Raw genomic sequence first — 103,483 nt, 5'->3', positions numbered from 1 at the left:
CCACAGCCCAGCTGCCCAGGAGGGCCCCGCCAGCCACAGCGCAGCTGCCCAGGAGGGCCCCGCCAGCCACAGCGCAGCTGCCCAGGAGAGCCCCGCCAGTCACAGCCTAGCGGCCCAGGAGGGCCCCGCCAGTCACAGCCTAGCGGCCCAGGAGGGCCCCGCCAGTCACAGCCCAGCTGCCCAGGAGGGCCCCCCCAGTCACAGCCCAGCTCCCCAGGAGGGCCCCGCCAGTCACAGCCCAGCTGACAAGGAGGGCCCCGCCAGTCATAGCCCAGCTGACCAGGAGGGCCCCGCCAGACACAGCCCAGCTGACCAATGAAGGACCGCCAGTCACAGCCCAGCTGGGCAGTGAAGGACCGCCAAGTCAAGCACCGCTGAACAGGGCATGGACCGCTGAACAGGGCAAGCACCGCCAAGTCAAGCACCGCTGAACAGGGCAAGCACCGCCAACTCAAGCACCGCTGAACAGGGTATGGACCGCCAAGTCAAGCCCCGATGAACAGGGCATGGACCGCTGAACAGGGCAAGCACCGCCAAGTCAAGCACCGCTGAACAGGGCAAGCACCGTCAAACGTCAAGCACCGCTGAACAGGGCAAGGACCACTGAACAGGGCAAGGACTGCTGAACAGGGCGGGGACCGCCAACTCAAGCACCGCTGAACAAGGCATGGACCGCCAAGTCAAGCACCGCTGAACAGGGCATGGACTGCTGAACAGGGCAAGCACCGCCAAGTCAAGCACCGCTGAACAGGGCATGGACCTCCAAGTCAAGCACCGCTGAACAAGGCATGGACCGCTGAACAGGGCAAGCACCGCCAAGTCAAGCACCGCTTGTAAGGAAATGCCTCCTTGGCATGGTTGCCCCCTGACTTTTTGCCTTTGCTGATGCTATGTTTACAATTGAAAGTGTGCTGAGGCCTGCTAACCAGGCCCCAGCACCAGTGTTCTTTCCCTAACCTGTACTTTTGTATCCACAATTGGCAGACCCTGGCATCCAGATAAGTCCCTTGTAACTGGTACCTCTAGTACCAAGGGCCCTGATGCCAAGGAAGGTCTCTAAGGGCTGCAGCATGTCTTATGCCACCCTGGAGACCTCTCACTCAGCACAGACACACTGCTTACCAGCTTGTGTGTGCTAGTGAGGACAAAACGAGTAAGTCGACATGGCACTCCCCTCAGGGTGCCATGCCAGCCTCTCACTGCCTATGCAGTATAGGTAAGACACCCCTCTAGCAGGCCTTACAGCCCTAAGGCCGGGTGCACTATACCATAGGTGAGGGTACCAGTGCATGAGCATGGTACCCCTACAGTGTCTAAACAAAACCTTAGACATTGTAAGTGCAGGGTAGCCATAAGAGTATATGGTCTGGGAGTCTGTCAAACACGAACTCCACAGCACCATAATGGCTACACTGAAAACTGGGAAGTTTGGTATCAAACTTCTCAGCACAATAAATGCACACTGATGCCAGTGTACATTTTATTGTAAAATACACCACAGAGGGCACCTTAGAGGTGCCCCCTGAAACTTAACCGACTATCTGTGTAGGCTGACTAGTTTTAGCAGCCTGCCACAAACCGAGACATGTTGCTGGCCCCATGGGGAGAGTGCCTTTGTCACTCTGAGGCCAGTAACAAAGCCTGCACTGGGTGGAGATGCTAACACCTCTCCCAGGCAGGAATTGTCACACCTGGCGGTGAGCCTCAAAGGCTCACCTCCTTTGTGCCAACCCAGCAGGACACTCCAGCTAGTGGAGTTGCCCGCCCCCTCCGGCCAGGCCCCACTTTTGGCGGCAAGGCCGGAGAAAATAATGAGAAAAACAAGGAGGAGTCACTGGCCAGTCAGGACAGCCCCTAAGGTGTCCTGAGCTGAGGTGACTCTAACTTTTAGAAATCCTCCATCTTGCAGATGGAGGATTCCCCCAATAGGGTTAGGATTGTGACCCCCTCCCCTTGGGAGGAGGCACAAAGAGGGTGTACCCACCCTCAGGGCTAGTAGCCATTGGCTACTAACCCCCCAGACCTAAACACGCCCTTAAATTTAGTATTTAAGGGCTACCCTGAACCCTAGAAAATCAGATTCCTGCAACTACAAGAAGAAGGACTGCCCAGCTGAAAACCCCTGCAGCGGAAGACCAGAAGACGACAACTGCCTTGGCTCCAGAAACTCACCGGCCTGTCTCCTGCCTTCCAAAGATCCTGCTCCAGCGACGCCTTCCAAAGGGACCAGCGACCTCGACATCCTCTGAGGACTGCCCCTGCTTCGAAAAGACAAGAAACTCCCGAGGACAGCGGACCTGCTCCAAGAAAAGCTGCAACTTTGTTTCCAGCAACTTTAAAGAACCCTGCAAGCTCCCCGCAAGAAGCGTGAGACTTGCAACACTGCACCCGGCGACCCCGACTCGGCTGGTGGCGATCCAACACCTCAGGAGGGACCCCAGGACTACTCTGATACTGTGAGTACCAAAACCTGTCCCCCCTGAGCCCCCACAGCGCCGCCTGCAGAGGGAATCCCGAGGCTTCCCCTGACCGCGACTCTTTGAACCTAAAGTCCCGACGCCTGGGAGAGACCCTGCACCCGCAGCCCCCAGGACCTGAAGGACCGGACTTTCACTGGAGAAGTGACCCCCAGGAGTCCCTCTCCCTTGCCCAAGTGGAGGTTTCCCCGAGGAATCCCCCCCTTGCCTGCCTGCAGCGCTGAAGAGATCCCGAGATCTCTCATAGACTAACATTGAAAACCCGACGCTTGTTTCTACACTGCACCCGGCCGCCCCCGCGCTGCTGAGGGTGAAATTTCTGTGTGGACTTGTGTCCCCCCCGGTGCCCTACAAAACCCCCCCTGGTCTGCCCTCCGAAGACGCGGGTACTTACCTGCAAGCAGACCGGAACCGGGGCACCCCCTTCTCTCCATTCTAGCCTATGTGTTTTGGGCACCACTTTGAACTCTGCACCTGACCGGCCCTGAGCTGCTGGTGTGGTGACTTTGGGGTTGCTCTGAACCCCCAACGGTGGGCTACCTTGGACCAAGAACTGAACCCTGTAAGTGTCCTACTTACCTGGTAAAACTAACAAAAACTTACCTCCCCCAGGAACTGTGAAAATTGCACTAAGTGTCCACTTTTAAAACAGCTATTTGTCAATAACTTGAAAAGTATACATGCAATTTTGATGATTTGAAGTTCCTAAAGTACTTACCTGCAATACCTTTCGAATGAGATATTACATGTAGAATTTGAACCTGTGGTTCTTAAAATAAACTAAGAAAAGATATTTTTCTATATAAAAACCTATTGGCTGGATTTGTCTCTGAGTGTGTGTACCTCATTTATTGTCTATGTGTATGTACAACAAATGCTTAACACTACTCCTTGGATAAGCCTACTGCTCGACCACACTACCACAAAATAGAGCATTAGTATTATCTATTTTTACCACTATTTTACCTCTAAGGGGAACCCTTGGACTCTGTGCATGCTATTCCTTACTTTGAAATAGCACATACAGAGCCAACTTCCTACATTGGTGGATCAGCGGTGGGGTACAAGACTTTGCATTTGCTGGACTACTCAGCCAATACCTGATCACACGACAAATTCCAAAATTGTCATTAGAAATTGATTTTTGCAATTTGAAATTTTTCTAAATTCTTAAAAGTCCTGCTAGGGCCTTGTGTGTTAAGTCCCTGTTGAGCATTGTCTTTTAGAGTTTAAAAGTTTGTTAAAAGTTTGAAATTAGATTCTAGAAACAGTTGTAGATTCTTAAAAAGTATTCCAACTTTTAGAAACAAAATGTCTAGCACAGATGTGACTGTGGTGGAACTCGACACCACACCTTACCTCCATCTTAAGATGAGGGAGCTAAGGTCACTCTGTAAAATAAAGAAAATAACAATGGGCCCCAAACCTACCAAAATACAGCTCCAGGAGCTTTTGGCAGAGTTTGAAAAGGCCAACCCCTCTGAGGGTGGCAACTCAGAGGAAGAGGATAGTGACTTGGAGGACAATTCCCCCCTACCAGTCCTATCTAGGGAGAACAGGGTCCCTCAAACCCTGACTCCTAAAATAATAGTCAGAGAGGCTGGTTCCCTCACAGGAGAGACCAACACCTCTGAAATCACTGAGGATAGCCCCAGTGAAGAGGACATCCAGTTAGCCAGGATGGCCAAAAGATTGGCTTTGGAAAGACAGATCCTAGCCATAGAGAGGGAAAGACAAGAGATGGGCCTAGGACCCATCAATGGTGGCAGCAACATAAATAGGGTCAGAGATTCTCCTGACATGTTGAAAATCCCTAAAGGGATTGTAACTAAATATGAAGATGGTGATGACATCACCAAATGGTTCACAGCTTTTGAGAGGGCTTGTGTAACCAGAAAAGTGAACAGATCTCACTGGGGTGCTCTCCTTTGGGAAATGTTCACAGGAAAGTGTAGGGATAGACTCCTCACACTCTCTGGACAAGATGCAGAATCTTATGACCTCATGAAGGGTACCCTGATTGAGGGCTTTGGATTCTCCACTGAGGAGTACAGGATTAGGTTCAGGGGGGCTCAAAAATCCTCGAGCCAGACCTGGGTTGACTTTGTTGACTACTCAGTGAAAACACTAGATGGTTGGATTCAAGGCAGTGGTGTAAGTAATTATGATGGGCTGTACAATTTATTTGTGAAAGAACACCTGTTAAGTAATTGTTTCAATGATAAACTGCATCAGCATCTGGTAGACCTAGGACCAATTTCTCCCCAAGAATTGGGAAAGAAGGCGGACCATTGGGTCAAGACAAGGGTGTCCAAGACTTCAACAGGGGGTGACCAAAAGAAAGGGGTCACAAAGACTCCCCAGCAGAAGGGTGATGAGACAACCAAAACTAAAAATAGTAAAGAGTCTTCTACAGGCCCCCAAAAACCTGCACAGGAGGGTGGGCCCAGAGCCTCTTCACAAAACAATGGGTACAAGGGTAAAAACTTTGATCCCAAAAAGGCCTGGTGTCATAGCTGTAAACAGCATGGACACCAAACTGGAGACAAGGCCTGTCCCAAGAAAGGTTCCACTCCAAACTCCCATCCAGGTAACACTGGTATGGCTAGTCTCCAAGTGGGATCAACAGTGTGCCCAGAGCAAATCAGGGTCCACACTGAAGCTACTCTAGTTTCTGAGGGTGGGGTGGATTTAGCCACACTAGCTGTCTGGCCGCCTAACATGCAAAAATACAGACAGCAACTCTTAATTAATGGGACTAGAATAGAGGGCCTGAGGGATACAGGTGCCAGTGTCACCATGGTGACAGAGAAACTGGTTTCCCCTGGCCAATACCTGACTGGAAAAACTTACACAGTCACCAACGCTGACAATCAGAGAAAAGTACATCCCATGGCAATGGTTACTTTAGAATGGGGAGGGGTCAATGGCCTGAAACAGGTGGTGGTCTCCTCAAATATCCCAGTGGACTGTCTGCTTGGAAATGACCTGGAGTCCTCAGCATGGGCTGAGGTAGAGCTAAAAACCCATGCAGCAATGCTGGGTATCCCTGAACTGGTGTGTGTGAAAACAAGAGCACAATGCCAGGCACAGGGTGAAAAAGTAGAGCTGGAGTCTGGAAAAATGGCCCAGCCTACCAAGAGAACAGGAAAGTCAGTTGGGAAACCAACTGCAACACAGCAAAAGAAAGGGAACCTCTCTTCTCAGGAAGAAGTTCTGCCCTCTGAGGGAACTGAGCCTTTGGAGCTTGAACCTTATCAGGTTGAGCTCTTAGGCCCAGGGGGACCCTCAAGGGAAGAGCTGTGTAAGGGACAAGAAACCTGTCCCTCTCTTGAAGGCCTTAGGCAGCAAGCTGCTGAAGAGTCCAAAGGCAAGAAAAATGGAACACATAGGGTCTATTGGGAAGATGGGCTCCTGTACACTGAGGCCAGAGACCCCAAACCTGGTGCCACTAGGAGAGTGGTAGTGCCTCAGCTGTTCAGAGAGTTCATCCTAACATTGGCCCATGACATTCCCCTTGCTGGACATTTGGGACAAACCAAGACGTGGGAGAGGTTAGTCAACCACTTCTACTGGCCCAATATGTCCAGCATGGTTAAGGAGTTTTGCCTCTCCTGCCCCACCTGTCAAGCCAGTGGTAAGACAGGTGGGCATCCAAAGGCCCCCCTCATTCCACTTCCAGTGGTGGGGGTGCCCTTTGAAAGAGTGGGTGTGGACATAGTTGGTCCACTAGAACCTCCCACAGCCTCAGGAAATATGTATATCCTGGTAGTAGTGGATCATGCTACCAGGTATCCTGAAGCTATCCCCCTTAGGTCGACTACTGCCCCTGCAGTAGCCAAGGCCCTCATTGGTATCTTTACCAGAGTGGGTTTCCCTAAGGAGGTGGTGTCTGACAGAGGTACCAACTTCATGTCAGCATACCTAAAGCACATGTGGAATGAGTGTGGGGTGACTTATAAATTCACTACACCATACCATCCACAAACTAATGGCTTAGTTGAGAGATTCAACAAGACATTAAAGGGCATGATCATGGGGCTCCCAGAAAAACTCAAAAGGAGATGGGATGTCCTCTTGCCATGCCTGCTTTTCGCTTACAGAGAGGTGCCACAGAAGGGAGTAGGATTCTCACCCTTTGAACTTCTGTTTGGTCATCCTGTAAGGGGACCACTTGCCCTTGTTAAAGAAGGCTGGGAGAGACCTCTCCATGAGCCTAAACAGGACATAGTGGACTATGTACTTGGCCTTCGCTCTAGAATGGCAGAGTACATGGAAAAGGCAACCAAAAACCTTGAGGCCAGCCAACAGCTCCAGAAGTTTTGGTATGACCAAAAGGCTGCACTGGTTGAGTTCCAACCAGGGCAGAAAGTCTGGGTTCTGGAGCCTGTGGCTCCCAGGGCACTCCAGGACAAATGGAGTGGCCCTTACCCAGTACTAGAGAGGAAGAGTCAGGTCACCTACTTGGTGGACCTGGGCACAAGCAGGAGCCCCAAAAGGGTGATCCATGTAAACCGCCTTAAGCTCTTCCACGACAGGGCTGATGTCAATCTGTTGATGGTAACAGATGAGGATCAGGAGGCAGAGAGTGAACCTCTCCCTGATCTTCTGTCATCAGACCCAAAAGATGGCTCAGTAGATGGAGTGATCTACTCAGACACCCTCTCTGGCCAACAGCAAGCTGATTGTAGGAGAGTCCTACAACAGTTTCCTGAACTCTTCTCCTTAACCCCTGGTCAGACACACCTGTGTACCCATGATGTGGACACAGGAGACAGCATGCCTGTCAAGAACAAAATCTTTAGACAATCTGACCATGTTAAAGAAAGCATCAAGGTGGAAGTCCACAAGATGCTGGAATTGGGAGTCATTGAGCGCTCTGACAGCCCCTGGGCTAGCCCAGTGGTCTTAGTCCCCAAACCTCACACCAAAGATGGAAAGAAAGAGATGAGGTTTTGTGTGGACTACAGAGGGCTCAATTCTGTCACCAAGACAGATGCTCATCCAATTCCAAGAGCTGATGAGCTCATTGATAAATTAGGTGCTGCCAAATTTCTAAGTACCTTTGACTTGACAGCAGGGTACTGGCAAATAAAAATGGCACCTGGAGCAAAAGAAAAGACAGCATTCTCCACACCTGATGGGCATTATCAGTTTACTGTTATGCCCTTTGGTTTAAAGAATGCCCCTGCCACCTTCCAAAGGTTGGTGAATCAAGTCCTTGCTGACTTGGAGTCCTTTAGCACAGCTTATCTTGATGATATTGCTGTCTTTAGCTCCACCTGGCAGGATCACCTGGTCCACCTGAGGAAGGTTTTGAAGGCTCTGCAATCCGCAGGCCTCTCTATCAAGGCATCCAAATGCCAGATAGGGCAGGGAACTGTGGTTTACTTGGGACACCTTGTAGGTGGAGGCCAAGTTCAGCCACTCCAACCCAAGATCCAGACTATTCTGGACTGGGTAGCTCCAAAAACCCAGACTCAAGTCAGGGCATTCCTTGGCTTGACTGGGTACTACAGGAGGTTTGTGAAGGGATATGGATCCATTGTGACAGCCCTCACTGAGCTCACCTCCAAGAAAATGCCCAAGAAAGTGAACTGGACTGTGGACTGCCAACAGGCCTTTGACACCCTGAAACAAGCAATGTGCTCAGCACCAGTTCTCAAAGCTCCAGATTATTCTAAGCAGTTCATTGTGCAGACTGATGCCTCTGAACATGGGATAGGGGCAGTTTTGTCCCAAACAAATGATGATGGCCTTGACCAGCCTGTTGCTTTCATTAGCAGGAGGTTACTCCCCAGGGAGCAGCGTTGGAGTGCCATTGAGAGGGAGGCCTTTGCTGTGGTTTGGTCCCTGAAGAAGCTGAGACCATACCTCTTTGGGACTCACTTCCTAGTTCAAACCGACCACAGACCTCTCAAATGGCTGATGCAAATGAAAGGTGAAAATCCTAAACTGTTGAGGTGGTCCATCTCCCTACAGGGAATGGACTTTATAGTGGAACACAGACCTGGGACTGCCCATGCCAATGCAGATGGCCTTTCCAGGTTCTTCCACTTAGAAAATGAAGACTCTCTTGGGAAAGGTTAGTCTCATCCTCTTTCGTTTGGGGGGGGGTTGTGTAAGGAAATGCCTCCTTGGCATGGTTGCCCCCTGACTTTTTGCCTTTGCTGATGCTATGTTTACAATTGAAAGTGTGCTGAGGCCTGCTAACCAGGCCCCAGCACCAGTGTTCTTTCCCTAACCTGTACTTTTGTATCCACAATTGGCAGACCCTGGCATCCAGATAAGTCCCTTGTAACTGGTACCTCTAGTACCAAGGGCCCTGATGCCAAGGAAGGTCTCTAAGGGCTGCAGCATGTCTTATGCCACCCTGGAGACCTCTCACTCAGCACAGACACACTGCTTACCAGCTTGTGTGTGCTAGTGAGGACAAAACGAGTAAGTCGACATGGCACTCCCCTCAGGGTGCCATGCCAGCCTCTCACTGCCTATGCAGTATAGGTAAGACACCCCTCTAGCAGGCCTTACAGCCCTAAGGCCGGGTGCACTATACCATAGGTGAGGGTACCAGTGCATGAGCATGGTACCCCTACAGTGTCTAAACAAAACCTTAGACATTGTAAGTGCAGGGTAGCCATAAGAGTATATGGTCTGGGAGTCTGTCAAACACGAACTCCACAGCACCATAATGGCTACACTGAAAACTGGGAAGTTTGGTATCAAACTTCTCAGCACAATAAATGCACACTGATGCCAGTGTACATTTTATTGTAAAATACACCACAGAGGGCACCTTAGAGGTGCCCCCTGAAACTTAACCGACTATCTGTGTAGGCTGACTAGTTTTAGCAGCCTGCCACAAACCGAGACATGTTGCTGGCCCCATGGGGAGAGTGCCTTTGTCACTCTGAGGCCAGTAACAAAGCCTGCACTGGGTGGAGATGCTAACACCTCTCCCAGGCAGGAATTGTCACACCTGGCGGTGAGCCTCAAAGGCTCACCTCCTTTGTGCCAACCCAGCAGGACACTCCAGCTAGTGGAGTTGCCCGCCCCCTCCGGCCAGGCCCCACTTTTGGCGGCAAGGCCGGAGAAAATAATGAGAAAAACAAGGAGGAGTCACTGGCCAGTCAGGACAGCCCCTAAGGTGTCCTGAGCTGAGGTGACTCTAACTTTTAGAAATCCTCCATCTTGCAGATGGAGGATTCCCCCAATAGGGTTAGGATTGTGACCCCCTCCCCTTGGGAGGAGGCACAAAGAGGGTGTACCCACCCTCAGGGCTAGTAGCCATTGGCTACTAACCCCCCAGACCTAAACACGCCCTTAAATTTAGTATTTAAGGGCTACCCTGAACCCTAGAAAATCAGATTCCTGCAACTACAAGAAGAAGGACTGCCCAGCTGAAAACCCCTGCAGCGGAAGACCAGAAGACGACAACTGCCTTGGCTCCAGAAACTCACCGGCCTGTCTCCTGCCTTCCAAAGATCCTGCTCCAGCGACGCCTTCCAAAGGGACCAGCGACCTCGACATCCTCTGAGGACTGCCCCTGCTTCGAAAAGACAAGAAACTCCCGAGGACAGCGGACCTGCTCCAAGAAAAGCTGCAACTTTGTTTCCAGCAACTTTAAAGAACCCTGCAAGCTCCCCGCAAGAAGCGTGAGACTTGCAACACTGCACCCGGCGACCCCGACTCGGCTGGTGGCGATCCAACACCTCAGGAGGGACCCCAGGACTACTCTGATACTGTGAGTACCAAAACCTGTCCCCCCTGAGCCCCCACAGCGCCGCCTGCAGAGGGAATCCCGAGGCTTCCCCTGACCGCGACTCTTTGAACCTAAAGTCCCGACGCCTGGGAGAGACCCTGCACCCGCAGCCCCCAGGACCTGAAGGACCGGACTTTCACTGGAGAAGTGACCCCCAGGAGTCCCTCTCCCTTGCCCAAGTGGAGGTTTCCCCGAGGAATCCCCCCCTTGCCTGCCTGCAGCGCTGAAGAGATCCCGAGATCTCTCATAGACTAACATTGAAAACCCGACGCTTGTTTCTACACTGCACCCGGCCGCCCCCGCGCTGCTGAGGGTGAAATTTCTGTGTGGACTTGTGTCCCCCCCGGTGCCCTACAAAACCCCCCCTGGTCTGCCCTCCGAAGACGCGGGTACTTACCTGCAAGCAGACCGGAACCGGGGCACCCCCTTCTCTCCATTCTAGCCTATGTGTTTTGGGCACCACTTTGAACTCTGCACCTGACCGGCCCTGAGCTGCTGGTGTGGTGACTTTGGGGTTGCTCTGAACCCCCAACGGTGGGCTACCTTGGACCAAGAACTGAACCCTGTAAGTGTCCTACTTACCTGGTAAAACTAACAAAAACTTACCTCCCCCAGGAACTGTGAAAATTGCACTAAGTGTCCACTTTTAAAACAGCTATTTGTCAATAACTTGAAAAGTATACATGCAATTTTGATGATTTGAAGTTCCTAAAGTACTTACCTGCAATACCTTTCGAATGAGATATTACATGTAGAATTTGAACCTGTGGTTCTTAAAATAAACTAAGAAAAGATATTTTTCTATATAAAAACCTATTGGCTGGATTTGTCTCTGAGTGTGTGTACCTCATTTATTGTCTATGTGTATGTACAACAAATGCTTAACACTACTCCTTGGATAAGCCTACTGCTCGACCACACTACCACAAAATAGAGCATTAGTATTATCTATTTTTACCACTATTTTACCTCTAAGGGGAACCCTTGGACTCTGTGCATGCTATTCCTTACTTTGAAATAGCACATACAGAGCCAACTTCCTACACCGCTGAACAGGGCAAGCACCGCCAACTCAAGCACCGCTGAACAGGGCGTGGACCGCCAACTCAAGCACCGCTGAACAGGGCATGGACCACCAAGTCAAGCACCGCTGAACAGGGCATGGACCGCCAAGTCAAGCACCGCTGAACAGGGTAAGCACTGCCAACTCAAGCACCGCTGAACAGGGCATGGACCGCCAAGTCAAGCACCACTGAACAGGGCATGGACCGCTGAACAGGGCAAGCACCGCCAAGTCAAGCACTGCTGAACAGGGCATGGACCGCCAAGTCAAGCACCGCTGAACAGTGCATGGACCGCTGAACAGGGCAAGCACCGCCAAGTCAAGCACCGCTGAACAGGGAAAGCACCGCGAACTCAAGCACCGCTGAACAGGGCATGGACCGCCAAGTCAAGCACCGCTGAACAGGGCATGGACTGCCAAGTCAAGCACCGCTGAACAGGGCAAGCACTGCCAACTCAAGCACCGCTGAACAGGGCATGGACCGCCAACTCAAGCACTGCTGAACAGGGCATGGACCGCCAACTCAAGCACCGCTAGCCCATGAGCGGCAGGGGCACTGACGCAACAGGGACCGTCACGGGGTGAGTGATGCACTCTGGGCACCAGCCCCCCTCCAGTGGAGACATGCATCCACTACCTCTGTCCTTGGCAGGAAGAAGCACTGTGGGCACAAAGCCCCCTCCAGAACCAGTGGAGTAAGGCATCCACTAACTCTGTCCTTGGCAGGATGAAGCACTCTGGGCACAAAGCCCCCTCCAGAACCAGTGGAGACTGTCATCCACTTGAGAGACTGTGGCTTTGCACTCCCCAGGATTGAACAGTGGGCAAACCACCCACTGTAGAGACTTGTGAGACTGTGGCTTTGCACTCCCCAGGATTGAACAGTGGGCAAACCACCCAATGTAGAGACTTGTGAGTCTGTGGCTTTGCACTCCCCAGGATTGAACAGTGGGCAACCCACCCACTGTAGAGACTTGTGAGACTGTGGCTTTGCACTCCCCAGGATTGAACAGTGGGCAAACCACCCACTGTAGAGACTTGTGAGACTGTGGCTTTGCACTCCCCAGGATTGAACAGTGGGCAAACCACCCACTGTAGAGACTTGTGAGACTGTGGCTTTGCACTCCCCAGGATTGAACAGTGGGCAGACCACCCACTGTAGATACTTGTGAGACTGTGGCTTTGCACTCCCCAGGATTGAACAGTGGGCAAACCACCCACTTGGGAGACTTGTGAGACTGTGGCTTTGCACTCCCCAGGATTGAACAGTGGGCAACCCACCCACTGTAGAGACTTGTGAGACTGTGGCTTTGCACTCCCCAGGATTGAACAGTGGGCAACACACCCACTGTGGAGACTTGTGAGACTGTGGCTTTGCACTCCCCAGGATTGAACAGTGGGCATAGAGGCCACTTGTGGATCTGGCGTCATGCACTCATCTGGCTGAGGTGCCCCCCCCCCTTCCCTTCCCCCTGAGGTGCCTGTTGTGTTTCTATCTGATGCCCCTGGGGTGTTCTCTCCGTTTTGATCTGGTATCGTGTGTGGGCCTCGCCCATGCCTTTTGGGCCCAGTGGTCCACGGACTATAAATGGTGCAATACCTGGACTACTAATCTTGGTGTATATTTTGTTAATAGTGTATATATGTATATTTTTGCTTACTGAATTTTGATATATTACAGTGGTTACACTCATTTCCTTTTGTCTTTGCATTCTTCCGGGGGAATTTGGGGGGTGTAACTGTAATGTATAGATATGCATTGGTGTGTGTGTTGTAGTGGATGGGGGTGTTGTGTGTGTGTGTCCCTGTTTTTTGTCTCCCCCTCCCCTGTGTCGTAGGTGCAGTACTCACCGAGGTCTTCGCCGCCGGCGTTGGTGCTCCTGGTACAGGAGCAGGAAGACTATCGCAGGCAAAATATGGAGTTCTGGCTCCATGGTGTCCTCCTTCCTCATGGAGTGTGTAGAGGTGAGCGTTTTTCCTTCAAAATTCCTGTTTCCGCTGTGTTTTTATCCTCAGTGAATCCGCCCCGGAAAAGGTGGCGTATTGGCCTGTCATAATAGTGTGGGCGGTACATTGTCCTCCGTCTGTCTGTTGGCGGTGACCGCCGAGCTGTTTGTTTGTACCGCCGTGGCGGTCTGAGTGTTAAAGTGGCTGTCTTTGTTGGTGGTTTCCGCCACGGTCGTAATTCCAAACTTTTTACCGCCGGCCTGTTGGTTGTCTTACCGCCGCTTTAACACCGTCCGCCAGGGTTGTAATGACCCCCTATATCTTTTTAAGTCCAGTATTGATGGGCAGATGTCTAAGTCATAAGGTCACTAATGGATCTGAAAGTGACCACAGCCCCTTGGCAACAGAAATCAATCTTAGAGCAGCGAGACATCAGTTCTACAAAGCATGCGGAAAGCAATCATTATCCAGCTTATGCCCCTTGACAAAACAGATTCAATGGGGCATGGCTTGCACTCCAAAATATGATCTATGAAAGCAGGTCAATGGCCCATAAAAGCTCATAACTGGGGCAATTCAGATCACTGACCAGTGGGAAAACATGGTCAAGAACCTACATGTCTCTCTTTGCAGCCCAGTGCAGCACGGGCATATAGGGGGCAAAAGAAGAAAGGTTGATAGGTTTTTAGCATCCAGGGAATATTTACATAGCAAAAAGAAATGCAGGCAAGTAGAAATGTGATACAGAAGAAATAAAACCTCTGCAGCAGAAGCTCTTAGAAGGCAGGTTAGGAAATAATATAAGAAAATTATATGTTAATTGCAGCTAAAGGACACCGAAGAATGCTGGAATCAAATACATGCATTAATGCCACCAAAGAAAAGCAGAGAATTCCAGGACTATGTCAACTCTTTGCTACATGCATCTGTTAATAAGGACAGTGTGATTTCTGCCTGTGATTGGGAAAGCCAAGTGGAAACTCTTTACGTGGATCCAGTGTACGCAGATCCCCATGGCAACACTGGGCTGCACCATAATTTAGACGGCTATAATACAACGCTGAATGTCACTGCCAAATCAGTGAAAGTTGTGCTTGGCAGCATTCGGCATGATGGGGCTCAAGGACCAAATGGCTTTTCGTGGAGCATTTCCAGACACAATTAAGATTTTTGGGTCAATCCTTTGACTAATTTATTTAATGATTGTCTATACCACTCTGTGGTCCTGGAGGCCTGGAAAGGGTCAATATTGTACCCAATCTATAAAAAACGGGACGTCACCGTACCTGAAAATTACAGGCTTATAGCCCTATTAGACGTGGATGGCTAGGCCTTTGCAAGGGTATTGCTTCAAGAGCTTGAAAACTGGATTACCGAAAATAACATTATACCCACATACCATACTGGCTTCAAACCTTGCTCTTCCACCCTAGATAATGTACTTGCTCTTTCGTACCTTGGTCAGAAAGCACTGAAATCATCATCTCAACTGCTTTTTGCCTGTTTCATCCATTACAGTGTGGCTTTTGATGCTGTTGTGCGCCACATTCTCTGGAAGAAACTAGCCACCTGGGACTACCAAGAAAGTTTATAGCATCAATAATTGCACTATACTCTGACACTTGGGTGCAAATCAAGATCACAGACACACATGTAACCAAGAAAATCTGTACAAATAAAGGCTTAAAACAAGGCTGTGTCACCGCCCCCACTCTCTTTAATCTGTACATGGCCGATCAGGGTGCAGAATTGCTCAAAGGAAATACATTTCCCCCAAAAATGGGTCAGACTGTGCTCCCCATAATTCAGTATGCTGACGATCTGGTCCTGCTTGCCCAGACCTGGATAGGGTTGAAGTGGGGCCTGGATACATTACACTCGTATAACGAAAAAAAACACATTAAGGGCAAATGCACCCAAAAGCAAGCTTTTGGTTTTTGGCCGTCAATCCAAAAAACATCAAATAGATTGGAAACTCTGCCTGTTAAAAATAGAGATGGAAGCTAAGTATCATTATCTTGGAGTCTGGATATCAAACACAGGGAAAACTTCATATCAGGCAGCAACGTTGACAGCTAAAGCAGAGAGTACTACTTATGGTTTAACTAAACGCAATTAGGAGAGTCATTAAGGTAAAATTACTACCAGAAATCTCCTATGGGCACCTTGCACATCCCAGAGGCTTACAACACTGCTTGAGAACTGTCAGGTGAATAAAAAGATATTTCAGATTCCTAGATCAACCAGGCTTGCAGGGATATGCCTGGAATCTGACATAGTAAGAATGGATATGAAATGTAAAATGGATATAATTAAGCTCTTCCATTGTGTTTGTAGGGCCAACACCAACAGTTTGAGGGGGTCCTTAAAAGCAATCGTCAAAGATAAATCCAGTAGTTGGGCCATCTATCTTAGAAGCGCCGAGGAATTCTTTAGCTTGGCTATCTCCTATGCATTAGATCTCTTATAACGATGGCTCTGCTAAAAAAGACCTTGAAAGAGTTGGGTGCACGAGCCTCAAGCGAAAGAGACATTGCCATAATCCGGAACATTAGCGGATCTGAGGGTTTAGCTGAGTCTTATGCAACCACAAATGGTCAACTGTATATGAAAGCAGCATTGGGAGCTCGGCTTTCCAGAGAATCTTGCGAATGTGACTCTTAACTCTTCCTGCCTGGGACTATAAACGCAATTGGAAGTCCTCGCAGAGCTATCTGCAAGAATATACCCTATGTAAATACCATACTGAGTCAATAATACATCTTGTATGTTGTTGTCCATGCTTGGCCTCAGAAAGACGTCATCTATTAAAACCCTTATGTTTGAAATATGGCCTGAGAACATGTAAAGAAGCTTTAAAATACATATTCACTGCACTGGCTCCTATGGAATTGGCCTGCCTTGGGGAATTCTTCACCACAGTGGGTAAGGCTTTACAGCATGCACATGGCCAGCAACTGGTGGTAACCAACAGGGGCGGTTCGGCCCAAAAAGAAACTTTCTTGTTGAAATGGCTCCTACCTCCACGCTAACTTATATCTTACCTATGCTGGCACAGGTCTCTGTGTTTTCAACGCTGTGGCTCTGCAGACACGTCTCGGGCTTCAACTTTTCCTTTAAATTTTGTCTTATCTTGCCTAAGAGGGTAATCAAATGACAATATGCAACCTTAATTAATTTTAATGTGGTTCAATTTTAGGAGACCTACATACAATAGCATGCGCTGTCACACTAATACTCTTTCCTTAGATTTCTACACCAATGTCAAGATGTAATAAGATAATGTCTGATAGAGGTATAGATTCCCCCAATAGGAAATTAGCTGAAAGTCAGGATACACAATTTATGTTTATTTGTTTGGCCTTACAGGACAGAAGAAATGACAGTTGGTAAAGACGGTTTTGCATCTGCAATCCACTTTCATATATGTTAATGCATGATAAGGAGCTGACAAGAGGTCCATATCAAATTGGTGGTATTTGATTTTGGCATTTTGCCAATTAAAGCAGTATGTATCACATATCTTGACTCTTTAACATGGCCATCCTTTTTACATCAAGTCAGGGTATCTTAGGAGGAGAATATACAATGATATGTCATTTTTCATGTATTCTCTTAGATTCTCATGTCAATGTGCAATATGACAATTGTCCGATCGTGGCAGAGCTCCCCCTCATTTAAGGCTAACGAGCTGATAGATAGGATACATTATACAGTATATGTCCTACTTGGGAGGCTGGACGATAGACTAAATGAACTGCTTACGCATCTGCACTTTCACTTTTATTTGATCCCAGACTTTTAGGATAGCATATGATAAGCCATTATTTAAGGGAAATGAGTTGACAGATAGGAAATATTCCATATGTATTTCTTTTGGCTCATCACAGGAGGTGAAGGATGGATGGGAATATCTGTTTACGCATTTGCACTTTCACTTTTATTGATTTCAGAATTTTAAGATAAAATATGGCAAGACGCCTTGTTTTAATATCTTGTGCTGATGGGCTCGATAAGAGGCCTATATCTTATTTGTGGCAGGTAATATTTGCTTGTGTTTTTTTAAAGTGGCCATATTATTCAAATGAGAGGCATATTGCAGGCTCCATGGGCGTAGAAAGTGTGAGGGACGGGGGATGTATCCCCCCCAGATTTTCGAATGCGGGGATACAGAGGATGGGGGGGGGCAAGGGGACAAAAGAATTTCCCCTCTTCCTTAGCGCCACTTAAAATGGCCCTGTTTGCTGATGGCTGTCCTGCCATCCTCACCCCTACCCCCCACCTACCGCCTTGAAGAGGAGCCATGCAGGATAATGAGGAAAACTACTCCATGCTAGAAAGGAATCTACCCTCCCAAGAAGTTGTGGCAAATGCGACTAGATCTATTTTGACATTTTCAGAAGCGCCTGCACACACTTTCAGAAGCACTTTCATTCTTTCTGGGCAGCATGAAAGAGGGCTTTCTGGTTTTAAATTTCTGCTGGCCCAGGACAAAGGTTGAAATTAAGGGGCCATTAGGTCTCCTTTTATTTGATTATTCTAGCTGGAAGCTGCCTGGAGCCTCACACCTAGCTGCTATTTAGGAAACAAAAACACACAGCTTGTTATTACTTCACAAGTACCTAAGAGAGACATGGTTTTCACTTTGTTCAGTCCCTGTATATAAGAGATAGGGGTGCACTGTACGAAGGTCAGATGTGTTGTTCTGACCCAGTATTTAGACAAATAACAATTTAAATACCACTATTTTGTTTTATTACTTTTATAGCACTACTCAACCCAAAGCAGGGTGTCCAAGCGCTTCACATCATACACATTATTATTATTCCTGTATATATACTGGGCACACAAAGATCTCTTCAGCAAATGTCTTAACCCTACAAGATATGTTAAAATACAGACTTTGCACCAATTAAGCATAACTGATTTATTGCCTCATTTCTCCTGTATCCCAATTTCTTTGTGGCACAGCCTTTAAAAAATAGATTTATAAATTGAGGCCCAGATTTTGTGTCAAGGTTGCCTAACTTTTTTGGCACAACCCCAAAGCAAAATCTAATTTGTTAAATATAGTAATACGCTCAAATGTAGTCATGATAGACCTGCTAAACATATGTCTTGAGGTGTTAAGTTCTGATGCCACTTTCTGTGAGGGCATGGGTTGTGATGCCAAATGCAATGTCACGCGTCATGATGTCATGCGTTGTGATGTCACTTGTATGCTGCCTAACTTGGTTAGTCCCCCCCCACTAATTTTTTTTAGGACTTGTGCACTGAGTATTTGTAGTTGCCTAGGATCACACCATGTAGTGAAACAGTGAAGGTGAGACACTATACGATTTAGCTACTAGAAAGATATCTCTTTCTAACATTTTCACGGAACGGAGATCAGCCCGAGTGCAGATGTAAAGATACTACTTGTAAATGCCCTTTGTGAATTCCCACAAATTGTAAACTTAGATGTTTGGTCTAAACTTATACCAAATGTTTAAGTTTATCTCTGTGAATCTGTCCCAATGCTTTTTATCTAGGTAATGAGGGTTGGATTACAGCGTGGCTAACAGGGAGAAGCCACGTTTCATTTTGGGCAGTTTGCCTAGTTTCCTTAGTTATGAAGTTATTACTACATACTGAAGCATACTGAAGTATATTATCTTTTCTGTATTTAACATTCTCGTTTGACTTTTATTAAAAGTTTTTTTAATTGATTTCCAATTTTTATGAGTAGAGACAGAAAAATATGGCAAATAAAGAATAACAGTAATATGAGGACACATTGGTGATAGTCAGGGCCACTAGAATTATGCAGCAAGGGAGGGCCAAACTATAAGGCAGGGTTGACTAAGTAATGCAGCAAGAAGAGGCAAATTATAGGACATAATATGACACATTTTGTGATAGTATTTCATTATTTTGTCATTTCTACACTTGTTAACACTCTCCGGGTTTAGGTTTCACCTCATTAGCACCAGCTTAACAAGCAAAAGAGAGGTAGCAGTCAACTTTTGCAAAGGGGCCTTCCACTGTGCACCAACACCTCTGGCTGCGCTTTTGGTAACTTTTTAACCATTTTTGTTTAAATCTGCAGATTATGCAGCAGATGATGAATTTTGTGGCAAATGCAGCAAATCCACAATTATGCAAAAAACTCTTCAGCGCACAATTGCATAATTCCAGTGGCTCTGGTCATAACCAACCCAGGCATCAGCAATACAGTGTTCATATCAATGCATTTGCATAAATCTGCACACATTTCATAATGTTACAGGAATATACAGTGAGTGCAGTCGTTGCCCATAGGAGTGTGTGTAAAAGGCCTTAAATAGCAAGATACGGTTTGACTGTCGCAGTGGTAAAATGATATATTGTATTCTAATCTGTCAGATCTCTGAGTAGTGGCAGCATTAATTTCATGGGCATAGAATCCTTACTTTGAAGTGTGGGTTAGGCCAAAGGAGGTAGATGGTGCAACATCCTCATCTTCATCAATGTGGAATAAAAAGGTACATAGCAGACCTCAGGTGTCTCTGGGTCTCAATGAAGGAAGTGGTAATTCTGCATATATTTTAATCTGTGTTACAGAGGGCAAGATCTCTTAGTCAATCTTCTGACGTGTATCACAATTGGCTTATCTTGAATGTTCCATTTCACACAGCGCCCCTCCAAGTGTTGTAGGGGTTGGCGGACGGTACACATGGCTGGGAGAAGGGGGTATGGAGGTTCAGTGTGCAGGTTCACTAAGCTTTGCATGAGGTTATATCTTTCAGTACACAGTTCTTAGTATAAGGCATAAAGTACCCCCTGACATACTGTATAAGGATATTGCAAGTCACAGAGGAGTTCCATAAAAATATATAGGAACGAGGCTGAAGGCTGAGTTCTTTAGGCAGAAGTTGGCAGGTTTCCTAAAGACATTTAGGGGACATTTAGGAAACTTCCCTGTGAATGTATTCCACCCACTGCTTACCTTTGGCTTTGTAACTCACATTTGCTTGGTTTCTATTTACTGGCTGTATTTGATTTAGGCTGTCCAGCTTGAGTTTGCCCCCCCCCCCATAGAGTATCCCTTGTTTACTATATCCTTCCACCAGTGTTTGATGTCTGTAAACAGGCCTTTAAATATTGCTCTTATCTTTTCTCACTTGCTGTGCATTCAAAGACCAAGGCCAAATGACGGGCTCTGTCTTCCCGTGGAGCTTGGTGTTTATCTTTCTTTCTTTGGCCTTAACGTGAGAGGACTTATATGAGGATCATGCTGGCTACTAGTGGTAGGTACTTCCACTGGAGGAAGGCTTTAGGATGCTATTTTTTTCCACCACACAACAAACTTTAAATATCAGTAAATTAAATGTGCAGGTACATAAGAATATTAGTGTGGGAAAAACAAATATTTCAAGATGATTGAAACAAATCAATACAGTAGGTAGTGACATTTCCACACATTAACATTTGTGTGCTGTATAATTTTATCAGTAAGACTGTATGTCTGTGCATATATAATGGTCATTTCAATTGAAGGTGTGTCGCCTGTGATGGCAGTGTGCTACCTCATCATTATGTCACTCCACTCTACTCTGCACCACTCCATGCCACTGCAATCTGCTCTGCAACACTGCATTTTGCACCTCTCTACTCTACTCTTTACAACTCTACTACGTGCCAATGCACTCTCCCCAATCCAGTCTAGACCAATCCACTCTGCACCACTGTAGTCTACGTCAATGCACTCTACACCACTCTACTATACACCAATGTACTTTACTGCAGCACCCTACTCTACGCCACTGGACTGTATGCCACTCTATTCTACTTTGCACCGCTGCACTCCACACCACTGTGCTCTACATCACTCTACACCACTGCACTCTATGACCCTCTGCTCTGCAACACTGCACACTACGCCACTCTATTCTACTCTGCACCACTGTACTCTAAGCCACTCTATGCGACTGCACTCTATGCCACTCTACATCACTGCCCTTTATGACACTCTACTCTACACCACAGTGCACACTTTGCCACTGAACTCTGTGCCACTGAACTCTGCACCACTGCACTCTACTCACCACCGCTCAACTCTGTGCCAATGTACTGCACTCTGCACCAATGCACTCTATGCCACTACACTTTACACCACTCTACGCTGCATCACTGCACTCTATGCCACTCTATCTTGCACCACTCCACTCTATCATGCACTACATCACCCTCCTACACAGCACTCTTCACTCTGCGCCGCTGCAATCTATGCTGTGCCACTCCACTCTGCGCCCTTCTACTCTTCACCACTACAGTTGTGCACCCTACTCTAAACCAGTGCAGTCTACACCAATGCACTCTACACTGCCATTTTTCTAAAAATCAATGCACTCTATGCCACTCCACTCTGCACCACTGTAGTCTACGTCAATGCACTCTACACCACTCTTCTATACACCAATGTACTTTACTGCAGCACTCTACGCCACTGGACTGTATGCCACTCTATTCTACTTTGCACCGCTGCACTCCACACCAATGTGCTCTACATCACTCTATACCACTGCACTCTATGACCCTCTGCTATGCAACAATGCACACTACGCCACTCTATTCTACTCTGCACCACTGTACTCTAAGCCACTCTATGCGACTGCACTCTATGCCACTCTAATCTACATCACTGCCCTTTATGACACTCTACTCTACACCACTGCACACTTTGACACTGAACTCTGTGCCACTGCACTCTGCTCGTCACTGCTCAACTCTGTGCCAATCTACTGCACTCTGCACCAATGCACTCTATGGCTCTACACTACTCTACGCTGCTTCAAAGCACTCTACGTCACTCTATCTTGCACCACCACACTCTATCATGCACTACATCACCCTCCTACACAGCACTCTTCACTCTGCACCACTGCAATCTATGCTGTGCCACTCCACTCTGCGCCCTTCTACTCTTCACCACTACAGTTGTGCACCCTACTCTAAACCAGTGCACTCTACACAAATGCACTCTACACTACCATTTTTCTAAAAACCAATGCACTCTATGCTACTCTACTCTGCACCACTGTACTCTGTACCACTTCACTCTAGACCACTCTACAATACTTCACTCTATGACATTACACTCCATCGTACTCCGCTCCAACACTCTACTCCATTAAGCTTTTCTCCACTCTGTGCCACTATACAAACATTTTACTCCACTCTGTGACTCTCTACACAACTGCCTCTACACCACTCCATGCCACGTTACTCCACTCGTTTCTATAACACACTACTCCACTCTATGCTACTCCATGACATTCTATTCCACTTCAATCTAGGATACTCTACTTCACTCTACGACACTCCATGCCACTGCACTAACCTTCAATGTACTATGCTCAATTACACCCTATTCAACTCTCTCTAGGGCACTCCACATTACTTTACTACACTCTACGCCACTCTTCTTTATGCCTCTCCACTCTACTCCACTCTGACACTACTCCACTCTACTCACTCCTCGACACTCTATGCCACACCAATCGACAACACTCTGTGACGTCATTCTCCTTTATGCAATTAATTTATAGCCATGCTAGTTTACAACATGGTTAAAACAGACTGCCAAAGCCAATAGCTTTGCATAGGTAAGACCTATTGGCTTTGTCGATGCTTGTTTATAAAGTATGGAACTCCGAGATGACTTGCAGTATCCTTATCATTGAGGGGTACAATAGCCCATATAATACATGGCCACACCATCAACTTACCCACAAGCCACTTAAAATCTTAGTGCACCAGTTCCCAACCTGTGGTCTGAGGCCCCCCCAGGGGTCCGTGACACATTCCCAGAGAATCCGCAGGCCTGGGCTGCCAGAAAGGCACTTCTGCAGCTGGGGCCTCTAGAAACATGTGTGTTTTTATATTTATTACTTCTTTTGTGCAGCAGTTTTAAAAGCACTGCAAAGTTCCTTGCACATCCAGCAGCTTTCAGCAGCTTTCAGCAGTGGCGGTTCCTCCTCTTAGGCAGAGGAGCGTTACCCGACTGCTCTTCGCAGTGCATAAAAGGAAAAATAAAATGATAATAACACAATGTTATCATCATTTTATTTTTCAGTACAGAGCCAGGTTTAGACGGTGTGGACTGGGTTGTGTGACAGGGAGGAGGAGTGGTATGTGCACCATAAGTGCGCATGACGATTTAGCTGGCCGTCTTGGGCCGGCCAAACAGACGTGCACTTACCATTTCCCCATCTTGCTGTATTGCAAGGCCGGGTGGAGAACATGCACAGGCTGACACTCCCTGTCTGATTGCTGAACCAGGCTGCTGAAACCAATCACGACGCTGACGCTGCTGTCATGCTGGTGATAGCAGCGTGGTGATTGGCTTAGGAGAGTTTGGGAGCCTGTGTTCTTCCGTGCTGCTGGGAGTCAGGAAGGGAAGAGGACGGAGGAGAGACGGACGCCATACACAGATGCAGTGTTTTCATCCCCCGCCACCTTTGTTCCGCAGCAACCACCACTTGCTTTCAGGCAAAAATAAAAGCATCACGGTGATTAATGTACCTGCCGGTGAGAGGTACGGGTTTTGTCTAGTGGCAGTTTTGACTCATCTAAGGTAGTCCGGATGGTTTATATGCCTGCTGCAAAGAATGTATATTATGCAAATAACAGTATTTTATGTGCCTAGCACAGTGGGTTAGAGATTCTTTTGTTACTCTGCAGTTCATAAGTTACAATCGTAATCTAGCACAGTGAGCTATGAACTGCCATCAAAGAGCTGCATGGCACAAATTAGAAAGTTATGTTTTGTTTTCCTAGTCTTTCATTTTCCTTATGCTGCTAACAAAGGTTTGCTTGTGTAGAAATATATTCTTATTATTAAAGTCAGTGCTAACCATTGTATTATGTTCTGAATCCTGGGTTTGTGCTTTACCACACCAAGCACTCTTAGAAAATGCCTACCAGTATGGATGACATATAAATCCTAATCCTTGTAGTCCCCTGTAAAGGGCTCTAACACCCTACAGAGGTATGAGAGGTGCTATTAAACAAATGAATTACACGTGACAGATGTGCTCTGGAGAGATAAGAGACCCTTATGGTTTACTTACTTTCCCCACCACATATTTATGTGAAAAAGCCTTCTCAGACTTTATGTAACTAAAAAATAAAAACAGAAATCGCTTGGGAAATGTAGAATTTGACCTGAGGTTTCAGCTTTCCTAAATAAGACCAAACGCTGAAAGGTTTGTCACCTGAGAAGCAGCACCAACCTTCCCATTTAACTTTTTCGATTCTTGGATATTTTTTCAATATAAAATAATTCGATCTTTAGTAATTCGAGTACTAGTTTGGTGTGAACTTGCTTGTGTATTTTTTGTGAATTACTGTTTTCATGTTTTACATTTAAATCGTACAAATTTCTTGGGGGTCCCTGGCTTCTAGTAGTGATTCAGTGGAGGTCCTCAGGAGTCAAAAGGTTGGGAATCACCGTTTTAGTGCGATGCTTCTGTCATCGTAAGCTATTAAAATAGAGCAGAAAAAAGAAAAGCAACTTTCCATTTGTTGCTTTAAACAGCTGCTTTAAATGTGTTCCATGTTCTGACCTGCCTTTCACCTTGGTTGCTGGCTCTGGAAGAAGGCACTGTGAGTCAGAGCTGGACTGTAATAACCTTATAATAGTCGAATTCTGATGTCTTTTCTTTGACTGATGTGGAGCTGACCTGCTCCAGATGGCACAGATGAGAAGTGTTATTAGTACTTCGGTTTCAGAGTACAGTTTACAATTATTGTACCTGATCGCATTTGATATCTCTAGTGCGGTTTCAATTTGCATGAGGTGAGAGGCATGATCGGTGCGGTAACAAAGGGTATGTTCTTCTTTTTCTCCCTCCTACGTTTATTTGCTTGGTGCATGAAGATGCAAGGTTAATTAACATGTTTTTTTTCACATTTGGTCTTCATACTTTGTGAATGTAAATAACAAAAAAACTTACTTTCAAACTGTGCAACATGCCTTCCTTTCTCACTATTTCACGTCCAAACTTTATGATTGTGTACATTTATCAGAGCCTGCATTTCGCAAGCAATGGGCAATTTGTATAGGGTCAATTGAAAAGTTCCCAAGGCTGTCGCTGTGCCCTCTCCTCCCCCCCCCCCTTCTGCCCCCCTGATATGTATTGTCTCCTACTCCCCTGGCAGGCTCCTTCCATGCCCATATGCAGCATTTCTGCTATACGGTGTCCCCATTGTTGTACACTCGTTAAGATGAAAAAATAAACTGCAGAGTGTGATGGAATCCTCAAAGCTAAGACGTGAAGATACAAAACTCCAGCAACACTATTAGGTCATACCATCTACACAATACTATTAAACAATTTTTTGTAATACATACTTTAAAATGAGGTTCAGATATCCTGTTGAGGGTCTATAAACAAGTATGCCTGAACATTCATTTTTTTCCTCGATGTATCCTCTCAAAGGTGCCGGGGTACCCCTCAGTCACAGTGGACGCTTCCATATTTTTTGTATATAAACAACTGACCTCTAGATTAATATTTTCTGTTCTGGTTGCTTTTTGAACGGAGTTTACTCCTCCAAAGGAGTCACTATTACTGTTCCATATTTCACATTCCCTCTTGATAACAGACAAAAAGGCTCATGTCATGTGTACCCCAGTTAAATATTCATTGTTTTTTTCCCCAGCACACATGACCCTGCATGCTAGGTCTTTAAGTCCACTATAACTAGAAGCCCGGGAATGTAACGTCATTTGACTAGAAAGTCAGGACTGGCTGCAAATGTCACACCTTTTTACCTTGATATCTATTGGCTAAAAATGTGTTCAAATTTCCAATCATAGAACCTTACTTTGAGACCAGTGGACAGAAAGAGTGTTGGTCTCTTAAGGGTTAATTGTCTGTTTCCTGTTAAGAAGGCTCGTGACTACTTGATGTCCGGTGAAGTTTGCTAACACATACTTTTCCGTCCCCTTATTCGTCCCCCTATTCTTTGGATAACTGTTCCACGAATCAAAAGTCTTCAGATCTGCACCATCCATGCCAGCCTCAATTTGGTAAGTCTGAGAAAGAAACAAAACAAAAGTGAAAGTACGAAGAACGGTGCGTTGTTTAGCTGCAGGTGTTCGCGAAAATCACCAGTGTTATAACTCACTACTTTTGACCTCGAACTGCCCGCGGCGAGAGGAATAGTTAACAAGTTATACAGAAAAACGGGAATAGCAATAACAAACAGTCATAAAAATGAGACAGGAATATTAAATAAACGGGTCATGTGACACGACGAAGTAGCGAGAGAATGTCATGTGACCATCAGTATTTTAAGAGGCAGTCCATGTCATAGACAACCAAACAGCGTATCAGCATTAAAGTGCTTTATTTGACCTCAGTTTGATCCCATGCCGGGGACGGCTGTCCATTCTGGGTCTATTCCAAGGTCTGATTATTTAGGTGTAAATTCACGTGATACTCGCGCGCCAACACACCCGCTTTCGCAGGAAACTCACAAAGGCTTCATTGTATGTCTCGCGCCTGAAATTGCCTTTGCTGCAATAGAAGTCAAAGGGGATAAGACCTTCTCTCGGTTTTGTTTTCAAAATCTCCCTCTTTTCTGTTCTAAAATGCTGGCACGTATGTAAACACCTGACTTTTGTCGTGAGAAAGCGCAAAATAATCACATAACTTTTTGAATATTGTAAGAACGTTAAACTACAACATGGGAATGATGTGGCATGATGGCTGTCGCACCCCGATCGGCATCAGATAGGGTGGACATCTACGGCATATTGCTAGTATTTTAGAACAAGAAAGTGGGAGATTTTGAAAAAATAGAGGGAATCAATTTTCCCCATTGACTTCTATCAAAGCAAAAGCAATTTCAGGCAAAAGACAGACAAATTAAAGCCATCTTGGTTTAAAAAATCAAGAGTCTGAATAGAGTCTGCGGCACGTATGGTCACATCAGCGCCAAGTCTGAAGCTTTCATGTAAAAACCTAATGCAATCTGCGTGTTGTAGTCTTCTTTGTTTGTGTCTTTAGAAGTAATCAGACTAGAACACACAGTAGTAATTATTTGTCTTTTAAAGGTCTTGTACCGGATTGTTCATGGGGAGTGAGAAAGATACACTTGGCTGTTGCATTCACAGCAACATGCATAGTTTTATAAAGTAAATTTAGGCGCCTCAAGCTTGAATTCCATTAAAGTATAAATGTGTGTGATGATCGTATTTAAAAATTACTGCACTTTTGTGCTTGTTTAAACACTTTTGTTTACTATCTGGTGGTTGATGTTTTAACCTCGGCTGCGGTTCAATATTATTTCCCTGTGTTTATATGTGGACATTTAACTCTGCTGATTTTCCTTCTGCTACAGAGATGCTGTCACCGAGATACGTAAGCTTAGACCGAGATAAACATGTTTTAGTTCACATGCAAAAGCCAATTATTGACTTAAAGGCGAGCACGTGACAGTGCTACCCTGTCAGTTAGTTAGTAAAGTGCAATAATACCAACAATCTTGTTCTGAGGTCCTGTTGATGGAACAATAAACGGTCACCGGTATATTCTAGTTACTGGTCGCCTGGAATACCGGTAACCGAGGACCTATTGCACACATGATGCACTTACCAAATGGTTTATGTTCTGCAAATGAAAAGTCAATAAAAAAGAAACCCAGATAGGCATGTTTTCACTAAGGTGCATTAGTTTATATTGGCATAGACCAGTTTGTTTTAAGATAAGGTCTGTTTTTATGAAAATAGTCTAGTTTATAATGAGGTTGGTTCACCCGAAGGTGTATGTGCCAGTTTGTAATGCAATGTTCAGTCAGATAGGCCATTTTATGTAGATATACGCAGGTTTACTTAGAGACGCGCTGGTGTACACAGAGAGAGGCCTGCTTATATTTGATTGGATTGTTTATATTGAGATGGGTCGGTTTATATCTAGATACACATGTCTGCATTGAAATTGGTTGTTCATAGCGACAGGCCGCTTTATGTTGGGAAAGCCTGGATTTCCTTGACAGGGCAGTTTTCATTTAAAAAGGCCACTTTACATTGAGATAGTCCACTTTATTGAGACAGTCCACTTTACACTGAGATAGCCCACTTTAGATTGAGACAGTCTAGTTTACATTGCGATAGGCACTCTACATTGAGAGAGGTCACTTCACATAGAGATAGTCCACTTAACATTGAGATAGGCCACTATATATTGAGATAGGCCACTATATATTGAAATAGTCCACTTTACATTGAGATAGGCCACTATATATTGAAATAGTCCACTTTACATTGCGAAAGGCACTTACCAGGCTTGTTTACAGTCATAATTTGGCATAAGCCAGTTAGTTTCCCCCCTGTGGCAGACCGACGCCCAGCTCCTTTTCTCCCACCTAATTCCATTTCACATTAACCAGTATCTCCTGACTCTTGGTTTCTGGTGTGCAGTGGAATGGACTAATCGCCAGCTCAGCAGTGGGGCAGCAGTCCTCTCCTCCCTCCAGGTAAGAAGCCTGCTTGCCCTGTGACGCTCATGGCGACAGAGGTAAATTATTCACAAGGAAGGCAGCAGGTACAAAATTAAAGCTGATTGCAGTTCCTTGTAGTTTACAAGACATTAAAATGAAACGTAGAAGGAAGCAAGCGCTCTGCCGTGTTACAGGAAGCTGGAAAGGGTATAGACAGTGTATTAAGTGCTGAAATCACAAAAAAGGGGAATCTGCGCGTTGCTGAATTTTGCCTACATTCTGCATATATATGCGCATTTTTCTGAAATTGACAAAACCCTAGTGAGGTGCGACAGACTTTTCAGGTCTACTCGACGATCCAAGTGCATAAAAAAAGGTATGGGAGCTGTCATCCCGAGCACAGGTAGAGGTGGGGTCAGTGAGCGTGGGGGTGAAGTAAAAAGCACATAACTAAAAAAGGATAACAATGTGCTAGCTATATTGTTGGATAGAAGTGACTGCGTGTAGAATACAACACACAGACCTTAAATGAAATATAAAAGGAAGTTAAACGAATCTACACTGCGCAGTATAACACTTTCTTTCCTTTTAACCTGATGAAATTAAAGGTTGTCATTAACAGTGCAGGATGGTTATTCTTTAACAAAAGTACGAGAACTGTTTTGATAGAAGTTAAAAAGCCGGGGAACGTCGTTCCCAATAGATCACGCCCACTTCAACCTCTGGGTGTGCCACTACTGTGCTGCACTTGCTCCTGTCGATTGTACGTACTATAGACGACAATCTACTGGAGTAAATATTCCTGAAAACTGTCATTTGCACCTCCAACTTTTTCCATTTTTCTGTACATTAAAACTTTTTTGCATGTGGAGAAAATTATTCCTTTTTTTCTTGTAGTATAAAATTAACTACTCTCCAAATCCTTCTGTATGTAGATGTGCGGGATCACTGCTAAGATATCATTCTGTTCTGCTAGAAGTGGCATGATATATTTCACACGTTTGCGACTGCGCATTTCTGCACCTCTGTAAATCCCGGTGTCTGCTCCTGGCATCAGAGTACCTTATTCACAAATTCCTGCATGCCCATGTTTCTTCTCCTGGAGGCATGAGTGCAAGAGGGCTTCAGTTTTTTGTTGTCAGAATGTTCTTCCTATTCCCACTCTGGTGGTTTTGCGTACTGCCCTCATATTCCTTGATTTTAGGTAGTGCATTGTTAGAAGCAGGGAGTTTTTATCCTCAAATGTCGGTGTTTCCTCACTCCACATTTCCACTCCCTGGGTTTGGCGCCTAGAATGGAGGGCCCTGTGTAGAGCAGACGTAGTCTAGTCTCTCCACGAGAGTCTTCGGAGAGGAAGTGGGACAGGAGGGACAGGATTGGTGGGGAGGTACGTGGGGGTGGGATAATAGTGAGGGTATAAATAAAGGTTTAAGTGGAGGGGGCAACCTCTTCCTTGCTGGCACCTTCGTGCAGCGGGAAGTTTTTAGGAAGCTAGGGTGAGTGGCAACTGGGGCACGTTTAATGATGGCAAGTGGCCCTGACGCAGCGGTGGTGAGAGCTGCACTTCCCGTCCTTGGTGAATCTGCCCGGGCCGACCTCCTCATGCCTGGTGTACTCGACCAGGCCTGGGTCAGTATGGAGCACCCTGTGCGTGCCGCAGCGGGAGGTGTAGCGGGCCCGGTTGCGGCATGCCGCTCACCTGAAGTGCTCTGTGGCAGAAGTCAGCAGTGGGGAGGGGACGCAGCGCGTCCACTCCCCCGGTGTCCAATTTGGCCCGAGTGCGGGGCCTGAAGTCAGGGAGGTGGCAGTGGAGGCCTGCAATGCACCTGGAGGGGTGGGGAAGGGGATTATACCATGGGTTGAGACAGGCACTAAATAGGTGGTTCAGGGCCCACAGGCACACGCGGATAGAGCAGCCCGCGAGGTGGTGGGGGGCAGGGCCCCCGGGCAGAGAAAGGGCAGGGGCAGGGCCAAACAAGGTAGAGACCCCAATCAGCCCAGGCAACAGCCTGGGGACAAACAGGAGATTAGCTTTGCCAGGTATGGTCTGAGGCGGTTGCTGAGGGCAGTGCGGGCCCCACGGGGGGCCCCTTTGAATTCCACGTCGGGACAGCTTAGGGGCACAGATTGGTCCATTGTATACATAGAAGTGAAAATCAGGGAGCAAAGGCAGGCAGTGGCGAAGGTAGAAGAGCGGTGGGCCCAACTCTGCAGGGAGAGGGAGGAGTCCTTAGGCCGGCCACTGAAGCGAAAGTCAGGTGAAGTAGGCCTCGGGGGTAGTGAGGATGTTGGGGTAGGCCAGGGAAGTTGGGTATGGGTTACCCACAAGGTGTGTGGTGGGAGCCAAGAGGCTGGTGCGGCCGACTGGTCCGAATGCACGAAGGGCACGCCTGGCGCAGACAGCCAGGTGTGGCAGGGAGAGCAAAGGTCAGTGAGGGAGGTTGACAGAACGGAGGTGGTGCCAACGGGGTGCAACACGGCCCCAGGACGTGGGTCTGAAGCACTAAAGGGGTCTTCGGCGGCCGTCTTTACGGCGCAGGAATGGGACAACAGAGCATATGGGAGACAGGTTTCAGATGAGTGTCGTGCTGCGTCGGAGGCTGGGGATAATGATGATAGTAGGTATGATTCGAGGGATGATGAGGTGGAGCTTGACTATGAGGATGAATTGGACGAATTGGAAGATGGGGCGATTCGAGATGGCGAGGTGAGCAAGGGGAGAGGTAGATAAACGGGGCGCAGGAGCGGCGCAAACCCCTCTTCGGCTTCTGTTTTGCAGGACTGCCCGTCAGGTGCGTGGACACGCAAGGAGTCGCATGAGGTAGAGCGTGGTCGCCAGACGGCGTAAGGAATGGGGCCTGTGGCACCCAAGTTGAGAGGTAAGGGCGATTGGTGGTCAGTATGGGATGCCGCGCCAGCTAAGTTACCGGCTGGTACGCACAAGTCAGAGGGGGTTGGGGATTTTTCTGTTCATGAAGAGCCTGGAGCAAGTGCAGCACAGGTGGGTATCGGGACAAAGGCGACTGACAAAGGGTACGTCAACGGCGAGAGAGGAAGGGGAGAAGGCCCAGGTAGAGGGGACTGAGGTGGAAGGTAAGGACGCTGGGGGGGACATAACAAGCGGCTCCTATACATGGGTTTAGCGATGCCTTTAGACTTGCATGTGGTGGACAAGACCAAAGCCAGAATTTGGAGGCATGAATATGTAGATGTTTTCAAGCTTTTATACAGGGATATGCAGGCAAAGGAGGGATCCAAAGAAGAAGAATGGGTATTGGCAAGGAGGCCCAGAGTACCAATCAACATGGATAACTGGACCTCAGCATTCCTGATATATGCAAGCATTGATTGCAAGAAGTATCCCAATAAGGCCGTAGCACTCTTTAAGTATATGGAAATAATCCGCCAGGCCCAAATGCATTTTGGGGGTTTTGCCTGGCTCAGTTATGATGAAGAGTTTAGGGTGAGGGTGAGCATTAATCCGGATAAGCCTTGGGGGGGATGTGGATTCCGAATTATGGATACAGTGGATGGCATCTTCCCATTCGGCGGTGTCCTGCCATAATGCTAGTGGTCTGCTTGTAGTGTATAAGCCTTTTCAGCTGCGTCACACTCAAGGTGGGGCAGGTACGACACAGCGACCCCAGGCTCCTGCCTCAGGAGTCTGCTGGAATTTCAACAAGGGTTTCTGCTCCAGACACCCATGGAAATTTAAACACAACTGTTCCAAATGTGGAGGCAGACACCCAGTCACGCAATGCTTTTCACTGTCCAGCCCGGCCGAACAGTGGAGAGCGGCAAGAGGTAGAGGGACATCTGGCGCTCCTGCGCCAAAAGGCTCCTACGCCAATTAAGTTGGAGGGGCTGCTGCCTTGGTTGCGTTTGTACCCGGATGGGAACATAGTGAGGAAACTGGAATGGGGCTTTAGGTAGGGGTTTTGCATAGGTTACCAGGGGCCGGGGTGAGGAGATGGACGGACAATTTGCAGTCTGCCAAAGGCCTGCCACAAGTGGTGGCTGTGAAATTATTGAAAGAGGTGTCAGAGGGCAGAATTGCGGGTCCATTTTCTGACTGGCTCATGGAGAACCTAATGATTTCGCCTTTGGGTGTGGTTTCTAAAAAGAGTAAAGGGGAATTTTGCCTCAAACGGCCGGAAGGGGCGTCGGTGAACGATTTCATCGCACAGCAGGACACACGGGTGGAATATGCTTCTGTGAATGATGCCATTTGGCTCATTCGTAGCTGTGGCAGGGGATCAGAGTTAGCCAAGTGTGACATTAAAGCAGCTTTTCAGCAGCTGCCTATTCATCATGCGGACTTTGCCATACTCGGGATGCAACTGAACGGGCCAGTCTATGTGGATCGAGTGCTTCCTATGGGTTGCGCCATCTCTTGAGCGCTGTTTGAGGCTTTCAGTACTTTCTTGGAGTGGGTTTTCGGCAAAGTGTGTGGACATCGGGAGGTAACGCATTATTTAGACGACTTCCTGTTTGTAGGACAGTCAGATTCTGATTCCTGCAGAAGGCATTGGCAGGGTTTCAGCAGCTGGCTCAGAGGTGGGCGTTCCTTTGGTTACAGAGAAAATGGAAGGACCCAGTTGGATATTGACATTCCTAGGGATCGAACTGGACACAGTGGCATTGGTGGGTAGATTGCCGGTTGGGAAGGTGGAGGAGATTTTGGTTTTTCTGAAACAAGTCAGGTCCTTGCATAAAATTGATTCGTGCATGGCTCAGCAGCTCTTGGGTTTCCTTAATTTTGCATGCAGGGTAGTGCGGGGTGGCAGGACTTTTTGCAGGCGTTTGGGATTGGCAATGTCGGGAGCATTTCTCCTACATCACAGGATTCACATCTTGGTTAGCGTGCGGGAGGACATCAGAGTGTAGGAGACATTTCTCATTAATTTCATTGGGGTCTCCATGACTTTTCGGGAGGAGGACATGATTTGGCAAGTCCAGATATTCTCTGACGCAGCAGGGACTTCTGGTTTCGGACTGTTCTGGGACGGGAGGTGGTGTGCAGAGGAGTGGCCAGCACAGTGACTGGCTCAGGGCAGGAGCATTGCCTTTTTCAAATTTTTTCCGCTGCTGGTGGCTTTGAAAATGTGGGGAAATTAACTGGCTAACAGGACAGTGGTATTTCATGTGGACAAGTAGTGACAGTAGTGGACTTGGTAAACTGACAGAGGGCAAAAGACCTGAGGGTGTTGAGGCTACTGAGAAATGTCACACTTAGATGTTTAACTTTCAACATAGATTTCAAGGTGGCGCACATTCCAGGGGTGAACAATGCCATTGCGGATCCCCTGTATCGTTCACAGTGGCAGTGGTTTCGCAGCTTGGCACCAGGAGCAGAGCGGCATAAGACAGCAGTCCCGGCAGACATTTTGGGAGTGGGGGACGTGATGATCATTAGACTTGTGGAGATGTCCTTAGCAGAATCCACTCTTAAGAGTTATCGCCTTGCATGGTTGGAGTTTCAGAATTGTGAAAGTTTTGAAGGGATTTTTTGGGTCAAGGATAGGGCGCATTGGAGACCTGCGTTTTGCGTTTTTTGTTGTTTCTGATACAGAGAGTTTTGTCGCCAGCCACTATTTGTGGTAAGTTGGCAGGTGTGTTTTTTATGGCTGACTGTTTTTTGGCAGTGATCCAGCCAAGGATGATATTTTAGGATGGATGTTGAAGGGTTGGGGCAAGGTCAGACGAGGTACTGATGTGGTGGGGTGGGAAGCAATTACTTTTGAAGTGTTAGTGGAACTATTGCATGTTTTGCCTGTTTGTTGTGTGGACGCTCATGAGCTGGCATTGTTCAGGTTGTGTATGGTGTGGATTTTTTGGGGTGCATTTTGGGTGTCTGAACCTTTGGGAGTAGGAAAGGTAAAGTAGGTGTAAGAGGGGATGAGGTGTGCTTGCAAGGGGAGCGTTTAGGTACCTGGCTACGATGGTCCAAGATTGACCTGATGGGGAGGGGAAAATAGGTGTGGTTGTGCAAGGGCGGTGATCCTGCTGAATGTCCGGTTTTGGAATGGGTGGGGTTTCGGTCCCGGGGGGGCAGCCATCGGGGTAGGAGTATTTAGTCATGCGGATGGATAAACTCACCGCATTTCAGTTGTTGTTGGTGCTGGGCATGCATTACGGTGGCTTGGGAGACAGGCACAGTGCTTTGGTATCCATTCTTTTCAAATTGGGGCAGCAACTACAGAAGCTCATTTGGGGTGGGATTGGGCGCAGATCAGGCGTATTGGAAGGTGGCGATCTAAGTGTTGTGAGCGATACGTCCGGGCGTGATTGTGGGATATGGTCCTCGTGGTAGGCTGCTTGGGGGGGGCGTTCTTTTTAAGAGTGGGGAATGGGGTTGATGGGTCTTTGTATTAACATGAGTTCTCTTTACAGGTTGTGTGAATGGCCCTAGGAGTTAGAAAATGGTCATGTGGTTGGTCGGGCAATCATTTATACACTGGGTGGCGAAGAATGCTGAGTGGCAGATTTACGGACGTTCATTAGGACTGCCGAGTAGCCGTCACAAGGTGTTGTGGTGGGGGAAGAGCGGAATGAGGTGGGGTGCATTGCTTTCTTTCTTAACATCTATAATGCCGAACTGGGGATGTCTGGATCTTTTAATATTGCATCTTGGGGAGAATGATCTGGTGCGGCTCTCTGAGCTCATTCTGCTGCAACATATGCAACGCAATTTGGAGTTGCTTCGTCAAAAGATGCATGGCACGTGCATAGTTTGGACTGAGTTTGTACCCAGGAGGAAATGGAGAGGGGCACTGAAGCATGAGTCTACGGAAAGGGCTCAACGGAAGCTCAATCGGGCTATGAGCATTTTTGTTGGGCACACGACATCAAAGTGCTGAAGCACGAAGGGATTGTGGAGGAACAAGCTGGGGTATTCAGAGATGATGGTGTCCACCTGTCTGAGCTGGGTAATGCATATTATCTCACAGAGGTTCGATTGATCGTGGGGGATTTGTGGGGTCAGAAGATGTGGCTGAGAGAGTCTGTGTAAGGACGTGCAATGCTGCAGTGGGTTTGCTGGTGGGGCAGAAAAACGCCTAAAGGGTTTATGCTGGGTGCCAGTAGATGGGGGAGGGTGGAGAGTCAGATGCGGGCCTGTCCAACCTTCCAGGGGGGGGGGAGAAGTAGGTCAAGATGGCAGCATGAGGGATGCCCGAAGCAGGATGGGGATGAAAGGAAAAGGAGGATGTGTGGGGGTATGAAGTGGAAAGATGGGTGCATGAAGGAAAAGGAAGGGAATGAGTCAAAAGAAGATTGAGGAAAAGTTTCAGAGGATGGAGTTTAAAAGTTGAATCTTGATATGTTCATGTTAAAAAGTTATGTGGCTAAATGGCAATCCTGTCCTAAATAAATGGCCTTTTACACTATGGAAACCTATGTCACTGACTGTGTTCTGATGCTCCATCTAGTGTGTTAGTGTTCTTTTTGTGCCAGATGTGACAAGACTATTTTATTCTCACTATGAAAGTGTATTTCTTGTTTTGTCTGTTTTTTAGTAGCCTTCTGGCTGTTGCTAGTTTGTCACTAAGGAGCACAGAGGTAGCTCCAGGTTCTCAAAGAAGGTTCAGGTTGTTTCTGCTGCATGCAAGTTTTTTGTTCTTCATTACCACCACTTTCAAAGACAAATGCTGTGATTTTGCCTGGGTATTATTTTGATCAGTGGCTGCCTGTGGCTGCCTACATTTTGCTGCTTTGTATTTCTTGTTATGCTTTGTCTGCTCCTCCCAGGTTTATTTGGCTTCCAGGGCTTTCTTCTCATTGATGTGATTTGGTGTCAGTCAGTCTGATGTGTTGGTGGCTGGCTTTCAGGGTATTTTATTTATTTATTTATTTTAGTTTAAGTGGATGCACCCCCGGTTAAGAGATCTCCCTTTTGGTCTCTAAATCCAGTTTATGACTCTTGGAAGTTCTATGACAATTAGCTGGTGGAGTACTTTGTATTGCTGCAGTTGTTGGCTTCAGCACCCTATTTTTTTCATTTTTGTTGTCTATTCTTGATGCTTCCATCCTGTAGCTGGAAGGTTTTTTAGTTTAGATGTATCCATTCGATTGGCCAGAAATGTATTGTGTGTTTCAGAAGTGATTACAATTAATAATGCTTAGCCTGGAAGAAACTTATAGTGTTCAATGAAGATTTTCACTGAGAGTTATTTAAAGAAAGTCCTAATTTCAGTAAAAGAAACAGAGGGGAGTAGTATCCTCCTTGATATCACCTATTATTTTTGTGTAGCCAAGTTTGACAGAAACTGCATTTCCCATCATCAAGGGAAGGTAACTTCCAGTGACAAAAAAAGAACCTTCCTCACTCAATCAGGCATTAGTAACTTAAGGGAGAAGGCGAGATGACACAGAACATTGTCCCATACAGATCTGTGGGTAAAAGAAATATCCCCACTAGGTGCCTTAGGGAGGGCTTCTTGAAGGAACCCACAGATAAAGAAATAACCAGCCCATACACCAAGTCAGGAATTATTTTACCAAACAATATACTGGCATTGAACATACCTGTGAAGTATTTCAGAAAGAGAAAGTATTGTCTTGGCTTCCCCTGGCCAGTAAAGAGGGTATGGTGGTGAAAGCCACTGAGGGTTTAGTGGCATTGGTATCAGCCTGATTGGTTAAACTTTCTTTCATTAGTAGTTCACTCCTCTGTGGTGGTGAGAGGTGGGTGGTGGTGGTGTTGTTACACCCAGCTGTTAGCAAAATGTAAAAAAGGATCTGACAGCATAATAAGAGCCTCCAGTCTTGCCACTAAATTGATTAAGATTGTTATTTCAGTGGAGGACTGTGTCCCCAATAGTGTGCCCAGTCTGTCGTTGAGTAAGCTTCAATGCTTATGAATATTTTTTGTTTTTCTTGTCATACACATAGTGGTTATTTATTTTTACATTAAAAAACAGCTTTTTATTAACTAAGTCTTATTTCCACCAAAAACGTGTGTTGGTGAAATGGTCCTCCACTTTGAAACTGAATAGAGTTTGATTGAAAAGCAGCTATTAGGAGACACCCTCTCAAAACATGGTCAAATAGAAGTTATTCCTCCAACTATGACAAAACCTGTTACAAATGATCACAGTTTTATGAAAGGCTGACAGTGCTTAGAAATGCTAGAGACTATTTTAGTATTTCAGACAACCTCTTAAGATGGTATTGTGACCAGTGGCAAGCCCCAAACTGCAGATTCTCTGCCTCAAAATTCCAACATGGCATAACTTTCTAACTTTTGAGGGACACTCTAATCAGAAACCGAGTAATGGAGACCACCAGAATACCCACTCTATATTTAAACCCCATAAGATGCTGTAATGGTCACACAGGCTCACAAGGCAATCCATGATGACAAGTTTTATGCAATTTGACCTGTTTTGTGTCAGTCACTTCAACATGGTCTCTGACAAACCCAAAGGTCTCGTTCCCACTTTCTCCATTGGTGGTGCTGGATCGAACAGTAACATTCCTGGATTCCCAATCCTGGACACATTCAATAACACTCAGGGCACAATTCTGCACTGAGCTGCAATCCATTTCTGCTCTCCCACAACTTTTGTTACGGTGTTCGCATTTATGTTCTTCCCGCTGCCACTCATCACGATGTAGGGGGTCTTCTGTGCTTTCTATTTTTTTTTTGTTTGTAACAATGTCCGAGTGCCCAGGGGAGTTTCACTGGAGCTCATGTTCTTCAGGAGCTCCTCCTCAGCTCAATCCTCTGTACAGGTTACATAATAATCAGCGCAATTGGTTAATTAATAAATGCTCTCATCATCAGGAGGACACACCAGACTACCAACCAGTTGGGCCCATTCTCAGATATCTTCTACTATAGCCTTATTGCCTGCTGCCAAGGGCTATACCATTTGTTGAAGGTCTTGAACATGAGTTATAGGCCCAAGCCACAGGTAAGGGCCAATATCGAGAGTGGCAGTCTTTAGTAACAGGAATAGCCTGAGGCAGAAGGGCTATAAGGCTATTAGAACATTCCACCCACTGAGGGTAGAATGTTCTAAATTAATAAGGGAGAAACAAAAAGACAAACATTGGAATGCTGGAGCAGAAGGTTTATAGCAGCCAATTAAAGCCCAGAGCCACTCCATTGTCTTCAATGGAGTCCTCACCATTCCAATGTTCTAATATAGCTATATAACCCGCTTCCGAGGGCTATACCAGTTATTAACGGCCCTGACTCCTAGTTATAGGGAGAAGGCCTTTAGCAACCTGTATAGCCAGAGGCAGAAGGGCTATAATGCTATTAGAACATTCCACCAACAAAGGATAGAATGTTCTCAGTTAAAAAGGGAGAAACAAGAAGACCAGCATTGGAATGCTGTAGCTCCGGGCTTATACCAGCCATTATAAGCCTGCGGCTACTCCATTGTCTTCAATGGAGCTCTCAACATTCCAGTGCTCTAACAACTTTTATCACCTGGCCCGCTGCCCATAAGGTACATCACAACACAAGTCACCAGCCCTGGACTATAGTTACCTAGTTTATTATTAAGGCAGCTGCAAACTTTCTTGACATTTCTGAGAGCACCAAGGATTACTTGAATAGAGTGCCACGTAAGGACATAATGTGACTAGTGTCTGAATGGATGGGGGAATAGTACAAAAGACACTGAAGGAAGCGCGCCAGCAGTGGGAAGCAGGAGTGCACATGCCCCCTCAAAAATGTGGAAGTGTACCACTACTGTGCAACGCCAAATGAAATAAGGTTCACTGAACCATCTTTACTTTGGATGAGTTATGTTGCTGGGCAGCTGTACACCGAATAAAGTGCTGAATACGGTTTTTGTTACCAGTCACATGACCTCTTACTAGGACAGGTCAAACTTTCACTCAGCTGCAGCATCTAATAAATCAGTATCTGTCTTCCATTTCCAACCTGGAGTTAAAGATTAACAATGTTCAGAGTATAAACCGCGAGCAGCGCCAGGGATCCTTTTCGTCTGGGTTGACACAAGGAAGGCGTCCCTGCAGCAGGTGAGGTATGCACTTTTCTTCTTCAAGCACTCCACTGAGGTCCTTCTCTCGAAGTGGGTGAACCAAATGCGTGTGAGTGGCAAACAGCCCTCCTGTTGAATCCACACTTGTAAAGCTCTTTGGAATGTAGGCCTTGCTCAACCCCTGTGAGCGCGGTCTGGCGAGAGCAGAGACTTGTGAGGGGTGGCGACAGTCTGTTTGTTTCTGTACAGGTCCAGATTTTGAAAGATTCTCTCTTATTTTCTGGTCTTACTTTGAGTTGAAACCGATTAATTGCTGCTAGCAGTCGCTGAGGGCTTGACGAGCAGACAGCTGTCTCGTGAAAACAGGCAGGGCAGCAGGTACTAGGCAACAGCTGGAATTATGCAGCAGTGGACAACATTGTGCAGTAGGCACATCGTGCAGTATTATGTGGGACTTTCTGTGGCATGTTTATGTTACTGTGTTGACATTTTACCAATCTTTTACGTTAACCAAGCCAAATTGTCATTTAATGCCTGATTACACCAATCAACAGCTGAAAGGTGATCAGTTAAATTTTGCAGTCACATTGCACCCCATGTGCACAAACTAGGTTTTTTAATCTCCAGATTTTGCTTTAGAAGGTGGATTATGAGGCGAGTGCTACAGATTCGTGTTTATGCGGGACATGTCCTGGCTGGTCTATCACTTTTTTACAGTGGCCCTCGTTATGGGCCCTGCAACCACATTGACGCTGAAAGGTCCTGCTCTTCATCATAGCAGCGATGACAACACTAAATTGTTTGACTATGAACATTTTACATTTTAATTTTGAGAGTTGTAAGTATTTTTTTAAGGAGAAAAACTGAAATTCGTGTTCCTGACGGGGGAATTCTAGCCAAGTATAAATCTATATTTTTAAAACAAAAAAATTATTGTAATATATATTTTCGTTGTAATTAGTAATTTATTAAAAGGAGAGCATGGAATTTTTATGTAAAACCTTTTTTTTAAATTAGGCAGCAATGATAGCAAAGCGCCCCCTTGGGTCATGGTATAAAAAATTGTGGAGCATTGGTGGTGACAGCCAGGAGCAGGCTACATGGAAGGGGTCACCCCCATGCTTTAATTGAGTGTCCTAAGCCACTATTTCTCATCATCGGGGGGCTCGCCTGGCTGCATGGGTGTAAAAAGTTCTGTTTACACTTACTGAAATCTGTGTGTCATTCCAAAGTGTTTTCCTTTAGTTTATCAGAGGCATGGTGACCAGTTGGGACAGCCCTGGTTTTCCCCATCTGTAGCGGCAGATTTCAGTAAATTCAGCACCTGTCCTGGTTTTCAGAGAGTATCGACTAAAGCAGAGGGAGGCAGGTTTTTGTGAGTTCCAATGCAGGATTAGTTGGCATCATTATCAGAAACCAATTTAATTAGTATCAATGATACTGCCTTTAAAAGTCAGGCTAATGCACCCACTCCAAGAATCTGTGTTTGTTCTAATTAATGGTCACAGGTTTGAATCCCAACAGAGCCTTTCATCCTTCTGAGGTTATTTAGATGAGTGCCATCGAGCTGAGTAACAATATACATCGCTTATTTCAGTGCCAAGAGACTTAAGGTTGAACATATGCTTTACAAATACAAGTGCTATCAAATATGTTAAAAGTTTAATTTAATTACGATTATTGCTTTACCGTCTGTGTTTTCGATGTTGATGACTATTGTTAAATAAGGCATTCTGTACCTCTGTTGATGCAGACTTGTAGACCTACTTCTCAGTTTGCTTCTTTTCTTCGCGAAAATGTAAAAAGGGAATGCAAAGGCAGCTAAAAGGAGAGAAAGGGCCAGTGTAAGTTACTTTTTAAATTGGCTCAGAGGAACATGGGATGAAGGCGCTGCAGATGGCCCAGCAGTCAGATCCAGTGAGTTCTCAGTTGTCTGTGGCAAGCAGACTCACTGCACCACTTGAGCTAGTGGAGAAGGTACATACGAAGAACGTGTCCACAAATCTTCCCCGTGAATGCCTGCCTGTTGTGTGTGAATGTATGTGTGTACTGTTCCATACCTGTGTGTCATGCCTGGCACGGTGTGCATACGAATCTGCGCATGTGTAGACGTGTGTTTTTGGGAGCCATTGTTTTGGTGTCAGCATCTGCCTGGTGAAGCTGGGCGCGCGGCTGCTCATTCGTGGGCCTTACAGTAGCTACAGTAATGGCAAGTGGGAATGTAAATTAAGAGCATGAAAAACAGAGAGAGCGGATGAATGCTTTGGTACAGGGTTGGGCTCCTTGCATTTCTAGAATTCTGAGTTAATGGACACCTATTCTGGTTATCCAGCTACCACTGAGGTGCTTTTTGGCGGCCTTTATGACCCTTGCTTTTTACTTCCCTGTGACAAGGTGACTGACTCACATGTTGGTGGTCTCAGTTAAAGTTAGCCAATAACCCTGTCTGGAAAATATTCCAGCTTCAAGCCAACGGCGGTGACCTCCCTAGAGTTCCCATTATTGGTTTAGGGATGATGGTGCTGCCAACTACATACCTGTAACTTCTTGGTGAAAAATTCAGGGTGTAGCTGTGCCACCACAGTACTTAGTAAGTAAATCGGTGTTTTATTTCAGCTAATTAAAAAAAATATGCATATATAAAAACAGGTAGAAAGAAATAATAGCTTCACCATCACTAGCCTCAGTGTAAGAGTAAACACAAAGGAAGGACGCATGCTGAGATACTTGCTCCTCATTAGACTCACCCATTTACCTTCGACCACCCGGGCTTCACGGTGATTACTTAGACTGATCATGACATCTGCATGTCTTGATCTCAAATTTGAAAGGTTGGGAGTTAAAAGAGTAAATGAGTCAGTTCAAAGCAAAGGGTGGGTCCCAGGACTCAACTAGTGGTAGTAAGAATAATGGTGATCGAAGTAGTTGTGGGAAAACTAATGACAGACATCGGCTGAAGTAGGGCACCGGTAATATTTACAAGTATAAACTGAAGTACATGTCATTTTCAAACGTGGTCTCCAACACCCACCCTTTCAACACTGCCATCAAAAAAGAATTGCTGTCGCAGGCAAATCTGGTGAAAGTTGGTTATTAATTATAACAAGTTAAATGCAAAGTCACCACTCGGGACCTAATCCTACCCAGTGCATAATTTGAGCCGGTGGGGGCACAGACAATCATTTTTGGGGCCCAGCACTTATTTTCTTCTGCATCAGGCATGTAGTGCGAGCAAAAGACACATATGAGAAGGATGGAGGAAGAAAAAGACTGAAAAGCGCACAAAGCAGGAAAGCAGAAAGCTGCACGAGTGAGCTGAAGGGGCAGGGAGTGGCTGTAAATGGAATAATAAAGAGGCCCAAGATGGCTTCAGGATTACGCAGCTTCAGTACCGTGTGGTCCCAGATTTAAATTCAGCAGCCAGTTTCAGATGAGAGCTTTGAGCACCGACACCTTTTTATTTACAAATTAACTGATCCTGTGTGATCTGGGATTTGTTCTGCACTGTTCAATGACTGTGCAGTGTAAGGTAAACTATAGTAGACAATATAGAGTGATGGCCAAGCAATATGCGAAACATCCCTTTCCATATGTTTAATGTCCTAGTATTTTACTAGAAAGCCTCAGTCTCTGTGAATAATCAGAAGTCCCTAGGCACTGATTAGAGATCTAATGAGGAGGAAAGCTCCAATGCAGTTCCTGTAATCATGGTAGTTCTGTCTCTGAATCTCCAGGTGGACAGAGTAAGTGTCTCCTGAAGAAGTACCCCAGTGGCACCTAATGCATTGAATGTGTTCTGTACTGTAGACTATTCATTCCTTTGCGTTACATTGCTTTATGGTTTTTCCATCATTGGGCTTGCAGATCGATGTGTAAATAACAGAACAGAAACTCAAATGTTGAAACTACTGGAATTGATTATATCTGGAAGATCAAGAAATACATTTGATTAATGTTTTGCATAATTGATTGAATATAGATTAATTCACATCTATAATCTGGACGATAACGAATTACGGCACTCTGATTATTTCATATTTGCATTTGATGCGACATTGACGTGTCAGAGCGTCACACCATAGCACCTTGAAACTCCCATAGCCCCTTGAAAAATTTTATTGAACAGATTACGGAGATGATTTAAGGTATCATGTGTACTAAACATACATTAGTATCAAAGAAACTTGAATGCTCACCAGCTGTTGCCATCTAATCAGTGACGGCCGGCAGCTTTAGGAGGGAGGGGGCGGATGGGAGGCACACACACACACACATTCATTCTTTCACACACAGGCACGCACACCCATCCATTAACAACACTCATAACATTCAAACATGCAGGCACACACCAAACATTGATTTCAAAACATCGCACACACACACTTACCTTCAGCCTCGAGGTACCAGGAGGGTACTCATTGAGGGAAGGCAGCAGTCCCAGTCTCGTCACAGAGTGGGATGGGGTCAGTGAGACTGCTGACCCCACCACACTCTGTGACGAAGTGTCACTGATTGACACTCGCCCTAGGCGCTTCAGGGCTTAAACCTGAAGCACCCAGGGCAAAGTCAATGGGTGACGCTTTCCTCGTCACCCAGGGGACCCGAGGCACCTTTGCTTAGCCTAGGAGGTCATGCCCATAGGAGCTGTGACCTCCTCAGCCCAGCAAAGTTCAGCTCAGGCAGTCAGGACTCTGCGCAAATCGGGCATGGCTCTCTCCTGGCTGTCTGAGCTGAAAATGAAGAGTGTCTGTCAGGCTGACCTTTGTTCAGCCTGACAGACACTCTTCTTGAGGGGCAAAAGGTGAGGGGGCGTGGCCCCTCCACCCTAAAAGACGGGCAGCGCCTGCATCTAACACATCCATTTTTGTCATAAAAAATTAACCTTCTGTAAGATTTTAACTCATACGTTGAAGTGCTTAATTTTCAGGAAGGGGTGAAGCACGGATGTAAAGTACATGCCTAATAGCATGTTAATCATACACAATTATTTTTCTTCAGACCATGTCGTCCATTAAAATTGAACATGTTGTTCACGAGAAATATCGAATCGGCGAGTCCCCGGTCTGGGAGGAGAAGGAGGGCGCACTCCTGTATGTGGATATCACGGGGCAGAAAGTCTGTCGATGGAACCCACAAACCAATCAAGTACAGAGCATAGCAGTGGGTAAGTTTACACTGAACATTCATAAAAGTCAATGGAATGCATTTTAAACATAATTAGTTGTTAACTTGTTGGTCAAAGTAAACGTGGAAATTCCTGTAGGAAAATAGCATTAATTGCCCACATTGCTAGTTAAGTCAGTTAAGGGAGCCTCTTTTGGGGCCAAGAGACAGAAAGAATGTTGCACAAGCAACCCGGGTTAATTGCTTCTGGGTCATGCTTTATTAGCATTAATCAATGTTTTTTGTGAAGATACCATCGCTGTTGATGATCCTTGCTCTTCACCATGAAGAAAACAACTTATGCGATGTCACAGTTTGACATTTGAAGTGGGGTGTTATCAACTACACAGAAAGAGGGGATCTGCACTGCACTGAAAAAAATCAAGATCACACCCAAACTCTCTCAAAAAACGTGTATATGGTAATCATGATACGGACATTTACCATGTCACCTGTAAAAGAAATTCAGGGTATAAATTTACGTCTCGGCTGGCAATAATGTTTCGTCTTTCCCCATGTGTATTCACAAGAAGCCTTCTTCAGAAAGAAATCAGATACATCACAAATTCAAACATGGTACATATCTACAAAGCCATGCACACTGGCCATATTTCAAGTTAATAACTGCAAAAACAAATAAAAAAGAAAATTTCAGAACTACTACACCCATACCTTAATTTTTTGTTGCAATATGTATTTTGAAAGTCTTGTGAGACTCATCAGTGCAGAATTGTTCAAATCAGGTCCAGTCAACCACCCAGGTCACTACTCCTTGAGGAGCCAGATATAACAGAGATGTCATACATACAACCCAGATCCAGACTTCACTCATGTATAAATTATTAAATATATATATATGCATACAAACATATATATATATTTATTTTCAAATATCTCTAACTAGAATGGCTCTCAAGAGGTGTAGGAAAAACACTGCTAATCAATTAAGTCATGCATAAAAAAAGATTCAGCTATGCTTCACTTTAATTATTCTTTTAATGACAATGTCTATGAAGCGGGGACAAGGTGTTAGTGAGCGTAGGCAGTGCCGTTATTCTGTCTAGGGGAACCACAGAGGCGTAACTGGTGAGTTTTATAACGTTTTATTAACTCTATATTTCTTCCTGTAGGTTAAAAGGCATCTGTGTATATCTCTTCCTTTTAGTTCCTCTGATTACTTAGTCACTCGTTCTCGCCTTCTTCAACGCAAATTCCGTATCGAGTCTTCAATTTACCTCAGGAGGAATGAAGGTAAACAACCAATAAGTGACATGGAAGACGTCTCCTATCATTAAAGGGTGTGGGAGAAAGAAGGGGGGGGAGAGAATGTATACGGAGAAATGAAGGGTCATGATGTAGGGAAGGTTTTAACTGTGCATGTGCTCCTTTAACCCTTAGCGCTGTGCATCCTGCTCTCCTTCCCTTTCTTTATCCTTGTCTCCCCCCTCGTCCCGAAAACCACCCCCTGTGGTCCCATGTACGATTTCGTACCTTGTACAGCCATGTCTCTCCTGAGACGTGGTAGGACAGTGCATTTTCCTCAGTCTCCAGTGCTCATCTTGTTCCGCTCTTCTCCTTGTCTTCTTCTATTTGAGTCTGCATCTCACGCTTTCACAACTCGCGCCTCCAGGATTGGTTGCCCCGCCTCTGTAATCCCTCCTGGCTGCAACCCCAATTCAGGCCAATCAGGACTGCGGGCATCGCTTTTCAGAACAACTGTACTGCAAACCTCTCGCCTTGTCATACCCCCAGGGTCCCTTTCATTAGTTATACTTGCTACCTCTCCAGGCGATGGTTCTGAATTCCTAGATGAGCCTGTAACGTTGGCCCACTCCTGGAATGGCCATTCGGGCCATAAGATTGAAGGAGACCAGGAGAGGAAATCTGCTGTGACTTGCTGAGGACCAGGCAGGTGTTGTGTCTGAAAGGAGAAAGGTTGCAGTGATAGGAACCATCTAAGGATTCCTTGGTTGGTGTCCTTATTACGTGCTATCCATGTAAGTGGAGAATGGTCCGTCAAGAGGGTAAATGTATGACCCAGCAAATAATACTGTAGGGTTTCCACTGCCCATTTGATGGCTAGACATTCCTTTTCTATTATTGGGTAATGTTTCTCTCTGGGTAAAAACTTACAGCTGATAAACACCAGCGGATGGAGGTGACCCTTGTAATCTGTTTGAGAAAGCACATCTCCAATTCCCTGTGCAGACGCATCAGTTTGTAACATAAAGTGTCTTTGAAAATTCAGACATCTTAACACTGGGACAGAGCAAAGGAAGTTTTTCAGGGAGTCAAAGCTTTCCTTTTGGGTTTGGGACATTTTTCCGAACTTCTTAGACTAGACTTTGGAGAGAAGGTCAGTCAGTGGTGCCGCCCAGGTCGAGAAATGGGGAACGAACCTCCTATAATAACCAACTAGCACCAAGAAGGCCCTCACCTCCCGTTTGGTTTGAGGATATGGAAGTCCCTGAATGGCTTCAACTTTATCCATCTATGGTCGAAATGTACCCTTCTCAATGACATATGCTAAATATCGTATTGTAGACCTAGCCAAGTGACATTTCATGGGGTTGGCTGTATTTCCGGATTTGTGTAGAGTGCCTAATAATGCCTCCAAATGATTTAAGTGCTGTTCCCACGTTGAGCTGAAAATTACTATATCGTCTACATACACTGCTGCATATGTCTGATGGGACCTTAACATTGTCCATTAACCTGTGAAAAGTGGCTGGTGCCCCATGGAGACCAAACATTAATACCTTGAAGTGATACAACCCAGAGGGGGTGGAAAAGGCTGTTTTCTCCCGGGTTGACATGGAGAGAGGTATCTGCCAACACCCTTTTGTTAAGATTAATGTGGTAAGATATCTGGCTTGGTCCAGTTTCTCTAGCAATTAATCCACCCCAGGCATAGGTTAGGTATCAAAGTGGGAGATAGCATTTAATTGGCGGAAGTCAATACATAACCTGACAGTGCTATTCAGTTTTAGTACCAGTACTACCAGCAAACACCATGGGCTATTTGATGGTTCAGTAATGCCTCCTCCAACATCTGTTGAACCTTCTGCTCTACTATTTATCTTCTGGCCTCCGGTATACGGTAAGGCCTGAGACGGACAATCTTTCCTACCTCAGTATGTATCTTGTGTTCCACTAGGTTAGTTTTCCCAGAAGTAACAGAAAAGACATTGTGATTTTTGTGTATCAAGGCCCTAATCTGGATTTGTTGGTTTTGTGTCAAGGTGTCCCCTATTTCTGGTTCTATGATGTTTTCTTTCATGGTGACAAATGGTAGATCAATATCTAGTGGTTTGCTAGTTGTAATCATTAAGGCAGAGTGAGAAGGGAAGGTACAGTCCTCCCCTCTTCCCACTCTTTTAAGACACTTATATGGTAAATCTGTCCAGTGTGTGGAACATGAGGGACATCTAAACAATACGTAACAGGAGTTACCTGTTCGGTGATCATATAGGGACCCCGCCATTTGGCCAAGAGTTTATTCTCTGTGGTGGGCAAGAGAATCAACACATTGCTCCCTACTGCCAAAGTTCATATTTTGCTATTCCTATTGTACCCCTCTGCTTGTTTTCTCTGTGCCTGATCCAGGCTTTCCTTGACCTCTTCCCACAAGGTATGTATGCGATCTTTCAGGTCACTGGAGCATTCAATAAGGTCCCTTCCTTCATCTTCCTCTTCCCCCCACTGCTCAGCAGCCACATCTAGTAAAGAACGGGGTTGGCGTCGGAACACCAACTCAAATGGACTATACCCTGTTGATGATTGTGAATGGATCCTAATCACATAAAGAACAAGAGGTAATTTCTTGTCCCAGTCTTTCCAAGATTAAAAAATGGTCTTCTTTAGTAGGGATTTGATAGTACGGTTCTTTTTTTTTGTAAACTTTGTTTATTGGTATTTCTGTAAGTGATTAACAGTTGGTACAGAAGTGAGTCCCTCGACACAGGGCAGCGATTCGGAGTTATACATGGTAATATGAATGGATGACAGACAATTACTTAGACATTTCGCCCCCTCACAGACTTTATACAGTCGAGTAATATGTACCTTACGTTATCCAGGCCATACTCAATTCTATTAGCCGTTTTACAGTGCAGTCTGTCGGTTTCCCACATCATCTCAAACAGTATCTTATAAACCTTTAACTAGGTCAATAATCAAAATATTTAAACAAACATTGAAATCGTGCACTGGAGCAATAGGCAGTGGCTCAGTGGGACTAAGTTAAACATGCATACCTAGGTGATCTATCCAGAGGGGTCAGGTTTGGCACCCGTCCATCCCCTGTACCAATGAAGCGGTATAACCCAATCCCGGCTGCACTCGGCCAACCCCAAAGGATGTCAAATAATCAGGTCGCATACAGTGACTCTGGCACAGTCGATCCCATGCTCTACCCTCATATAGAAGAATAGGAAGTCCTCCTATGTGTGTGCACCATGACCCTCCGTGTTTCCCGGTACCGATTTGATAGTACGGTTATAACGTTCTACAAGACCACCAGTCTGTGGATGGTAGACTGAGGTGCGTATCTGTGTAATGCCAAGGATATGACATATCTTAGACATAAGTTTAGACATAAAAGGAATTCCTTAGTCTGTCCGAAGCTCTTGTGGAAAACCTAATCGGGAGAAGAAATCTACCATGGCCTGAGCTACCGTTTTAGTTGTCATACTAGTTAGAGGGATAGCTTACGGATAACGTGTCACATAATCAACCAGGACCAGTATATATTGGTAGCCTTCGGGACAAAGGCATAAGGGGACCCACCAGATCCATCCCTACTCTAGCAAATGGAGTATCAATAACTGGAAGAGCTCAAATGGGTTCACCAACTGACAGTGTGGGCAGGTCGAACAAAACCGTCTCAGATCACAAAAAACTCCAGGTCAATAAAATCGTCAGTTCTCTCCCATGGTGTCTTTCCTCTGTTTGACCATGTGCCAGATGAAGTACTTGAGGGCGATAAGGGATATGAACTAGGAGTTGTTTAATCTTGTCCTCCCCTTTCTTGTATACTCTAAACAACAACCCTTTCTGTACCAAAAAGTATGCTCCTACCTGTTTCGTTTCTTCCTTTACTGCTGTAGCCCACGCATGTTGTAGGGAGGGATGATCTCTTTGACATGCCCTGAAGATTCCTGGAGTAGAAAACACAGCTGGGAAGGAAAGAAGAACATTATCAGCTTTATGGGAATGACTATAGTTCCTTTTATTCTCCTGTTTTTCCCTTCTGGTTAATGGTGTTTTCTCCTTACATCCCTTCTATCATTTCTTCTCGAAACGGTGCCTCTTTCAACCAACTATAGTTCTTATTGATGCTAGGGATACTATCTAATAACTCTGAAAAGTGACTGTTGTCGGTTCCAACAATCATATCTTCCATTGAATGGGGTATCCTGCCCAACTTTATCGTCTCCTCATATCCTCTCCAGTTGACTGTTATTCCTGCCACGGGGTATGCCTTACAATACCCATGGACACATCTAATCAGGACTGTTTCCCCTTCTTTCTACTGATGGGGTTGTATCATAGGAGCCCTAATCCCTGATTGTTTGCACCCTGAGTCTACTAAAGCTTGGGTAGGTTTACAGTTCATGTTTATGCACTTTGTAAAGCTCAGTTCCTTTCCCTTCACACATAGAACTCTACCTCTGGTAACCCCAATCTCCATGGGTTCAGGACTTGGGTGGTTTTGTGGACAATTCCTCGCTATATGACCCAGTTCTCTTCAGTGATAACATTGTGGACCCTGACCATAGTCTTTGCTAGTTCTTCGAACAATGGTTTGTGACTCTGGGTGGGGCTCAACGACCTGTCTTTGGCTGGATGTTTTCCATTTGATGGTGGGTTACCAGTGGTCTTTAAATGAGGGATTTTTACTTCAGTGGTTCAGTGAAATGCACAAGTTAGATCTATGGCTTTGGTTGTTTTGACATCTGGATGTTGCCTTATCCAATTTTGAGTGGGACCAGGAAGGACCTCCAGATATTGTTCCAGTATGATATGGTCCAATATATCCTCTTTTGTGGGGGTGGCTGGTTTCAGCCATCGTAATGCCATATCCTGCACTCGATAAAAGAAGCTCTAGGATTCTCAGTTGGTGACCACTTTAACTTCTGAATTTCATACAATACTGTTCGCTATCATGCCCCAACCTCTCCAAGATTGCCTTTCTCACCTCCACATAGAGTGTTGTACCAGCCGGATTTACTGCCTGATAGGCTGATTGTAATTCCCCTGTATGAAAAGGAGCCAAATATTGTCCACCGCATTCTTAGGGCCACATTGCCGAGATGGCAACTCGTTCAAAATTAATAAAAAATGCCTCTGGATCTTCTCCTATTTGATATTTCCGCAAAACAGTACTCAGGACGTTAGGGTGGACCTTGGTTTGGGCTATAGTTTCTGTGAGGTGCTGTATTGCTGTCTTGTGAACCAATTGATTATTCGCCATTACAGTTGCCTGACCCTTCAAGGCGATTTGAAAGCTCTACCTATCATGTTGTGCCTCTTTAGCCTGGTTTTCTACCACCAGCTGTAAATGCCTCTGTCCTTCTGCAAGTTGGGTTATTATATCCTCTAAAGTGAGTTTTGATTCCATTGCTCCCGCTGTTTCCTTGCTCATCCCTCTTCTGACACCACTGTAGCAGGGACAAGGTGTAGTGAACGTAGGCAGTGCCATTATTCTGCCTAGAGGAACCACAGAGGCGTAACTGGTGAGTTTTATAACATTTTATTAACTCTATATTTCTTTCTGTAGGTTAAAAGGCATCTGTGTATATCTCTTCCTTTTAGTTCCTCTGATTACTTAGTCACTCGTTCTCGCCGTCTTCAACCGAAATCCGTATGCAGTCTTCAATTTACCTCAGGTGGAAAGAAGCTAAACAACCAATAAGTGACATGGAAGACGTCTCCTATCATTAAAGGGTGTGGGAGAAAGAAGCGGGGAGAGAATGTATAGGGAGAAGTGAAGGCTCACGGTATAGAGAAGGTTTTAACCATGCATGTGCTCTTTAACCCCAAGGTGCCGTGCAACCTGCTCGCCTTCCCTTTCTTTATCCTTGTCTCCATCTCATCCTGAAAACCACACTCTGTGGTCCCATATATGATTTCGTACCTTGTACAGCCACGTCTCGCCTGAGACATGGCAGGACAGTGCGTTTTCCTCAGTTTCCACTTCTCGTCTTGTTCCGCTCTTCTCCTTGTCTTCTTCTATTTGAATCTGCCTCCTCTTCCCGTCTCCGTCTCTCTCTTTCACAACTCGCGCCTCCTAGATTGGTTGCCTCACCTCTGTAATCCCTCCTTGCTGCAACCCCGATTCCGGCCAATCAGGACTGTGGGCATCTTTTTTCAGAACAACTATACTGCAAACCTCTCTCCTTGTTGTACCCCAGGGGACCCTTCATTAGGTATACTTGATATCTCTCCGGGCGATGGTCTTGACTTCCTCGATGAGCTTGAAACAGTCTAACTAAATAAAAACAAGTAATCATTTATATTCAACACAAAAGAAAGCTATTTGTGTGAACACACTCTGCACCTGAATAGTGCGGTGATGAAGAGTTATAGTGAGCATGTACCTAATTTCCGACATAAAGCAGCCAGTAAAAGAAAGATGCAAGCTCCTTGTCTGAAAAATATTTGTTAAAAATGACAAACTGATCCATGAGTGAACCAGAACAGTATAAGGCATACAGGGGGAATGATAGTTACACAATGGAAAAAATCAATCACATACAACCATAGTGTAATCTTTGGCTAGATCATTGAAAATATTGTTTGGAAACATGGAGTGGTGTAACAAAACTGGAGGGAGTCCCCTGTAAAGAACAAGGAGGGGACCCTATCCGGACTCACTCAGGCCAGGTTCTGTGCTGAGGGGGCTGCAGGGGCCTTTGTTACGCCACAAGATACAGTTTACTGATGTGAAGACAGAATGGGCATAATATTGAGTTAAGAACCTTACTGCCTTTAACGTGACCATGGCTTCGAAATACATTCATTCTAAAAAAAAGCTCCTCAAATTTGAATGTGCTATAGGCAGCAGTCCTTTATACCCTTGTTCCACAGGAAGAGGTGCTCTCGATATGTCAATACAATGAAGGAGTTGGCAGCACGCACTCTGCAGACTGCCATTCATTGTGAGTATCTTCCAGGCCCGCCCACCAATAGCCAACAGGACAATCGCTGAGCGTGGTGCCGGATTATTACCTAGTATGGCCTTCTCTGAAGGGACAGGTCTTGCCAGGGCCCCCTTTCAATATTCACGAGGTGACACTTTTCCCTTTGTGAACAAAATGTTCTGCATCCACCAAACTTTAACTAAGGCTCAAAGATTTGTTTATTATTGGACCATGGTAATTCTATCCATCCCATATGCAATATACATTATTGTACTCTGTCATACTTACTCAACATCACTTATAAGGTACCTGTTAGGCTATCGTAGGATTGGCACTGTACCTGACATACCAAACTCTTACTCTATGAAGCAAGAGCATAGGTAGCTTTCCTGCAAGAAAATATGTTTATTTTATGATATATATATTTTTATAAGCACTGCTCTTGGCCTAACTTATAATGCATTGCATAATGACACTGTATGTTTTCTCCTAATCTATCTTTAGATGCTCCCATTGGCTCATTGGCCTTGCGGAAGTCTGGGGGATATGTTGTCGCTGTTGGAAGGAGGTTTGGAAGTCTCAGCTGGGAAGACCATTCTGTAACCACCCTTGCCAACATTGACGAGGATAAACCCAACAACAGGTTTAATGATGGGAAAGTTGATCCCCTGGGAAGGTTTTTTGCAGGTACAGTTGAGATGTAGCATTGCACTTTGTCAAGATTATTTTGTTCAGCCTGTTTCTGCAAATATACCTATATTTTGTGTTGCCATACACAAACACACAATTCCACAAATGTAACACCTACTTCTCTTACGATCACTACCACTCTGACATCTGCAGTGACATTTTTACAACACAAAATGCATACCTACCCGCACACTGCAAACGTTTTCTCCAAGACTAATCTTAATACAGTAACTTCATGTCTGTGTTTTCATGTCATGGATTCTTCCAAAGGTAGATAATAACCATTTAGCATTCACTTCCGGGAGAGGAGGTAATCCTAAATCTGTGCTAATGGGGCATTTACGTTTTTGCCACACCACACTATGCTGCTTCACCTATCTGTCACTCAGTTCTTACCTAGAAATTAGTGATTTGTACGACTGACTACCTTAGAGTGCCTTAAAAATTTAACAAATTGAAAAACTTCAAAGATGGATTTTTTATTGTGTAGCCCCATTTTAATCATACGTCCGGATTATGAGTTGGGTGGTTAATTCTGACCCATGCATAAAGCCCTCATTATGTACAGATTTGAATTACGTTTTTTTTTTTTTTTTTTGTATATTCCTCATTTACCTTCAACCATTCAGCTCAGAGGTGGGGTCCTTTCAGTGCGGATTTTATTCGTAGTCCAACTCCGCAAGACCACTCCTGTCTGGGATACATCTGGGCTCTGCTGCAACCGCTTTTCCAACGTACTGTCGAAGCATAGCGGTATAACCAGAAGTGTATATAATCATAGGACCACGCCAAATTCACTGAAAAACCGTATCCTCTCATATATCCAACCATCTTTTCAGTGGGTTCCAGAATCTATTTCTCTTATTGTCCTCCCTCATATCTAACTTCAAATTGTACATTAAAGAATCCTTCCAGTCCAAAGAGGTAGGAGGGAAGGCACTGATCCATTTTTTAAAATAAATCTCTCTCCTAGCCACAAGCATCATATAGAGAATCAATTTGGTGCCATCCCTAATGATCTTCGATGGTTCATGCAAACATCCAAAAAGAACTAACAGGATGCATACCTTAGAGCTTATGGGGAGTATTTAGCTAATTGCTTCACCAACATCTTCCCAAAACCTACTGAGCTGTGGACATTCCATGAACATATGTTGATCATTTGTGGATGCCAACCCACACTTTTTACATCTAACTAGGTGACCCTGGTCCAGTCTGGAGAGCTTTGCTGGTGTCCAAAGGGCTCTATTAATTGAAAACAGACAATTTCTCCTTAAAGCAGCGGATTTAACTGTATTATACAAAAGTGTCATAATACTTGCCATAAATCTTTTAGCTGCGGATCCAGCAAGCATTCTTTCCATAACTCTTCTGGAAGAGTGAATTCGCCATCCACAATATCCATAATAAGCCAGTAAGATCTGGCCACTTCCTTCTTCAGAGGGATTTCCAAGTGCACCTGTTCCTCCAAGTTATTTGTCCCCCCCACCTCCTCGTTCATGTTCCTCACCCAACTTATTATCTGGAGGTATTTAAACTTAGTGAGTTTACCTCCCCATTAAGGTTTTCATATGACCTGACTTCTCCGTTATAACAGAATTATCCCCACTCCGAAAGTTCAGCGTCTTTCAGTGGCACCACAAAAGCATCTTTTATCCACTCCGGTGAGCCTGGGGAGTCCCAAACAGGGGCATGCTCGCTATAGTATGGCAAGTTGGTAACCTTCCTGACCACATGCCAAAGCCTTACTAAGTCCTGTAGCACCTTAAATCACACTTTCTTAAAGAATTTAGGGTCTCCAAACTTATATAAAAAGCTCTTCTGAGACTCGCAATTTCCCTCCATCATTGCTTTCAAAATCTGCCCCAGCTCCGAGCAACCTGGCTCATTTGAGAACTCCCTCGCATTTTTCAAAAAGAAGGCCCATGCATAATTTTGCATATACGGTACAGCCAACCCTCCTTTCTCTTTCTTTCTTCTCAACTTTTTCCAGGCAATACAAACACCCTTAGAAGCCCAAAGAAAACTACTAATTTTAGCCTGGAGTTTCCTTAACCATTCTTTGTTGTAGATTAATGGTATTGAATTCAAAATAAATGTAAATTTAGGTACAATCACCATCTTAATTAAATGTACACACCCCACAATAGTAAGAGGGAGGTTTAACCATCTCTTCATTAACTGATCTGCATCCCTCATCACCTTCATAAAATTTGTTTCTGATAATTTACTAATATCATGCGTTAAGGTGATCCCTAAATATTTAACCTCTTTTTTAATTACAAGTCTTCTTGTGTCCATATTCCAAACCATAACTTCCGTCTTTTGGTTATTGATGGCATAACCAGAGATTTCCCCAAATTCTGCTGTCACTTCTTCCAGGGCCGGTATAGCCTGACTTAAATTGGGTGTATAAATCATCAAATCGTCTGCATATAAAGAGACCTTTCTAAGTAGATATCTACACATAAATGGGGAAACTTTCTGATCGCTTCTAATTCTGCATGCCAATGGCTCAATATATAAGTCGAACAATAACGGAGATAGCGGGCATCCCTGTCTCATTCCCCTTTCTATCGTAAAAGGAGGAGTTAGAGAGCCGTTGACCAAAATTCTTGCACCAAGGTCTTGATAAATCTTTTGTAATGTCCTAATAAAATTTACACACAGGTTATAGACCTCACATAACGTATTTAAGTAACCTCAATTAACCCTATCAAACGCCTTTGTAGTGTCAACCATTATGACCGCTAAAGGAGCTTGACATGTGGTGGCTAAATTGATTATCCCTACCAAGCCCTGTGTCAGCTCATGCATATGTCTCCCTTTTAAAAAATCTTTCTGATCTGTGTGTATAAGCTTCCCCACAACTCCACCTAATCTATCGGCAAAATGTTTTCTGAAAATGTTGTAATCACAGTTTAAGAGGGATATTGGACGGTAAGACTAGCATTTTTTAGGGTCTTTCCTTGGTTTTAAAATTATTGTGATAATAGCTTCCTTCCAGGAAGGGGGGAGCATCCCTTCAGCCTCTATAATGTTATTACACAGTTCCCTCAAGAATTTCACCATACTACTTCCCAGGGCTCTATAGATTTCCATGCGTAGCCCATCTGGCCCTGGTGCCTTACCTAATTTGCCAGATTTTATGGCCTACTCTACTTTTATCATCTTAATCGGTTCATGAACCACCATATTTTCTTCCTCACTCAAAGAAGCTAGTTCTAACTCTCCTAACCATCTCTTTACTGACTCCGATGATACCTCTAGATCTTCTGTGTATAATTCCTTAAAAAAAATGAAAAAGCTTTCTCCTTCCCACTTCTCCTAACCTCCTCTGATTTTTCACCCCAAATTTCTGACACCTTATTTCTACCTGTATCAGTTTTGTTTTCGAGGCCAACATTTTGCCACTGTTTTCACCATACTCAAAATGCGCCACCCTATTAGCCTCACATCTTAATCTAATCCTTCTTTCTATTACCACAACCAGCTCCGACCGGACCTCCTGATCTAGTTTATGTAACTGATCAACTTCATCCTCCTGAAGGTCCACATGTGCCAATCGCTGCTCAATTTTGCTGTACCCGATTTGCTAAGCTACTAATCTCTTCTTTATATTTTTGTCCTCTTAAATGAGGCTACCCTTATCAGCCTCCCCCTCAAAAAAGCGTTGAAAGTGTCCCATACTAATGCTGGCGAAGCTGACCCTTTATTAAGATTAAAAAATTCCTCTGTTTCAGCCCGTAGCTCCGCTACTACCTCCTCATCTAAAAATAATGTCCTGTCTAAGGTCCACCTTCTCTCCCCCATGTTTACCGGCACCCTAAGCTTCAAACTAATAGCGAAATGGTCTGATAAATGCACCCCAACATGTATTACTTCCTCCACACATTCTTTTAAGCCACCGTCTATTAAGATATAGTCAATCCTAGACTGGTGTCTGTATTTTTTGTTGTTATAAGTATAACCTCTTTTGAGCCCCATCTGCTCTTTCCATATATCATGTAGCCCAAATTGGGTCATCATTAATCGCACCTGAGCTTGCATCTTCTCATTAACTCTTGACCTGTTACGCGAGGACCTGTCCAGCTCGTGATTCAGGTACAACATTAAAATCCCCCATCCATATTATGGGGTCCCAATATTGCAGTAAAAGCTGAAACAACTCCATCAATGTGGCTGTATCATCTCTATTAGGGCCATAATATCCCACTAACGTGAAAGCACGGTGGTACACAAGTAGTTTCCCCACAACCCACCTCCCTGATTTGTCTACTGGGCCCTCAACAAAGGTTATATTAGTGTGTTTTTTGATTAAGATAACCACACCCTTACTACCACCAGCATGGTTGGAGCTTACTATCTGCTGCACCCATCTACATGGTTTAAACACCTCGAAACATTCTTACTTAGGAAGATGTGTTTCCGGTAAGACCAACACATCTGCTGGGGCATCCTTCAAATATAGCAGAAACCTAATTTGTCTACTATTCACCTGTAAGCCGTTAACATTCCAGGAGAGGAAATTCAGATCTTTTACAGTAATCCTCCAGAATTAGGCCCACGCCTACTCATTGCAGCTCCTCTTGACCCCTCCCCTCTTTCCACATTACTAAAGACCTTTTTTATTATTTTCCCCTTATGCTCCCCACCCTGTGATTCACATCACCTCCCCTCTCACCCCCCAATCCACCCCATCCCTGCATACCCTGGGAGAACCCACCGTATCTTCTTAAACCCAGTGTCTCCGCCTAGAAAAGGTCACTTTGTCGGACTCGGAGACTAATTTTTGCTTAGCAGTCTAACCTTGGCTAAGGGGAGGGGGCACGCACAAAGATAGTACCCTTCTCTAAATTCTTAATCAGATCATCCACTTTTCTCCAGTCACTAAATTTGTACTACATTTTGTTATTCACCATTACCCTTAAGGATGCTGGGCACCTTAATTGGGCTGTCGACCCCAACTTTTCTAATATGCCAATTCTTTGTCCCAACTCCCATTGCTTGTTTAGTGTTATAGTTGCTGGATCTGACCGGATCTCAAAAGGGACCCCATCCACCGTCAACAATGTTTTCTTTAATGGCACCGCAAGGATACACTCTTTAATTGCATATGTGTGGAAATAAACCAAGATTTTCCTTGGCTTATCCCTGTTGGGGGGAATTTTTGCCGGACCTTGTGTACTCTTTGGATATCCTTTGCAATATCAACCTCCATATCCTCAAAGAGTACCTCTTGTTTTATTAATGGGACCACTAGTCCTTTCAGGTCATCTCTTTCCAATCCCTCAGGGACTCTCAGAAATCTCAAATTCTTTCTCCTTTGATTGTTTCCTTCCAATCCCTCAGTGACTCTCAGAAATCTCAACTTCAGTGATGCCATATTAGCCATTAGCCCCACCTCTCCTGCTTTCAAACCTTTGATGCTTTCTTTATTTTCCTCCACTGCAACCCTCAGATCGCCTACCTCCTCCTCCGGGGCTGCTGTCCGGCCTGCTAACTCGTCATTTTTTTTTTTTTACCAAGGTCCTCACATAGATTTTTGATCTCAGTCTTATTGGTATTTGAAGTCTCAAAACCACCTCTCAATTCCATTGATAACGCTCTTAGCATATCTGTGATGGAGTGGCTAAGTGAATCTTCAAGATTGTTTTCTTCCAGGGACTCTACTTTCCTTGAAGGTTGCGCTCCCCCTTGTCTGTCCCCACATCCTCCTCCCTGTGATCCCTACTTCTCCGAGCGTACTTCAGGAGGGCTATGCTGCACCATTACCGGGTTATAATCCGGGTTATCTGCCGGGCTGGCTATGTCTGAGCTCACTGAGGTTTGGGAACCATGAAAGCAACAGTCAGCTTGGGGTGGTTGTACCAGTTGAGCTAGCTGATTCAAATAATTATCACCCACTTTCATGTCCCCCCCCACCATTACTCCCTCGCTGTCTTTACTTCTAACCAGGGCCAGTTCTCTCTCCTCGCTTTGCACTCTCTCCTCACTAGTTGGCATTATTGACACTCCGGGTAAAACTCTAAAGTAAGTTCTCAAAGTCGGGGTAACCCTCGCTTTCCTTTTCACGGGTCCCAACTTATTCAAAGTGGCTTTCCATTTGTTGTTATTATTTTGCACTCCTTTATTCCTATACGTGATTTGCTTCTGGGGGGTCTTGCACTCTTCTGCTACTGTACACCTTTTAGTTGCTATCGTCCTTTTAGTACTCTGCAAAGAGTAGGCTGAGCCACCACAAGAGCTCCTGGATGCCAGCTTTCCTCCTTCTCCTTTGGCGGGAGCCAACCCCCCTTCCTATCCACCACACAACCTGGGGGGCCAGAGACTCACAATTGCCTCCCAAATGCATCGTAATATTAATCAAACAAAGTGTACCTCTGATGTCGCTTTGGCTTTCTTGTCCGTTTCCCACTTGGATAGGGGAATAAATCCCGATTCAACCTCCTCCTGAACTTTCTCCTTTTGTGCTGATTCTGCCAAACTTCCCCCGGAACGAAATCCTTGCAGCCGCCTCCCTTCTGTGATGGAAAACAGCTGTGGCTCTCAACGACAACGGGCCTTGTCCCACACCTCGGACTCCACGGCTCCCCTCCAGCTCGGCGTATCCTCGGCTCAAACGCCTACCTCTGCCTCACACCTCAAGTCCCACTACGTTCCCCCAGCCTCCTCGAAGTCATTTTTTTTCTATTTTATGGCTTCGAGTCGGCAGGAGCCCTCCCGCAACCTGCTCCTTAGCCAGCCGCCATGTTCTCCCTGATTTGAATTATGTGTTGTTAGGTATTTAATGCATCTAATAAATATTGGGTGCATTAAGTAATTCAACCTTTGTTCAATTTCAGCAGGTCAAAGCGGAAGAAATTTAACGTGGAACACCATATAGCATTTACCCTATCATGCGGATTTTATTGTGTTAAAAATCAAAATCCACTTGTTATTCTCTGGCAACTCATAATAGGTGATATTTATTGCACTCAATAAGTAAGGTACCCCATAGTATCGTTATTTATCATCTGCTATAAAGACCACCTATACTTGTAATCAGGGCCATAGTGTGATACCCTGACAAGATGATCTGTACTGCAGGATTACTATACACCTGCACTCACCATGTATGCCCATCCTTCTGTTTATTGTAGTTATTAGCATTAACAAAGTGCATCTTTTCTGATATTCTTATTTTTTATATACACACATCTGATTTCTGTGATGCACAATAACAGTGAAATATACATCAAAGGTAGAGGTCTGTTCTGCAGAAAGCTTAAGTTGTTCATCCCTAACATGTCTTTCATACCAGAAACTGAACAATGCGAAAAATTCTTGTTGCAATCATCCCAGGAAATGTCCCCTAGCAAACTCTTTCAACTGTGTTCTTGCTTCTGTTGCATTGTAACCATTACCTAGCTTTCATTGAATCATGTTTTGATGCTCTGGGATTAGCTAAGCCATCCACACACCCACTATTTGATTCCAAGACTGCAACCAAATATGTGTTGAAGAATTCTATTGTACCAAAACCTAGCGTTATGTGCCTTTTCCCCTCGGTAAACCAGTCATGCAAACCCCATCCTGATGATCTGAATCTGCGTCCTTGCATGACTTTGACTCTTGGCTTTCGTGTCACCTTTTCTATGCCTCACTAGCTATGGTCAGTTGCACAAAAGCATGATCGCTTCTCATTGGTAATCTTATGTACTTAAGACTGACAGTAGCTGGATGCGGTGAGAATATTGGGGACATTGCTTGTGCTGTTCGATTGCATATGCGGACTGGGCTGCAAAGCTAATGACTTGGGAGGGCCACAGGGGTAACGAGCAAAGAGGGGGAGTGCCCCTCAGAGTGCATGTGTGTTTGGCCGGCCTTCTTGGGCCGGTAAAACACACATGCGCACAGGACTCTCTCCAGCCCAGCAACACAGTTGCTGGGCTGGAGAGAGCCTGCACAGGCTACCAGTCTGCCTGGGGACGTCCTCCTGACGCTGCTCTAAGCAGCATGAGGATTGGGGCAGGGCAGGCTGGGAGTGTTTTTTTTAATTGAATTTAATTCTTCTCTCCCACCCCTTCTAATTAGTGCAAGCCGCAACTGTCTCCGAGGTATTGGTATCTTGTTATTGGCTGGTTAAAATCTGAAGACGGAGATTGTATTTACAGCTGGCCTACAGCTCCAGAATCTGATTGATTTCTATACCCCTCAGTCAAATTTTGGCATTATGATATTTCGATATGAAGTCACTTTTATTTTCATTTTCCAGCTGTGTTTTCCATACAAGTTGGAGCTCAATAACGGCAGAGTATATTTATTCTCCCAAGGGGACGTGCTGCTGCAGCTTCACTGATCTGTGGATTTGAGTTATTCCTAACATGACTACACTTGTCTCATACAAATAGATGAAATTGTTCTTTAAGTTAGTACTAAGGACGTCTGGAGACAGGTTTGCTAAGTTTGACTCCGACCCCTCCTTTCAATCACATTCTGAGGACCATGTATTATGATGGTAAATTAGAAAAAAATTTATCTGAACTATGTTCAAAGCTGTGGTACAAAGTTAAGTTCTGAAAGAAACCCTGCATTGTGACTGTCTTGGAGCTGAAGACTAGGAAGTTTGGAAGTCTCTGCCTGACCTTAGTCATTAAGAGTGGCTTGGTTTAAATGTATTTAAAGTTGTCCTCAAAAGCTAAATTCGACTAACAGACCTAGAGCCAGCACAATTTTAGAATGCTTTCATTTTGGGAGAAAGTTATAAATGCAGGATGAGGCTGTGGAGGAGTACAGCTTTGAATAAGTTGTCTGTAACTTGTACATTTGAAACACTAAGGGGCATATTTATAAGAAAGCGGAGCATCATTGATGATACACCACTTTTCCTGCCCCTCCTACCGGCACCTAACAACACCATGGTTGCGCCGCATTTACATTACAGTGCACCATGGCGGTCGTTAGCACAATAGCATTTACATTTTTTATGCTATTGTGGCGCTTTGCTACACAAGCTTACAAATTGTTGACACTAGTGCAGCAAAGCACAAGGAGGCCCATTACCTATAATGGGTGCATCATTTTAATGCCTGCTCTGAGCAGGCTTTGAAAATGACAGAAAAAATGACGCAGTGAAATGTTGTGCCATTTTTTCGGGACTCCCTGTGCCAGAATGCCCCCCCTGCATACATCATGCCTGGCACAGGCAGAATGTATCGCAAGGGTTTACAAAGTGGTGCAATGCATTCATTGCGCCACTCTGTAAAATGGCGTGGGGAAATTGCCTCCTTAACGCCACATTAGCGTAAAAAAAATTACACGAGTGTGGCACAAGGGGCTTGTAAATCTGGCCCAAAATGTAGAATGAATTAGAGACCAACTTGTTTCACACTGCCATTTAGATAAGATCCGAGGAAAACTCTGCCTCAATGATGAACCTCCTCCATGTGATGTAATTTTCACTGCAAAAATGGGGGGGGGCATATGCTTAACTGTGTGAAGAATTGAAATGTAAGGGTAAGAAAAGCATGGACGTGATGTCCTGGGGAATGAAGGAGACCGTGAAATGGAGCACAGAACCCTAGTAATTTCAAGGGAGTTATTTTCATTGTGGTATACAAGATCACTTAGCAAACTCTAAGGAATGTTTGACCATGAACACGGTATTTAAATTGATGTGGTTGAAGTGGACATTTTAAAAAATGCTGCAGAAGTGGAGGAAAAGTAAAAAAAAAAAAGGAGGTCAAATAGGTGAGCAAAGAAATTGTACTACAAGTCGCTGAGTTGTGAGTGGGTAATTCCAGCGATGAAATGAGGATTGAGAATGTTGAGATGGAGGTTATGTTACATGTTCAAAACTGAGCATTTGTGTGTCACTCAAAGTGTACAAAAAGTTGTACAAAGGAAAAGTGACACTTAAAAAACATGGATATTTGTCCTGGGGACAAGGTGGGAAACTAATCATAATGGTATGGTTTTTCCTACTTGTATATTTGTACAAAGGTCACTTCACTCAGGGCAAAGTTTATGTTGCTGTTACTGGTGATTACATTCTAGGGTGACTGTACCAAAAAGATTTAGGGGTCTTACTGGATCAAAACGTCAATCATCAAAGCCCATATTTATGGAAGGTTAGCGTCACCTTAGCGCCATTTATTTTGATACTAAAGCAGAGCTAACTTAACTCCATATTTGTATTTTGATGCTAGACCCATCTAGCATCAACATTTTGGAGTTAGCGCCATTTTTAGGAAACGCCAACCCACCTTGCGTTAAGGTGGGTTGGCGAGGTAGGCGTTCCCTTCCTAAAAATGACACTCGCCCCTCAGTGCCATATTTAACACCTGACGCAGAAACAACGCGCAAATGGGAGGCAGACCTAAATAATGGCGTTAATGCTGCTTAGCACCATTATTTAACGCCTGATCAGACTATGTGTTGATGTGGAGGGAGGCCCATTTTCCATGGGGAAATACCATGGAATGGGCACAAAGATGCCCACCCCAACCCCCAGTATCACCATCACCCATACCACAGAGAAACTACAGGAGAAGGGAGCCCATCCCAGGTAAGTTGCAGGTCAATGTATGTTGTATGTGTGTAGTGTGCCATTTAAGGGGTCCCCTGGCTGGCACTGGGTATGTAGGGCTTGCCCAGGGACACTGGTCCCCTGTGGTGGGCATTTGGGTAGTGGTAATGACTCCTGTCTATACTTAGACATGAGTCATTATTTGGTTGCTTGTGCATTAAAAAATGAAGCAAGGCTGACTAGTGGCAGAATTTTTGCCGCTAATCAGCCTACCGTCATTTTTGACCCACTAGCGGCATTTCCCCTAACGCCATCCCTCACCGGCTAGCATCTTTTTTTGAGTTCATGCCTCATTTTATAAGTAGGGGTCATGGATGGCGTTAGGGAATGCATTAGCCCGCGTTAAGAAAAATGACGCACAACTGCATTAGCGCAGTTGTGCGTCATTTTTCATAAATATGGGCCCAAGGGTATGTGCATCAGGTGATGGATGAGGATTTTCCAAACCAGAAGCCAAGGTTTTCAGTCAGAAGTTGAGGTGTCTCGCTAATTATGCTCATCATATTAAGTGGAACTGCGCTATTGTAGCCAAGGCTAAATGATTCCATTTAATGTGCAGTCTTTGAAGAGGGAGGTGACTAGATTGTGTGATGAAGGGGTGCTTGTGCCTGTGGAAGTGACAGTATGGTTCGTTCCACTTGTGGTGACACCCAAAATTAGCAGCAGGGAGGATTAGAGAGCTGACAGTTGTAACTTACCATTGGTGGATGATGTTGAATAAAACATGCTATGAACATATCCATCCTGTGTTGATCTATGTTCTCTGCATAGGTCTCACTACCCCTATGGGTCGTATGGCATTAATAAAATTGTTTTATTATCATTGTGTTTTCATTTACTGGTGCAGAGCAGTGGGGCAATGCTCCTCCGCCATTATGGAGCAGCTGCCGCTGCTGCAGGTGTTGAGTTCACCTAATTTGCCATATGTATCGCTGCACACTTGTCTAACCCTTCCTAGGGATTGTCCACACATGTAGATGGCATTCGAATGCAGGTAGATGATTTTTCCTGCTGTTGCTGCTCCGCTCCCCGCCCTCCCGCTTCCCTCACAGCCCCTCTCACCTCCCAGGGCTACCTATGGAGATCCGCCTCTCTACCTTGCCCTCGCTGACAGCGCACCAAAGGCAAGCCCGTCAACTCCCGTCCATGCCTGGACTGTGCCCAACGCTAGGAACCATGGCCTTCTCATCTCTCTCCGCTACACCACCAAAGAACTCCTGGCCCTGGACCTCGGACACTGCAACAACAACTGTTTCACGGCCTCCCCGAGATCAACCAAAGGACCCTTCACCTGCCGTCTCGGCCGCTCCTCCTTCGTCACTGCACCACTCATCCACACAGGACCCTGCTCCACTTCCATCAAGTAGATTAAGAACAACTCAGAAATTCTCTAATGCATCCTGCTGAACGGCCTCTCCCTCCGCACACACGCCACCGAAATCTGTGACAGCATCAGCACTCTCTCCCCAGATGTCACCTTCATCACGAGACTTGGCTCAACCAACACTCGAACCCCGACATCACCATCGCCGTTCCAGAGGACTACAAGTTAATTCGTCAAGACCGCACCAGCAAACATGGTGGAGGCATCACCATCATCTTCAAGGAGAGCCTTAGACGCACCATAATCAACGATGATCCCCTGCTTCTCATGGAACTTCGCAAGTTATGACTTCAGACCGACACCAAGACTACAATAAGAGGCACCCACCCCTACAGACCCCCAGGACCGCGAGTAGCTTTCTGTAACACCATCCCCAAACTCATTGCCTGCCTAGCAGTCAACTCCCACCACTAAGTCCTACTCAACCATCTCAATTTCCACATCAACGACCCCAACAACACCAACTCTATCACCCTCCTGGAGATCCTAAACATCGGTCTCTCCCAACTGGTCAAAGAACCGACTCACAAAGCCAGACACACATTCAACGCCATCTTGACTTTCTGCAATCAAATCAAATTCACCCACGTTACAGAACTCACCTGAACAAACCACGCTATTGTTCACTTCACAATCTCCAACACGCAACACACCAACGTCGAGCACCACAGCCTCCCCCACCGCTGTTGGAGCAAGGTAACCGAGACCCAGTGGATGCAGGCCCTCTGCACCACACAACATAGAACACCAACCAACCTGAACCAAGCCATCCAAAACTTTTCAGACTGGAGGATCATCATATGCGCGGTCAGAGTCTTCTCACTTAAACCTGCAAAAGCCACAAAAAAAAAAAAAAAGCCAGCTGGTATACCCCAGAGCTCAGAACCACCAAACAAAACTGCAACCGACTCGAGAAGCAATGGCACCGCACCAAGAACTCCTCCAACAAAGTCACCTACAAAGTAGCCCTCAGCAACTACCACCTGCACAGTAAGGAGGCCAAAAGAACAGCAATCTCAGCATGCATTGACACAGCGGCCAACAACACAAAGGGACTCTTCAAAATAGTGAAGGAACTCTCAAGCACGACGGACATTGAGAACACCATCCACCCCTTCCAAGAACTCTGCAACACCCTCTCAGACTACTTCCACAACAAGATCGCCACCATCTTCAACAACTTCGAGCCCGACCCACTATGCTCAGCCTCGAAAACCCCATCCAACCTACAAACACCAGCCCAACAGTCACTTTCTGGTCCCTGCTCACCACCCAGACCACCACAGACAACATGTTGTTAATCCACTCGGGGGCACCCACCAACCTTTGCCCCCACCACTTTTTCAGCCTCTGAACAACCCAATCAGCTCAGAACTCAACACCATCCTCAACATCTCCATCTCCACACCAACCTTCCTTGACAGACGGAAACATGCAGAGGTCTAACCCCTGAAGAAACCCTCAGCCAACCACAGAGACCTAAAAAATTACCAACCTATCTCACTACTCACCTACTCAGCCAAAGTACTTGAGAAAGCCATCAACCTTCAGCTCGCTGAATACCTCAAATAATATAATCTACGTGACGCATTTCAGCCAGGATTCCGTGCCAACTACAGCACTGAAACCACACTGGATGCTGCCACCGACAACATTAGAATTTGCCTACACTGTGGAGAAACGGTAGCCCTGACCCTCCTCGATCTCTACACGGCATTCAACACCGTCTTCCACCACACCCTCATTGACCAACTCGGCAACTTTGGCATACAGTAAAACGCCCTCAAATGAATCGCCTCCTTCCTGACAGGACGCACACAGAGCATTAAACCTACCCACCTTCACCCCTGCACTGAAGGACGTCATATGTGGCATAGGATCATCCCTCAGCCCAACCCTCTTCAACATCTACATGACCCCCCTCGCTGACATTGTAAGATCCCACGGACTCAGTATAATATCCTACGCAGACAACACTCAACTAATCCTCTTTCTCACTAAGGACTCTGCCAGCACCAAGCCTAACTTTTGCAACGCTATGACCAATGTAGCCAAATGGATGAGAAACAACTGCCTCAAACAGAACTCAGACAAAACAGAAGTACTAATAATTGGAAAGAACACTTCCAAATGGAACCCTAGTTGGTAGCCAGCTGGACTTGGACCAACACCCACACCAGCCCGAAACACACGCAACCTGTGCATCATCCTTCACAGTCAACTGACCATGAAGCGACAAATCAACTCAGTCACCACCTCCTGCTTCTTCACCCTTCACATGCACCGCTGAATCTTTAGATGGATCCCTATCAACACCAGAAGAAGCATCATGCAGGCCTTCATCACCAGCTGCCTCGACTATAGCAACGCTCTCAATGCCCGAATCTCCACCTTGATCCTCTGAAAACTTCAGACCATGCAGATCACAGCAGCCGGACTCATCCTTGACCGCCCCAGAAGGACCCCCATCTCCCCCTTGCCCTTGCACATCCCCTGCATGTGTCACAGCTGCAGCAGGGGTCACTCCTTTTCCTACATCGCTGCCAAAACCTGAAATAACCTGCCTCTCTACCTTCGAATGTCACCTACCCTAGCAGACTTCCAGAAGATACTCAAAACCCGGCTCTTTGACAGAAACACAGCACCCTCATCACCCAGATACACCTAGGGTTGACAGAGCTACGTTAACAAATACTGATTGATTGATAACTTATACATTTATGCTTTTGTGAATTGCTGCTAAATCAATTGTGTGTATATCAAACAGGCAAGGTAAAAACTTTGGGAATCAGTTCCTGTCTTTTTAAATTAACGTTTTGGATTTATAATTAACATATGTAGCATTGTGTGCTTGTTTGAAATATATTCCATGCATCTAATTTGAATTTGTTTTCTTATTTTTTCTTATTTGACTAGTTAGTCTCACTATTGTAGGTCTTATCGACTTAATGAGTTTAAAAACGCTAACATTGTAGTAAGTAGGGTAGATTCATAAAGATTTATATCTGTGAATAAGTGTAACTTATGCCCAGAAATTCAAGAGTACATCACACCGAGATCAGCTGTAAATTAATATACTCACAGAAAATAATAAGTGGATGGTATCTAATAAGTGGATAAGTGGATGGTATCTAATAGACACAAAACAATGTTAGTCAATGTTTAATCAACGGTGTTCTAATTTCAGGTACAATGTCACAGGAGATCAGACCAGCTGTGGTGGAGAGGAACCAGGGATCCCTCTATACCCTATTCCCGGACCATTCAGTGGTGAAAAACTTTGACCAAGTGGACATTTCCAATGGATTGGACTGGTCCCTTGATCACAAGACCTTCTTTTACATAGACAGCCTTTCCTACAACGTGGATGCCTTTGACTACGACGTGACAACCGCCCAAATTTGTAAGCAACTTTCTTATAGAGAGAGCCTTGTAAATTAATTTTAGAACATGTTAACTTACATCACGTTGATGTCTAAGGTTCATATTCAAAATTGCATTGATGTGGTAATTAATACAGAGGTGGGGGTGCTTGCCTGCAGGCATGTACACCCTTAGGTTTAAAGCTTTGCAACCTCACTGGGTTAACTTTATGCTTTCAAAGGTGACAGAGTACCATTGTGTTGGAAATTAACAGAACCACTGGTTTTCCAATACCTAAAATATAGTTGTTAGAATACTTTCCAAGATAAATATTATATCTTAAATAACATTACAAAAATATCTCCCTATTTGAGTTAATAATAGAAAATCTACACCTAATGGGACTTTTGTAAATGATATTTAGGATCCAGTTTTTACGTCAGAGGGGATTTCTGAAGACAGTATTCTGAAATACAACGCAATTAGACACTTTGATGATTTAGTGCTATATAGGATGTAGCTATCATGAAGCCATCATCAAAGTATCCTCTAGTTGTAATCAGAGCATAAATAGTACAACCTGTAACTATTTAGGTTGTGCAACACATAGCTGGGAAAATGCTTCTTCAAAACACCAATAAATGTACGGTGACCACACATGTTATAAGTTATCAAGAAATCACAGCTAAATGTGATAATTTAGGCACATAAGGGATATGATCGCATGGCTGCCACCTACACTCTGAGCTGTTTTTCACCCAGAACATTCTTCCTGGTATGAACAGAGCATATATTGTGCTTTCAAATCACGCCCAATCCTGTGCTTTTTTTACCCTGTAAATCGAGGAATGAGCCCTTCTCCAGCCTTGTGATACCTGTACCTCTTACAACTTAGGAATAGTCGCTTCATTCCTCTGCACTGTCCATTACTAAAGACAGTGAGTGCAGAACATTCAGGGAGAAAAGGGGAGGAAGGGAAAAAGGAGATGGTGAAGGGTGACAGGGGGCCAAGTAATACTTAAATATATTGGTATGTTAAGGAGGAGGGTTTGCCTGCTAGATTTCATGGGAAGGAGGGAGGGAAGTGGTGAGAGACTGTGAACGGACACTAGAACCCTCATTACAAGTTGGTCAGGGTATAAATACCATTACCCCCAAGGTGAGATTTCTCCCATATGTGGTAAATACCTACTTTTCTGAGACGTCAGCAAGAAAATGAGGCATGGCATGCCGAAATGGGCCCAAATTCAAAACACTTTGGGCCATTGCGCCGTCCCAAAAGTGATGCAAACTGACACTAGTTGTTACATTGGACTTTGCTTACCGGCACAAAACTTGGTTTGTGCTGGAAAGTGGCCCTGTGGAATGCAAAGTTGCACTGTGTAATACTTTGTGCTACTTTGCATCACGGGGCTTACCATGGGTAGGTACATTGCCATTGCCATGTAACCACCAAAGGTTTCTGATGCAAAGCCCTATCTACTAAACAAGGTAGGAATAGTAAATCCGTACCTCTCTTTGTGTACTTACCTCGTCAATGTTTTGGGTTTTGATATTTTGGTAATGATATTGTGACCAATTGTTGTTCCTTCTTTGATATTCCAGACTACAGTCAAAGGAAGAGTTCTTCCTAAATTAGAATTCACTTTGAGCTAGGCACACCAGTATGATTACACCCCTGTTGTCACATACAATTAATTAACAGAGATAGAGCCCACTTTGATATATGTAGAATATGTACCATGTACACTTTGATTAAGATGCTGATCTCTTGATCCTCCTCGGCAGCAAACCGCCGGCATATGTACAAGTTGGAGAAGGATGAAGGTATCCCTGATGGCATGTGCATCGACGCAGAGGGGAAACTCTGGGTAGCCTGCTACAGTGCTGGAAGAGTCATACGTTTAGATCCTGAGACAGGTATGTGCTCATTTAAGAGAAGTCAAATCTTATTTTATGGTAGATATTCAAAGTAGTGTATAGATGGCCATATGATATGTTGTTAAATATGAAAAATGTATTATCTTCATACTGTGAGAAAAAGCCAAAATGCAATACAAGGGAGGAATGCATGGTCGAATTCACAGATTGATACAATACTTAACTAAAAAAAAATATGTAGTGATAAAATACTTCACTAAAAATTAAAAAGTAATGTATGTGTCACTCAAAGTAATTAACAAATCAGCCTCCCAATCAAAACATTCAACAGCAAAGGCACTTTTCCAATATTTCACCATCTTCTCCTTTCTGTAGTAGAGGTTAAACTTACTTAAAAGGGTCCATGGATTCGAATGCCTAGGGTATGCTGAGCAGGCTCAAGTCCTGCAGAGCCCCCCTGTTGTTATAAGTCAATGAGTATTTGTAATAACATTTAATACATTGTTTGATGTCAGTGATAACAGTTGTAGCCTTCTGTGCTAGGTCTGCGAAGGCTTGTATTTATTTTTCTTCTCACTCTTACCCCTGAGAACACATGAAGTCCTTCTAGGTAGGTATAAACACATCTTGCCCCTAGCACAGCCATGGTTTTCAGAATACCTATCCCACTGTGCATCCAAGGACACCACTTCACCACAAACACAAGAGTAGGAGAAGTGAAATCATGCACACTTTGAGCCACTGCTGGCATCAGATGTTTGAGTTCTTTGGCCCCCATTAGCTGCTCAGCAGCCTCCTATTTGCTGCTAAGTGGCTAGCATAAGGGAAGGGAGTAGAATCTAGGGAATATATCTGCCAGAGTCCTGATTACTTTATGTTCATGTCAATCATTTGATTACCCCTGAGATCAAGGGCCGTGCCAGGGGTAGCAAAGGACAAAGCAGGAGTAGCTATCCTTAGCCCTGTCCAGGCCTTTCTGATGACCACATATGCACCTGTTATTTTTCCAATATGATGTAAATATAGTGCAATTTGCAAGTGTGATTATTTTGGGCTTGGCACATATAGACAATTAAATCCAGTGGAACCATATTTTTGTGGACAATATTTAGGACACAATGTTTATGGCAGACGATACTGTATGCCGCTACTACCCCTGACTGGGGTGCTGAGGCACTTACTCACACTATTGGCATGCTGCATTATGTGGGGTGTGTAGTTGAGAGACTGCTGTCTACATCTCACGTCTTTCCATGTCATTTCCATGGAAGATGACTGCCGAGGTGTGATTGTCGTATCATGAGACACAGTGCATAGCGATATGGTGTGATAACCATACGGCTTGCATGTGAGCAATGACAGCAGCTTTAGTTAGCACTACTGGTCTCTTTTTGGTTGGTAAACAGGTAAAAACACTACTATCGCTCAAATGTAAAACATATGAGTTGGGATCATGCCACACACTCCTAATGCCAATAGGCTGAAGGCAAAATTGAATCAGAACATGTTTTATTACCTAGTGCAGGAAAACAGACAAAATGTATTTGGGCATGCAAGTAAGGCAGCACTATTTTATTTGCCTATAATTTAACGGTCAAGAAAATGAGAGGCAGTAAAAGGAATGTTTGGTGTTAGTGAAACAAGACTTTCTAACACTAACAGATACCACAAAGCAGTCACTGATAGACCTGATTGCAGAAGACGAAGTTAAACCCACAATAAAGAATATGAAACCAGTGAAATTTGTAAACTGGTGTTGTACTTTGTACTCTGCTCAGCTCAGGGATCACTTTCAGCACCCTCGCAGGTTTGTACTACTTTGTTCAAGTGTAATACATCTGAAGAAATTAGATTTTCTTTTGAAATTATTGTTAGGACCGGTAGTAAGCACCCCACAAACTGAATTCAACCTCATCCACATTTTCAGAGTCGTGCACTGAGTTTCCTTGAACAAATAAAGGGGGGGGGGGTCAATTCACTTTTGTTGTTCTGCTCACTTGGTGTCCACCGTAACCATGTTGCTTCAGTCGACTGGTGTCCACCGTAACCATGTTGCTTCAGTCGATACTGGAAAGGGCAGAGTCACAGAATCAATGACTATGGCAGACACAGTGTTGCTGCCGAAAATGAGCAAAAAGGACAATGCGCCTCCTACAGGGGCATCGCAGAGTGGAATCAACATGAAGCAATCGGCCACAAGACCAGGGCAGATGCTACCAGATATCCTACACAAAGGCCAGTCTGAATTCATGGTTACCAGGCAAATCCTCCACAGCATCAGACTAAATTCTCCTGAATAAGCTTTGGGACACACTAGAATCAAGATAGTCTGAGAGACTAATGAGGTCTGATAGACTAGTAATTTAGCATGGAGAGTGAATGACTTCCACTAGGGAAAGGAGGTAGCATAATCTTCCTGAAAATAAATCTTGAAGACATCTAAAAAGAATGTTGAAAGTGGTGTCCAATATGGTAGGTAAATGGCCATGAATTGGAGTTTTTAAAATGGAGAAATGTGTTCAATTACAGCTTTCCTGTACATCAGTCACTGAACTCCAGCAGGTTTACTGTACACAGAGGTTGACGAGCAGACTTTAACAGATCAGACAGAACTAGCCTCTTCTTATTTTACGTAAGGATTTCTGTAACTATAAAATCTGTATTTATACTCACCTAGAGATGTCCCATCATTGTGACTTGAACTGAGAAAATCTAGTTATTGGCAACATTTCAACATTGGTTTCCCTAATGAGCAATCCCTTCAACGTTAGAATCGGGCATGGTCTGGAAAAGTATTGTGAAGAGTAAAATATAATACAGGGAGTGCAGAATTATTAGGCAAATTAGTATTTTGACCACATCATCCTCTTTATGCATGTTGTCTTACTCCAAGCTGTATAGGCTCGAAAGCCTACTACCAATTAAGCATATTAGGTGATGTGCATCTCTGTAATGAGAAGGGGTGTGGTCTAATGACATCAACACCCTATATCAGGTGTGCATAATTATTAGGCAACTTCCTTTCCTTTGGCAAAATGGGTCAAAAGAAGGACTTGACAGGCTCAGAAAAGTCAAAAATAGTGATAGATCTTGCAGAGGGATGCAGCACTCTTAAAATTGCAAAGCTTCTGAAGCGTGATCATCGAACAATCAAGCGTTTCATTCAAAATAGTCAACAGGGTCGCAAGAAGCGTGTGGAAAAACCAAGGCACAAAATAACTGCCCATGAACTGAGAAAAGTCAAGCGTGCAGCTGCCACGATGCCACTTGCCACCAGTTTGGCCATATTTCAGAGCTGAAACATCACTGGAGTGCCCAAAAGCACAAGGTGTGCAATACTCAGAGACATGGCCAAGGTAAGAAAGGCTGAAAGACGACCACCACTGAACAAGACACACAAGCTGAAACGTCAAGACTGGGCCAAGAAATATCTCAAGACTGATTTTTCTAAGGTTTTATGGACTGATGAAATGAGAGTGAGTCTTGATGGGCCAGATGGATGGGCCCGTGGCTGGATTGGTAAAGGGCAGAGAGCTCCAGTCCGACTCAGACGCCAGCAAGGTGGAGGTGGAGTACTGGTTTGGGCTGGTATCATCAAAGATGAGCTTGTGGGGCCTTTTCGGGTTGAGGATGGAGTCAAGCTCAACTCCCAGTCCTACTGCCAGTTCCTGGAAGACACCTTCTTCAAGCAGTGGTACAGGAAGAAGTCTGCATCCTTCAAGAAAAACATGATTTTCATGCAGGACAATGCTCCATCACACGCGTCCAAGTACTCCACAGCGTGGCTGGCAAGAAAGGGTATAAAAGAAGGAAATCTAATGACATGGCCTCCTTGTTCACCTGATCTGAACCCCATTGAGAACCTGTGGTCCATCATCAAATGTGAGATTTACAAGGAGGGAAAACAGTACACCTCTCTGAACAGTGTCTGGGAGGCTGTGGTTGCTGCTGCACGCAATGTTGATGGTGAACAGATCAAAACACTGACAGAATCCATGGATGGCAGGCTTTTGAGTGTCCTTGCAAAGAAAGGTGGCTATATTGGTCACTGATTTGTTTTTGGTTTGTTTTTGAATGTCAGAAATGTATATTTGTGAATGTTGAGATGTTATATTGGTTTCACTGGTAATAATAAATAATTGAAATGGGTATATATTTTTTTTTGTTAAGTTGCCTAATAATTATGCACAGTAATAGTCACCTGCACACACAGATATCCCCCTAACATAGCTAAAACTAAAAACAAACTAAAAACTACTTCCAAAAATATTCAGCTTTGATATTAATGAGTTTTTTGGGTTCATTGAGAACATGGTTGTTGTTCAATAATAAAATGAATCCTCAAAAATACAACTTGCCTATTAATTCTGCACTCCCTGTAAATATATTGTGAGTCAACAAGACAACATATGAAAATATAATGTTTACAAGACTATGCACATCTTGAAGCTGATGGAGCAGGTCTGGAGTGTCTCCTAGAAGTGCATTTGGATCTGTCTATTTGCAAACAGTTGCCAATATTGAGCACACCTTCCTATATGAATTGAGCACCTGGAAACTCACTGCAAAAATGTATTATTTAATCATGAAAATCAGGGCCAGCACTAACACCATTTATACACCCATAAATTTTGGAATGGGATTACAGGAAAAGCATATGATCTTAAAGCCAAAATAATGTATCTGGGGCCATATTTATACTCTGTTTGCGCCGGAATTGCGTCGTTTTTTTTTACGCAATTCCGACGCAAAACTAACTCCATATTTATACTTTGGTGTTCGACGCGTCTAGCGCCAAAGTCCATGGAGTTTGCGTCATTTTTTAGCGTGGACACCTACTTTGCGTTAATGATATGCAAGGTAGGCGTTCCCGTCTAAAAAATTGACTCCGAGGCATGTGCGCCGTATTTACACTCCCGGGCAAAATTCACGCCCGGGAGTGGGCGGGTCAAAAAAAAATGACGTCCAGCCGCTTTTGCGCCGTTTTTTAGCGCCTGGTCAGGGCAGGCGTTAAGGGACCTGTGGGCTCGGAAGGAGCCCAGAGGTGCCCTCCCATGCCCCCAGGGACACCCCCTGCAACCCTTGGCCACCCCAGGAGGACACCCAAGGCTGGAGGGACCCATCCCAGGGACATTAAGGTAAGTTCAGGTAAGTTTTTCTTTTTTTTTTTTTGTGGCATAGGGGGGCCTGATTTGTGCCCCCCTACATACCACTATGCCCAATGACCATGCCCAGGGGACAGAAGTCCCCTGGGCATGGCCATTGGGCAAGGGGGCATGACTCCTGTCTTTGCTAAGACAGGAGTCATTTCAATGGGGGTTGGGAGTCGAAAAAAATGGCGCAAATCGGGTTGAGGCGAAAAATTTGCCTCAGCCTGACTTGCCCCATTTTTTGGCGCCCAAGCTCCATATCCCCCTACGCCGGCGCTGCCTGGTGTACGTAATTTTTTTTCACGCACACCAGGCAGCGCCGCCGGCTAACGCCGGCTAACGTAATTGAATAAATACGGCGCCCGCATGGCGCTTCAGAATGGCGTTAGCCGGCGCTAATTTTTTTGACGCAAAACTGCGTTAGTGCAGTTTTGCATCAAAAAGTATAAATATGGCCCCCGGTTCCCACAACTTTGAGAATGCGATCAAGGAGATTTTCTCTATTGTGCAAAAACTCACCAACTCAGTAGGTAAGAGCCCTACTCTGGATATATCGAGGGAAAATTGCAACCAGCTAGTTGACTACTTTGCACAAAAGTGCTTGACATTTATACCAACTTTGCACAGGAGGTTGACAGCTACGCCTACAAAGACTATCTCAGTGTGTCAGGCAAGCTCGCTGGACTCAGGCTGGCTGCTTTCAACTCCATCACTCTTGAAACGTTTGAAAGAATCCTTCTTACCACCAAACCTGACTCTCTTACAGACCCAGCACCTCCACAGATACTAAAAAGGGCAGGATTAGTACTCCCCTGTCTTTTATGACCTTCACAATCTTTCTGTTCATACTGCAAAGGTACCGCCAAGATGGAAGCAAAAAACTGTTTTACATTTATTAAAAAGTACCTCTAGATCATAATCTGCCTGAAACCCACCGTCCAACTTCCCTTTTGTAGTTACTGGCAAAAGTGCTTGAAACAATCTTTAACAGGCAGCTCTTGAGCTACTTAGAATGTTATCAACTATTACCCCCTCTCAAACAGGTTTTCAGCCCTCCACTTCTGTTATGTTACCACGATTTGTAAAGCACTTGTTCACCTTTCATTTTCATGGCGCTGAGGGCAGACCGGTACAGCAGGTGCTGAGACTAAGGGCCAGTTTTATGCTGCCCGTGCGCCATTCCAATGCCATATTAGTGCCATATGTTTTACACTAATGTGATGTTGGAAGAGGAAGAGCGTTGCACCATATTTACAAAGTGGCGCAATGCTTGCATTGTGCAGCTTTGTAACCCCTTGCGCCACATTATGCCTGTGCCAGGTATAATGTATGCAAGGGGGGCGTTCTGGCGCTAGTGGGGGGGGGATTCTGTGAGATTCCTTTCCGCCATTTTTATCTGCAATTTTTAACGCCTGCTAAGTGCAGTCATTAAACAGAGGCTCTCATTGATTACAATGGGCCTCTGGGTGCTTTACAAGATTAGCGTTATGATGTTTTACGCGAATCCTGCAAAGCGCTGGACTAGTGTAAAAAATGATGACGCTAGTCACCCTAACTACCGCCTTGGTGCACCGTATCCTAAATACGGCATTACCATGGTGGCGTAAGGGGGGGCGCTAAGGGGCGCAAGAAAAGTGGCGCTGCACTAGGTGCAACGCCACTTTTCATTAATGTGCCCCTAAATATTTAATTATATACCTGTGTGAATAGCCAAGTTTTCAGCAATTTCCTGAACTTTTGAGAACAGATAGCAGATCTAATTTCCAGGGGAAGAAATTCCACGTTCAGTGCAAAAACTGAAAATGTGACTCAGCCAGTCCTCTTCTTGTTAAATTTAGGAAACAACAAATAATTTGAATGAGAGGCATGCAAAGCGCAGGTGGAGGTGTATTTCTGAATTTGTGAGGAAATAAAAGGCAGACATTTGTTACTGATGGCTTTATGGATGATGCAACCTGCCTTGAAAATTATTTGTGTGGCCACCTGTAACCAGTGATGTTTTTTCATCACAGGGTTAATGTGGTAACGATTTGGGAGTTTATGTATCAGTCAAGCTACTTGATTTTGAACCAATTGTATCCTCTTCATGAGGCATTTGGAGATGCCAACATATAAAGATTTGGCGTAGTCTATCTTAGAGATCACAGAGCAATGACAATTCGAGTGAAGGCCTCTGTGTTAGATGTTTAACTATTTTCCTAATACGATGGCGCATATGGAAGGAACTAGCAACTACTGCTCCAATTTGAGATTTCATTGAAAGGTTGTCATTGATGATCACACCGAGGTTCTTTACAGACTTCTTGGGAACCGGAGGAGATCCCATCTCAGAGGGCCATAATGATGCAGCCCAATAATCAACCTTAACTTTGGTAATAACGATTTCTTTCAGTTTCATCTGAATTCAGTTAAAGGTGATTGAAATGTATCCAGTTGTGGATGAATAGCATGGTGGGTTGAAAGAGATCTTTCTACTCTTGAGAATCGTTGATTTTGAATAATAGCTGCATGTCATCTGCATAAATGTAGGTCAAGCACTTCCTTTCTTTAAGAGAGTGAGTGAGAGGACAAATATATAAGTTGAACAAATGTGGAGACAGAGAGGATCCCTGGGGGACTCCACAATCCAGCTGAACCTCAGAAGACTTAAAGGATGCTAGACGACTGTTTGTGTCCGATTTGTTAAAATTGATTGCTGAGCCCCACAGTTCTGCAGCCTTGACACAGTCCAGTAAAAGCTTATAATCAACCACGTCACAGGCAGCGGAGAGATCTAAAAGGACTAAGGCCCAGGTGGTATCTTTGTCACTTTCTCCACAAAGGTTGTCTGCCACTGATAGGATGACAGTTCCAGTGGAATGTGCTGGGCCAAAGCATATCTTGCAAAGATCTACATATCCAGTTTCCTCTAAAAAGGTGCATAAGCTTTATGCTGCGTGTGCCTCTGATATCTTGACCAGAAGTGGCAACAGGGATATGGGACGATAATTTTCCAAAATTAGAGTATCTTCCCTATTGTTATTTGTATATTGTTAAATGTCTTCCCCACGTTTCTTCTGAAGGGGTACCATGATTGCTTCCTTAAAAGTGCTCAGGGCTGACCCCGAACTAATAGAATGGTTGAGTAGGTAAAGGGCAACATCCGTAAATTGTGAGAACACTGCTTTTGAGATTGTGGGACATCACACGTTGTTGGGGAAGCCTGATTTTACTTTAGACAGCAGCTCCTTGAGACAATCCGTACTGATGAGAGGAAATGAGAAGAGAGTTTTAGGACTCATATTTGTAGTCGTCAAACTGGTTACGTGGGGGCATTTCGGGATACTGTCTTTAATGATTTTTATTTTATCAATAAAAAACCTGTTAAGGGGATCGCATAGGGTTTGAGAGGGAGTGACTGGTAAAATTACCCTGTCAGGGTTAGACAGTTCAGAGATTATTTCAAAGATCTCTTTAGATTTATTTTTGGCTATGAGAATTTTGTTAGTAAAGAAGGAAGGGCCACATGAACGAAATATAGGTTTTGCAAGTCGCAAAACCTTATGTTCAACAGTGTCAATGACACTGTTTGCGATTCACAAGGGGGTCGCAAATGACCTACCTCATGAATATTCATGAGGTAGGTCGCAATTTGCGACCCCCTTGGGAATGGCCGCCCTCTCAGTGATGGTCTCCTGCTGGAGACAGCAGGCCACCATGTCTGTGACTGCTTTTAAATAAAGCAGTATTTTTTTTTTTTAAATGCGGTCAGTTTTCCTTAAAGGAAAACGAGATGCATTTAAAAACAAAAAATGAAAAGTGTTCTTTTCAATTTTTCTGAGCAGGCAGTGGTCCATGGGACCACTGCCTGCTCAGAATTTTTTTTCTCGCTGCCATTCACAAAGGGGAAGGGGTCCCATTGGCACCCCTTGCCGTTTGCTAATGGGTTAGCACCAGTTTGAAACTGGTGCTAACTGCGATTGTTTTGCAACCGCATTCGTGGTCACAAAACAATCATACATGAGACTGCAACTCGCAATTAGGAAGGGAACACCCCTTCCTAACTGCGACTCACAAACCCTTTTGCGATTTGGTCAATAGTTTACCGAATCGCAAAAATGGGTCTGTACATCCCAAAGTGCATTTTACACGTTGCAAACGTCCGGATTCACCATTTGCGACGTGCAATATGCTACGTACGTGTGGCCCGTAGTCTTTTCTTGAAAGAAGAGAATTTTCTATTCTTTAATGGTTTTTATAGTACATTTCTTTTACTTCGGGGCTATCGTTTCTTTGCCCTTTCTGCTCAGAACACCTTAATTCGAGCTTGGCTATTTTCAGCTCATCTGTGAACCATTTAGAGGCGTCATGGCGTCTAACCTGTTTGGTAGAATAAGGGGGAATGAATATCACTGGCTATTGTTAGCCAGTCAGAGAGTGCTTTAGCATGGATGTCGATGTTGTTACTTGGCATTGGCAGGGTCATGGCTACGTCATAGCAGAACTGGTTCAGGTCGACCCATGACCAGCTCCTGGTTAATGTTTTTGGTAAAGAGGGAAGTTTTTGTGGGGACCCAATTGTCAATGAGAAACTAATACAGCTGTGATTGGACCAAGGGCAGGGGGATATTATTAAATTGTCTATAACGTAATCAGTGGACCAAACTTGATCTAATGTGTGACCTTTGATATGAGTAGAGGAATGCACATGTTGAGATGCTCATCGAAATTAATAGCTTGATGTCTTCCCTTGTCATCAGTGGTGCAATAGTCAAAGTCACCAAGCAATAGCTAAAGTCCTGTAGCATAGAGACTGCTCTTCTGGCTGTAACAGAAGAAATTAGCGGGACGAAGGATAAATGAGGCTCTGCTGCACTGATACTTTTAGATCTCAGTGCAGCCTTTGACACAGACTCACACAATATGCTAGTCATGAGGTTGAGAGAGTTTGGAATCCATGACAAAGCACTAACTTGGTGCATGTCTTTCTTGGAAGGGCTCTCCTTTCAAGTTCCAACATCCCACTTCACCTCCACTAAATGCCAGCTAGCATTCAGAGTGCCTCAAGGTTCTTTGTTGAGCCCCACGCTATTCAATATTTACGTGTGACCTCTGGAGGATATTGTAGAATCTCATGGGTTCCAGCTGATTTCTTACGCAGATGACACCCAATTGATTCAATCCATTATATCAGCTGAGGTTGGGGGGAGCCAATTTAGGAACTGTATCACTCAAATTGCAGAATGGATGAGCCTTAACTGCCTTAAGCTCAACGCCAGTAAAACGGAGGCTGTAGTGTTGGGTAAACAGGCTTACCTGTGACTCCTCACTGGTGGCCAGAAGTACTTGGGAATCTTCCTGTCCCTAAGCTTACTGTAAAGAGCTTAGGTGTCTGGATCGATAGTAACCTATCTTTTGACACTAAGATAAAGACAGTTATTGCTTGCTGTTTTGACTTGCTCAGGAGACTAAATAAAATCCTGTGAAGATTCCTCCCTTTGAAATAGGTGACAATCGTTCAGGTTCTCATTACCTCATGCCTCGATTATGACAACATAATGTATCTGGGCATAACTAAGTCCTCCAGAAATAGGCTTCACCTGATCCAAAAAGCTGCAGCACATTTGCTTGGACATCTTCCAAATACTCAGTCGATGCCCAATCAGCTATGTAGCCTGCATTGGCTCCCCATAGAGAAAAAAATCCACTTTAAGCACTTTGGCACTCATTATAACATTGGCAGTAATAACCGCCGCGGCGACGGCGACGGCCACCAAAAGACCGTCGCCGTGGCTACCAGCCGTCCGTCGTATTAAGACCGCAGCTGGATTTCTGCCAGAAGGATGGTGGAAATCCGGCTGCGGCCATGCCGGCGATGGCGATAAAGTGCAGCTGCTGCCAGTAGCAGCGCCACACCAGTATACTGCCGCAGACCATATCATGACCCATGATACGGCTTGGCAGTGTTCTGCTGGCGAACGCTGCTGCTGGCAATAGCGCCCCGTCTCCTGCCAGAGGACCCCCTGACATCAGGTAAGTCGGGTGCTCCAACAGGGAAGAGGGATGGGGGGTGTTGTGTGTGTGGGGGGGAGGGTGGGTGTATGTCTGTACTTGCAGGTATGCCGGTGTGTGATGCGTGTTGTCTGTGTGTGAGTGTATGGATGTGTGAGTGCGTGTATGTTGTGTTGTGTGCATGCGTGTGTGCTTGTATGTATGCCAGTGTGTGTGAATGGATGTATGCATGCGTGGATGAATGTGGTTATGAATGTGTGTATGCATGTGTTCGATGGTGTGTGAAGATGCATGTATGTCGTGGGGGGTCTGGAGAGAGAGTGGGAATGGGGGAGACTGGGGGAGGAGTGCGGGGAAGACCCCTTTCAGTGACAGGGAAGGAGTTCCCTGTCACTGATAGTGCCTACCGCCATGGTTTTCATGACGATAAGCATGCCACGAAAACCATGGCGGTAGGTGGGGTCATAATCCCGCGGGCGGGCTAGTGACGGCCGCCAGGCTGAAGATTGAAGTCTCCAGTCCTGCGGTTGTTACCGCCGTGGCGGACAGTGTGGTACATTGGCAGTTTGGCTTGAGACAAACCGGCAATGTCATATTATGGAGAAAAGTACCGCCAGCCTGTTGGCAGTACTTTTCTCCATTTTACTGCCGTCCACCAGGGTTGTGATGAGGGTCTTTGTGTCGTTCATTGAATTTTAAATTATCCTGGCCCAGGCTACATCAATCCCCTTCTGAAGTTCTACCGCCCCATCAGAACTCTTAAATCTTCGACCCTTAGACTGGCAACTTTATCTCTTTTCAAACTTGCAAGACCATGTGGCTGATCTTTCTGAATTTGTGGCCCCAAACCTTGAAACATTCTACCGCCTAAGTTACATTCAATTACTCATATGTTGACTCTGTAAACAACTCAAGACTTGCTGTTTTAACTTTACTTCTGCACTACTGTTTTTAGTGGTGTGTTCTGAGCTGGATATCCCCTTTCTGGGGTGGCCATGAGCATTAAAACTCCACTAGTATAGCAGTAACTGACTCACGTAATTGGGTAGAATTCGGAGGGAGGGGTAAAATAATGATGGGGGCCCTACTGCTGTTCTAAACTTTCCTTCTCAGATCTAAACAAGTAGTCTGTCTTGCAACATTTACTCACCTGCTTAGATAGACCACTCTTCTGGTTTTCACAAATTTGTTCAGCCCTCTAATGTTTCAAGTCATAAGTCTGATATCCGTGCTGCCAGTGGCTTACATTATGTTCCATTGGTTCCAAACAAAGCATTTCTTCAAAGATGTCATGCATAAATACCACCATATATGCCCACAGTAGCTCCTCCTCCATTACTCCATTGTAAGCAAGCTCGAACTTCAGTCAAATCTTCGACGTCTGTGATCCCTCCTCCACCTACCGGGAAAATCCCCACATCTCAATGAAATGGAACCCATACTCACATAAACCTGAAGTGTGTTAGACACTCAGGGAGCGGAAACGAGCCAATGCGCTCCAGTATTCACAACCTCCCTCCCATCTTAGAGGATGTCACAACAAATCAGAAAGTTTATGGTTTTGCATGGAGCAGATACTGAAATATTCAGAACTTTTAGGCCATAAACTTTCAATCAATGTTTGGCATAACTGCGCCCCAGCTAATTTGAACAAGATCCTTTTCATTCTGTTCACCTCTCATTGCATTTAGCCCTAAAAATCTGGCCCACAAATTCAGCTGCAGTAAGTTGAAAAATGCGTTTCACTTGTGCAGAGTACATAATGTTGCTTGAAAAAGCATTAGGGAAGAGAGGAGCTGTGTTCACACAACAGGCTGTGTGAAAAAGGCCGCTTTAATTGAAAACAGGTGCACCTAACACAATAACCTGGGCCTTTGTGTCACAAAACTACCAACCTCACTATACCAATATTTTACCTATGTAACACAGCCCCCCGCCCCAGCCCTACCCTCTCTGCCACTAATTAATATTGCAGTACTGTACTTTTCCCCTGTAGATTAGAGTGATTGCCGGCTTTAAACTCCCTTCCGGTCTGTAACAACTCTAAAGCTGTAATTAACATATTTCCTACTGAACATTTAACATCTTTGCTTGTCCAGACATGATCTAGTCTACCCTTTCCATTCCCACCTGGACTGCAGCTTTCAACAACCCTAAACTTCTGAAGACCATGTCAACTTGACATGCCCCCCCTAATGCACATGTTTCCAAGCGATTACCTCCCTAAGCCCTACCCAGCACAGCTGTCCTCAATAAAGCTGGTCTTCCAGGAATGCCCCTGAAATGAAAGCCCAAATTCACAAGCCCAACTCTAAGGCCAGCCACCGTGTCATTTCGACAAAATGGTGGCTGGGGAAAACAAAATGTCCGTTTTTATAGGGAATGACCTGCCTACAAACCCAAGTAGTCCAAAAAGAGCTCAAGCAGTCATGGACTGATCCAATTCCCCAATAAGCCCAGGGGAAGACCTCTCTGTGGTCAGCTGCCCCCTAAAATCGCATTGCACATTTTATTTTGCTCTCTCTCTGGCATTTCTTAATTGGCATTGTGTAGTATCTGGAAAATCTTGTGTTTGAAGTCAAAGGCATAGTGACACACCTGCTATTTCAACATTGAACTGTGACTCTCAGATCACAACATGGAAGACATTAATAAATAACAGAATTAACATACTAAGAGACAGTTGTGGGCTGGTGGACAAAGGGTGGCAAAATATGGTTACAAAGAGAAAAGGCAAATTATGAGAATTGCAACACAATTTCTGGAGAAAATGGAGGAAGAGTGTAAAAGAAGAAAAGAAAAAATAATGCAAAGAAGGATAAAAGAAAAGAAACATAGTCAGGAATAAAAGAAAAATAGAAAGAAAGAAAATTGGGAAGGCTAAAAGAGAAAGACATGAAGAAAGAATAAAGAAAAGGTTAATTGAGAGAACAATTCCTGGGAACTTTCTGTGAAAGGATCCTAATCGCATGCTTCCTGTACTCAGTTGCAGTTATATAGTACAAAGTGGGGGGGGGGGTACTTTATTTTTCTTCCTACTCTCTTGCTTGAAGTCCTGCCAATTTAGGCCAACCCTTCTCTCTGGGCTGGTGCAGAATCATATCTGGATTCCCATAGTTTAGTAGTCTATCAATGAGAAGTCAGCCAAGCCACAAAGGATGTTTGCAGGGAGCTGGATTCATCAGAATGCCAGGTATATCACAAGTGACATCTCACACATTTCCAAGTGAAATTACATGTTTTGCACAGGTGAAAAATACATAATTGGGTAGATTCCTTGACCGATAACTCCTCAGAAAGCTTCCTGTTTGCTCTATAGGAGTTGAAGGAAAGGACAGGGAGGGAATAACAGAAATGTTGTTTATTTTCTGTTCCTGATGCTGACTTCATGACCCATTAGACGAGGGTAGGAATGACAAGTGCCAGGGGTATGAAAAGGCAAGCCAAGGGTAGCAGTTACTGTTCCTAAATACCCCTAATTAGTATTTTGTGTTTCTGTAGCTTGTACCTAGGCATAAGGCAGCAAAGCCCTGTGTAAGGTCAAAGACAAGCATAAAGTCAACAAGTGGTAGAGAGGTAGCTGGTTTGTGGACTGTTATTACATTGTAAGGCAGTGTTCTCTAAAGAGGTGTGTCTTCTATGTGCCTGCACTACAACACATTAGGGAGCAAGTTCTGCAACCTCAAAGAGGGCCGAAACCATTTTCTCTCAAATTCTTCCCCCAGTAAAAGGTTGTGGCTTACTCAGGAGCCCCAAATATCTATATCCTGATATTACTGTTGCATGGGCACACTTGTAAGTGCTACGTTTGTAAAAATATAAATAAAATAAATATGTGTTGGTGCCCACAATTGTGCTCAGAAGCCTGTAGCTGACGCTATTATAGTGTGCCGAATTCCAGCGCTGCATATTTTTAAATCTACCCCATGCTTCTGTAGTCCACCACCAGACACGCCCTGTCTCCTTATCTCACTCTTGCAGGATGCTGATATCTCCTTTTGTCACAGTTTTTCCCTCTTTCTCTTCGACCTTCTTTCTGCCTTGTGTGTTATTCTCTCTCTTGCTCTGGGTTAAAGTCTAATGAGTGAAAATAAGTGCCTTTCCCCGGAATAGAGTCCCGCCTGCACCCAGCTGCTCAGATTAAGCACTGTAAAATAGAACTCTTTTTACCCTGAAATTGGAGCAGACCACACAACATCTTCTCCAGGATAGTAAACACTTAGGGGCATATTTACTCTCTGTTTGTGCCAAATTTGCGTCAACATTTTTGACGCAAATTCGGTGCAAACCTAACACCATATTTATACTTTGACGCCGACCCCGCGAACTTCAAAATTTAGCAGTGTGCGACATTTTCTAGATGCGGGAAACCACCTTGCGTTAATGACATGCAAGGTAGGCGTTCCCGTCCAAAAAATTACTTTAAGGCCTGTGCGCCTTATTTATACTCCCGCGTGTTTTTGACGCACAGGAGGGGGCGGGCCTTAAAAAATGGCGCCCAGCTTGATTTGTGCCGTTTTTTAACGCCTGGGTCAGGGCAGGCGTTAAGGGACCTGTGGGCTCATTTCCATGGTCTCTGATCATGGAAGCAGTCCACAGGTGCCCTTCCCGGCCCCCAGGGGCACTCCCTGCCACCCTAGTCCACCCTTGGAGGACACCCCAGGAAAGTACAGTTAAGTATATTGTTTTATTTTAAAGTGGCATGGGGGGGCCTAACTTGGGGCCCCCCTACATGCCACTGTGCCCAATGGCCATGCCCAGGGTCATTGGCCGGGGGGCATGACTCCTGTCTTTGCTAAGACAGGAGTAATTTCAGTGGGGGTTGTGCGTCAAAAAATGGCACAAGTCCGGTTAGAGCCATGATTTTTCACTCTAACCTGACTTGCACCATTTTTTGACACAGAACCCCCATTCTACCCTACGCCTGCGCTGCCCAGTTAGAGTCATTTTTTGACGTCAATGTCAATCCATAAATAAGGCACCCGTCTGGCGCGTTGGAATGGCGTTAGCCGGTGGTACATTTTTGCGGCAAAAAGTGTAAATATGGCCCCTAGGCCCCTATTTATAAAAGCAGTGCAAACTTACAAAATACAGGGCCATAGTTATACTTTTTTAGCACTGAATTTGCGTTGTTTTTTTTACGCAAAATCAGTGCAAACTTACAAAATAGAATTGTATTTTGTAAGTTTGCGCTGCTTTTGCATAAAAAAATAACGGAAATGCAGCGCTAAAAAAAGTATAAATATGGGCCACAATTCTATTTTGTAAGTTTGCACTGATTTTGCGTCAAAAAACGACTCAAATGCGGCGCTAAAAAGTATAACTATGGGCCTTATTTCGCTCGTCTTCAGTTTCCAAAATGTGTTTTCCGGCTTTACCTACCGTGCCAGAATACTTATCCTGGTTTGTTTGCGAGTGCTCAACTTCATAGTGGAAATTATCAAGTTCAGATGCGATTCCATCGTTGCCCGCCTTCAGAGCAGCTGACCCTTGTTTTATAGATGCGCCTCTTCAGAGGAGCGCGCCTTGGCTTCAGTCCCGAGCCTAACCTATGTTTTTAAATCTGCATGTGCAAAAAGTAAACTTTGTTTACTGGTTGCCATTATTATTTATTTCTTCCAGAGCTGTTGCCAGAAATTTCACAAAAATGGAGTAAGTATACAATAAGATATATAATGGGTGCACACCCCAAATGTGAATCCGACACAGTGGTAGACAACAACACCGCACGAGTTTAATACAGGCAGTATTACCTAGAATGGCCACTAGATGGCAGCTTTCGACTATTACATTATGCTTCGGACATTGGCTCCGCCAGAGATTTGAAAATGAACGTTTCTCAGCCTTGTTAGCAGTATTATACTGGAAGGAGTGTTGCTTGAGAGCGATACATTTCTGTGTCATACCTGTGATTTTTTTGTCACTAAATTTATTTTTAAAAAATGAATGTCATTTAGAAAGATTTTAACCCACTGCAGGAAAAAGAATTCAGACTGTGAAGTTGCCCGTGGATAAGACGACGTCATGCTGCTTTGGTGGGAAAGACTATACTGAGATGTACGTGACCTCTGCCACCGATGGTATGGACGAAGCAATGAGGGCTCGGCAGCCTCAGTCAGGAGGCATTTTTAAGGTAACTGTTGTAATTCGTTACTTACATACCGGTTAAATGGTTCTGTGCTAAGTGTTTTAGATATAAGGTATCCTTGACCAGTAAGTACTCCGCCAAGGCGAGTTGATGAAGCAACTTTTCCAGGAAGAAGGCGGCACATGCAGAAAGTTAGCTCTATTTCGTGGCTATATTTGAAAGAAAAGACAGACAACGTGTATCTGATAAAACAGCCAATAGCAGAATACAGAAATACAACAATCGCCAAAACACAATGAAACAATTCCTGTAATAACTGAAGGACTCTTCATTGTAATTAAGCTAATTTTATTGGACCATAAACTCATTTACCTTTCCAAACTGTAGTCAGAAATAGGAATATGTATCCGATAGCCTTAAATTTGCAGGCACCCCTGAAGCTGCTGGGCCATCCCTTAAAATCTCTGCAGTTTGTGGCATGGAATTGGTCAAATGTAGACCTGTGGGAGTTAGAAGTACAGAGGTTTTAACTAATGTGGAATTGGATCTTAATTTGATGCTTACCCAACAACAATTACTAATCAGATTATAAATGATCCTAGTGTGTGCGGGAAACACTTCAACTCACACACAAAAAGTGATGGGAGTAATGCTTCCAATTGTGGCAATGGCTTGGTTTAGCAATCCTACCCATCGTTTTTTTTCTGCTTCTATGCCACTATAGATTAGACCCACCCATATGCAAATCAGCCTCGTACTGCTCCAATAGGAACAGTGTAGCTCAAGCTGCCAAGCCAGTTTCTCTCCGTACTGGAACACAAGCAATGCATAATCAGTTTTGGTCTAGTTGGATCTCTTCAGTTGGGTGAAGCTTGGTTCCAGTGGCACAGCGAGCATGGGACCCACATCTGGGCATAACTTTGGTCACTTAGGGAGTTACATCAAACTCACAAAAGGTGATCGGAGGTATACTTGCAATTTAGCTAACCACTTGCAATTGCTGGGGATACCATTCTAACCTATGTTTTCTTTGCCCACCATGCCACTTGAGATTAGACTCAGCCACATGAAAATCAGCATTAGTCCAATGCAACTATCAGATATAAGAACCTGTTGGACTTGTGGCTAAGCCGAGGGCATGCTTATAAATGGGAATGTTTGTTTATAAAGAAACTGGTGCGGATTTAATAAACTATATGAAGAATAATGCTTTCTGTGCAACAGCAGTATTATGTGTGTTTTCCGTTAGTGTGTTGTATGTCTTTATAATGTCCTGTATCCGGTTGGACTCTGTTAAGAAGATGGGTTGTCATGCTTTGATATTGATTGATTCATCGAGTACTTACAAAGCCCTCTGCTACCACTTTGGGTGTCCTGGCACGGTTTCTATCTTTGCTCTAAATATGTATTTTTGTTGCTTGACATCTCTTTTAGTGGTGCTATTTTCACACTTTATTAGAACATTGGAATGTCGACGGCTCCATTGCAAACAATAAAGCAGCAGTGGGGTATCAACATTTATATCAGCTTGTTGCGGTCAGCATTTCAGTGCCGTAATTTAAAAGTAATTGATTATCCCTTTCTCCTGCCTCTCTGAGACATGTGGCTTTCAGGGGAAAGAGAGAGACAGTGCCTGTGACCAAAGACTCACAGTGAGCTTTCTTCTCACCCTTCACCCTTTCTTCACAGTGACACTGAAGGTGTGGAAAGAGGGAGAGGTGCATTGCATCAATTCTTGAGTCTTCCTTGGATCTGCCAAATACAGAAAAGGTGTGTGTCAGACCTAAGGGAGAACCATAACATGCTTTTACTTCAGCCTCCTTCAACAGCTTCAGCTGTCCATGTTTAACAGTTACTGCCTCTGCCTTGTGTCCTGCAGTAATTGTTAAATATGCACAGAAGAAGTTGCGAAACAAAGCTTAGAAAGAGGGAAGGTGGAATTCTCCTATGCTCTTTAGTCTCCATAGACTAATCCAAATGAAGAAAGCTAGTTTGGCAGAGCTGAAGGAGAGCCAGGGCTAACTTCTGCCTCCTTTCACAGCTTTTCTTGTCTATGTTTGACACTTAGGAGCATATTTAAGAGCCCCTAGTGCCACCGGATCATCCTTTATCACGACTCTCCGGTGGCGCAATGCCCTGTGGATTAACGCCACCTTATAAATAAGGCCCCGGCGCATGCAGCATTTTGTGTGGGAGGGGCATGAAGTGGCTGCTGCACAGAAACAGTCTCCCCCTCAATGCAGTCATCCTGGCACTATGGTGCAAGGGTTGCTGCGTTGGCACACAGCAGCAAATGTAGCGCCGGCGCAGGGGGAAACACAGGGGTGTGCCAAAATCTATTAAATACAGCACATCCCTGCATTTTGAAAATGAAGGCGCAGGACGCTGCCAAATTTGGTGCAGCGACGCACACCATCATTTTATGTTAAATCTGGCCCTTAATGCCGTGGCCCTGAATACAGCGGTAATTTTTAAATGTACACAGCAGGAGCTGTAAAACAAAGGCTCAGACATTTCAGAACTTTAGGGGGTTTAAACCCCTGCGACTTTTAGAGGCTTTTGTTTTTCATTAGAATATTGAGCCCTCATGGCTTGGAAAGTTCTGGATAGCCTTATAGCCGGCCATTGCAGGCAATACTGGCCATTAATTCGTGCTCTTTTGTTATAGGCCATTGCTGAACACTGGAGTGGCCTTGTATGGCTTACTACAGTGCGTTATTAGACTATATTAGATCACTGGAATACAGGGAGCATCCCTTGAAGACAATGATGTGCCTTAGGATTAATAATGGCTGGTATAGACCTAGGGCCTCATTTGCAGGAATCTGACGCATCAGTTCAATGCGTCAGATTTCTTGAACCGCCCTACGATCCCTGAATGATGCCATGGATGTGCTATGTTTACAATACAGAGCTCCATGGCGCACCTTTTCACAGATTCATCAGAAATTCTGATGCATCTGTTGGCGATAAACTCCTACATTGCTGGACTAGCATAAAAAAGATGATGGTACTCCAGCAATGAAGGAGGCCCTTATAGAGAAAAGCCCTGTGTCAATTGTACACCTGCTCTGAGCAGGCTGTAAAATTCTCTGCAGTGAAGTTGCAGAATGACACAGTGAAATGTTGTAACTATCACTCGGTCAGTTCTGCATGGCTTTTCCCGTGGGAATGCCTACCCTGTATACATTATGCCTGGCACAGGTACAACGAGACGCAAGGATTTTCAAATTGTTACATTTGGCCCAATGAGTCAGTTTGTAAATTTGGAGCAGTGTAAAGCACAGCTAGCGGCACTGCTGCATCAAAAAAATGATGCAAAGGTGGTGCAAAGGCCTTGTAAATGAGGCCCCTACTGTTTCAAAATACCAATGCTTGTCTTTTTGTTTCTTCCTTTTTTCTTGAATAACCTTTTATAGATTTTTTAACCAAAGTGGTTCGATAACATGCAATACAAGCATAATATGCATCCTTATGCTTCATAACACTGCGCAGAGATATTGTGGTCACAGTCATTGTGTAGGTGGGGGACTGAAAGACTTGTGACGTTCATGGCAGTATTACCCCTTTTCCTTACTCCTTCACCCAGCCCCGCCCTTCCCCGTCGAATTACCCTGCCTTTAGTAGACCATGAGGTGTCCAGGCTGGGTTCCAGGTGTATGCCTCTAGCCTCTGCCAGTTTCTTCCAAATCTTATGTTTTTTTGGGTGGACCTCTTGCTTTGTATATGGGGCGTTCCCTGCCCATACAGAAATCCATACCTCTAGCCGAGGCCTCAACTGAGGGTGTGCCCCCTAGCTCATCTGTCAGATGAAGTAGCACCAGTCTGGGGTCCCTTGGTATTCCCAAAAACCAACACCTTTTCCCGAGTCCCCAAGAACCTTTCCCAAAAGGGGGAAAGGACAGAGCAATGCCAAAACATATATGATAGGTTCCTGGGACGCTCCCACACCTCAAACACTCCCCATCTGGTATTAATCCCATGCAGCAGAGCTTGGCCCTGGTTTAATATACCCAGTGGAATAGTTTAAGCTGTATGTGTCTAAACTGTGAAGCTATAACTGTCTGTCTAGGAGCCTTCTGTGCCTCCCTCCAATCATCATCATCATCATCATCATCATCATCATCATCAAGCTCTCCTAGCTCCTGTTCCCATGCCCTGCGTGCTGCCACCATAGGGTCTGGTATATTCCTCAGCAGCATCTTATATGTCTGGGATAGCTTATGTTCTTTTATGTTTGTGAGAAGAAGTTTAGCCTTCAATGAGGAAAACTCTGGTATCTCGGTTTTGGCCTGAAGCGTTGGCAGCAGCGCGTGTCGGAGCTGAAGGTATCTGAAAAACTGTGAGCAGTGTAAAGCATATTCCTCCTGTAGTTCCTAGGAGGACTTCAGGGCACCTTTATGTAGAACTTCCCCCAAAATGGAGATACCAATAGTATCCCATGCCGTGAAGCTGTACAGGGCTATGACCTGCGAGATGTGCCTAGCCACAGTGGTGTCTCTATATTAGCCTGCGGGTCCAGCCAATAGCTTTCTTAGCCGCCACCCAAGCCCCCAGCACCACCTTAGTGGCCAGTGGAAGCGACTCAGACATATCACTTCTGTATAACATGTGCAGGAGACCCTGTGTACTCATAAACCTCCCTTCAAGGGCATAAGCTAGGTCCCTGAACCACCGAACCACCAATCGTTGATAATAAGAAGGTGGGGGGCTGTCCAATAATACAAACGAGTATCCGGTGTGGCTATTCCTCCTTAAAACACCAGTCTGCAACACTTTTCCAGTGAAATGTGTGATATTCCACCCCCCCACCTCCCCAGAGCAGCGTTCACAGTTATGCATTAAGGAGCATATTTACAAGCCTCTAGTGTCCCCGGAGCATCACTTTTTGTGACGCTTCGGTGGCACTGTGTCCTGCGCCATATTTACAAGGCAGAGTTAAGCCACTTTTTGTATCTTAATGCTGCCTTGTAAATATGTGCCTCCTGACGCAGTTTTCTGCGGCAGAGGGGCGTGCAATGGGTATTGCTGTGGGCGTACCCACGCAACACCCATTGCTTTTTTACACTGCCCCAGATTTACAAGGAAACGTAAATCTGGGACAGTGCCAAAAACTAACGCCGCCCCAGGGGGGAGTTAGCATGGCACAACAAGGAGAAATACTTTTATTTCTCCTCACTTTTGCTTTTTCTATGTGTGCTGTATTCTGCAGCACATGTCGAAAGAGCAAAAGCCCATTAATAATTGTCTGTGTGCAGGAAGGTGTTCCTTCCTGCACATAAACAATCATATAATGACGATTTGCTACTTCTATGTGTGCTGCATTCTGCAGCTATAGTGCAAGGGTGCCTGCATTGGTGCTAGGCAGCAAAATGTAGGGCCAGCGCTAAGGGAAATGCAGGGGTGGACCATATTTTTATAAATTCAGCACATCCCTGCGTTTCTGAAGTGATGCAGCGCAGAACTGCCAATTTCGGCACCGCGCTGTGACACTTCCTTGTAAATATGCTTCTAAGTTTCACGAAGAAGGGTGGGGCAATCGGAAAGGGGTGATTTTGCAATTGGTATAAAAGTCACAGCAGCACAACCATCTTGAAAATGGCCAAGCGTCCTAGGAGAGATAACGGAAGCACACTCCAGAACTTAACGTCCTTTGACAACCGCTCCATCTGTGACACCAAGTCACTCTCAAAGGAACTCTTTACATCCCCAGTAATGAAAACCTCCAAGTGCTGGAATCCTGAGGATTGGATCGGTATTCCCTGTGCCCATGGGATATCCACCGTGTATCGTGCTACAGGGTAAACCACTGATTTACATGGGAATAATCTGAAGACCGGAGAACACGCTGAATATTTCTAGGATCTGTGCCGCCCTAGGCCCTGAAGTTGCCAGGTTTCCCAAATATAAAAGGACATAATTCACATATAAAGAGATTCTGTTGCTCAACACGTCGTCGCACTGAAATCCTCTATACAGTACAATATTCGTACCCAGGCTGCCAGTGGTTCAATCATTACTGCAAATAATAAGGGTGACAAAGGGCACCCTGGGGCGTACCTGTCATCACTGGGAACCATTCGGAGACGACATTCCCCACCCGCACCCTAGCGCAGAGATTAGTATACCGAAGACGAACATAGTTGATGAAATCTAGGCCCACAGCTCACACGGACAAGAAGAGCGAACGTATATGTCCAATCAACAGAATCAAAAGCTTTCTGAAAGTCTACCAACATTAAGAATCTATGGTGCATATTTATGGTTTTTGCCACAAAACTACGCCAACGCAGTTTTGCGGCAAAATCCTTAGCGCAGGCTAACGCCATTCCATAGCAAAAGCCGTGAGCCGTATCTACGGAATGGCGCACGCCAGCGCTAAAGATAGGCTAGCGTCTAAAGAAAAGATGCTAGCTGGGGAGGAGTGGATGGCGGTAGGGTAAAAGGCACTAATGGCCAGAAATGACGCTAGGCTGGTTAGTGGCAATAAATAATAAATATGCCACCAACAAGCCTAGCATCATTATCTGACGCACTAGCACCCAAAAATGACTCCTGTCTTAGTAAAGACAGCAGTCATGCCCACCCACCCAATGGCGTGCACAGGGGACCAGTGTCCCTTGGGCAAGGCCATAAGACCCAGTGCCTCGTAGGGGGCACCATGTAATGGGCCGCCAACTGCACATTAAAAAAAATACTTACCCATACCGACCTAGGATGCCCCTCTGGTGTGGGTGGGGGTGTTGCTGGGGCTTGGGGTGGGCATCTGTGGGCCCATCCCATGGTGTTTGGCCATGGAAATGGGTCCACAGGTACCCTAACGTCTCGTCTGACCCAGGCGTTAAATAATGGCGCTAAGCAGGCTTAGTGCCAATATTTGGGTCCACCTACTCCGTGCGCATCGTTTCTGTGCCGGAGTATAAATAGGGCGGTAAGGAGATAGCGTTATATTGTGGATGGGAATGCCTACCTTGCATCTAATTAGTGCAAGGTAGTTTGCCGCTTCCACAACATGATTCTCACTCCAATATTTTGATGCTAGACAGGTCTAGCGTCAAAATATAAATATGGAGTTAGCTTAGCGCTGCTTTAGCGTCAAAATTATTGACGCTAAAAATGGCGCAAGCAGAGTATAAATATGCCCCTACATTCCTCCACCAGCTTGCTTAAGGCAATCGCGTTATGTACCCATCTCAGATTATGTCTTGTGGCCCTCTGCAGCATAAACCCTGACTGGTCAGGATTGACTAGCAGTTCAATGACTTTCCCCAACCTGTTAGCTAACACTTTGGCCCACACCTTTTCTTCGGTGTTTAAGAGTGAAATGTGCCAGAAGTCTTCGCACCTTGTACCCTCCGTGTTGGGTTTCGGGAGTACCACTATATCTGCCGTCCTAAGGTCAGAGGGTAGTCCACCCCTCTCAAGCGCTTCCTGGAACATTCCTAACATTGCCTGGCCTATCTACGACCACACTAAGTGCCAATATTTAGGTGTGAACCTATTAGGTCCAGATGTCTTTCCTGGTTGCAACTGTGCCTCGGCCGCTCTTAGCTCCTTGCCAGTTATTTTGGCTTCCAAAGTTTCGCTGTCTTTTCAAGACAGTCAGCATCAGCAGATACTGTGCAAACTGAGGTAAATAATCTGGTGGACTGAACGGGTCCACATGATACAAGTTCCTATAATAGTCTGCAAAGGTCTGAGCTATTGGTACGCTCACCTCCACTCGCGAGCCTTTCTGTGTTAGTAGATACGCCACAGGGGCTGTCACCAATTTAGGACTACAAAGCCAATGTAAGGTCTTGCTAGCCTTATCTCCCCACTTTTAGTTTTTGCTATGAGTGGCTGCCCACCCCTCTTGCACCTCCTGCGTGAGCTTCTGTTGGAGCAAAGTCTGCATGTGTAGTGAGTCTCCCAGCAAAGCGGCGTTCTAAATCTAAGATGTGTTCTTCCAAGTCTCCGACTTTCTGCCTACCCTGTTCACTATGATTCTTAATCTAACTGAAGATGTGTCCCCACAGTGATGCTTTCTGGGCCTCCCACAATACACCTGCCAATGGCACGGAGGCTTGATTTTCATTAAAAAAAAATTGTTGGGTCTGGTCTTGACACATATCTCTGAAGTCATTTTGTTGGAGGTACTATCTGTCCAACCTCCAGCTCGTATGGTGTCCCCTCTTACCCCAGGCCACAACCATCTCCACAGGGGAGTGGTCAGACAGGCCCCATGTGAGATGTCTTATCTCCAGCACCCTGTGACATTCAAAATCTGCCATGAAAAACTAGTCCAGCTTGGAAAGGGATTGATGGACCCCAGAACCGAAGGTATATCTTCGTTCTGTTGGGTGATGCGCCCTCCATATTTCAACCAGGTGAAGGTTGCGCGTAAAGGTCTCCAGAGCTGTGGGTCCTCCCCCTCCGCTCGCCCTTGTCGTAGAGCAGTCCAAACTTATATGGCAGTTCCTTCACCAAGTCTCCAAGGGTAGCTAAAAAGTCTGTTGTTAGTGAGGGCTGAGCATGGAGGTCAGATGAAGTCCCTGTAGAGCCCCTGTTATCACCACATATCGGCCTGACTTATCCTGCCACACCTTAGAGATCACCAGTGGGGTACACTTCCTAATAAATATAGCCGTGCTGCTGGAGCCCCTCTGAATGCCTGCGTGATAAACTTGAGAAAAACCTTTCTAGCCAGAAAGGGGCACCTATTATCCTGCAGATGGGTTTCTTGTAGAAGGTCTATATCGGTCTCCAACCTCCTATTCGCCCCTGCATTCTTCTCTGTTTGGAAGCTGGAGGAGAGCGGTGGAGTGGTCTTTTCTCAATCCAGTTTTTGGCCTCTTCCGGAGAGTCAAAAAAGTAGGATTTACCCTGGCAAGCTGGTAAAAAATAAGAGCATGTAATTGAGGACCATGGCCTTGAGGTTCTTCCTAACGTTTTGAAAGGAGTGCTGCTGGTGTTGCACTTTCAGGGTGTACTCCGGAAAAATCAGCACCGGAGTGGTTTGGCACATCACCTGGTCAGCTTTCAGTGTTGCTTTAAATATCGCATCTTTATCGGCATAGTTGAGCACCCACACAATTAATGGTTTAGGCAGGGGTCCCACCGGTGGTTATGCAATTAGTGCCTTGTGTGGATGTTAAATAATAAAGCATACTGATAGATCATCTTTAGGAAACAACTCGACAGCCAGTCCCACATGAGCTTGCTGGGTGTAGACCCCTCCTCACCTTCTGGGATGCCAACCAATCTTAGGTTGTTCCTCCTTGACCTCCCTTCCTCATCCTCAGCCCTGGCCTCCAGCTGACTCACCAGCCACTGCAACGTGGCCAGGCACTCTCCGTGACCCTTAACATTATCTTCTGTTTCAGAGAGCTGGTTTTCTACTTCAGTGACTCTATGGATGGTATTGCTAAGATCTTGCCAGATTAATGCCAAGTCAACTTTTAATTCTCCCGTCTTGCCCTCCTTGATGACCTTGAGATCTTAGATAGCTTGCAGTATTGATGATGTCTGGACATTTTCATTCATCCCAGCTGCCCCTGTTCACTTGTGTCCCCTGCAGGTGCGGCTTGTTTTGCATATTTATCTGTTTTCTGCTGGGCAGCGGTGGGTGTAGGTTTATCTCATGCCATGTCTGATCTCAACGTGGGCTTCCGTGATCAGCACTTGGACCCACCGCGACTATGTGCTCTCCACCAGTCCTCCAGCGGCTTCCTGTGCCAGTAAGTTACAGGACGCATTTACAACTGGATCCAGAATATCTCTAGTACGTTGTCAGAGCACAAATGAGAAAAACTTAGTAGAGGGAAAGCACGTGTCAGTCAGTGTTCCCCAGTTTTCCTCCAAAATGGCCGGGGGGGGTTGCTCGCTGCCCCCAAGCAAGGTCAGTCCCCCAAAGAGGCGCCTTATGTCACTTTCCAAATCTTCGAGGGGTGTGTCAAGCATTCCCCCACCCCTCCGTGTTTTATCTTCTCTGTCCTGGTTGGGGTGGTCCCCTCTTTTTTCCCCTTCTTCTCGGTGATCCAATGCCTCCAGGACAGTGCCTATGGGAAAATGGGATGGAAGGAGGAATCCCCTGCAAGCAGGCTTATTCAGGCTCCCTATGGCTGTGTAACTCTGTGGGCCACAGTCACCAACAATCTGCTTTTCCCCTGAGCTGCTCACCGTCCATTCAGCAGCACAATTCTTGCCTCAGTGTACCACTCGTATGTCCTCTGTTGTAGTTAAGGCCCTGCAGGCCTCGCAGTCATCAGGCCCAACCAAGCGCTGGCCCTGCTCGACTCCTTTCCTTCACCATAAGATCTTGTTGTTGTGCAGACCAGATTTTGTTCTTCCACCTGTTTTGACAGCACTTGAGGCCCCCGATGCAGTGACTAGGCTTAAGGAACCCGACTTCTGCTCTCGGGCCGGCCGCATCTCAGCCTCTCTTCACTTCCACAGCTGCCACAGGGAGCAACCTCACCTGCTGACCGATTGTTGGCCGAATTAGGCTCTGCAGGCATACTATCCCCAGATGGCAACCCCCAGCATGCTCAAAACAGCACAAAGCCCCGGGAAGCGGCGGTAATTGATGGATGGCCTGCACGGTGATGGAGCTCTATCGCAGAGGGACCTTCATGTTCTCGGTTAGCCACGTTCCCCATTTCTTCTTTTTTAAATGTAGAACATACTACCCTCAATGGACAAAATGTTGTAATAGCATTGTTGTCCTTTTGCTTTCAGCTATACTTTAGGTTCAGGGCCTTCATCCACCTTATCGACCTTGACACAACAGCCTGTGGTGCTCTAATAGCATACTATTCACAAAAAAGAAAGTAGTGTAGTTATTATGATTGGCATTATTTTCCTGCTTTTACATCTGATTTCTTGTCACTCCGCTTACCAATTTGAAGTTTTCAATGCACCATACATAGGCATGCTTGTGGCTGAGGCTTTCGGTGTGACTATGGTGACCAAGCTTCAAATAAACAAACTAAACTGCCCCACTAAACCTGGCATGCAGAAGGTATGGTTTAGAGAGTGCGGGCAGACTAGCCCACAGAGCTCTACTGGGAAGGTATATAACATTGAAATAACTGTGGAAATTCACACAGGATACCCTCACAGCAGTAGGAGGACAAGACTTGTACTCCTGGTAATAGAGGCAAGAGCAGCTTCTCTGTTTCAGCCTTTCTTTCAGCTTCTCTTATTTCAGCCACTTATGACACAATAGCCCATGGAATGGCCTAAACCCCAATTTTTTGCAAAAAGTAACACGGGCAAGCGAAGCCAGTTGATCTAAGTTGAATATGCTAACGCTTGCAACTCTAGCACATTGAACTGAGACACAATGTTAGGGAGCCAGCAGTCCCTAATGGAGATCAATCATGCTCTTGGTGGACGTGTAAAAATAGACACAAACAGCCAGCATTACATTAGACATGAATACTCCACTGGATTAAGCAAAGATGTAATTAACAGAGTATCAAGCCAATGCCTGAAATAGGCTGGTCATAGAAACTCAAAGATTAAAAGAGTTGGCCCCAAAGTTCTCTCTGCATATAGTGTAAGCAATAGGTGTGTATGACAACTATGCTGTCAAAACCCAGAGCACAAATCAAGAATCTGATTCATAATGGTTGTTCACATGCATAGTCATGCACCTTCGCATAGGGAATATTTATAGTCTTTACCCGATTCCCATAAGTGACAGGCCGGGCTTAAGTGAGAGAAGCTTACATTTCACTTAACTTCCCTGTCATACTCCTATTTCCCTATTCCACAGAAGTACAGATTTTTTTATATTGCTGGACTGCTGCATGTTTTCAGTCAGGATATTTGTGAAATTTTACAAATACCTTTTGTTTTTTTTAAATCATGGAAACATTTCTCTATGTAAAAACATTCCTTCCAGGACACGTTGGAAATTAGAGGTGACCAGTACACTTTCCTGCAAAACATACATATGGTTCCAGCGTGACTTGCGCTGCGCGGAAGGGGTGGAGGGTTCAGTGGGAATAAAAATTCAAATAAATTTTTTTTTTTTTTTTTTAAAACCACTTACTTTGTTTGCCGCACTGCTCCATCCGCTTCTTTTCTGCTGCAGGCACAGGCTCCCAGCCTGCCCTGCGGCCAATCCTGATTCTGCTTAGAGCAGTGTCAGGGTAGGCTGGGAGCGCCCTGTCAGTCTGGGAGCCTGGGCAGGCTCACTTCAGCCCGGCAACTGTGTTTATTATCGTTCCCTTGTAAAGTTTTGCAGCTGCTGGCAGGTGGGCAACGGTCCTCCGCCCTAATGGAGGAGCCACCCTTACATGGTTCATGTAGGCAGAACTGAAAGTGGGAGAGAGAGGCAGTGCAAATGTTCAACCACTTTTATAAATAACCTCAGGAATATAACACTTGTCATTTACCTCATTTGTATGCCCCCTCTCCCCCAGCATGGCTTGGGAGGCTCCTAGTATTACCATAGGAGCCATTTGCGAAAACATCTTCACATGGTGCAGAACTTCTGCATTTGTAACATTTCTTCAGACTGAACTAAGCATTATTTCCTTTCATATTTTAGGATCAGGATTTACATGCAGATTGACCATCTTTTTCCATGCCTACGTATGACGTATGTGGCGCTATAATAAACTCAAGTCAAATAAATAAGTAAAATCTCATTCACTAAGCTCTTTGGCAATTCCAAATATTCACTATGAGTTGGATAACAGGCAACGAGAGGCGTCTTTTCAACAAAATCATGGGGAGAATGTTACAGCGCATTCCCTATGATCGTGATGACATCACAGGAGTGACAATACGTGGCCTTTGAGGCTGCATCTTATCCATGATCATTGCTTCTAGTTAAATCCTAAAAGGTGCAAATAAAGGACACCAAGGTTCACCCATTATGTTTGCAATGGGACATTATTTATCAGCCGCTTACAAATCTGTAAAAGATTCTGCTACAATCATCTCGTAAATCCGGCTGACAGGATGGACGTTCAGTAATTGTTCTGCTGCCTAATCTAGTACATGGATTATAAAATTACTTGAGAGCCGAGGATTATTTTATAAAATACCCCAGTATCTTCTAGGTATTTTTTAGTTTTTATTGTATTTTAAGCACCGCATTCCTTCAAGAAGCACTCTCCATACTAAAGTAGTATACATATGGTCATTATCGGCTTACATGGATGTATTTTGTGGGTTTTTTGGAGGTGTGATGGCTACTTATACTAAAAATTAAATCAAAATTAAACAAAATGTGCCCAAGTGATAAGAACCATGCACCATTTATACCCACACAGAACACTGTCATTAATAGTGGTGGGTGGGTGAGGTTGCAACAACAGGTAGAGATCAGAAATGTAAAATTGTTATTATTTAATTTACAGATAACTGGTCTTGGCGTGAAGGGAATCCCACCATACTCGTTTGCAGGTTGAATATGATCCGCGTGAAACGCTGTAATAAAGATTTCGTCGTAGTCAAGAACGTAACAGAAACCGACCTCAGTAATAAAACAGAGTATCGAATTTGACTTGTTGAAATGTTTGAGTCTTTTCTGTGTTACTTTGTCTTGTACTTTGTAACTGGCTCACATTTTTGAAGTATTACATTGTGACGATTGAGAGTTCTCGTTAGCGCGTTTCTTATTCCACTGTATTTTTTATTCCAACACTGCCCACTGAAAGTGTTGGACAAATGGGATTATTGAACATAAACCCAAATGTTGCTTTTTAATGCGGCAATATTTGATGTAAATTTTTACGTTCAGTCTAAACTGGAAGCCGATTGACCACAAACCAATCTTGCTGCTGTTTTATGAATATTATAATGTACACCTATGTTTATTTTTATTGTTCAAAGGTTTCTGTCCCTTTATAATTAGCTGACACTTTATAGCAGGAAACTCATCCACATGGAATCCCTTATCATAGGTATTATCTCCTATGATTACGATTCGTGGCATTTAATTCATGTTCTTGTTTGCTGAATGTTTCAGTTGTTTGATATGTATTGCATTTGGAAAACCAGTAGGTGATGCCCGACTGTACATTGTTGTAGTTACACGGATTTTGATGGGAAACAGTTCGCTGAAATTGCGGCCGATGCCACACAAACTTTGCATTTTCGAGACACATTCTGTGCACAAACCTACTTGCTTAATGCTGCTGTCAAGCCTTGAATCAAATTAATCAGTGACATATTTTCTGTTTAAATTCATTCTTGAGTAAAACAATAAAACATTAAGTTTTTGGGGAGTTTCTTCCTATGGACATGCTCAACGTTCCAGTTATACATATGATGCTAATGAAGGCTTGCAGCGGCCACAATCCCCAGGTGGACGAACATGCGCCTGGAAGGGCCATATCTCAGTTGGGTTGTTGCCCTATTCAAGCCAGAGTGAGACGTGGGGCATCAATAGTCTGGTCCTCTGGCAATCAGGACTAACCAGACCTGGATGTGACCATCCTCCCATTGCTTCTATACTCCATGAGCATTCCTACTTCTCCCAAAACATGACGGATCCCAGAAACCCTCTCCTTCCCTTAGGTGAGTTGCTCCACATGCCTTAAAACATGTACCCAGGAATTTCACTTTTGTCTGGGAATGATATCACGGAAAATGTAAGCATTAGGAAGGCAGCGTTTTGAGAAGGAGACATACCCAGCTTCCATTGGTCCAGCCACAATGCATGCATGCCTAGAACCAGGCTTGAGGTTCATTTTATTTTCCCACTACTATCCACATAGGAGCATACTTTCCAACTGTCCTCTTCGGGAATCAATGAATGATGAAGGCCTTGCCGAGCAACCAACTTATGACCAAATTATCAACTGTAGACAAAAAAAAAAACATACGTATTTCTACAGAGTGCTTATTCAGTAGTTAATCCCCTTATGCCCCCATGCAGTCTCTGAAAATAATGTAGGAAGAGCACGGTATCAAATCAAATAAAAATAAATGTTAAATCATATTTCATAAATATGTACCTGGCACATTTTAAACTAATCTTTAAGGAGCCATGCATCACAGAAACAAAAAAATATATATACAATGCAGCACTACAGCAAATGTAAGTACACATATACATTCAGCTATAAACAAATACGGTATAAAATGCACAATGAAAACATGCAAAATTCACCAAAGAGAGCATTCGCCAAAAACTGCAACTTCAGTGCAATTGTTACACAACTCAGTCTATTAAGAGAGCGCATGGTGGTGGACCGCTGTTTCCACAGTGCCTCCTGCCACCTTCAGATGGTTGATGTCAACTTGGGACACATTGCTTTGGTTCCAGGGCTGATCGAATAGATCTAAAGGTTTGTTAAATAAAAGACACCCGCAAAAATAGGTGCCTGCATATGAAACGTCATCCAAAATATCAGGACCACGTGAATTATGAGG

At 45.0% G+C, this 103,483-nt stretch overlaps 1 protein-coding gene across 3 annotated transcripts; it reads left to right on the top strand.

The window, feature by feature from the left end:
• The first annotated feature begins 26,149 nt into the window (after positions 1–26,149).
• Positions 26,150–101,609, top strand: RGN (regucalcin). 3 transcript variants are annotated; one of them, XM_069204298.1, is made up of 7 exons: positions 26,150–26,306; positions 44,680–44,845; positions 53,493–53,675; positions 68,820–69,035; positions 70,784–70,915; positions 87,996–88,150; positions 101,464–101,609. In XM_069204298.1, the coding sequence occupies exons 2-7, from the start codon at positions 44,683–44,685 to the stop codon at positions 101,512–101,514; spliced, it is 900 nt and encodes a 299-aa protein (XP_069060399.1). In that variant the 5' UTR covers positions 26,150–26,306; positions 44,680–44,682; the 3' UTR covers positions 101,515–101,609. The 3 variants fall into 3 exon arrangements, with proteins under 3 accessions (XP_069060399.1, XP_069060401.1, XP_069060400.1); XM_069204300.1 differs by lacking the exon at positions 26,150–26,306 and adding an exon at positions 39,662–39,718; XM_069204299.1 differs by lacking the exon at positions 26,150–26,306 and adding an exon at positions 39,677–39,723.
• Positions 101,610–103,483: the final 1,874 nt, after the last annotated feature.

This window comes from Pleurodeles waltl, chromosome 8 (genome assembly GCF_031143425.1).
Source record: "Pleurodeles waltl isolate 20211129_DDA chromosome 8, aPleWal1.hap1.20221129, whole genome shotgun sequence".
NCBI lineage: Eukaryota > Metazoa > Chordata > Amphibia > Caudata > Salamandridae > Pleurodeles > Pleurodeles waltl.
This window is presented reverse-complemented; position numbering and strand designations above follow the sequence as displayed.

What these genes read in the sequence shown, in the direction of transcription:
- RGN (XM_069204298.1), top strand. Translation starts at nt 44,683, where the DNA reads ATGTCGTCCATTAAAATTGAACATGTTGTTCACGAGAAATATCGAATC. An exon ending in CCTGGGAAGGTTTTTTGCAG is followed by an intron (nt 53,676 to 68,819) that starts GTACAGTTGAGA and finishes TTCTAATTTCAG; the next exon opens with GTACAATGTCACAGGAGATC. An exon ending in ACGTTTAGATCCTGAGACAG is followed by an intron (nt 70,916 to 87,995) that starts GTATGTGCTCAT and finishes AACCCACTGCAG; the next exon opens with GAAAAAGAATTCAGACTGTG.